This window comes from Carica papaya, chromosome 5 (assembly GCF_054855325.1).
Source record: "Carica papaya isolate Zhongbai chromosome 5, ASM5485532v1, whole genome shotgun sequence".
In the NCBI taxonomy this organism is placed as follows: domain Eukaryota; kingdom Viridiplantae; phylum Streptophyta; class Magnoliopsida; order Brassicales; family Caricaceae; genus Carica; species Carica papaya.
The window spans coordinates 39,201,797-39,310,757 of NC_142313.1; the positions used below are offsets into that span (position 1 = coordinate 39,201,797).

The 108,961-nt window shown below is 35.4% G+C and overlaps 7 protein-coding genes across 18 annotated transcripts; 1 reads left to right on the forward strand and 6 right to left on the reverse strand.

Annotated features, from left to right (window-relative positions):
* The first annotated feature begins 9,489 nt into the window (after positions 1 to 9,489).
* Positions 9,490 to 13,897, forward strand: LOC110821181 (copper ion binding protein). 5 transcript variants are annotated; one of them, XM_022050915.2, is made up of 2 exons: positions 9,490 to 10,367; positions 13,660 to 13,897. In XM_022050915.2, exon 1 carries the CDS (start codon positions 9,621 to 9,623, stop codon positions 10,356 to 10,358), a length of 738 nt encoding a protein of 245 aa, XP_021906607.1. In that variant the 5' UTR covers positions 9,490 to 9,620; the 3' UTR covers positions 10,359 to 10,367; positions 13,660 to 13,897. The 5 variants fall into 5 exon arrangements, with proteins under 5 accessions (XP_021906607.1, XP_021906606.1, XP_088076953.1 ...); XM_022050914.2 differs by lacking the exon at positions 13,660 to 13,897 and adding an exon at positions 12,547 to 12,975; XM_088220827.1 differs by lacking the exon at positions 13,660 to 13,897 and adding an exon at positions 12,550 to 12,975.
* A 6,543-nt stretch (positions 13,898 to 20,440) lies between these two features.
* LOC110824429 (coniferyl alcohol acyltransferase-like) lies at positions 20,441 to 22,496 on the reverse strand. The gene is made up of 2 exons (XM_088220828.1): positions 22,020 to 22,496; positions 20,441 to 21,587 (listed from the first exon to the last, which is right to left on the reverse strand). Exons 1-2 carry the CDS (start codon positions 22,428 to 22,430, stop codon positions 20,640 to 20,642), a joined length of 1,359 nt encoding a protein of 452 aa, XP_088076954.1. The 5' UTR covers positions 22,431 to 22,496; the 3' UTR covers positions 20,441 to 20,639.
* A 16,551-nt stretch (positions 22,497 to 39,047) lies between these two features.
* On the reverse strand, positions 39,048 to 41,173 carry LOC110815342 (coniferyl alcohol acyltransferase-like). Its single transcript, XM_022043109.2, has 2 exons — positions 40,685 to 41,173; positions 39,048 to 40,099 (listed from the first exon to the last, which is right to left on the reverse strand). The coding sequence occupies exons 1-2, from the start codon at positions 41,093 to 41,095 to the stop codon at positions 39,152 to 39,154; spliced, it is 1,359 nt and encodes a 452-aa protein (XP_021898801.1). The 5' UTR covers positions 41,096 to 41,173; the 3' UTR covers positions 39,048 to 39,151.
* A 3,404-nt stretch (positions 41,174 to 44,577) lies between these two features.
* LOC110819141 (uncharacterized) lies at positions 44,578 to 54,594 on the reverse strand. Of its 2 annotated transcripts, none has more exons than XM_088220830.1 (3): positions 53,958 to 54,593; positions 53,575 to 53,619; positions 44,578 to 44,817 (listed from the first exon to the last, which is right to left on the reverse strand). In XM_088220830.1, the coding sequence occupies exons 1-3, from the start codon at positions 54,317 to 54,319 to the stop codon at positions 44,757 to 44,759; spliced, it is 468 nt and encodes a 155-aa protein (XP_088076956.1). In that variant the 5' UTR covers positions 54,320 to 54,593; the 3' UTR covers positions 44,578 to 44,756. The 2 variants fall into 2 exon arrangements, with proteins under 2 accessions (XP_088076956.1, XP_021904104.1); XM_022048412.2 differs by lacking the exon at positions 44,578 to 44,817 and adding an exon at positions 52,257 to 52,446 and having other exon boundaries at positions 53,958 to 54,594.
* Positions 54,595 to 54,972: 378 nt separating this feature from the next.
* HCF173 (high chlorophyll fluorescence phenotype 173) lies at positions 54,973 to 59,641 on the reverse strand. Of its 3 annotated transcripts, XM_088220831.1 has the most exons (13): positions 58,875 to 59,640; positions 58,581 to 58,793; positions 58,217 to 58,421; positions 57,718 to 57,793; positions 57,435 to 57,570; positions 57,194 to 57,298; positions 56,851 to 56,931; positions 56,434 to 56,523; positions 56,261 to 56,326; positions 55,648 to 55,704; positions 55,493 to 55,570; positions 55,357 to 55,404; positions 54,973 to 55,271 (listed from the first exon to the last, which is right to left on the reverse strand). In XM_088220831.1, the coding sequence occupies exons 1-13, from the start codon at positions 59,382 to 59,384 to the stop codon at positions 55,200 to 55,202; spliced, it is 1,737 nt and encodes a 578-aa protein (XP_088076957.1). In that variant the 5' UTR covers positions 59,385 to 59,640; the 3' UTR covers positions 54,973 to 55,199. The 3 variants fall into 3 exon arrangements, 2 of the variants coding, with proteins under 2 accessions (XP_088076957.1, XP_088076958.1); XR_015819451.1 differs by lacking the exon at positions 56,261 to 56,326 and having other exon boundaries at positions 56,390 to 56,523; positions 58,875 to 59,641; XM_088220832.1 differs by lacking the exons at positions 54,973 to 55,271; positions 55,357 to 55,404; positions 55,493 to 55,570 and having other exon boundaries at positions 55,661 to 55,739.
* A 3,283-nt stretch (positions 59,642 to 62,924) lies between these two features.
* Positions 62,925 to 80,380, reverse strand: LOC110821121 (histone acetyltransferase HAC1-like). The gene is made up of 17 exons (XM_088220833.1): positions 80,045 to 80,380; positions 79,266 to 79,710; positions 77,095 to 77,209; positions 76,578 to 76,872; positions 76,000 to 76,500; positions 74,026 to 75,854; positions 69,906 to 70,202; positions 69,528 to 69,806; positions 69,241 to 69,369; positions 68,952 to 69,152; positions 68,431 to 68,573; positions 68,012 to 68,324; positions 66,952 to 67,091; positions 65,515 to 65,593; positions 64,750 to 65,142; positions 63,581 to 63,798; positions 62,925 to 63,492 (listed from the first exon to the last, which is right to left on the reverse strand). The coding sequence occupies exons 2-17, from the start codon at positions 79,490 to 79,492 to the stop codon at positions 63,378 to 63,380; spliced, it is 5,274 nt and encodes a 1,757-aa protein (XP_088076959.1). The 5' UTR covers positions 79,493 to 79,710; positions 80,045 to 80,380; the 3' UTR covers positions 62,925 to 63,377.
* Positions 80,381 to 89,199: 8,819 nt separating this feature from the next.
* On the reverse strand, positions 89,200 to 108,495 carry LOC110821020 (Enhancer of polycomb-like transcription factor protein). Of its 5 annotated transcripts, none has more exons than XM_088220836.1 (13): positions 108,085 to 108,495; positions 107,577 to 107,867; positions 107,292 to 107,427; positions 107,095 to 107,197; positions 106,174 to 106,315; positions 99,654 to 99,719; positions 95,632 to 95,670; positions 95,364 to 95,444; positions 95,123 to 95,164; positions 90,871 to 90,921; positions 90,693 to 90,761; positions 90,011 to 90,259; positions 89,200 to 89,791 (listed from the first exon to the last, which is right to left on the reverse strand). In XM_088220836.1, the coding sequence occupies exons 2-13, from the start codon at positions 107,730 to 107,732 to the stop codon at positions 89,540 to 89,542; spliced, it is 1,386 nt and encodes a 461-aa protein (XP_088076962.1). In that variant the 5' UTR covers positions 107,733 to 107,867; positions 108,085 to 108,495; the 3' UTR covers positions 89,200 to 89,539. The 5 variants fall into 5 exon arrangements, with proteins under 5 accessions (XP_088076962.1, XP_088076961.1, XP_088076960.1 ...); XM_088220835.1 differs by having other exon boundaries at positions 95,123 to 95,170; positions 107,298 to 107,427; positions 108,085 to 108,494; XM_088220834.1 differs by having other exon boundaries at positions 95,123 to 95,170; positions 108,085 to 108,494.
* Between the last annotated feature and the right edge of the window lie 466 nt (positions 108,496 to 108,961).

Genomic DNA, 108,961 nt, shown 5'->3' on the forward strand with positions numbered 1-108,961 from the left:
TTAATAAATGATCAAAAGGTATGTTATGAATTAATAGTTATGTATAATTAATTAAGGTTGCTAATGGAGCCCGAATCTGATGTATTTTTCGGTCAAGTGTTGTTTGATTTATTTTACAGTTTTAAATGCAGTATGGTGCCTAATGTGTTTATTCTATGATTTCGTATGCATGAATCATGGTTTCATTTATTATGCTTTGAATTATTGTGAACCTGATGTTGTGTTGCCTTATTTGGTGTCCATTTCTGATTTACGTGTTTATGTTTGATTGGATAATTGAGATCAAGAAAAATAAAAAAAAGGTATGTGAATTGATAAATGGATAACGTCGACAGTCTAACTAGATATCCTGAGAGATGGTGGATGAATCGGGTCCATAGGGAACCCTACCAGGAACGTGGTCTCTCATATCGGACGGGGTATGGAGACTTTATGTATTTTGGCGCCCATACCGGAAGGGGTATGGGGACGGCCCATTTTACCCTCATACCGGACGGGGTATTAAGGTTTATGGTTTTGGCGCCCATACCGGACGGGGTATGGGGACGGCTCTCGAATTAAGTTATTAATGTGAATGGTTCACGTATAACGGGGACCCCCTATGGATCCCCATGAATACTAGTAGGCTAATAAAAGAAGAAATTTGTTGCATGATGATTGAAATACAAAAGCATGATATGTGTTATGTTACAGAGTGTGCATGATCTTATGATGTTTATGATGTTATTGTTTCTCATAAGTTATTTTCATGAATCTCACTGAGGTAAGTGGACAGTGAAGATTTTTTTTATTGATAAATGAGTTTGTTATAAATTATACTCCATTGGTCGTTTTTGTTTTCTACCAACATTTACTTCTGTGACAGTGAGATAGTGTGATATCTTTACTGGGCTAGTGTAGCTCATTCCTTATTTAACCATTTCAGATCAGGAGGTCTTGGTTCCCAAGCCCGTTCTGTAGGAAGACGGCGAGTAGAAGCCTAAGAATTTATTAGTTTTCCTTATAGTATTCATTCATAGTATTTTCTTTAGTTAGTTTATTCTTTCATAAGTTTATACGTTTTGATTATTGTGTAAGGGATGTTAATCATAATCTATTTTATTTCGCTTCCGTACTTAGAATAAATATATACATTTCCTTTTAATTTTCAGGACCGTTACAGTTGGTATCAGAGCCGTGTTCCTCGGACCCGTCCCTTACACAATAATACTTAGAGGAATACCAAACTTAGAATTATTACTCAACCGTTCCTTGTGAAATGCAGGTGCAGAGAGATGAGGAGAGAGAGACCCCCACTAAACCGAACAACCCAGGATAATTCGTTTCGGGAAGATGTTGACAGAATATTTGAGATGCTCGAAAGGATCATTGCTGCTCAACAAGGTCGAGAGGAGAGAAGGGAATTACCCGACCCTCCCCCACTACCACAGTTTGAGCTACCGCTACAACGAGCGGATCCCAAGCCACCCTAGTAAGAGCGTGCTCCTCCACAGTACCACCCGGCACCGCCACCGCAGTATAATCCGGTGCCTCAGCAACAGTATTGCCCGACACTGCCACAGTATGATCCGGTGCCCCCATTATATCAGTAGGTACCACCACAGGGCCCCCCAGTCTATCCTCAGCTCGGCCGAGTCCCTCTTCCACGGGACTCAGCTCCTTCCCTGATTGACCTGGGCTATGTAGAGAGGTACAGGAGACTAAACCCTTCTACTTTTACAGGGGAGTCCTCTTTCGAAGATGCCCAGTACTAGTTGGCGGAGACAGAGAAGACTTTCAAGACCTTAAGAGTGGTTCCTGAGTAGAGGGTTACTATTGCTTCCTACATGTTGGTGGGGGAAGCAGATCGTTGGTGGGAGCTCAAGCAGACAACCCTGCCTACGCCAGTCACTTGAGAGCAGTTCTTAGCAGCCTTTCATGCGAAGTACCTCCCCGAGCACATCCGACATTTAAAGGAGACAGAGTTTGTTCAGCTGGTCCAGGGAAACATGACGGTGTCGGAATATGCTCGTAAGTTCCTAGAGTTGGGCCGATACTCCCCTGAGACATTGATGGATGAGGGCAGAAAGGCCAGGAGGTTCCAGTGGGGCCTCCGCCCAGAGATCAAGCGGCACTTATTGGTACTAGAGCTCAAGACATATTCAGCCGTTCTGGCAAAGGCGCAGATCGTGGAGAGGAGTTTCAACACCCTTTCTTAGTCAGTAGGGAGTCACAGACCCTCAGCTCCACCCCGCAGACCAGCACCTACTGCGCCTGTCCAATAAAATAAGAGGCTCAGACTGGCGATCCAAGCCCCCACTCAGGCTCCAGAGGCAGCACGTGGCAAGATCTATTAGCATTGCGGCAGGGATCACGGGGACCGACCATGCTATCACCTCAACAACACCTGTCGCATATGTGGTAATGCCCAGCACTATGCGAGAAAGTGCCTGAGGAACCAGAACCAAGGAAGATCTCCTTTTCAGGGCAGGGTTTATAACCTCACACAGCAGGATGCCGATGCCGACCTGGACGTGGTACAGGGTATGTACACTATCTGTGACCATATTGCTCATGTTTTATTTGATACTGGTGCATCGCATTCATTTGTTTCACATGTTTTTGCATCCAAACTTAATGTATCACCTGATAAACTTGATTTAATGTTGTTTGTGTCTACTACTGGGGGTGAAACACTATTAGAGGAAGTTGTCTACAGGGCTTGTGCCGTGGAAATAGTAAATAGAAAATTGAGTGTAGACCTAATAGAGTTAGACACAGGGGATTTTGATGTAATTTTAGGGATGGATTGACTAGCGGCATATCACGCCACCATAGATTGTTTTAACAAGAAGGTTGTATTTAATCCCCCTAATGGAGAGCCATTTACAAATTAATAAAATTATTTGATACTTATTCCTTGATGGCAAGTTTCCTTAATTTTCAAGTACTTTAACCTTGCTATTTTCTCTAACTAGGCAAGCCCAAAAAAAAAATTTGTATCCAAGAGATTCTGGTAGTTCAAGACTTTCCAGATGTGTTTCCAGATGAACTGTCCGGACTGCTGGTGGACAGGGAAGTTGAGTTCACTATAGACCTACAACCGGGCACCCAGCCCATTTCGGTTGCTCCTTACCGCATGAGCCGCATTGAGATGGAAGAGCTGAGGAAACAGATCACTGAATTACAAGACAATGGTTTTATTAGGCACAGTGCGTCTCCTTGGGGTGCCGGAGTCACGTTTGCCAGAAAAGGAGATGGAACATTGAGACTGTGTATTGATTACAGAGGATTGAACAAGGTCACAATCAAGAACAAATATCCCCTCCCCAGAATTGATGACTTCTTCGATTAGCTGCAGGGTGCACAGGTCTTCTCCAAAATAGACCTGCGATCAGGTTACCATCAGGTGAAAATAAGAACAGAAGACATCCCCAAAATGGTCTTTCGAACCAGGTACGGACACTATGAGTTCCTGGTCATGCCATTTGGGCTAACCAACGCCCCGACCATCTTTATGGACCTGATGAACAGGGTCTTCAGAGAATTCTTGGATCAATTTGTTATTGTGTTCATCGATGACATCTTGGTATACTCAAAAAGCAAAGAAGAGCATGCTCACCATCTAGCCCAAGTTTTGCAGGTCCTCAGAAAGAAGAAGCTATATACAAAGTTGAGTAAGTGTGGATGCTAGCTTGAGCAGACCGCCTTCCTAGGACATATCATATCGAAGGAAGGAGTATCAGTGAATCCCGAAAAGGTTAAAGCGGTACTTGGCTGGAAAAAGTTGACATCAGTTAAGGAGATCCGTAGCTTCCTAGGAATGGTAGGTTATTACCGCAGGTTCGTCGAAGGATTTTCTAGTCTAGCGGCTCCCCTAACCAAGCTCACAAAAAAGAATGCCAAGTTTGAGTGGAATGAGGACTGTGAGAGAAGTTTTTCATAATTAAAGGAGCGGCTGACCAACGCACCCGTACTGGTTTTACTGAGTGGATCGGGGGGATATACAGTTTATAGTAATGCCTCCTATTTAGGCTTGGGTTGTGTTCTGATGCAGCATGAGAATGTCATAGCCTATGGGTCCAGACAGTTAAAGAATCATGAGAAGAATTACCCCACCCATGACTTTGAACTTGCCGCAATCATACACGCCTTGAAAACCTGGCGCCATTATTTATACAGAGAGACCTTCCAGATCTATACCCATCATAAGAGTCTAAAGCACATATTCACTCAAAATAATCTCAACATGCGTCAAAGAAGGTGGATGGAACTCCTTAAAGACTATGATTGTGATATCTTGTATCATCCGGGTAAGGGCAACGTGGTGGCAGATGCCCTCAGCAAGAAAACTGTAGTTATCTTAGCCCATTTAATGGTTTCAGAACGCAGGCAAATTGGGGCCACACAACAGGTTCGACTTCAGGACCTGAAGAGAGTCGCATGTTTGGGTCGTCTGACTGTCCAGCCCGAGTTAATACAGAGAATAAGAGAAACCCAGTCAGTCGACCCCACCCTAGTAGCCCGCAAGAATGATGCAAAACAGGGAGCGATCTCAGAATTCTGAGTCTCTACCGATAGGTTACTCCGGTTTCAGGACAGGGTGTGTGTCCCAGACGACAGTGAGTTAAAGAGAGACATCATGACAGAGTCCCATAGCTCCAAGTTTGCCCTGCATCCCAGAAACACCAAAATGTACCAAAGCATGCGACCCCAGTTTTGGTGGAATGGGATGAAGAGGGACATAGCTGACTTTGTATCTAAATGCTTGGTATGTCAGCAGATCAAGGCAGAGCATCAACGCCCAAGCAGGTTACTTGAGCCCTTACCGATCCCAGAGTGGAAGTGGGAACATATCACCATGGACTTCATAACGGGATTACCCAAGGCACGTTCAAGACATGACGCCATCTGGGTAATTGTTGACCGTCTTACCAAGTCTTCCCACTTCCTAGCCATCAGGATGACCGATCCCTTGAACAAGTTGGCAAGAATGTATATCCGAAAAATAGTCAGATTGCATGGAGTTCTAGTGACAGTGGTATCCGACAGGGACTCTAGGTTCACTTCTCGGTTTTGGAGTAGCTTTCAGCAGGCTATGGGAACAAAGCTGTCTCTCAATACTGCTTTCCATCCTCAAACTGATGGACAGTCAGAAAGAACAATCTGTACACTTGAGGATATGCTTCGAGCTTGCATCCTTGACTCTGGGGGCCATTGGGATGACCATCTACCCCTGATAGAACTTACCTACAACAACAGCTACCAAGCGAGCATTGGCATGGCTCCGTATGAGGTGTTATATGGGCGCCCATGTAGATCACTAATTTGTTGGGAAGAAGTGGGCGACAGAAAATTGTTCGGCCCGGAGTTGGTGGAGGAGACCACATCTAAAATAGTTAAAATCAGAAAGAACATTCAAACGGCTCAAAGCAAGCAGAAGAGTTATGCGGACACCCAGATGAGAGATTTAGCGTTCGAACAAGGCAACCGGGTGTTCCTTAAGGTCACTCCTTTCAAATGAATTAATAGATTCGGCATGAGGAAAAAACTGAACTCCCGATTTATTGGGCTATATGAAGTCTTAGACAGGATTGGTATTGCCGCCTACAGACTAGCACTACCTCCAGAGCTCTCCAAGGTCCACAATGTGTTCCATGTATCCATGCTACGTAAGTACAACCTAGACCCCTCTCATGTCTTGGCTCACGAACCGTTTCCATTGCAATAGGACTTATTTTATGAGGAAGTACTTGTCGGTATCACGGACCGGAAGAGCAGAATACTCCGCAACCGGGAAATATCATTTGTAAAGGTAGTGTGGCAGAACCACTCGCCAATGGAGACTACCTGGGAGCTAGAATCAGACTTTAGAGCCCAGTATCCCCATTTGTTCGACCAAGAGTAAGAGACAAATGTGAGAGACCAAATTTTTTTAAGGGCAGGAGAGTAGTAATACCCAAAAATTTTTCTTTTATTTTATTTTAATTTTATTAGAATTTTGTCTAATTTTTTTTTATTTTAATAATTAAATTATAAGGTTTTAATTTAATTTAATAGAAATAAAAATAAAAATAATAATAAAATGGGATAAAATTATTTTTGGGATTTAATTAAAATTAATTTTGGAAAAAAGGGGTGAAAATTTAGATTATGGGGGTGTTTTTGAAAAGAAAATCGAGAATCGGGGGTCAAAATGCAATTTAAAAAAATAGTGCCACGTCAGCAATCGCATCAGCAGCCCCGACCAACCAGGAGACGCCACGTGGCAGGGACACTGACGCGGGAAACCACACGGGACGGAGACACGTGGGTGATCCGCGTGCGCGCAATCAGACGGCCAGATCTGTTCCCGCGCACACAGACGGCCCAGATCAAAAGCGCACATGGACGGCCCAGATTTCATGCGTACGGACGGCCCAGATTTAATCACGCACGGACGACCCAAATTTATATCCAATTTAATCGCGATCGGACGGCCCCAATTAAATCATGGTTGACGGCTCAGATTAAAAGGAGAAGGTTATAAATAATTGCATCCACACCCAACCCCAAACCCTAGTCACCAGAACCCTCGCTGGAGAAGACGACCCAGCCATCGGAGGAACCGGCCGCCGCCACCCGCCGCCGCACCGAAGGATTTTTCGACCACCAAACGAGGTAAAATTTCTCCCCTTAGCTCGTTTTTCGATGCTGAACTTCCCTGTGGCCAAATCAGAGCCAAACCACTGACCAATTGACTGAAAAACACCGCCGAAGTCCAGCAGCGCCGCCGCAGGTTTCCTCAATTTTTGCCTCCGATGAGGCCCTTTCCGGTTCTCGTTCGATGTAATTTTTATACCACTGTGACCACCGTCCTTTTCTCTACAGGTTAACCAGAGCAAAACACCAAATCGCAACTCGTGCCAGAGGAGCCGCCGCACCTGAGAGCTTCACCGCCGGTAAGTCTCAGTTTTCTGGAAATTTTTGGCCCACCGAGGGCCCTAGGGGTGTTTTATCATAGAAACCAATGCAATTTTGGTCGAATCCGGCCAAAAACAGCCAACCCGAGGTGGATCGCTGCCGTGGGCGGCAGCGCCGTCACCGGAGCACAGCGGAGCCGCCATGCCGGAATTTCGAAATTTGTCGAAAGGGCCCTGGGTCTGATTTGGGATTTTTTAGGGACATGTGCAGGTACCAGAAGTGTGTTTCAGTTTTCGGAGAAAAATTCAGAGAATCTAGGGATTGCCCGTAGGCGCAGTAAGAACCCGATTTCAGACTCCAAAACAAGTAAGGATCCCTCACCTATTTTCTATTACGGCATTAAAGTTTAATAAATGATAAAATGGTATGTTATGAATTAATAGTTATGTATAATTAATTAAGGTTGCTAATGGAGCTCGAATCTGATGTATTTTTTGGTCAGGTGTTGTTTGATTTATTTTACAATTTTGAATGCAGTATGGTGCCTGATGTGTTTATTCTATGGTTTCATATGCATGAATCACGGTTTCATTTATTATGCTTTGAATTATTGTGAACCCGATGTTGTGTTGCCTTGTTTGGTGTCCATTATTAGTTTGTGTTTATGTTTGATTGGATAATTGAGATCAAGAAAAATAGAAAAATGTATGTGAATTGATAAATGGATAATGTCGACAGCCTAACTAGATATCCTAAGAGATGGTGGACGGACCGAGTTCATAGGGAACCCTACCGGGAACGTGTTCTCTCATATCGGACGAGGTATTGAGACTTTATGTGTTTTTGCGCCCATACCGGACGAGGTATTGAGGTTTATGGTTTTGGCGCACATACCAGACGGGGTATGGGGACGGCCCTGGAATTAAGTTATTAATGTGAATAGTTCACGTGTAGCGGAGACCCCCTATGGATCTCCATGGATACTAGTAGGCTGATAAAAGAGGAAATTTGCTGCTTGATGATTGAAATACAAAAGCGTGATATGTGTTATGTTACAAAGTGTGCATGATCTTATGATATTTATGATGTTATTGTTTCTCATAAGTTGTTTTCATGAATCTCACTGAGATAAGTGGACAGTAAAAGTTTTTATTATTGATAAATGAGTTTGTTATAAATTATACTTCGTTGGTCGTTTTTGTTTTCTACCAACCTTTACTTTTGTGACAGTGAGATAGTGTGATGTCTTTACTGTGTTAGTGTAGCTCATTTCTTATTTAACTATTTCAGATAAGGAGGATTTGGTTCCCGAGCCCGTTCTGCAGGAAGATGGCGAGTAGAAGCCTAAGAATTTATTAGTTTTCCTTATAGTATTCATTCATAGTATTTTCTTTAGTTAGTTTATTCTTTCATAAGTTTATACGTTTTGATTATTGTGTAAGGGATGTTAATCATAATTTATTTTATTTTATTTCTGCACTTAGAATAAATATATACATCTCCTTTTAATTTCCAGGGCTGTTACACATTTAGCCCACCTAAGGCCCATACAACACCAAAGTGCTCAAAATCGTAAACTTCATTATACCTTTTAACTTCAAGTTGCCACATCATCCTTGATTCTGAAGAGTTTCGTTTGATTCGAGGTTCACATGTTTCTTATGCTTTAAGCTCTTACCTTCTAAATTTGGACTAAATTAGAGCCTATTTGGCCCATCTAAGACCCACCCAAAGTCCATAGGCTCAAAACCACAAGTTTGCCCATGTGCTCTCAGGTTTCCTTTGTTTTCTACCAAATTTTCTTCAACAAAAATTCTTTTTTAGTGTACTTCTTCCCTCATGTTTTAACTAGTATTCTACTAAATCTAGGCTTCAAGTTCCATGTATTTTAGCCGTAGGAAGAAATTTTTGCCCGAAAAAGTCAATTTAGGGTTTTTCGGAGGAAAACTTTTTCTCCCATTTGGTTTTTTCATTTTTCTCTCCACCTTTTCTTTTCTCAAAATTTTTTCTTTCTTGTACCTTTCTTTTCTCACATTAACTATCATTTTCCAAAATTTCAGCCCCAAATTCCACTAATATTGGTCTTAGGAAGCGTTTTTACTTTAAAAAGTTATTTTTCTACCTCACCCAAGGAATTTTCTCCCACTTAACTCTAATTTCCCATTTCTCTTCTAATTTTCAACCCAAATATTTTTCTTACTTCGTGAAGGTGCTTTTTAACTTCCTAAGGTGTCGTTGAGGCCTAAGACACATGTAAGAAATTCAATTTTCCACCTTTGAAGGAAAATTTATATTCTAAAAGATTTTCCATACCCTAATTTCTTATTTTCTTTCTGTTTGTCTTAAGACGAGTCCCTATGCCTTGCTAAATTTTCTCTATATGCATATTCACATGAAATCAATCATACTAACATGTAAGAAAACAGTATGGGGGTATTTTGGGCTATTAAAATTTGGTTTGGTCGTTATAAAATCAATCATAATAAAAAAGCCCAAGCCCTTCGCTAGTAAAATAATTAAGAATTGTGATATTTGAATATGGGCCTTTTCATTTTACGCGATTTCTGGGCCCGGTTCCTCAAACCCTAAACCCTCGTTCTCAGTCTTCGAAAAACCAGTAGATCACTGGATTTTCATTCCATTGTTGAGCTCTTCCAAATCGAACTCCTCTCCTTCGCTGGATTCTCATTTTGTTATTCTAACAACGAAAGGAAAAAAAGAAAAAAAAAAAAAAAACTATGATCCGAGCGGCGAAACCAAAAACTCTACTGGATTCCCTGAATCACCAGCTTCTTCAACGATGCTGGATCAGCGGCACAGCCAAGGGCAAGGGAAAGATGAAAGCGGGACAGCCTCTCAAGCGTTCCAAAGTCACCACCAAGAAAGGCGGTCCGGCCGCCGATTCTTCTGCCAAAGGCGCCGGTGGAAGAATCCCCGATGAGAAGCAGCGGCTCTACGATCAGTGCCTCAATGCCCCTTCGCCTGTCCGCCATCTTACCTCCAAGGAAAGGGTTAGGGAGGCAGAACGCGAGAAGCTAGGTCTAATCAGCAAGGACCGGCAGCGGGAGCTTGATATTCTGAGGAAAGGCGGTAGGCAGGCCATGGGGGTTTCCGACGAACCCATGCCGATGGGAACGCCTGGATTTGATTTGATATCATTGGGTCTGGTGGATGCTGAGAAGATTCCTAAGTATGAGTTAACTGTGGAGGATGGGAGGAGGCTGGCCAAGGAGTACAGCAGGGTGCTCATGAGAAGGCATCGGGCTAGGCAGGCAGCCGAGTCCACGCTGCTTAGACTGAAGAAGGAGGCCATTGAAGCTTTGCCGGAAAAACTCAGGGAGGCCGCGTTGGTTCCGGACTTGACGCCGTTCCCTGCTAACAGGTTTATGGCCACGCTTACGCCGCCAATTGAAGGATATATAGAGAAGGTGAAGGAGGCTGCGAGGAAGAGCTCTGGCAAGGAGAAGCTCAGATGATGTTTTCCGGTGAGAAAGAATTCCTTATTCTTTCTTTTTTGCTTTTCCAAGCTTATTGGTCTGGCGGGTTTTTGAACTGAAATTATGTCTGCTATGAGTTATCCTAATCAAGGAAGGGATTTTTATGCTAATTTCCTTCACATGTATTCCTCTGAAAATTTGGAATATAAATAATTTTAGTCCAAGTTTTCTTGTGTATTTTTGTATATATATTTGGCTGGTGGAATTCATTATGATAATAATTTAGTTTCATTTAGGGAACATATGAGAAAATGAAGATAAGCTGCATGGAATTTCTCATCATCTTGTATGGTAAGCACACACGATTACTAATACACTCCTCGAGTTAGCGAGAGAGCTCACTTTTTCTTCTCAGATTTCATTTCCTGCTATGATCAGTAGATTATACTATTTGTGGAAAAAAGGGAAGGCATTTACACTTAAGTTGGACAATTTCATAGGTTGACAGACTTTCTTCCTTCCTTATCGAGTGCAGTATGCTCTGCCAAGCTTCAAAATTCAGCATACCTTGAAATGGGAAAAAGGAACTTGAATAATCATTTCTTTTCCCATGAGCTTCTTTATCTCTTCTTTCCCATTAAATTTGAGATGAAATAAGAGCTTTATAGAAAGGGCACCAAGGGGTACCACTCATTTAAAAAGGATTCACAAAGAACAATCAAAGAAAAAAAGCTCAAAATACTAAGGATCTTAGTTCAATGACGTTCTTTTTTCCATTATGAAATATTAAGTCTACTTTTATCCATAGAAAGAAGAAATTTATTAGGAGAAGAGATAAAAGTTACAATACAAGGGAGAATAAGCTATCTTAAAGGGAAAGAGAAAGGAGGACAGTAAAATAAGAAAAGTAAGGAAAAAAAAGCCAACTCAATGAAATATAGCATTGAGATCCCTTTGTACTATAGATAAAGGAATCCTCCTAAATAAAGCATGTCTTGCTCTAACGGTGACAGAAGACACTGTCGCCTTCCATGGTTAATTTGCTTCAATTAAACTGTTTTCCTAAAGATTCTAAGCACTTCTCTCAACCAAAGAACCCTATATTCACAAGAAGAGTCCCTCTCAAAGATTCTTGTAGCTAACTAGAAGCTATAAAAGGATATCCTAAGCAATCACAATACTCGGGTTCATTGATATTCCTTTTATATTAGATGCTATCACATACAACCATACTCAATCCGATGGAGTTTGTCTTAAAGGAACTGGATCTAATTTTTATCTTTATTTCGTTCCCTTCTTATTAGATCTTGGAATTATTTATCTTCCATGAAGGAGTCAAATGAAACCAAAGTTTCAAAATGGACCAAATGCTCCTCACTCTTGCTAGAGATTGTATAAAGAACTGAAAATGAAACTGTCTGAGTTTGCACTTTGATGGCCACATACAATAAAACGAATCTAGTAATATAATCTAGTTCAACCCTCGAGTTCATTGCAGAATGCAGAAATAAATTACTATTGTATTTTACTTATAAGAGAACATCATGCAAGCATATAGGAAAGAGCTTTTTGAGGTCTAAACTCTTGAAGTTAGTTACTAGTGAAACCAGTCACTAGTGTCAATGTTGTTTAGAACCAAAACCCCAATAAAGGCTTCACTTTTGTGGGAGCTTTCACTTTTCAGGAGGGAGGAAAAAGCAAAATTGCATCTTTTCCGAACATCATTAAGCCTTAGATTCGCAGGAAGAAAAGGTTGATGATGTAACTTAATCTGTTTCTTTGTGTTTTTGGGTTGCCAATATGACACCCACGTTGATGCCATATTGGCAAGGACCAATTTGGCATGGGTGACATGGCCATATCGCCTGCCATGCAGCACAACACTGACATTGGTCTGAGTTTCCATTAAATAGTGATGATTTGAACCAGATTGAAAGTTTAGGGGGGTCTTTGGACTAAAAAAAAAAAAGCACCTGCAGGGGCTTATTTGTTTGGAAGTTAATAGTACAAGGACCAGTCACTTTTTGTAGCCTAATTCTTATTGGTATGTTAGTCTGTTAGGTTAGTTCATTGATTAATAAAATCAAAAGTGTTGGTGGATCTTCTATTTGCACAAGATATATGGCATCTTCTAATGTAATTGAGCAAGCTGGGTTAGCTCTTTGATGTTTAAGAATGAATTCTCTTCCCTGACTTCATCAAAAATTAGGAAAATCTTTTTTCACAGAAGACCCATGGCAAATACTAGGAAACACCTGCCTGTACGTGGAGGCGAACTCAATCAAAAATTATCATCTCACAGAAGGTCCATGGGAAGGATTTCTGGACTTCCATTGCCACTGTGATCAGAAATGTAGTGTTATGACGGATTAGCAGCTTCATTCACATTGGGGTACATCATGGAACAAATATTTGTTCCTGCCACATGCTACTGGTTGCAATTTATTAGAAATTGATATGGAAATTCTGAGTATGAATATATGGATTAATGTTTTGTAATGTAGTTGATCTATGAGAACTTGCTCCCTTGCAAAGGAGAAACTAGAGAAAGTTTGTTCATTAATTTTTAATTTGGAGGTTCTTCTGGCATATCTACATGTATCCAATGAATTCTCACTCTTATTCTGCTCAAAACATTAAATCAACATTTTGCTGATCATTGGGTCTCAAATTTGGTGAAAAAAAATGTCCATATATTGAGCTTCAGTTTTTTCTTTCTTTTTTCTTCTTTCCCCCTTGAAAGAAGTTTGCTCTAATTACAGTATATTTGTGTTCATGAGCTTTTACGGAAAGCTTGGGCTTTCAGAGAAGTATAGTTATAACCTCCTGCCATGGATTCCGGACTAGGGAATTTTAAGAAACAATACAGTTTACCATAAGTCATATGATTGATTTCCAAATCTCTCCTGCAGTTTTTCTATTGTTTAATTGTGTTATAACTTTGACACTATGTTAAGTAAAACTTAGAAAAGAAATGAAGATGAAAGGAAGGAACGAAAGCTGTTCTTAAAGGAAATTGAAAGTGTATATCTTGTTTGGATAACTACAAATCAAAAGTAAAAAAGAAAAAGAAACAGTTATTACGGTACTATGTTTGATTTAGTTTCTCCACGGCCCAGAACCGATGGAACATACGAATGAAATTCTCATTATTGATTCTTTATTTGAAATGTGTAGTCAGGTCTCTTCTATTTGGTCCAATGGTTTGACACCTTCAAGCTTGTGCCTTGGAGGCGCCATTTTCCTTCTTTATACTATGCTCTTTAACAGTGAAAGAAATCATGTGAATGTGCTTTCATCCTGCAATTTTTACATTAGCTGTAATAATCTCCTTGTCCAGTTGATGAAAGTTTAAGCAAAGTCAAAGCATTTGATGGAAGGTAAGTTTCCCAAGTCAAATGTAGGGGAGCATTTCAGCATTGAAACACCAAAGGTAATAAGTTCTTGCATGTTTAAACTGCCATTTTATGTTAATCAGCGAATTATAGGTGTAGGTGGCTGTTTTACATTTTCATGTTTTCCCTATATTGGCTTTAGATGTCCAAGGAACCTCTTCAACTATGTTTTCTTTTATTTAAGTTCTTTTCTATTTCTAGTTGACTCTCATTTTCAAATTTTATATTAGCTTTCACATGTGTGTGTTTGTATATGCATATATATATATATATATATATATATATATATGTATATTGATAAATTACTGAAAATATCCCTTAGTTTTTAGAAAATACACAACTGCAAGGTATTGGAGCCTATCCTTAACTTAGGTCTGTTCAATAAATTGATATTCTTTACAATTATGAGGGAAGAGTATTTTGCTTTTTTCAATTAATAGCTGTTTTTTTTTCCGGGTAACAAATTTAAGACAAACGTTTTTAAAGATATGAAAAAAGAAATAGGACAGTGTTTCATGTTAATTTCTCCATACTAACTTGTTTCACTTTATCTTTGCCAAAAAAATAAAAGAAAAAAGAAATTTCTCTTTCTTTATCTAGAAGGGTTAAATCAGCTAGTAATGAAATGTATTTTATGTATTCATCATCAGAGTTCGATTTTTGCAAGTAGTATCATAGAAATGAAAATTTAAATAAACCAAATATTTGCTTGAAGGTTGCTTTAAAAATAACTTCAGCAATACTTACCAGTATCATCTTTGTAATACCCTTATTTACTTGTTAGATATTGTTACCGATAGAGACATCATTATTCTATCATGAACTACTGTTTTTGTTCAAATAATTATTTTTTAAATTCATTCTTCGCACATTAAGGACTCTTTAAGGAGAATTCGATTATAATATGAGAGCACAAGTAGAAGAACAGAGTTATCAGTCCTTGAGAGCTCTTGATTGTAATCACGAACATGATACATTTGCTATCCAGTTTAAATTATCATATTTTTCTTGAAAGATTAAACTGTCTGGACATGTTATTTATTCTAAGTGATTTATCTATCCACATTGGTTAGTTTTGTAACATAGTTGATGCCAGAGTTTATGTATAAAAACTCATTAGGAGATCTGGGTCTTCCAAAAATGCGATCATCTAGTTCCAATTAAATCATAGCTCTGAGGCTAACAAGTATCCGATTGAGCATCATAGTAACATGTCAACTATATCGTGTATCAGTCTTTAATAATTTCTAAGGTTTTTCAACATTCAATTTATGAAATCTTTCTAAATGTATATTTTTTATTATTCTTACTTGTACTAGTTACTTATTAGCTTAATAGTTAATGCCTCTCTTCCTATAGAAGAGATCAAGAGTTTGAGGTAGTTATGTCCTATTTGTATTAGTATTTGGAAAACATCTTTATTGCTGAGTGTTTAGGATTAATATCTTCACACTTGTTAGCTCTTGTATTATTCAATATCATCATCCTAAGTCCACAGGAATATAGAAGAACAAAGATGGATTAGAGGATGAATGAAGAAGATATGTTTGTTAGGGCTTTTATTTTTGGAGGATTTTATCTTTAATCAAATATTATTCTTGAATTTGCTAAAGTGAAGAGAAAATTTTGTTCGTACTTAGATGTTATTTCTATTATGTTATGATTGGTAGGTGTATATTATTCAATTAATAGACATCTAAATTTATTTTAAAAATATATCCATTACGTTTTTATTAGAATTTTTAAGATTAATATTTTCAAACTTGTTTGCTCTCATATTATTCAACATCTTTGTCCCAAGTCCATAAGAATATAGAAATACAGTGATAGAATAGAAGATGAATGAAGAAGAGGTGTTTGTTAGGACTTTTATTCTCGGACTATTTTACCATTAGCCATATGTTATTCTTATATTTATTAAAATTTTCATAAAAGTAAATGGAAAATCCAATCAAGGTTTAGATTATTATGACTATAAATGTAGAGGCTCAGAACTTAAGAATAAATAAAGTCATAAATTAAATGCGAAAGCAAAATAATAAAATTTAAGATTTACATTCCTTACACAATAATTTAGAATATCCAATAAAATTACGAGAATATTTTTTCTAAAAAAATTACGAAAATTAAGAAAACAAACAAAAAGTCAATAATTAAGTATTTTAATACGACCTTTACTAGTTTTTGAAGGGAGTTCGAGTGGTGAACTTATTTATAACTATCTTATTGATCGAGATCTGGATCTTGGTTCTCTTGAGTTGAAATAGTTAATGAAAGAATGAGTTATACTAACTTAGTAAAAATATCATACTACTCACTGATACAGAAACTGAAGATTAATAAAAATTATAAAAACAATCAATAGAGTTTTTGATTTAAGTAAATTTATTCATCATAAGGAAAAATAATTTATTGCATATATTTACTGTTATGAGATTTTAAAAATCGATCTATAGAGAGACAATAATTCAAATAACATTTCAATCTCATTTTCAAGTGAGTAACAATATCCACTTTTCTTTTTTATTTGTCCACTGATATCCTTGGGGACCCATAAGGATTTTTCACTACATGTAAACTAATATTCAACATTGTCAACTAACCCGTCATTCCCATACTTCATCCGGTATGAGCGCCAAAAATATTATCCGTCAATACCCCGTCTGGCATGAGAGTGAATCGGGTCGTCCCCATACCCCGTCCTGTATGAGCGCCAAAAATATCATTCCTCGATACTCCATTCGATATGAGGCAACGTTTACAGTAGGGTTCCCTATGTACCCGATCCATACACCATCTCGCAAGATATCCAGTAAGACTACCATTTACTAATTCACGTGACCAATTAATTTTCTATTTGTATACTAATTTTCAATTTCACAAATCAACCGTAAATTACGCAAAATAAGTAATATATATACCAATGAAGCACAACTGAATCATTCAACAATTCCAGTATACCATCATGTATTTAAAGCAGTAAATTCAACAATCAGTTAAATAGGACAAATAAAAAACTAACCAGTTCCGACTCCATTAGTAACCTGTAATTATTCTCAAAATTTTCTAAATTATATAAAATACCATATTAACGACTATTAAATTTCAATTCCATAACAGAGAATAAAGTAAGAGATTTTTACCCGAATCGAAATCTGAAATATTAAACTTTTTATTACGCCTACTGGCGATCCCCGGGTTTTCTAATTTTTTTTTTGCAGAAATTAAAACACACTTCACGTACCTAAAAATACCCTAAAAAAATCTAAAATTAATGTTAAAAATATTTTTCGGCCAATTTTAAAATTCCGACGCGGCAGCATTGTCGTGCTCCGGCGACGTTACCACCACCCATGGCGGTAGTTTGTCTCGGCCTAGCCGTTTTTGGCCAGTTTTGGCCAATTTCGACCGATTTTATATCAATCCCTGCGATAAAACAAGTTAGGAGGTCTCAATTGGCCAAAAAAAGTCAAAAAATAAAAACCTACCGGCGGTGGAATTTTTCTGTGCAGCAGCTCTGCCGGCTCACCTTCGTGTCTGGGCGTTTTTCTTTAGTCAACCTGTCAAAAACAGAACGTTGAATACAATAGTGGAAAAATCGCACGAAATGGGAAACGAAAAGGGGCTCATCGGAGGTGGTTTCGGGTTTTACCCATGGAGGCGCCGCCAGACTTTACCTATGTTTTTCAGCTCATCCGCTGTTTCTTTTGTTCTAATTTGGCCATAGGGGTACTCGAAATCAAATTCCGATCGAATATGAGAATTTTTATCTTTTTTTGCAGTCAGAGGTGGCTCCGGCGTGGCGGTCAATTCCTTTCTCCGACGAGAGGCTGGCAGTTAGGGTTTGAGTTCGATGTGATGAGATATATTTATACCCGTCTCGCTTAAATCTGGATTGTTTATCGCATTTGATCTCGACTGTCCGATTGCGTTTAAAGAGAAAATGAATCTGGATCGTTCATCGCGATTTGATCTCGACCGTCCGATCGCGTTTAAAGAGTGAACAAATTTGAACCGTTCATCGCGTTTAATCGCGACTGTCCGATCGCACTTGAGGAAGAAACGGATCCGAACTGCCCACGCGTGCAGAAACACATCCGAACCGTCTGATCGCGGTCACGCAGATTGCTAGCGTGGTCTCCAGCGTGGTACTGAATCAGCGTGCCTTGCCACGCGGCGCGTTCCGATTCGTCGGGGTTGCTGACCGAACAGTCTTATGTGGCACAATTTTTTTTAACTGCGTTTTGACTTCCAATTTTTAATTTTTTTTTTCAAAAATACAATTCGAACTCAAATTTTTACGTTTTTTTTTTTAAATTGTTTTCAATTTCATTCTCAACTTAATTTTTTTTTCTTAATTTTATATTAAATAAAAATTTATTAATTTTAAAATTAATCTCTGATCAAATTTCGAAACGAGAAATTACAATAAATTTGTAATATGTGGTTTGAGACTAATGTAAAATTAGAAAGATATTTTAACATATCCATACATATTGTATTGGATGTGATGTGATGTGATGAATAACCTAATTTGATTTTTTAAACTAAGTTATGAGTAACACACAGAGGTTACTTGTGGGCGGTTATAAGCAGTAGTTAGATCGGAAACATATCTATTTAAGTGAGTGATTAAGCTTCCTTGACACAATGGAGCTCATTTGCCTGTCCATGTCAGTTGGGCAACAACATTGGTGTTTGGTATATCTGAAGGAGATGCTTCATCTAATTATTAGTTCACCATCTTTATATTTATATTTATGTAGATCTATCACTTCACTGCCTAATTAATTTTATCCTCTATGCATCCCAACACATTCAACTCTTTCTATTACTTCATGTTAAATGTATACTACATTAATAATATTAGTTTTACCTTCTTATTAAATTCACTTAATTACTCCGATCTTATAACATATAAGTTCATATAACGCTAAAAATACTCTTTTTAACTTAATTATTTCGAATAGAAATTAGATTCATATTCCTATAATTCTTTAATAATTTTTTTAACGATAAATATGAACATATTAATAATAAACGTGACTGAGAGATGTTTTAACGATTTGTCAAAAAAAGAAAACAACAGAAAATTCTTAGAATTTAAAAGTGCAAATCAAATAGTATTGCACTACAAGAAAACATAAATAAGCTGTTCTTGGCGGACGGCCATTTTGTCTGTCGCTATTTACAGATGGTTTCGCCAACGATCAAACAATAGCGACAGTTAGAAAGAATGTAGGAGCTATAAAATATTAGTTAAGATCTTAAATTGAGAATATGTGTCATGTGGTTGAGAAGAATCCTTTCTTTTTTTTAACCTAAGTAGCTAAGCATATGATCAATCAAGGTTACAATGATTTAAAAGGTAAGGGTTTACAGCCTTGTGTTCGGAGAAAAACTAGAGCAAAACGTGCACGACAATAAAAAATACTGTAAAAAATATATATATCCGTAGCTTCGAATTTGCAGACGGAACGGAATAAATTAAAGAACTTTTTAGATAATATTCAAGAAAGAGACAGTGTTCATTTTTTTTTTCTTTGAAAAGAAAGAAGAAAAAATAAGTGGGCCTAAGGTACATAAATATTGACATGAAACCGTTTAGTTAAGTTCAAATAGTGACGACTCGCAAAATCTGTGGAAACTTGTCGGTTTCCGTCTACTTCGATGACATTTTGAAACTGTCGCTGAATCCATCTCAATATTTCACTTTTTTCTTCGTTGCTAAAGTCGTTTCTTAGTATGTATTCATCTTTCTTATTTTTTAAGTAAGTTATTTTATGCATTAATACTTTTACTTAAATTAAGAAATAATTGAATTAATATTATAAGTATATATAAAAAATAAGAATACATGAGAATATGACATTAAGAACTTATTATTCTAATTATCATAAATCATTATATTACATACTATAAATTAGAAAGAACAATGTTTTAAAATCATGCATCTTTTTAGATGATTTAATTTTATGCATATACGTATACACATGTATTAAATTGATTTTGTAAATAATTAATACATGTTTTATGTAATACAAAATGCATTTATACCCATAATAATATTGTTAGTAATTTTTAATTCTTAATTTCATCAATGATGTCTTTATAAATAAGTATCCTCTAAACTTACAAGAAGCTGAAATTAGTCTTCCAAGTTTGGAAATTTATTTTATAGATGTAGAAAATATATAAATAAGTTTCTTACAAATAATAATTGTTATAAACAGACATCTACTTAATAATATGTTTCTTTTAATTAATATTCTACTTAAGAATTTGTAAAGAATATGAGTTTCATGTTTGAATAAAATTAAAACATATATTATCTCTTGGTTTTTATTTACAAACTTTCATGGAATTTTTTGTAGATTGTAATTTTTTATTTGTATAACATTTATATGATGATATAAGACAAAATAAAATTTTTGAATTAAAATAAAAATTATATATATATATATGTAATTTATGTTACGCATACTCATCTCAATTACAATTGCTCATTATAAATTATTTCTTCGATTTTCTAATATAAAAAATTAGAATAATTAAATTATATTTAAAAATAACTCTAAGAGTAACTTTATCTAATTATTTTTTAAGATTCAAATATGATGTGATTATTTATATTTTAAAAAAGAAAAATGAAAGGAAAGTAGATGTTAATGGATAATCACATTTCCATTCTGCTTCCAGAACTAATTCAGTAACTTATTTTATATATTTTTATTAAAGAAAAACTCATATAAATTTTGTTTTTATATAGTGGATAGAGTATTTATAGATTTTTGTCAAACATGGTATATATACACAAACATTAATGGATATTCGGATGCTTAAACTTGATAATAAATATTTTTGTTAATAAAAATATGTAAACTTATATATATATATATATATATATATGAAATGATTGTTAATATCAATTGAAGCGAAGGTAATCTGCAGTGAGAGGCTTGAAAATATGGCCAGCTACATTCTCGATGAACTCCAATTGCCCCTTCTGAAGTTTCATATACACCACCCAATCGCCATCAACAGTGACACTAGGCGTTGGCATAACAAACCCAGTTTGGCCGCCCCATGAGAAATGGTAAAATCCAAAAACTGGTCTTCCCCACCCGAAATCTACATTACACATTGAAAATCTTTGACCTGAAGACACTACAAACGCCGGTCCATCACTGAATCCCTCAGCATAGATCTTAGCTATAGCTGGTTGTGGTCGGTGCATCTCTACCCAATCAATAAGTCCCAAGAAATGGTCTTTGCTTAATGTATTTTCTATGAAATGGTGCACCTCTTTAGCCACCCAAGACAATGGCCTCTCAATCAGCTCCTTCACTTTATGTCCACCATATGGAACCGACAATACATTTCCGAAATAAGAGGCCATGACTTTTGCAGTGTCATTTTTTTCATTAATAAACCTTGTCCTTCCATCTACGACAATGCCCATTGTGCAGGTCACCTTGTTATTTTGCTCTGCAAATTGTGCCATTAATTGCCAAAGAAAAGCACTGAATGATTCTAGCTTAGTTCTTGGGGTGCCACTGGAACTGGCGAGTGATTGAAGATTGTAGAGGTGTTCAGCTTTGATGTAGTAGATCCGAGTGAGAATGTTTTCAGTGTGTTGACGAGAAATTTTAGGTAAAGAAATGGGTTGAAAAAGTTGGTCAATGGAGGGATCAAGATGTGGTGGATGGCGGGGATATAAGAGAGAGCGCCTGAAACATGGAATTACAGACATGGGAGTAGATCTAGCCATTTCCGCCCATGATAAGAGGAACATATTTTTAGAGTAGGCATCTGCTATGCGATGATCGAATGTGCATCCAACTGTTAAACCGCCGCATTTCAGCTCAGTTGCCTAAACATAAATACAATGTTGTTTACATTCGCATTAAACATTAATTAATATATTGAAGTTCATTTATAATCTATAAAAAGCTATATTATTAATTATTGTACGAGAAGTTTCAATTCATCCATGCATATATATATGTGCCAGGGAGTTCTTCTGTACGAGAGATTCCAATTCATGGATGCGTGTATACGGATATATATATATATATATAAGAAACTATATTTTCACTTCTTTATGAAGGGTGTAATTTCAAGCACTCCATGAAAGATTGTAAAAGATTTTGTTATTTATCCACATACATACATATATGTTTATACATATATATATATATATAATGGTGGTTTTTTAAAAAAAAAAATTTAAACTTAATGCGTGATTCTAATTTACATAAATATGTTACTAATAACTAATTAATTATTAATTAAAAGCAGTGACCTGAACGGAGAGCAAGCCGCGCTGCTTCTCAGGCACAAGTTTGCCTTTAATGGAGGCGTCGATATTATGGAAATCAAGGTTTCGGAGCTCAATATCGGCATAAGCCTCGATAAAATCAACACCGCGGTTGTTGCAGAGCAGCTCCGGCTCGCCGGAGGAGTTGAGGAGGAGCTCGCCGGCGAAGGCATAGTACGAGACGACGGTCTGAGCTAAGGATTTCTTGAGGACGGCAACCATGTCGGCGAATGTCATCGTGTTGGGATTGGAGTAGCAGAAGAAGACACCAACGTCTAGTGGAGGCAAAAGCAAGTCAAGGTTGGAGAGAGGAAGCCAATGCTCCAGTAATGGTAGCAACGCTCTCACCATCTCCTCCTTCCTCACTGTCACTGTGAATTCTCCAGTTGCAGACATTTTCAAACAGGGAGAAGGAGAGAGTAAGAAGCGAGATCTGGTTTGATTGATTGTTAGGGTTGAGGACGAAGGAGATAATTGGGTTGAATTTATAGGAAGCCGATTCACTCATTGCCACTTTTAAATTAGATTGAATTTATAGCTAACCCATTCACTCATTACCATTTTTAAAAAGAATATAGTTATAATTATAATAATTAATTTTCTTAAATAAAAAAAAAAAAAAAAGTAGATGTACTACTATTTATGTTACATTTCAATTTTAATAATTATAATAATAATAATAATAGCAACAACAATACATTTTATTTTAATTATTTAATCAAAATTTACTTCAAAGACAATTTAAAATATTATTAAAAATTAATATAAAAATTATAATTTATTTTATTCGTTAATTTGTAGTCAAATAGATTTTTTTTTTTTTTTTGTTTTTAACTAATCAATTAGATTTGATCCATATTGAGTTGTTGTAATTTATTGTTAGGAGATTAAATATCATGTAGTTAGTGCTCCGAGTAGTGCTACATTTTTTTTTAAGATTGAATTAGTTATACGTGAGATTATTCAAAGATACACTAAGTTGTCAATCTAGGAGTTAATAGAGATTCGAGCTTTCTTTCACATGAAAAAACTCCAACAAGTGGTATTATAACATTTCTTGGTCATGAGTTTGTAAGGAAAAATATAAAGAGAAAACAAGTAAATTTTTTATATTAAATATAGTATCAAATACTTTCTTTTTGACTTTACCTCCTATTTTCACATGAAAAAATTATCAATTATGAGCTGTGAAAATACAAATATGTCAACAATCTTTCGATTTGTGGGATGTGATTGAAAATGTAATATTCAGAATTTAATTTGTGATATTCAAATTAATATATATAATTTAAATTTTATTTTTTTAATTATTATTTAATGTAAAAATGGAGAAAATTGAAATGGATGATGAAATTGAAAATAATTTTGAGAAAAATGGGTGAAAATTTAGGTTTTATGAGTATTTTTGAAAAAAAAAATCGAAAAGTGGGGGTTGAAACATAATTTAAAAAAATTGTGTCACGTAGGACATCCAATCGGCAGACCCAACGAATCGAAGCGCGCCGCGTGGCAAAGGACGCTAACGCAGTGCCAACGGGAGACCACACTGGTGATCCGCGTGCCTGTGATCGGACGGTCCAAATTTGTTCCTGCGCGCACGGACAGTTCGGATCCGTTTCCTCCTCAGACGCAATCGAACGGTCATATTTAAACGCGATGAACGGTCGAGATCTACTTCCTGTTTAAATGCAATCGGATGGTCTATATTAAATTACAATGAACGGTCTAGATTTACTCTCTATTTAATCGCGATCGGATAGTCCAAATCAAACGCGATGGACGGCCCAGATTAAAAGGAGACGGATATAAATAACCATTTCCACACCAAACCATAACCCTAGCCACCAGACCCCCCCTGCTGGAGAAGAAAACCCAGCCGCCAGGAAAGAAGCCGACCACAGCCGCTGCTGCGCCGGAGCCACTTCCAACTGCCAAAAGAGAAAAAAAATTTCTCCTTTGCTCGAAATTCAATTTTAAATACCCTCATAGCCAAATCAAAGCAAAAGAACCGGCGGATTAGCCGAAAATCGCGAATAAAGCCCGACGCCGCCGCCTTAGGAAATCGCAAAAACTGCCTCTGATGAGGCCCTTCCTGACTCCCGTTCTACGTAATTCTTCCACCATTATAATCATCGTTTCCTTCTCTACAGGTTGACCAAAGCAAAACACCAAACAGTGAAGGTGAACCTGCGGAGCCACCACACCGGAGAGCCCCCCTGCCGTTGAATTTTAGTTTTTTGATTTTTTTTTAGCTAACCAAGAACCCTTAATGTGTTTTCCCGTAGGCATTGGTATAAAACTGGCCGAATTCGGCTGAAAACAGCCGACTGAGGCAAACTACCATCGTAGGCGACAGTGCCATCGCCGAAACACAGCGGAACCACCGTGCCGGAATCCCAGAATTGGCCAAAAAGGGTTTCTAACACTGATTTTGAGTTTTTTAGGATATTTTTAGGTACTTGAAGCGCGTTTTAATCCCTGAAAGAAAATTCAAAGAACTCGAGGACTGCTAGTCGCAGCCAAAAGTTTAGCATTTCGGACATCAAGTTGAGTAAGAATCTCTCAACTTATTCCATGTTATAGAATTGAAGTTTAATTTTAAATAATACGGGTATTTTGTGAAACTTAAAAAATATTCGTAATTAATTACAGGTTACTAATGGAGCCGGAACTGGTTATTTACTATTATTTGTTATATTTAACCGATCGCCTGGTTTTACATTTTTATATGCATGATAATACACTGAAATTAGTATGATGATACCATTGTATTCTTTTGATGCATGCTTTGCTTTTTTATGTGATTTTGGTTGAATTGGAAAACTGGAAATTAAAGATAAATGGAAATTATTTGGTTAAGTGGATGGATGAAACGGCAGCCTTACTGGATATCTTGAGAGATGGTGGACGGACCGAGTACATAGGAAACCCTACCGTGAACGTTGCCTCATACCGGATGGGGTATCAATGTTTCGTAATTTCGCGCTCATACCGGATTGAGTATGGGGACGGCCTATTTCACCCTCATAACGGACGGAGTATCGAGATTTAGTAATTTGGCGCTCATATCAGACGGGGGACGGCCCGTTAATTAAAAATATTAAAGGAAATGATTCACGCGTAGTGAGGATATCCTTATGGACCCCCATGGATACTAGTAAACTGATAAAAGAGAAAATTGTTGTTCCAACCGATTGCATATGAAATTATGATATGTGTTATGTTATTGCTTCTATAGGTTGTTTTGTAAATCTTACTACGGTAAGTAGACGGTAAATAATTTTATTTATGATAAACGATTTTTCTTAATTAAGAGCTCTATTAATTATTTTTATGATTTCTACTAACATTCATTTCTATGTCGGTGAGTAGCGTGATATTCTTACTGGGCTAGTGTAGCTCATTCTTTCATTAACCATTTCAGATTAAGAGGACTAGTATTCAAAGCCCGATCCACAAGAGGATTGCGAGTAGGACGTTCAGTTTGTTTACTTTTAATTTATTTTTCTGGTTCTTAATTGTTCTTTTAGAAAGATTATTCTCGTAATTCCTATTTGGTACTTTCAGTTATTGTGTAAGTAATGTAAACTCTAACTATTTATTTCGCTTCTGCACTAAATTTATAATTTGTTTTTTAAAAAATTTTTGGGGTCGTTACAGTTAGTATTAGAGACGCGTTCCTCGAAATCATTCTTTATACAAAGTCATTAGGAAACATAAAAAATAATGAATTATCACTCAACCATTCCTTATAAAATATAGGTACAGATAGATGAGGAGATGAAGACCCCAACTAAACCGAGCAACCCGAGAGGGTTCTCTTCGAAAGGATGTTGACTGGTTATTTGAGATGCTGGCGAGACTCATCGTTGCCTAGCAAGTCCAGGAGGAAAGGAAGGAGCTACCTGACCTTCCCCTGCTGCCATAGATTGAGCCACCCCTGCAGTGAGAGGATCTCGAGCCACCCTGGTACGATCCTGTTCCTCCACAGTGCCACTTGGCACCACCACAATATGATCCGGTGCCCCAGCCACAGTACCACCCGGCACTACCATAGTATGGTCTGGTGCCCCAACCGCATCACCTAGCACCACCACAGTACAATCCGGTGCCTTCACTGTATCATCCAGTACCACCGCAGGGCCATCTAATCCATATTTAGCATAGTTCAGTCCCTCTTCCATGGGGCCCAGTCCCTCCCATAATGGATCTAGACTACATTGAGAGGTATAAAAGACTAAACTCATCTACTTTTGTAGAAGGATCCTCTTTTGAAGAGACCAAGTACTAATTAACTGAGACAGAGAAGGCCTTCACGACTCTTGGGGTGATTTCTGAACAGAGAGTCATCCTTACTACCTACATGCTGGTGGGAGACGTAGGCAGCTCTTGACAACTCAAGCAAGCAACCTTGTCCGTGCCAGTCACTTGGGAACAATTCCTGACGGCCTTTCATGCAGAGTACCTTCCAGAGCATCTTCGACATCTGAATGAGATGGAATTTGCACACTTGGTCTAGGGAGACATGACTGTATCAAAATATACTCGGAAATTCCTAGAGTTGGATCGGTATTCCCTTGAAAGCATGATACATGAAGGCAAGAAAGTAAGAAAGTTCAAGTGGGGTCTCCGTCCTAAGATCAGACAGCAGTTGTATGTGTTCGAGCTTAGTATTTACTCTGCTGTTCTGGCCAAGACACAGTTAGTGGAGATGAACCTTCGTATTTTCCCTCTAGTAGTAGGAAACCTCAAGCCCTTGGCTTCACACTACAAACCAACACCTACTATACGTGTTCAAAAGAACAAAAGACCCAGACTGATGACTCAGGCTCCCCTCAGATTCCAAGATGTGGTAGAACCTATCAGCACTGTGGCAAGGATTATGGGGACCAACCTTGCTACCGCCTCAATAACACTTGCCGCATATGTGGTAGTGCCCAACATTATGCAAGGGAGTGTCCGAGGAACCAGAACTAGGTCAGACCTCCTATTTAGTGCAGGGCTTATAACCTCACTCAGTAAGATGCAGAAGCCAACTCGGACATGGTACAGAGTATATACACTATTTGTAACCATATTGCACATGTTTTGATTGATACTACTGCTTCGCATTTATTTATTTCATATATTTTTGCATCAAAATTAAATATATTACCTAAAAAACTTGATTCTATGTTGTTTGTGTCTACTCCTGGGAGTAGGACACTACTAGGGGAGGTTATATACAGAGTTTGTGTCATAGATATAGTAGATAAAAAATTGAGTACGGATCGAATAGAAATTGACATGGGAGACTTTGATGTAATTTTAGGGATGAACTGGCTAGCAGTGTATCACGCCATCGTAGATTATTTTCGCAAGAAAGTTGTATTCAACCCTCTTAATGATGAGTGATTTACAACCGCAAGAAGGTTGTATTCAACCCTCCAAAAATAATAAATTATCATTCAACCATTTCTTAGAAACAAAGTCAGTTATATCTCTTTTCATCTCGTTCCACCAAACCGGTGTCGCATACTTTGATACATTTTCGTGCTTCCGAGATGCATGACAAATTTTGAGCTATGAACCTCTGTCATAATGTCCCTTTTTAACTCACTGTCACATGAAACACACCTTGTCCTGAAATCTGAGTAACATATCGGCAAAGACTCGAAATTCTGAATTTATTCCCTGTTCTGCATCTTTCCTGAGAGCTGCTAGGGTGAAATCAGCGAATTGGGCTTCTTTTATTCTCTGGATCAACTCAGGTTGAATAGTCAAGTGGGCCAAACATGTAACTCTCTTCAAGTCCTGAAGTCGTATCTATTGTGCGGCCCCTATTACCTTGCATTCTAAAACCATTAAGTGAGCTAACATACATATACTTTGTCTGCTGAGTGCGTCAGCTATCACATTACCCTTTTTTAGGTGATACAAAATGTTGCAATCATAGTCCTTGAGGAGTTTTATCCATTATCTCTTACGCATGTTGACATTCTTTTAAGTGAATATGTGTTTCAAGCTCTTATGGTCGGTATAGATCTAAAAAATCTCTCCATACAAATAATGGCGCCAAGTCTTCAAGACGTGGATAATCGCAGTAAGTTCTAAGTCGTGGATGGGGTAGACTTTCTCATGACTCTTCAATTATTTCGACCCATAGGTTATGACATTCTCATGCTGCATCAAAACACAACTTAACCCCAAGTAGGAGGCATCACTATAAACTGTCTATCCACCTATCCCACTCGACAATGCCAACACATGTGCAGTAGTCAACTCCTTCTTTAGTTCTGAAAAGCTCCTTTCACAGTGTTCGTTCTACTCAAACTTGACATTCTTCTTTGTGAGCCAAGCAGGAAAATTTTCTACAAACTTGCAGTAATAACTTGTCATTCTTAGAAAACTACGAATCTCCTTGACCGATGTCAATTTCTCCCAACTAAGTACTACCTCAAATTTTTTGGGTTCACTAACACTTCATCCCTTGATATGATGTGCCTTAAGAAGGCAGTCTGCTCGAGCCAGAACCCGCACTTACTCAACTTTGCATACAAATTCTTTTCTCTAAGGACCTGGAACACCTGAGTCAGATGGTGAGTGTGTTCCTCTCTGCTTTTTGAATAGACTAGAATATCATCAATAAATATAATGACGAACTAATCTAAAAATTATCTGAAAACTCTGTTCATCAAATCCATAAAGATGGTTGGCGCATTGATTAGTCCAAATGGCATGGCCAGGACTCATAATGTCTGTACCTGGTTTGAAAAGCTGTTTTGGGAATGTCCTCTGCCTTGATCTTTACATAATTGTAACCTGAATGTATATCTATTTTGAAGAAGACCTGAGCGCCCTACAACTGATTAAAAAGGTCATCGATCTTGGGGAGGGGGTACTTGTTCTTGATCATGACCATATTCAATCCCTGTAGTCAATATATAACTTTAACATCTCATCCCCTTCCTTGTAAATGTAACTCCAGCACCCCAAGGGGACACACTATGTCAGATCAACCCACTATTCTGTGATTCATTTATCTGTTTCCTCAGCTCTTTTATTTCAACACGACTCATGCGGTAAGGGACAACCGAGATAGGTTGGGTGTTTGGTTGAAGATCTATAGTGAATTTAACTTTTCTGTCCACTAGCAATGTAGGTAGTTCATCAGGGAATACGTCTGGAAAGTCTCGAACTCCTACAATCTCTCGAATGCAAATTTCTTTCTTAAGTTTGCCTAGTTAGGGAAAATAGTCGGGTTAAAGCACTTTATAATATAAAAAAAAAAATTGTCATAAGGGAATGATGTTTTAAAATGTTATTAATTTGTAAATGACTTTTCATTAAGAGGGTTCAATAAGAGTTTTTTGTGAAAATAATCTACAATGATGTGATATGCCGCTAGCCAATTTATTTCTAGGATTACATCAAAGTTCCCGTGTCAATCTCTATTACGTCCACACTCAATTTTCTATCTGGTATATCTATTATACAAGCTCTGTATATAACCTCCCCTAGTAGTATCATACTCCCAAGAGTAGACACAAACAACAGAGAATATGAGGCACCAGTATCAATCAAAATATATACAAGATGATTACAGACAGTGTACGTACCATATATCACGTCTGAGTTGGCTTTTGCATCTTACTAAGTGAGATTATAAACTCTGCCCTGGATAAGAGGTCTGGCCTGGTTCTGATTTTTCGGGCACTCTCTCGCGTAGTACTGGGCACTCCCACATACACAACAAGTATTGTTGATGCGATAACATGGTCGACCCCCATGATCCTTACCACAGTGCTAGCAAGTCCTGCCGCGTCCTGTTACCATAATCTAAGGAGGAGCTTGAATCACTGGACTAGGTCTCTTGTTCTGCTGAATAGGTATAGTGGGTGCTGGTCTGTGGTGTAAAACCGTAGGCCTGAGGTTCCCCACTACTGGAGAAAAAATGAGAAGGTTCATCTTCACTAGTTGTGTCTTAACTAGAACAGCTGAGTAAATACTGAGTTTGAACACATACAACTACTGTATAATCTTATGATGGAGGCCCCACTCGAACTTTTTTGCCTTTCTGCCTTCATCCATCATGCTCTCAAGGAAATACTAGCCCAAATTTAGCAATTTTCAAGCAAACTCTATTTTCTTCATATGTCGGAGATGCTCTAAGAAGTACTCTGTATTGAAGGCCATCAGGAACTATTCTCAAGTGACTGGAACAGGCAGGGTGGCCTACTTGAGCTGCCACCAGCGACCTGTCTCTCCCACCAGCATGTAGGTAGCAAGTATAACTCTCTGTTCGATAACTACCCCAAGAGTCGTGAAAGTCTTCTCTATCTCAACTAACTAATACTCAGCCTCTTTAAAGGAGGATACCCCTGAAAAAGTAGATGAGTTTAGTCTTTTGTACCTCTCAATGTAGCTTGGGTCCATCATGGGTTGAACTGGGTCCCATGGAAGAGGAACTAGATTATGCTAGAGAGGGACCGGATTGCCCTATGGTGGTGCTAGATGATACGGTGGAGGCACCAGATTATATTTTAGTGGTACCAGATGGTACTGTAGAGGAGCAGGGTTATACCGGGGTGGCTCAGGATCCTCCCGCTGCAGGGGTGGCTCAAATTGTGGCAACGGGGGAGGATCAAGTAGCTCCCTCCTTTCCTCCTGGGCATATTGGGCAACGATGAGTCTCTCCAACATTTTAAATAGTCGATCAACATCCTCTCGAAGCGAAACCTTCTAGGTTACTCGATTTAGTAGGGTTCTTCTTCTCCTCATCTATCTGTACCTGCATTTCACAAGGAATGGTTGAGCGATAATTTATTTTTTTATGTTTCCTTAGGTCTTTGTGTAAGGAATAGTTTTGAGGAACACGGCTATGATACCAACTATAAAGACCCATAACTTAAATAGAAACAAGGTCATAAATTTAATGCGGAAGCGTATAATAACGCTAGGGTTTACATTTCTTATACATAAATTATCATGCCCAATAGGACTACAGAAATGTCCATTTCATAGCGGTTCATAAAATAAAAATATAATAACATATGAAAATAGTAAATAAATGTTGTAAGGAGGTTAACCTCCACTAGCTCTTGATAGGATCTAAGAAGACACCTACTCACAGCTCTCTTGCTGATCAGGATCAGGATCTTGATCTTTTTTATCTAAAATGGTTAATAGAGGAGGGGTTGAGCTACACTAACCCAATAAGAATATTACACTACTCACCGACATAGAAAACTGAAGTTGGTAAAAATCATAAAAATAACTAATTGAGTTTTTAATTTGAGTAAATTCATTTATCATAAGGAAAATCATTTATTGCATACTTACTGTTGTGAGATTTTTAAAATCGACCTATAGAGACAATAACTCAAATAACATTATGATCTCATATTCAAGTGAGCAAGAACAACAACTTTCCCTTTTTATTTGCTTACTAGTATCCCTGATGGTCCATAGGGGTGTTCCACTAAGCGTGAACCTAATATCTAAACTTGTCAACTAACCGGCCGTCCCCATATCCTGTCTAATATGAGCGCCAAAAATATCATCCATCGATATCCCGTCCGGTTTGAGGGTGAATCGGGTCGTCCCCATCATCCTTTAATACCCCGTCCACTATGAGGTAACATTCACGGTAAGGTTCCCTATGTACCCGGTCCGTCCATCATCTCCTAGAATATCTAGTAAGACAACAATTCATTAATTTACATAGCCAAGCAATTTTTTATTTGCATATTAATTTTAAATTTCACAAATCAACCATAAATCACACAAGATAAGTGATATATGCATCAAGAAAGCACAACTGAATCATTTAATTATTCTAATATATTATCATATATTTAAAGTTGTAAAATTAAATAATCAGTTAAATAGGATTAATAAATAACTAACCAGTTCTGGCTCTATTAGTGACCTATAATTATTCTCAAAGTTTTTTTAAATTTCATAAAATACAATATTATTGATTATTAAACTTCAATTCCATAACAGGGAATAAGGTAAGGGATTCATACCCGAATCGGTGTCCGAAATACCTAACTTTCTACTACGTCTACTGGTGGTCCTCGAGTTTCTTGAATTTTTCTGCAGAGATTAAAACACACTTCACATACCTAAAAATATCTCAAAAATTCAAAATCGGTATTAAAAATCCTTTTTGGCCAATTTCGGGGTTCTGGCACGACGACACCACCGTGTTCCGGCGAAGGCACCACCGTTTGCGGCGGTGATTTGCCTCAACCTAGCCATTTTTTGCCGAATTTGGCCAGTTTCAGCTGGTTTTATACATATCCCTGTGAAAAAACACATGAGGGGGTCTCGGTTGGCCGAAAAAATTAGAAAACAGAAACCTTCCGGTTGTGGGGTTTTTCGAGTGCGGTGGCTCCGCCGGTTCACCTTCGCGACTGGGATTTCTTCTTTGGTCAACTTGTAGAAAATAGAATAGTCAATACAATGGTGAAAAAATCGCACAAAATGAAAAATGGAAAAGGCCTCATCGGAGGCAGTTGCGAGTTTTGCCCGCAGCGCCTCCACCAGTTCTTCCTCGCAGTTTTCGACTCACTCACTATTCATTTTACTGTGATATAGCCACAGGGGTGCTCGGAATGGAAGTCCAAGTGGGTAGAATAATTTTTACCTTTTTGACGGTGAATCTGGCTCCGGTGCGACGGCGGTCAGCAATCGGCTCCCTTCTCCGGCGTTTAGTTCTTCTTCTCCAGAGTGGGGCTGGTGGCTAGGATTTGAGTTCAGTGTGATACGAAATATTTATACTCATCTAGCGTTAATCTGAACTGTTTATCGCATTTGATCTCAACCGTCTAATCATGCTTAAGAAAGAAACGAATCTGAATCGTTTATCGAATTTGATCTCGACCGTCTGATCGCGTCTGGGAGAAACATATTCGGACCATCCACGCACGCAGGATCGCTTCTAGGTTGTCTGATCGCAAGGCACGTGGATCGCCAACGTGGCCTCCCGCATGGCACCAAGTCAGCGTACCTTGCCACGCGGCATGCTCCGATTCGTCGAGACTGCTAACCGGGCGGTTCTACGTGGTCAAATTTTTTTTATTTGCACTCTGACCCCCAGTTTCTGATTTTTATTTCAAAAACACTCATCGAACTCAAATTTTCACCTCTTTTTATCAAAATTATTTTCAATCTCATCCCTAATTTATTTTTTCCCAAATGTAACAAAAATTTCATTAAATCAATTTATAAAATATATTTTTTTTATACATTTCTAAATTAACAATGCAGAATTAATCAATGTTTTACAAGTTATGAAGCAAAGAAGAGCAATTAGAGATTAAAAAACAATAGATAGAACCTTTATTGCCAAGATGTCAAACAAATTTTCATCAACATCAAAAAAATAAAAAATTTCTACAATGCAAAGTATGGAAGAAAGACAATTATAATATCTATTTAAAAGCAAATTAAGTTTTCAATTTGGACATTAATAATTTAAATTTTTTTCACTTGAAAACACTCCAACAAATATGATATCATTAAAATTTTTACCTTAGTAAATCAAATTGATAATAAATATTGATATAAATATAATGTATTTAATGGAATTAAAGTATAAAAGATAGTATTATAATATTTAAACAATAAACAATTTAAACTTAATAGAAAATGTAATATATATACATATGAATATATAAAACAACCATGTAATATTTTTACTACTAAGTAATAAATTAAATTAATTAGGTAACTTCATAAGTCACCATTCCCTATTTTATATATTTACTCCCATTAGTTATGTTTTGCTGTCCGATTAAGGCATTAGCTTATTAGTTCGTTCTGGATTTTTTTTCTTTTCCAATTTTGCTCATTGGATTTTTTTTTTTTTATTTAACCGTTGTTAGTTTATAAGTCCAATCAATATATGTATATATAAAGATGTGCCAATTTTACATTTTTAAATAATTTTATCCAATTATTTACAGTAATAATTTAATTATTTTAATAAGTAATTAAAATTTTTTATGTAAAAATCTAAAAACAAAAACTTATAATGATTATTAGAATATTTTATGTGGAAGATGTATAAGAACCTTAAAATTTTAATAGTAAGATTAAATAATTATTTAATCAAAAACTACAATAGATAAATTATATATATACACACACACACACGTATAAACAATGCTGGAAAATGCTATATGCATTTTCTTATTTCTTTGAAATTAAAAATAAAAATAGTATGTCGATATTAATTTTTAATATATGCATTAGATAAAAAGATAAAAAGATAAAAATTTTGTGTATTATCCACTTAGATTCTATTCTAAAATATAGAAATAAAACTAATGCGAAAATCATAATTATATATATTCTTTAGGGATAAAATTTTAAACATTATTCACTCAAATTCCAAAATATAAAAATCCAAATGCAAGTGTTGTTAGATAGCATCAAGAGCCTGATAGTTTAATTCACTGCCTAATTAATTTTATCCTTTCTATTACTTCAAGTTAGTTTTAATTACAAATAAAATTTCTTAAAAATGTATACTATACTAATAATAATAACTATATCTTCCCACTTGTATTAATAAAAAAATTATACATTTTTTTTTATTAGATGATATATACACATTAAATATAATACAATCTGTAAAGGTCCAGCTCTTAAAGAAAATAAATTTGTATTTTTAAATACGAAAGCAAACAATAATGTTAGGGTTACATTCCCTGCACATTAAATTTGAATGCCCAATAGAGATACGGAAATGTACTTTCTACAGATGTTTGTAAAAAAAGAAACGGATAAACGATTAAAAATAAATAAATAAATATTCTAGGAGGTTAACCTCCACTAACACTTGATGATGTCCGGGAGGTAATCTACTCACAACCCTCCTGCTGATCAGCATCTGGATCTTTTTCTTCTTGATCTGAAATGGTTAATAGAAGAGTGAGTTACACTAACTCAATAAGAATATCATGCTAATCACTGATACGGAAAAACGAATATTGGTAAAAATCATAAAACAACTAATGGAGCCCTTTATTTAAGTAAATTAGTTTAATATAAAGAAAACTATTTATTCCATACTTACCGTTTCAAAATCAACCTATAAAGATAAATACTCAGATAACATTATGATTTCATGTACAAGTGAACAAGATTAGCAATTCTCTTTTTAATCTGCTTATTAGAACCCCTGAGGCTCCATAGGGATATTCATGTACTTGTAAATTCAATATCTAGACCTGTTAGTTAACTCAGCTGTACCCATATCCCGTCTGGTAATAGGCGTCAAACATACCATCACCTCGATACCCCGTCTGATATGAAGGTGAACTATGTCTCCCAAATCCTTCCAGTATTGGACTTCTTAGCCCTGTCCGGCTGAGGTATAATATCCACAGTATGATTTTTTATGTATTGGATCCGTCTACCCTTTTTCAGGGTATCCAGTAAGCCTTTCATATATATATCTACATCATCAATCAATCGTCAATTTCATACTAATATTTCGTATTCACAAATCTACAGTAGATTATGCAACAAGCGATATGTACATTAAGAATATAATTGAGATATTTTATTTCAAAACATACCAATACAGGAATGTGCAGTGAAGTACACTAAACAACCGAGAATAAAAATCAAAACCATCAATTAAATACGTACAATATAATAGTACAGGAAAATAAACAGTGAATCAGGATAAATATAAATTGGCCGGTTCCGGCTTCATTAGTGACTTGTAATTATTTTTATAATTTTTCTAATTTTTCACAAAACACAATATATGTGATTATTAAGCCTCAATTTATCGTAATAGAGAATAGGGTGAGGGATTCTTACCCGAATCGGTGATTCAAAATATCATGATATCTACTACGCCTCTTGACAGTCCCTAGGTTTCTCGAATTTTTTCTGCAAAAATTAAAAGACTTGTCACATATCCAAAAATATCCCAAAAGTCAAAATCGGTGTTAAAAAACCTTTCTGGTAAATTTTAGGGTTTCGACACGGCGCCGCCGCCAATATTCCAGCACCGGCTCAGTCGCCACCAGCAGCAGTTCGCCTCAGTCTGGCTGGTTTTGACCATTTTTACACGTATCCTTGCGAAAAAAAACATGTTATGAAGCCTCGGTTGGCCAAAAAAAATCAAAAAACTGATACCTACCAGGATGGGGTCCTTGGGTACCGCGGCTCTACCAGTCCTCCTTTACGGCTGGGGTTCTTCTTCGGCGAACCTGCACCATAAAGAGACGGTAAACACGATAGTCAAAGAATCGCGTAAAACGAAAAACGAGAGTGGGGTTATCGGAGAGGATTTTTTGTTTTAGTCGCGGCGGCTTGGTCGGGCTTTGCCTGTAATTTTTAGCTCATTCACCATTTTTTTTGCTGCAATATGGCCACAGAGATGCTCGAAACTAAATTCCGAGTGGGAAAGAGAAAATTTTATCTTTTTCAACAACCGGTGGTGGCTCCAATGCGGTAGCAATGGTGGTCAGCCTCCTTCTCCAGCATCTGGTTCTTCTTATCTGGCATCTGATTTTTCTTCTCCGACGAGGGTTGTTGCAGCTAGGATTGGGATTCCCTAGAACGCGATACTTAAATGCCCTCCCCATGTCGATCTGGGCCTTTCATTCGGGAACACATGGCTCTCTCTCGTTCCTTGGATCTATCTTAATCGGAGAATGAATCTGGACCGCACGATTGGATTGACTCTGACCATTCGATCGTATCTAAAGAGGGAATGCATCTGGGCCGTTCACACGTGCGGGATAAGATCTAGACCGTTGGATCGTTAGGATCGCTCACGTGACCTCCCGCGTGGTGTTGATATCAGCGGGGTTGCCACGCGACGTACTCTGGTTCGCCGGGGCTGCTGACCGAGTTGTCCCACGCGGCCAAACTTCTCTTTTTTTGCGATTTAACTCCCTGTTTTCAAATTTTCTTTCAAAAGCACCTCCTGAATTCAAAATTTCACTCATTTTTTAAAAAATTATTTTTAATTTTGTCCATAATTTATTTTTTCTCAAAAATTCAATAAAATTAAAATTAAAATAAAAATTTTTAATTACTTGTATATTTTTTATAAATAAAATTTTTTTATCCTGGGCCAATTCCCGGACTTGGGTATTACGCAATCAATGATCGCAACTTCTTAACAAGAACGTCCCAGAAGCACAAATTAAAATTCAAATATACAATCATCAAATTTAGAAATAGTTGGTTTTATATTCTCACTTAAATATTTGCCTTCTTATTTGTAATAACGGTAGTTACTAGTTATTTTCTTATTTGAATGATACGAAACTGGAACTACTTGTTTTGATATTTATACTAATTACTGATTTAGAATATTATTATCACTAATTAACCATGCTTAGCGCTAAAGCAGTACTAATTATGTGTTATCTTATTTCATGGATTTGACATAAACCCAAGCTTGTGTATACGGATGGTTTGGTGAATCTAACCAAAACCTTATTCACATACGTACTTTGGAGAGTAGAATTGGTGAACTCCCCATGACATTGCTTTCTTTTTTCTCCAATCCATGTGTGTATATAATATATATATATATATATATATATATATACATTCTTATTTTTATAACATTAAATTAAAATTTAAAATATAATTCTAATCAAAACAATAGATTTTAAGTGTCATATATAAATCACCAAAAATATATGTAAACTACTGAAGAAAAAAAGTGTTTATGTCTAATTAATTAGACTTTGGTTATGTCTAAATATTTTAAATTCGTATAGAACTAAGAATGATTTATATTTTAATTATAAATACGAACGTAATATCAAGAAATGTAATTGAGAGATGTTTTAGTAATTTGTAAAGAAAAAAAAAAACCAATAAAAAATACTTAGAATTCTAAAGTGCAAAATCAAATATTATTGCACTACAAGAAAAACAGAAATCAAACGGCAACGGTTTTCAATTATTTAGTGACGGTTTTGTCAGATGATTGTGAATAGCAACGGTTACAGCGACGACTACAAAAAGACTATTAAAAATATGTATTATGTGGTTCGAAATAATTTTATTTTTAAATAAGAAATCGAGAATAATTGATTAAGACATCGATATAACACATGCAACAATGCGTGCAAAGCTACGTTCGGTTTATTCATCGACAACTTCCAAATGTCTCTGAATCCTTTTCTGTTTTACGGCATCGCTTGCTAATTAGTAACGTTTTTAATCGCTAAATTTTGTTTTTCTTATAGTTAAGTAGGGGAGGTTCGTGTGTTAATCTTATTCTGTTTCTACTATATAAAACCAAATATTAAAATTTTATTATATATTTCAAAGTTTTTTCCTGTTATAATTCAATATAATTCCCATTCCTTGTATCGTAGGTGTATGTGGTGAAAGTATTTCCCCTATAAAGCTTGTTTTACTGTAATTATCCAAGATGCCAGGTACTTGATAAGCTCTCGCAGAAATAGCTTCTATTTTATATATATAAATTACTAAACTAGTTCAAAATTTTGGTACTTGTTGTAGTTTGGACCTTAATATTTTTTTGTTATAATATGAGCTCTACCAAGATTTTAATTATCCCAAATATCCAGTTTTTTTATTTATTATTTTGTAATAGAAAAAGTTTAAATAATTATATTATATTTGAATACTTGATTAAATTAATAACTCAAAAATATTTTTAACTAATTAATAAAAATATTAAGTCAATTTTTTTATCATTATTAATATAATTTAACTATTTTATACATTTTTAGTTAGTAAATAAAAGAAAACTAGACGTTAATGAATAATCATATCCCCAGTTTGATAATTTATCTTATATATTTTTATTAAGATAAAACTTATTTAAATCTTGTTTTTATATAGTGAATAGAGTATTTATAGACTTTCTTGCCAACACAGTATACATACACATGAATATTAATTGATAATCACGTGCTTGAAGCCTATACTAAAAAAAAATATATATATATATATATATATATGTATAATTTTTAATAAAAATTTAAATTTTATTTACAAATATCTGTGAAATTTATACATATATATATATATATTTATATTTACAAAAACACGTAATAAATAATAATTAAAAATCTATTGATAAGCACACAATAGATAATCTGCAGAGATAATCAATTGAAGCAGAGATAATCTGCAGTGAGAGGCCTGAAAATATGGCTAGCCACATTCTCTATAAACTCCAATTGCTCCTTTAGAAGATGCATATACACCACCCAATCGCCATTGATAGTGGCACTGGGCATTGGCATAACATACCCAGTCTGGCCGCCCCATGGGAAATGGTAAGATCCAAAAATTGGTCTTCCCCATCCGAAATCTATCTCGCACACTGGAAATCTTTGACCTGAAGACACCACAAATGCGGGTCCATCATTGGATCCCTCCTTATAAATTTTAGCTACAGTTGGTTGCGGTCGGTGCGCCTCCACCCAATCAATAAGTCCTAAGAAATGGTCTCTGTTTAACGCATTTTCTATGAAACGGTGCACCTCGTTAGCCACCCAGAACAAGGGCCTCTCAACCAGCTCATTCACTTTATGTTCACCATATGGAATTGACAACACATTTCCGAAGTAAGAGGCCATGATTTTTGCAGTTTCGTTTCTTTCATTGCTAAACCTTGTTCTTCCGTCTACGATAATTCCCATTTTGGAGATCATCTTGTTGTTTTGCTCTGCAAATTGGGCCATTAATTTCCAAAGAAAAGCACTGAAAGATTCTAACTTACTTCTTGGGATGCCATTGGAACTGGCAAGTGATTGGAAATTATACAAGTGTTCAGCTTTGATGTAATAGATACGACTGAGAAGGTTTTCAGTGTGTTGATGAGAAATTTTGGATAAAGAAATGGTTTGAAAAAGTTGGTCAATGAAGGGGTCAAGATGCGACGGATGGCGAGGATTTAAGAGAGAGCGCCTGAAACATGGAATCACAGACATGGGAGTAGATCTAGCCATTTCCGCCCATGATACGAAAAACATATTTGTAGAGTATGCATCTGCTATGCGATGATCGAAGGTGCATCCAATCACTACTCCGCCACATTTCAGTTCAGTTGTCTAAACAAATTTATTTATAATAAACTTTAATAGAACGTTGCAATTTAAATTAAATATTAATTAATATATTTTAAGATCATTTTTAACTTATAAGAAACTATTTAAAATAAAATAAGGAGATTTACTGATCGACTTCAGCCAAATTCTGTCTACTAATATCAATTACGTCAGTTGAGGTTAGTCAACGAGACCAGTGGATATGATTAATACATTAACTATTACTAATTAGAAGTTTTAATTCATCCATGCATGTGTATAATATATATATATATATATATATAAGGGAGTTCTTCCGCCCATGGCTGTACGGGAGGTTCAAATTCATCGATGCGTATACATGCAAATGTACATATGTAAAGAAGTGTTTTCGCCTCTTTACGATGAGTATGATTTCAAGTACTCCACAGAAAATTGTAAAAGATTTTGTTATTTATCCACATATTTTATTTATATATATATATATGGGGGAGTATTTTCACCCATTTGTGAGTATGAGAGTGTGGTTTTTTTTTTTAATTTTGAAAATTAATCGGTGATTCTAATTTAAATAAATGTGTTACTAATTAATTAATCAAAAGCACTAACCTGAACGGAGAGCACGCCGCGCTTCTTCTCAGGAACAAGTTTGCCTTGAATGGAGGCGTCCGGATTATACAAATCAAGATTTCGAAGCTCAACATCGGCATAAGCCTCGATAAAATCGACGCCGCGGTTGTTGCAGAGCAGCTCCGGCTCGCCGGCAGAGTTGAGGAGGAGCTCGCCGGCGAAGGCATAGTACGAGACGATGGTCTCGGCTAAGGATTTCTTGAGAACGGCAACCATGGCGGCGAAGCTCATCGCGTCGGAATTTGAGTAGCAGAAGAAGACGCTAACGTCGACTGGAGGCAAAAGCAAGTCGAGGTTGGAGAGAGGAAGCCAATGCTCCTGTAATGGCAGCAATGCTCTCACCACCTCCTTCTTCCTCACTCTCACCGTGAAGTCTCCGGTTGCAGACATTTTCACACAGAGAGAGGGAGAAAGTATAGGCAAGATCTGGTTTGATTGAGGACGAAGGAGATATTGGGTTGAATTTATAGGGAACTGATTTACTCGTTACCATTTAAAAAAAGAATAAAATAATAATTATATTAATTGATTTTCTTAAACAAAAAAGTAAATGTACCATTTATGTTATATTTTAATAATAAAACAATTTATTTTAATATTAATAAACAATAATAAAGTTTATTTTTAATATTAAGATTAAACAATTATTTAATCAAAAACTAAAATATGTAGGTTGGCAATGTTATCTATATATATATACATATAAATTATACTGAAAATTGCTATATGTATTTTTTAATAAATTTAAAAATAATGTGTCAAAATTAATTATAAATACATGTGTTACATAAAGATAAAAGTTTTAAATGTTATCCATTTAAATTCTAAAATATAAAAATGAAACTAATGTGATAATTATAATTATATATTATATAACTTTAAACATCATTCATCTAAATTCTAAAATACAAAATTAAAATTAATATGATAATATATATAATAATTATAAAAGGAACCAACTTTTCCGTCATATCAGATTGACTAACGAACTTTCTATTCGATTATTAATCAAATCAACCATGAAATGGGACTAACCAAATCAATTTTCTTAATCAATTTGATACATTTAATTACTTTGATTCAATTGGTTTTTGCTGACCGTATATGCCTATGACAAAGCTAAAAACATTAATAAAGTTAATTTAGGAGAAAAAGCCTTTTGCAATTGTTTGATTTTAGATTCACAAAAACTCTTACACAATATATATATATATATAAGAATCATAACATATTCACATTTCTTATTTATGAGATATATCTCCTATTATGTTAACACTCTCTTCAAAACCAAGGCGGATGCCTTGACATTAACTTGAGATTGAAAATTGAGTTTTGAAGATGACCAAGAAGATTAGTCTTGGTAAAAATTAGTTTTATGATTTGATGAAGATATAAAAACCAAGTTGAGAATGTTCTAAAGCCACATATTATAATTATCAGACAAAGTTATAAAAATAAGTGGTAATTAAAACATTTTTTATTGGAGAAGCAAATTGTAGAAGTAGAAGCAAAAGGCAATTTTCAAAAGTTCAAATCAAGAAAAGAGTGAGGTTGAAAAAAAACATGTTGGCGAGACAGGCTAGTGTGATGACTAAGATGGTTATTAAACATATATTGAGGTGCTAGTGTTAATATGAGCACTGATATAAATAAAATCAATTTTGAACAAGGGAGAGATGTTCAATAGAGAACAGAGAACTAAAGCATATTCAAAAAGAATTGAATTGGAAAGTAACATGACATGTGCTACTGTGTTCACTATTGGTCAGAGTCATGACGACAAGGGAGGACTGATCAACAGTTATACTTTTTGGTGAGAATAAATGCAAATAGAGGACTAAATTAAAGTTATATGAGCATCAAAATCATGGTTGATAAGAATTCTTCATTGAAGGATTAACCAAATATAGATATAAGGGAAAGTAGTGGATAAGGATCAAAACTAATGGTTGGGAAATTTGTATGATATTGGAAAGAGTTGCATAAAAGATATAGAAACTAAAGTAGTTCTCATAATGGAACTTTATTCTTAAACATTCTCCTTCATGTGAAATAGAATATTGACTTATTAAGCAATACAAAGCTATGGGGCAAAATGGACTCTAATACCACGTTAATTTAGAGAAATACTTATCAAATTGATTGATTTGGCCTTCACATAGTACTACTATTTATTTATGTATACATTAACTTATATTAAAAATAATTCATATAAAATACTACTAACATACACATTGCTTGTTTAAAAGACTTATTTCTTATTAGATTAAGTTTATTTATAAGATGTATCTTGTATTATATCCAGAAACAGAATGATTATAAACTCTTCTTTAGTATAAAAAATCTTTATCTCTTTTTGTCTTTTTTGTTTCTCGTTAAAAAGTATATACATTTTATCTTAATTATTTATAAGTTTGTATTAGACGTTAGTTTCACTTTAAAAATATGACGTGACTTTTATATATGAATATGATAATTGATAATCACAAGACTAATTGCTAATAGTAAAAAAATAAAAAAAAATAAATAAAAAAACTCGCAAGATTATTTAGAAAGAGTTGGGAAAAAAATTAAGAAGACATGGTATTGGGTGGGCAGGCAAGGAAAGAGTGAATATGGTATTTGGTTTGGTAGAAGGTTTTCAACTTAAGTGATTAAAAGTTGAAAGGTGATATGTAAGATGATGATTAGAGAATTTAATCCAAAAGGAGCAAATTATAGTACATAAACAATTTGTTGGTGAAGTATTCAAACCAACCAAATTAAAAACTCTTTTTTGTTATTTTCCTAATTTTAATTTCTTACCAACCTTAATAACTTTTAACTAAACTTCAAATATTTACTCCAAAAAAAAAAATAAATTTTTTTTTTTTAAAAAAAAAAAGGGGATGTCACATGTTATAATATAATACAAAATCAAAAGGTTTGGTCTTTGCCATTCACCAAATTCCTCCTTTCTTTTTGGCAAGGAATTGAAGACATGAGAACAAAAGATTCCATTTTGAAATGAGAAAGTAACTTAGATGTTATCCCATACTACATATCAATTATTATTTTTAATTTTAATATAATCTTTTATTAGGTAGTTAAATAGAAAACTTTAATTAATTTTGATTTAAATGTGAAGGTCCAACAAGTATTCTGTCAATTTCTAACAGCTAAATGAATATACACCTCTTCCTCATAAAACCAATATATCTCTTAATGACTAACAAATTCAACGGCAGCCATTAATGCTCTTCTTAGGATTCTCGTGTTTCATCTAAAGATAAGAAATAAAATAATGAATTATTGTAGAAACCTTTTATCCCATGTATCCATTTCTTATGTATTTTTAATATTTATTCATATTTTTATATCTCTTACACTAAAAGTTAATTTATAAAATAATATTTATCTTTAAATCAATAATTTTTTTTTTCTCATTTTATTATGCCCATGAATTTTTAAAATTACATAAAAATATTATCTCTCTTCTGTGTAGAATAATAAATCGTTAACTACTTAATATTGTTACTTGAATTTTTAATATATAATATGTACTTTTTACAGTACATATTATACTTAATAACTAGTATAACTAAATTATATAAAAGTAACTTCAATATCTTAATATAAAAGTATACCTCATCTTCTTCGATTCATCTATTGTGGAATTAAACCTAAAGTACACTCCTACATAATATATTAACTATTACTCGATACATAATGAAATCTCATCAATAATTTAATTTCAAGCAATTTCAGTGAACTTGTTCATATAATAAATACACATACCATTGATATGTTGAGATCCACATCAGTGTCTAAAAACATCAAATATGCAATAGTATGTTCTTGAAAGAGTGGATATGAAGATGCAAAACCCAATATGGATAAAAACTAACATTGAGAATAATCAATAATTAATGTGGACAATACGGTTTCTTTCACAGAGGAAAATTTATAAAAAAAAAAAAAAAAAAAAATCTCTAGGTTGGGTTATATTGATCCTAACGTATGTCTATTAAAATAATCATGCACAACTCAAGGTGCATTAATGTCACCATGATCACCAAGGTCCATCATCACCATCACCAATCAAATTACAAATATCAGAACACTCTACCAGGCTGCATTATTACGACCAACTTTCAATTAGTAAACATATTATATATAAGGGAAACTATATTTACACATGGGATATGAACAGCTCATGAAAGAGTAATTCGATAATGACATTGCAACTAGAATAACCCATTACCTCCTCAATTATGTCCATAATGTTAGAACCCGATTTCTATGAATATTTTATTAAATGGTTTTTGGGATGGTTTTGATGACAGAAAATTAACTTGTTTCAAAATCAAATCTTACTTGGGCTTCATTAAATATTTCAAAAAGAGTGATTATCTTTTGGTGAAAAAAGTTGAAATAGAAATTTAAGCAAATTCCAAAACAATCCTCAAGAAGTCTCAACCCCAAGCAAGTTTTGATTCTCATTACGATAATTAGAAATGAAATATTTTAATACCACTTAAATTTTATGTATAATTTATATATATATATATATCTGCAACAAGGGTATCCGTACCCAATATAAAGCCCTTGATATCCTTTTTGACAATAAAGCACAAAAAGTTTGGAGCTAAATTTTTTTAAGGATTATATTTAATAGTCTATAAGTAATGGCTGCGTTGTCCTCTACAAATAAGATCCTTACATGAACACTTCAGGCAATAAAGAAGTTGAAGAAATGAGTTAGAGTATTATATTTCAAATTGAGGGCCACAATTTATAAATCAAACTTTTTAGCGATTTTGATTTTCTGGTCATTCCTTAAGTTGAAAAAATCTTGGCGCGAGGGTGCTCGTAAAACTAAGCTAGCACAGACTAATTCTGAAGTGGCTATGAGTGAGCCAATTAAAAAGGCAACACTATAGACTTCAGTGAAGATCTAGATCTATGGAAATAGGATATTCTTTCACCATTCAGAAATACATTGATCTAGGTTTATTGGGTGACCAAGTTTATGACTTCTTTCAACCTTAGTGTTACAAAAGGTAAGGGTTTATAGATTCCACCTTGGTGATCAAAAAGGTAGTGTACTAGCTATATTTTAGCCATCAAAACACACTATAATATTTGAAGGTTTCAAATTCTTGATTAAATAGTTAAAGTAGTAGACATAAGTCATTCAAGCATATCATATATCCTTATAAATTATTGTGTTCTTTTACTTTATGTTTATTTAGTTATTTTTACTACATAATAAGAAAAATAAAATTAAGATTATATTTTATTTTTGGTTTATTGTCAACTCATCCCCTTTAATTGTTCACCATTACAACCTAACAGTTAGAACCAAAACACAATTGTCTCATTATTTTGTAGATGTAACAACTTAAAAAGAGATCATAATGGCAAAATACACTCACAATTTTCAGAAGAATCTTTAATCACTAGATATTGGTATTTAGTCGCGCGAAGTATAAATTATTGCAAGAATATGATTCGAACCTACATGTTAGCATTTTAGATACCAATTCTAAAAAGACTTACGAATCCAATGAAAATTTAAAAGGGTGAACACACACCTAAGACACAAGAGAAATGGATGGATGCAGATAAAAAAGAAAGCTCTAAGTCAATGCGAAAACAATGAATATTCTTCATGCTTTGGATCCAAATGGATACAACTATATCTCAATGTGTTTAAGTGCCCAAAAGAAAAACGAGACAAGCTTAAGTAACATGCGGAGGAACTATACAGTTAAAAGAATGTAAACTTGAGTTAGTATTTCATAATCATAAGTTGTTTAAAACGACGAGAGAACAGAATATTGAAGACATTCACTGTCGTAAACATAGATAACAGTCAAAAATCTAAGAATTGCTTATGTGGAGATCATCCTCATCAAGGAAGTACCAAGGTCACTCTCTAAGACATAGAAGCCAAAGATAGCAGACACTACATTGATCAAATATATGTAAACCAAAGATAGCAGGCCCAACGTGAATGCAAGTCCCCTCTAAGAAATGGAAGTTAAAGTTAGCAATACTACACTAATCGTTAAAACAAATTTTTAGTACCTGTGCTATTTATTTTTATTCGATTTTATCTCTACTTTAATTTTGTATTAAATTAATTCTTGTACTTTCAAAAAATGTTTGAATTAATCTCTCTCTATTAGTGATTACTAATGCTGTTAACGATCGTATCATGTGTCAAAGATTCTGACATATAACATTATTTGATTGATTAAATTTTCACCTCAAATATCATATGTCATCTAACATAACATATATTTTAAATAATATTTACATTATTTGAAAAATAAAAAAAAAATTATTTTCACTTTTCCTAACCTAATATTTTCTCTCATTTTTTCTCACTCTTTTTCTCCTTTGACAAAAAATAATAACTTAAATATCATAAATTATTCCATTATAAACAGAAGGAAAATAAGATCTCTACCTACAATTATTCCATTTTCTCTTACACCAAATCTATCCTAAAAACTAACAATAAGATACTTGAAAAAATAATAGCATAAATACAAATTCTCTTCTAACTGGAGCTTAATTAGCAGAGAAAACGAGAGAGGGAGTGTGCAATACCTGGCCCCAGAATTTGGTGCGGAATTAATTTTAAAATTTATAAATTTTTATTTAATATAAAATTAATAAAAAAATAAATTGAGAATGAAATTCAAAACAATTTTAGGAAAAAAAAAAAGAAAATTGGGATTCTAATGGTATTTTTTAAAGAAAAATCGAAAATTGGAAATCAAAACGCAATTAAATAAAGTTGCATCATGTAGGACTGTCCAATCAGCAGCCCTAATGAACCGGAGCACGCCGCGTGGCAAGGCATGCTGACTTGGTCCCACGCGGGAGGCCACGCTGGCAATTCACGTGCCCACAATCGGATAGCCCATATGCGTTCCCGCGCGCGTTGACGGTTCGGATCCGTTTCCTCCTCATGCGCAATCGGACGGTCGCGATTAAACGCAATGAATGGCTCATATTCATTTCCTTTTTAAACACAATCGTATAGTTGATATCAAATCGCGATGAACGGTCCAGATTCATTTACTCTTTAAACGCGATCGGACGATCGAGATCAAACGCAATAAACGATCTATTTTTAAGGGAGACGAATATAAATATCTCACATCACACCGAATCCAAACCCTAACCGCCAGCCTCCCGCTGGAGAAGAAGAACCAGTCGCCAGAGAAGTGAGCCGACTGCCGCCCCCTGCCGCGCCGGAGCCACTTCTGATCGCCAAAAAAGATAAAAATTTCCCTATCCACTCAGAATTTGGTTCCGAACTTTCCCATGACCAAATCAGAGCAAAAGGAACGACGGATGAGCCAGAAACCGCAAGTAAAGCCCGACGGCACCACTACCGCGGGCAAAACCCGAAATCACCTTCAATAAGTCTCTTTCCATTTCTCATTTCGTACGATTTTTCAACCATTGTGTTCATCATTCTGTTTCCTACAGTTTAACCGTTGAAAAACGTCCAGCCGTGAAGGTGAGCCGGCAGAGCTGCCGCACCGAAAAATTTCGTCGCCGGTAAGTTTTTATTTTTTGACTTTTTTCGGCCAATTGAGACCCCTTGACGTGTTTTCTCGCAGTGATGAGTATAAAACCGGACAGACCAAGGCAAACTGCCACCGCAAGCAGCGGTGCCACTGCCGGAATTTCAAAAATGGGTGAAAAAAATTTTTAACACTAATTTTAGATTTTTTGGGGTATTTTTAAGTACATGAAGCGTGTTTTAATCTCCGCATAAAAATTAAGAAAACCAAGAGGCTGCCAGTAGGTGCAACTGAAAGTTTGGTGTTTCAAACACCAATTCAGATAAGAATCTCTCACCTTATTCTTTATTATAGAATTGAAGTTTAATTATCGATAATACGGTATTTTGCGTAATTTAAAAAATTTCGAGAATTAATTACATGTTACTGATGGAGAAAACTACAGTCAAAATAGTTAAGATCAGGAAGAACATCAAGACGGCTCAGAGTAGTCAGAAGAGTTATGCAGACACTCGGAGAAGGGATTTTGAATTTGGGAAAGATGATCAAGTGTTCCTTAAGGTCACTACTTTCAAGGGAATCAGTAGGTTTGGCAAGATGGGGAAACTAAATCTCCGACTTATTGGGCCATTTAAAATCTTAAACAAAATTAGTACCGCCGCCTACAGACTGGCATTACCTCCAAAACTATCCATGATCCATAATGTATTTCATGTGTGCATACTACGCAAGTACAATTCGAACCCCTCTCACATCTTAGCTGGAGCCCCTTTCACTCCATGAGGATATGTCATATGAGCAAGTATTGGTGGATATTATGAACCAAAAAGAGCAGAGTACTCCATAATCGGAAAATTTCCTTCGTTAAACTCCTATGGCAGAATCACATACAGAGAGAGACCACTTGGGAGCTAGAATCAGACTTCATAGTACAGTATCTCCAACTGTTTGATTAAGCGAGAGAGAGACAAATTTGAAAGACCAAATTTCTTTTAAGGGACGGAGAGTTGTAATACTCGGTCTCAGAATTTGGCTCGGGATTAATTTTAAAATTAAAATATATATATAAAAATATAATTTTACAATTTATAAATTTTTATTTAATATGAAATTATAAAAAAATAGTTTGAGAATGAAATTGAAAATAATTTTGAAAAAAATGGATGAAAATTTATGTTCGAATAATATTTTTGAAAGAAAAATCAGAAATTGGGGATCAAAACGCAATTAAAGAAAATTGTACCATGTAAGCCTAGTAAGCAGCCCTAATGAACCGGAGCACACCGCGTGGCAAGGCACGCTGACTCGGTCCCACGCGGAAGGCCACACTGGCAATCCACGTGCCCACGATCGGATGGCACGAATGCGTTCCCGCACGCGTGTACGGTCCCAATCTGTTCTCTCCTCAAGCACGATCGGATGGTCGCGATTAAACGTGAGGAACGGCCTAGATTCATTCTCTCTTTAAACGCAATCGTACGGTCGAGATCAAATCGCGATGAACAATTCATATTCATTTCCTCTTTAAACGTGATCGGATGGTCGAGATCAAATGTGATGAACGGTCCATATTTAAGAAAAACGGGTATAAATATCTCGCATCACACTGAATCTAAACCCTAGCCACCAGCCTCCCATCGGAGAAGAAGAACCAGTCGCTGGAAAAGAGAGCCGATCGTCGTCCCCCCACCGTGCCGGGACCACCTCCGACTGCCGAAAAAGGTAAAAATTCCCCTCTTCGCTCAGAATTTGATTTCGAACACCCACATAGCTAAATCAGAGCAAAAAGAACGACGGATGAGGTAGAAACTGCGAGTAAAACCCAGTGCCGCTGCCGCGGGCAAAACCCGAAATCACCTCCGATGAGCCTCTTCCTGTTTCCTGTATCGTGCGATTTTTCCACCATTGTGTTTACCATTTTATTTTCTACCGGTTGACCGAAACAAAACATTTAGCCGCAAATGTAAGCTAGCAGAGCCGCCACACCAGAAAATTATCGCCGGTAAGTTTTTATTTTTTGACTTTTTTCGCCCAATCGAGACCCCCTAACATGTTTTTTCGCAATAATAAATATAAAACCGGCCAAAATCAGCCAAAATTGGCCAAAAAAAGATCAGACCGAGGCAAACCGCTGCTGTGGGCAACATTGTCGCGGTGCTAGAATTCTTAAAATGGTCGAAAAAGGTTTTTAACATAAATTTTGAGTTTTTTTATGTATTTTTTGGTACGTGAAGTATGTTTTAATCTACGCAAAAAAATTGAGAAAACCTAGGGACCGTTAGTAGGCACAACTGAAAGTTCAGTGTTTCGAACACCGATTCGGGTAAAAATCTCTCACCTTATTTCCTGTTATGGAATTGAAGTATAATTATCAATAATATGGTATTTTGCGTAATTTAGAAAACTTTAAGAATTAATTACTAGTTACTGATGGAGTCAAAACCGATTATTTATTATTGTTTGTCATGTTTAACCGATTGTTTGATTTTACATCTTTAAATGCATGATAATATACTAAAATTGGTAAAATAATTCAGTTGTGTTTTCCTTTATGCATGTATCGTTTGTCTTGCGTTGATTTACGCTTAAATTGTGAAACTGAAAATTAAATGTAAACAGAAAATTAAATGTAAACAGAAAATTAATTGGTTAAGGAAATGAATGAATGGTAGCCTTACTGGATATCTTGCAAGATGGTGGATGAACCGGATACATAAGAAACCCTACCATGAATGTCGACTCATACCGGACGAGATATCAAGAATTAGTATTTTTGGTACTCATATCGAACAGAGTATAGGGATGGTTCGTTTCACTCTCATACCAGACGAGGTATTGAGTAATGATATTTTTGACGCTCATACCAGATGAGATATGAAAACAGCCGGTTAGTTGACAAGGTTGCATGTTGGTTCATGCGTAGTAGGACATCCCTATGGACCCCCATGAATACTAGTAGGCAAATAAAAAGAAAAAATTATTATTTTTACTTGAATATGAGATTATGATGTTGTTGAACTATTGTTTCTATAGGTCGGTTTTGAAAATCTCACAACGGTAAAAATGCAATAAATTGTTTTACTTATGATAAGTGAATTTACTTCAATTAAGAGCTCCATTAGTTATGTTTATGATTTTTACCAACCTTCAGTTTCTGTATCGGTGAGTAGTGTGATATTATTACTAGGCTAGTGTATCTCACCACTTCATTAACTATTTTAAATCAAGAGAACCAAGATCCAGATCTCGATCAACAATGGATTTGTAAATAGTTCACCACTCGGACTCCTTCAAAATCTAGTGAAAGTCGTTTTAGTATGCTCAGTCGTTTATATTTCGTTTATTTCTTTTATTTTCATCTGTTTTTTTAGAATTGACATTTTCATAACCCTATTGAATATTTTAAATTATTATGTAAAGAATGTAAATCTCAACTCTATTATTACACTTCTGCATTTAATTTAAGATTTTATTTTCTTTTAAATTCCGGACCATTACAGATAAGAGGAGAACCTACGCTCCAGTTGGAGAAAGAAGAAAGTCATGATCAATTAAGGCCAAAATAGAAGAGAATCTTGAGTATGAGTGGTCCTTTTTCCTATTTGTGAGAGATTGGACATGGCTCTTGTCTTCCTCAAACTTCAACTCCTTCACCTCTCTCTCTCTCTCTCTCTCTACATGCAACAGAGCTTGCTATCCAAATCTCATATTTTTGAACATTTTTTTTACAATTTAATTATTTCTTTTTTACTAAAATTGTACTAGAGATCTTATTTTTCTTTTATTTATAATGGAAAAAATTTTCCTTACACAGATTTAAGTTTTTAGGGAGAAAAAAAAAAGAAAATGAAAGAACATATTGGGAAAAAAATAAAAATAATTTAATTTTTACTTTTTAAATAATATTATTATTTAAAATATATATTATGTTAAATATTATGTCAGACAACACATGGGTAAAGTAAAAATTTAACAAATTAAATAATATCACTGTCTAAATTGTTAATATTACGACATGATCGTAAACAATGTTAAGTGACCATTAATAACGAGTGAATCATTTAAATTTTTTAAAAAAGTATAATGACTAATTTAAAGCATAATCAAGACAAAAAATACATTAAACAAAAATAAATAATAACAGAATGTATTTCAACCGTACAATAACCAAAGATATATCCACAAGACGCAAGCCTCCTCTAAGGTCACTCTCTAATACATGGAAGCCAAAGTTAGCAACACTACAACAACCAAAGATACATCCACAGAGGATACTAAATGACCTCTGGAGATCATTGTTAAGAATGGTAAAATAAAAAATAAAAGAAACCATGACCAGGTGAATTCCAATCAACTCGCTACAATCTATCCCTTACCCAAAAAAAAAATGGGTTGGTCAGTATGTTAATGTTTCTATTAAAATCGGATTGAGTTCAAGTTTAGAAGAAAAATCCGTATAAACCCAATCCAGGTATATTTTTATTTTAATTAAATATATGTATATATAATGTATATAAACATAATATATGGGTCGAATCTGGATTCATCAAAAATCCGGTGGGGGCGAAAAAAAAGTACATTTGATGAAACTGCACGAATACCGGAGCAGGTTCAGATTTTTTATATATAAAGTCGGGTTTGGTTCAACTACATGAAACTCACACAAAGCTCGACCTATTATCATTCCTAATCATAGTGACTGGTGAGATAATCATAATTAAAAATGACCAAGCAACCAAAAGGAAAGAAGATCATTGTTCTTAGAAATCAACAAAAAGCAAGTGATGAAAGGCTAAAATAGTTTAGATCATAAAAACTTCTCACATTAATAGGAAAATTTTAAAGAAATAAAAAAGAATAAGGGATTTCTTAAGATGAGACCTGAGAGTAAATCACTTCAAGAAAGAAGAACTCATATGTAACAGATAGAAATAACCGGGTCATATCAATTCCATGGCAAGAAAGAGTAACCCTAGTGGCAGAAATGTAATGACAATACTCCAGAGGATCTTGAACGATAAGATATTCGTTTTTAATGGCACCAACTACAACTATTGAAACACATGATGAGAATATATATCATGACACAGGATGCTAGTAAAAGGAATTACTTGTAAGTTTGAGGTACCCATTTCAAACGCCAAATGAAATTGGAGGACCTAAGATCTTCCATCAATAAAAAATAACAAAGATTTGGAAAAAAAAACAGTTGTTTATTAGCAAGTTATTCCTGATCCTATCACCGTATATGCAAAGAGTAAGGTTCCCTAAAATTGATTATAATACTGTATAATATATTTATTGATAATAAAGATAATATGAATCAATCAGAAACGTTACCAGTATTGACGGCTTCGAAATCCTTGCTTGAAAACCACTAGCGGTCTGCAGCAAAAACGAGAGAAGAAAGTTCTTTAGAACTAAAAGTATAAACACTTGTCTCAGATCAATCCAAGCATTGCACTCAAAATCTCAGACAATTATGTAATCCGAACTCAACAAACTCATCATATTCATATGCATATGCAAGTAGAAATGAACAAATTATTTATCATTTTTCTGCACTAGAACAGTCGCATAATTGACAAATCCAAATTCGACAAACTCATCACATCCACATACACGTAGGATTGAACAAATTGTTTATCCTTTTCTTGAAGAAATTACAAAGCATGTTTTATTAGGAAATTAACCTAATTATAATGAACAATTTTATATAATACCTTCTTAGGTTGAGAGGTCCCTCTCCAGGCGAGCCATCTCCGCCTCGAATACAAGTGGTGAGACACTTGACAGTACAGGACTCAGCTTTCCTAGATTTAGGACGTTGAATCCTTGGCTTGCGGCAATCCTTGACTTCTGCACATTCACCAGAAAGCGTTTGCGGTATATTAGACAAAGTCTCATCATCCGGCGGTGCGGCCGCGGCTGCGGCTGAGGCTATGACCACTGCAGCGGCAAAGATGCTGGTAGCTACGAGGCTGCAGTTCTTGCTGGCTCTAGTAAGACAAGCGGTGCTTCTAGTGATGTTGTCGAGACGAACAGGATAGAGTGAGGTACTATTGTAGAAGGATTGAATTAGCATTTTATGGCCGGTTGAATCTGCTGTGTGTGTACCTAGTTCATTTTCAAGCAGAGTTTCAGAGCTTGTTTCGTCTTCTCCTTATCTATCCATAAGGGTTTGGATTGACGGATGGTGATCCTGCGGTTCGCTCCTTGCTCACTTGTTATACTCTGTATCCATCCAAAATTCCACCTGGAATCGAAGCTTGTGTGGTCTCTAATCATTTTGAAAGAGAGAGAAGAAGACATTGCTCTTTTCCACAGAACCTCAGGGAATAATTTGGTTCGTCTTTACACGAATCAAACATTATCTATTAATCAAGCTTCAACTGGATATGAAATCAATTCATAAATAATTTAATATTCTAATTTTTGTAAATAAGTAATCAAACAATTTAATTAATTATTTTAAATAATTTTGCAAAAATGAAACAAGTTGTATTAGAATAAATTTTAATATTTTTATTAGACTGGTAGAAAAATATTATTACAAATTTAAATTAAATTTATTTCCCTCTAAAAAATTATAACATGTATATAAATTAATGCATTATATCATAATATTAATACAGGTTTAATCAACTTTTCATTTGAAAAAATAAATTTAGAATTTTATAAAATTAAATTTTAAACTTAAGAATATATTATATTTCCTCACCAATTTACATAAGCTGGTAGAATGAAAATTGAGTTATCATTTGCAAATCAAAAAAATTTCATGTGTTTCCATATACATTCATATCGATTTACAGAAAGAAAAGACGCAGAAGCTGTAATTTTATGGCTGAGAAGTAGAAAAGATACATTCTATTATGAACATCCGAGAAATATACATCTTTTTTCTTCTTTCTCTTTTTGCAGGGGTGTGAATCGATAATAATGGCGGATTTCTTAGAGGATGATCAAGTGTTCTTCTCCAAAACAGACAATGCAGGTGTTAAATAGTTATTAGCTTTGTCAGGCAAATGTGCTACCTGCATAAACAAATGGAATTTGGATTCAGTTCATTAGGGCCTACTGGAAAATAAATCTTATGTTTCCATTTCTCCATGTTCTTACCAACTCGTAGAGCTCTCTTCCTTCCTCTGCAACATATTCATGACATACCTACAGAATGCAGATTTTCAAAATTAGACTAGTTTTATCCCGGTTACGAGCTCATTCAAACATTTGAGAAAAGCAGGATGTTACTCACATCGAAACTCTTGTTCCTAGCAGTTGAATCATGCAATGCCTTCACACAGATATCAGCTACATCAGCACAGCTGATGCCCTACATGGAGAGATGGATGTTCAGACTGGATATACATGAGTTACCTGTAATTTACAAGAACAGCTTTCCATGCTCACCTGAGAAATCCTGTTTCCTTGATCGAATATGAGAGCCCGTTGGCCTCCAGGTTCCTCCTGCAACAACCAATCTTCAATCACTTTCTAAGCTCCTAGTTTGGAACAGGCAAAATATATTTGGTAAAGGATTGATGGGTTTAGAAGGAGAAATTTTCAAATAAACTCAACTCATTTTTCACATAATTGTTAAAAGTTAGGCTTCATATTTAACCTACCAACTAATTACCAACAACAACTGCATGTACACCACCGCTGCATAATCTTTTCTACTTTGCTTTATACACACTTAAACGTATGTGTGGAATTAATCCAAAATTTTTATAGAATTCATTTGTAAATCAACCCTTAATTCAACTAGAAGATAACGAAAAATCCTTCTAAAATGTGGACTAAGCATACCACATACCAGCATCACCATATCACTAAAGTGACAAGTTTTTGCTTGAACTAAGCATTTTATTGAAAAGAAAATGAAGACTCTTTCAATACAGTAAATCATCCACTCAAGTTCCGTTGTAACATATTCGCCAATAGCAGCTTCAGAATTTAAAAGAAGGGACTTGCTAGCTTTATCCCTTAATTTATCCAGTCCCTTGGCTGTGTATAATATTACCTTCAAGGGACCCGGACGAATAATTGTGTAACCAAGCCCTGATCTTCGTAATGAATCTTCACCAGCCTAGAGAAATAGTGACCAGAAGTAAATAATAAATCTACAAAAGAGTAGGAATAAATTACTTACACAAAGGAAGAAAAAGATTCTGGAGAGAAGAAGAAAGGCCTAACCCTCTTGGCATTGAGAACTTGCTCTCTCCTGTTAGGCTCTACACCAGATCCTGTACATGAGACCAAAACAAAGTCTGTTTCTTGCCCTGTCTGCACCACATTGGTGACAAATCTTATTAAGGTAAATCATTATCATTTTCCTCGTATACATGAACTTGAAAAATGTTTCCATCAGAACAAGCAAAAAGAAATAATTCAGATAAAATATGTAGCCTAGAGATATTTGAAACTGCCATGCAAAGCACATAATTGTACTGCACTGCAGAAGAACACTTTATAGAGTACAGTAGGAAGCCTTCTTAAACATTATCAGGAATAAGTTCAAAGCATGCTTATAATGATAAGTTTGACGAATATAGGGTAAAATGCTGCAAAATATCAACTTCCTTGCACCAAATTACTAGCAGCAACACTTACAGGCAGTGCCTTTATGTATTCCAATATAAGTTTAAAGCTTCTTAGATCTTGCTTTGGTCCTGCAGATCCATCAACAGGTCTCTGCAGCAGGAATAATGAATGGAATAGTTAGTAGCATGTAATCATATGTCACTTAGATTGTACCGTTATGATATGCATTGGATATTCAGTCGAATAATGGAGATGATTTTTAGTATTTTTTTTTATGACTGCAACAAAATAAACCGCTGATATGGTCTCAAAGAAATAGAACGAAGTGCAAGAACAATAGCCACGCAAGTAGGAAAAAAACAAACTACTGGTTAAATTAACATTCAAAAACTCACTGCAGAAAAGGACAGACCTGTCTTCGGGGCTCAAAACGTATTGTCAATGTATGTACAAGAAACGGGTCCAATGGGGGATCATCTGGCTTCACAGGGCGGAAGGATGAAAATGGCACTCTGACCTGCCAGTCATATATAATAGCACAGCAGGAATCTACATTAAAACCATTAACAGGTGCTGAATATAAGGTATGACACAAACTGGTAGCATTTGAAAAACAGGATGTTTCAAGGAAAAGGGATGAGAAATTTTCTTACCCTACAAAATCCAACTTTTGTGCTAAACCTCGAAAAATACAATTTGCTTTGAGTTGTATCCGCTGAAGGACCAGCTTCAAGAATTAAAACATATGATCTTCCATTCCCACCAACAGAGAGAACTAGACCTTCGTACCTGACCTCCAAAATTTTGATTGTAGAAGCATAACAAGCCATACAAGTGTGAGTTAAGGAATGAGCTAAGACTTAAAAATGAAATCATGACAAAAACTGCTTCAACCAAAACTAAAGGGCTATGACTTATATTACAATTTTCAATTACCTATCAAGAGTACAACCTAAAGGAAGTGAAAGCTTTTTGGACAGCTCAACGTACCCTCCTCTCGTGAATACATATCCTACATGTCAAAATAAAAGAAAATGGAGTTGTGAAACAGGACAAGTACGCTGAGGTTAGTTCAAACATATTTTATTCTATCCTCTCCTAAATATTAATTGTTTCATACATCAAAATTTATGCATATGATATTGAACCAATTCCACTTACATCTTCAATTCTAAAAAGATGGATTGCCTTAATTTATCAAAGAAAAAATGATATGATATTAACTAATGTTATTTCATTCAAATTTTATCGTATTGTATTCCCGTTCCAATTCCATATAATTGAAATTTGAACCATTTTAAATTTCTTTATTGTGGATATCCAATTAGAAATCAAATGTTGGCAAAATAACTATGCAAGGTAATGCATCTTCAACTTCAAATGGCTGCAAAATATAGATGCATCGTAGATGAACCAACTGAGCAAAAAATTTTACCTGAATAAACAGCCTCCCCACTCTCGGTGTACTCAAATTTAGCGTCCATTCCAGCATCATACTTGGAGGCCATTGTATCCTGAAAATAAGTTCCTTGCCGAACATCCCAACCATCGAGTGAGTTGACAGACTTGAACTTTGCGAGAAGAAGCTTGCTTTTGCTGCTTTTTCCTGCTCGTAGCTGTGCTAATCTATTGTTGTAATCCTGAAATCACAAAACAAGATGAAAATCCCGAGGCATTTTTACTGCAACTATGAGAATATGAGCCTGAACTAAAATCTTAAAACAAAATAGTGAAATATGAAAGAAAAGAGGCATAAAGAAGAGGTTTGTTTATGAGCAAGGAGATTGAGAGAGTACAACCTGCAACGCTTTGGTGAGATTATAGACGCCTTGGTGATCAACCCTGTAAAGGTCTGCAGTAATGGAAGAGCGAGCAGTAGCACAATAAATAATTTTGTTGCAGCCTTCAACTGCAGCTTTAAGAGTAGATGGTTCACCCACATCGCCAATTACTACCTCCACTGATCTAGGAAGCATATCTAGCACTTGTTCATCAGCCTCTCTGACCAGTGCCTAATAAATACATTGCGACAAAATTACACAAATAACACAAAGCATGATTAGCGAAAGCGAAATTTAAACAAGCAAAGAAACCTTGACAGAGTAGCCTCGGAGCATGAGCTTGCGGACAACTATGCGACCAATCCGACTAGTAGCTCCAACAACGAGAACAGTAGTGTTCTGAGCACCAGGAATGGCGAACTCGCACATTGGTCCTTCCCTTATGAGAAGTGCATCCAACGACTCATCATCAGTTCGAGTTGTCCTCGAAATCTGACCTAATCCAGAAAACTTTCTCCACACCTCGTCGAATATTTGCCGAGATTTCCTTCCTAGACCGACCGGATTCACATCTTCCAAGCTCAACGCCACCTGCTGCTCTTGCTTCGTGGAGAGGTTTTCAGAATTATCATTCGCTTTCTTCGCTGCGTATGATTTCATCTTCTTGTCACTACCGTTGTTCGGCGAGGGGGAAGAGGAAGAGGCGCGGATGAGAAAAACTCGGCGACGACAATTGGCATTCCAGTTGAATTTCCAGTTACTGAAAGTAGAAGTTGTTGCTACACTTGCGTTCATCTTGTTGACGATGATAGCTTCCACCATGCTCAAATTCTTTTAACTAAACAGTAGAAACACCACCAGTACGTAAATCTCCGGCGTGGAAATTTTTAATTTAGGTTTTGAGAAATATCTGGAGAATGGATAATTGTGAATTTGAGGAAAATGAAAATCATAAGAAATGGTTGGTGATGTTTGAGAAATCAAAAATCAAAGCGAGGAGGGAAAATGGAGACCACAGAAGATGCGATGAGTGATCAGCCATTGTGGAGAAGGAGAAAATAGGAAGCCGGGAGATTTGCCACGTTTCCTTCCCCATTGCCTCTTATTTATTATACAAATGGCTGCCTTTTTAAAAAATTAAAAAAATTAATTTAGTTCCTTAAAAGAAAAATATTTTAATGATTTGTAATAATAATCATAATAATATATTACCAGAAAATTCATTATTTATAATATTCACAAGCACATCCCAAGTCCATTTTTCTCAAACTCTTTAATTCTCTAATCCTATCTCATACGTTCATTCAATTTGATCATCCATCAATTTATCAGCACACTTGTTAGGTTCCCAACGGCATCATTAATCTTCGTTAAAGTTATTTAATTTAAAAAAAAAAATCTCTTATCAATTGTTGAAATTTTTTGTTTATAATATTAAATTTTTAGTGATTATGTAACGGCCCCAGAAATTTAAATGAAATATATGTATTAAAAATGTCAAATGCGGAAGCGAAATAAAAATTTTAATTAACATCACTTACACAATAATCAAAACGTACTCAAAACATGAAAGAACAGACTAACTAAAAGAGATACTCGATATAAGAACTATAAATATAGTTATGTTATACACACTTTATAACATAAAACATATCATACCTTTACATTTCAATCATCAGAAAACAGATTTCCTTTTTTACCAGCCTACTAGTATTCCTGGGAATCCATAGGGGGTCCCCGCTACACATGAACCATTAACATTTACAACCTGATTCCAGGGCCGTCCTCATACCCCGTCCGGTATGGGCGCCAAAACCATGAACCTCAATACCCCGTCCAGTATGAGGGTGAAACGGACCGTCCCCATACCCCATTCGGTATGGGCGCCAAAACACATAAGGTCTCCATACCCCGTCCGGTATGAGAGACCACGTTCCCGGTAGGGTTCCCTACGGACCCGGTCCGTCCACCATCTCCCAGGATATCTAGTCAGGCTGTCCACATTATACATTTATCAATTCACACAACCCTTTTGCCTTTTTCTTTGATCTCAATCATCCAATCACACACAACATATAAACCAGTAATGGACACCAAACAAGACAACACAGTATCGGGTTCACCATAATACAAACCATAATAAAAGAAACCATGATTCATGCATACGATACCATAACATAATTACATCAAACATCATGCTGCATTTAATACTGAAAATTAGACCAAATAATAACAGACCAACACTGTATCAGACTCGGCCCCCATTGGCAACCTAAATCAATTATACATCAATAAAGTCATACAGTACAGTTTAATTATTTATTTAGCTTTAATACCGTGATAGGAAATAGGGTGAGGGGTCCTTACTTGTTTCGGGGTCTTAATTTGACTCTACAGTGTGCCTACAGGCTGTCCCTAATTTTCCTGAATTTTTTCTGAAAAACTGAAACGCACTACCGGTACCTGCACGTGTCCCAAAAAAAATTCCAAATCAGACCTAGACCCATTTCGGCCAATATCGGAATACCGGCACGGCAGCTCCGCCGTGCTACAGCGACGCGGCGGCGATTCGCCTCGGGTTGGCCGTTTTCGCCGAATTCGGCCACACTTACATCGGTCCCTGCGATAAAACAACCCTAGGGCCCTCGGTGGGCCAAAAAATCACGAAAAACAGAAACTTACCGGCGGCGGTGCCCTCGGATGCGGCGGCTCCTCCGGCGTGAGTTGCGTTTTGATGTTTGGCTCTGATCAACCTATAGAGAAAAGAACGGTGATCACAGTGGTATAAAAATTGCATCGAACGGAGGCCGGGAAGGGCCTCATCGGAGGCAAAAACCGAGGAGGGGCGCGGCGGCGCCGCTGGGCTTCGGCTGGGTTTTCCGGCCGTTTGGCCGGTGGTTTGGCTCCGGTTTGGCCATAGGCGAACTCAGCATCGAAAAACAAGCAAGGGGGAGAAAATTTACCTCGATCAGCGGTTGAAAACTTCCCCGGTGCGGCGGCGGGTGGCGGCGGCCGGCTCCTCCGGCGTCTGGTACTTCTTCTCCGGCGAGGCACTGGCGGCTAGGGTTTTTGTGGTCGGGTGTGGGATGGGTTATTTATACCCTTTGCCTTTTAATCTCAACTGTCCATCAAGATTAAATCTGAACCGTTCGATCGAGATTTAATTGGGATTAAATCTGGACCGTCCATCGCGATGCAATCTGGGCCGTCCATGCGCACGGGAACGGATTTGGGCCGTCCGATTGCGCGCACGAGGATCGCCCACATGGCCCGTCCCCTGGTCAGTGTTTCCTTGCCACGCAGCGCGTCCTGGTTGGTCGGGATTGCTGACCGGGCCGCTGACGTGGCTGCTGACGTTGCACAACTTTTCTAAATTGCATTTTGACTCCCGGTTTCCGATTTTCTTTTCAAAAACACCCCATAATCCAAATTTTCATCCTTTTTTCCCAAAATCAATTTCAATTAAATCCAAATAATATTTTTACCCAATTTTATCATTATTATTATTTTTATTTTCATAAAATTAAATTAAATTAAATCAAATTAAATTAATTAAAAATAAAAAAAAATCAAATAATTACAAAACAAAAATAATAACATTTGGTGTTACAGATTATCACTTAGTTTTTGAAGTCTATATATAAAATTATTAGTGACATCATGTAAGCTTCCTTTTTAAGATTTTACTTCATCCATTACATATATACTATATATGCTACGATATATGGATCGTATATAATGTATGGAACATATAAGATATATACATGCTTACAAATATATGTATTCATGGATACATGTGTAGTAATAAAAGTACACTTTATGTTTATTACTATAAAGAGAAAAAGGTAACTTTGATCTTTTCATTAATAATGTTTATATTTATTTCCATTGAACCCAATTTACTAATTGTGTGCGTACACATATACATACACATACAGATTTAATGTATAAAAATTCTTGTTTTTTTTTAATTTCTTCTTTATTAGTTACTGTTTCAGTCTTTAATGCTGTTGAAATTCTAGAACTAAAATAGTATCTGTCGCATATCACAATCTAAGAAATGTTGATGTAGAGCATGACTCGAGCATTGTCTACATATATATACCACACGACTCAAGCAGAGTTGAAGGAGAGAAAACTAACCTAACAAGGACCCAGAGAAGGGGCGGGCCATACTACATTTTAGCCAGTATATACCTGTGTGTGTGTGTGTGTGTGTGATATAGAAAATGCCTGCAGTAAACGAAATGCAACTTATTTTTTTCATCTTTAAAGAAAGACATTCTACAAAAGAAGAAAAAAGAGGCGCCAACGTTCAAGGGAAGGAAAAAAAAAATATAAAGAAATTAGGAAGAAGAGAAATAGAAACTAACCTCCCTTCCAAATTCCCTTGTAAGATATCATTCTAAACAAGATCATAGCAATTATAGTACACTCGCCACCAAAAGGGGATGGCATTTGGACAAAATACAAGAGAGGGATAAAATAAAAGAATCACCAAATCAGACCACTGATTCACATGCACCAGTTTTCTTCAAAAAAAAGACTCCGACACCTGTTGTCGGGAATCGATTTCTAAAACTATCACTTGCTCTGTAGGGAACCTCGGCCACAAGAGTTACGAATCAAAGAATTTGTTTTTCTCCCCTCAAACCAAGCGATCGCTTTATCAATCTGTGCTCTGTACTACGGTGTAACAGTCCCCTCTTCCAACTATTTAAATTGGGCACTTCCCCACCACTGCCTTCCGGAGCATCTCAAAACTAGACTCTACCTCTTTTTATCCAAAACATCCAAATTATATTTACAACTTAGTCATCCAGAATTTCCAGCAACCTCTGCAGCTCTCTGTCTCATCATCTCCATCACTGCAGCCCTACGCCGTGAATCGGATTGCTGCTGCAATCTCCTCAAGTGCTCCTTCAGATCTCTGAATATGACACCAAATTTATAAATAACCTGCAGATATATTGCCTTGAATTTAACAAGGGATGTTACCACAGAGATTTATAACTTACCTGCAACGTGGCACATGGCATTCAGATTCTTTGCACGCTCGAGCATGAAGTTGTAGGAGATACCACATCTTCTTGCAGAGGAGACAACCTCCAGAAGCACGTATTTTACATTGTATACCATGTCGGAAAAGCCCCTTCACCTTACGGCAATTTGGATATTGACAGTGTGGAGAACGGCATTGTGATGCATGCACCAGTAGATCAAGCATTTTCCTAAGCTGCAATGTCAAGATAACCAATTTCGTTAGTCTTCTAGAGGAACATGCAAAGCATAGTGGAATTCAGAATCCCAATTCCAGTCTGAAAAAGGAAGGCAGAATCATTCAAACTTATCGTTCAATGAACTCAAAAATGAGAATAAATATAAATCTCCCAACTCACATCAGTAAATGTCAGATCAAGCAGCAGTATTCAGAGAAAGACAGCATCTTAAAAAATCACTTCAGTATAGCCGACAACCTTAACATATGTATACTCTTATTTTCACATGCTTTTCTTCAAGGTAAAAGCCACATGGCTTATTCACTAGTATCCCAAAAAAATTGACGATCTTGAAAACCACAGAATATATAGAGATAGCACATTTCAGTCACATTGAAGGTAAATGCAACAGCATTTCACTTTGGGAAGGCAAGAATCCCCGCATATAACTAGACCCATATAGTTCACTTATTCCATCAAAAGAGCAAGATAGCACACCACAGGTATATCAACATGTGCTTTAGTTTCCAACTCAGAACTTTTAGAACCATTTTCCTCTTCTATTCCATTCTTTAAGATATTGCAATATTGATGCAAAAGGAGGCAGATGTGCAACAGGCAAAAGATATCCTGTTTAGAAAGCATGTATCTACGTCCAATTCCAAAATTCTAGTTGGACTTCAGGCACAGACAGAGGTCATAAATATTTACTACCTTTCTGTTTGAGAGCTTTGTTTTGACCACAATTCTATGCTTATTTTTCAGATTGTTATACAGGATGTACAGTGAATGCGACATAAACTTTGGTAATAAGAGTAGAGCCCAGCTCTCCCCTGAGCAAGAAATAACCAATGGACTAGAACCTTAGTTACATCAGACTGAAATTTCAGTTACATAGAAATGAAAGCGATAAAAGAGCCCAAACGATGGAAACACACTAACTGCAAACAAATAAGTACAAAGGCTACCTGCAAAACCCGTAGTTGCCTAGCTTCTTTATTCTGTGCATCACGTTCAGCCACGGATGGATGGTTTGTTAACTTATGTGGATGATCAACACCTCCATCATTCTGATAACAATTATTGCATACATCATAATCAGGGCAAACTTCACATCGCCAACCTTGACCAGTTTCAATGTCCAGATGACATATGTTGCATGTTGTCACAAAGGCAGGAGCAGTTGGATTGTGAAGGTGATAAAGGACCATCATTGAAGAATGCTTAGCCCGCCTTAATGTATCATACTGATAATGATTCCCTTGACAAAGACTGAGGAATGCCTGCCTAGTATCAAAGAATTCACTCTCAAGAATCTCATCTTTATCTTTAGTATCAGCAGGAACATCAGTAATTTCCACCTGCAGGGTTCAACGATGCAATCTGTAAGTTATAAATCAAAGTAAGATGGACATGCCCAAGAAACATGAAAAGAAGGATATAATCTTGATGGTCTTCATCTCCACCTCTTATCTGTTTCGCGACCTTTGTTTGGTTACAAGTGCTAGAACTCTTACGCAAAGGTCTCAATTGTTTGATAACAATAGGGAAAGAAGGGTCATTTTCTGTTCTCTTAGAGCTAAAGCCCATGGTTTCTTCAGGGAAAGTTTATTATATTGCTATCATATATAGTGCTTTTAATCTTGATTGCAATCCCTGTCCCTTCTTTTATTTTATATTATATACATCTAAAGTACCGATTATTGGGACTAAAGCTAGAAGAAACAACTTACTGGATAAAGGGTATGTTTATCCTTCTGGTTTACAGGGTGACGTTCCCTTTCTTCCCGGTTCTTTTCTATCTCATGACATCTGCAAAGATGTAAAGTAAAAACATCAGAGCAGAAGTAAAAGAAACACAAACAAGAAGCTGCACAACTCTTCTTCAAGAATCATCAAACTGCAGATACACCATTGGACCTTAAGGATAAAAGGAACAAACAAAACAAAGAAACTTATTCTTTCAAATAAAGCAGCCAGCAACTACTACAAGGACTCCCTAAAAAAATGCAATCAACTATCTAAAGAGAAAATAGGAATCGCATTCTCGCTCCATGACTATAAATGAGCTAAGAAGAATGTCCCATTGATTGAGTATTGCACGCAAGCAGGGACCGAAAAAGAAGTATCTCTCTCTCTCTGCTTATTAAATTACTAGGGTTGAAAGCCAAGTTGATGATGATACACATCAAACAGACTGGTAAGGTATGAATCCTTTTCTGCACTCACTAGAGAGAAGGTACCTTCTTCGATCTAGTTGAATGTCCCATCCCAATTTTGATGGCCAAATTATAAGCAGGTCATAGCCAAAGGAATACCTGGTTCTCTCAGGGTTACCAGCAATTAATCTAGTTTCTTTTTTTTTTTTCTTCTACTGATTCAGCCCATAAGTAATGGCATGGATGACGAAATAGATGTAAAAGCAAACAGGAAGCAGAGGCACCAATAAACAGCCACATGAGACATAAGAAAAAAGAAAAGGATAGCAGCAGGAAGACAGGAACAAAAGTTTGCGATAACACAAAAAGAAAAAGAAAATGCTTGATTTCCAAAGCAGATTTACTTGGAATCCATTATATATAATAAACAGCAAAAAGGAAAATTTATTCAATATCATCAACTGAAAAGAGGAATCTTCTGAGAAATGGAGAAAGAGTGACAAAGATGCACATAAGAAGTTACACAGCAGAAGGTACCCTGATACTCAGGAAAAAGTGATACACGCCTTCTTCCAGTCAGATTACATCAATGGTGTTAGACCAATTACCATCAATTAAAAGAAACAAAACAAGGATATACTTTCTCGTTCACCAGCACATTTCTCCTCCTTTACTAGATAATAAGGATTCAAAAAGGAGCCTAAATGTACCATTGTTTATAGCCATGTTTCTCTCTCTTTCTTGTTTCATTCTTTTCCAATTGTCTTCCTGTGTCTTCTTTGACAGACTAATTAGCTATTGATGTTTCAAAAATCTTTTATGAATCTCATCAACCATGAAAATCAATTTATTTCTCTCGAAATAGCAATATTGAAGCCATTAATGTCCCTTTTTTTGGGAACTTCAGACAAAAAAGTTGAAGCATTCATGTTAATATAATCGGTTAATATAGCATATATAAGTAACATCTGGATAACAGAATAATGAAGATGAAATAGTGCAATCTCTTACTTGTCACAAATCTGGAAATTTTTGCACTGGTGGCAGACCCAGCGGGTTCCAGAGACCATCAAAATACAACAGTGGGTGCAGCAATGCTGCAAATGAACCATGATAAAGTCCTCCTTCATCGGGCAAATGGTCTCACCAAGCTGGAGAGAAGTAGAATAAAAAAAAAGGAGAAATGTAAGAACAATATTTATGAAACCAAAACAAAAAAAAAAAAAAAAAGGAACTTCCAATTCTTAAAAGTCAGAGAAAAAAACCACTAGCAGTCAAAATATCTGCAGAGCATACTAAAAATATTCAAATAAAAAAAATTAAATGGTAAATAAATAAACTTCCAATTATTCAGTGCAGGAAGAGATAACCATAATCATCTAAAATCTGCAGATTAAACGAAAAATTATTTAAGAAAATCAATAATGATAGTAAAGGTTACAATTATAGGCAGTTGATGAAGAGAAAATGGTAAACAGAGAAACTTTCAATTCTTAGAAGCGCAATTAATTGTAATAATTTCAAAAAGCTACAAAGGACACAGAAACATTCAGAGGAAAAACATTCTCTCGTGACAATAATGTAATAATTACAATGAAAAGCAATTTATTGAGAGAACAAATGGTAGATGAATAAATATCCAATTTCTAGAAGTGCACAAAGAAGCCAGTAAGTACCCTAATTCCCCTCCAAATTTTAGCCCGTGCGTAGGGAGATGGGATCATTTTTTATGGGGAAGAGACCATTGACCAGGTTAAGGACATTTCGCATTGTGGATATGGATTTCCACCAAGCCCATAGAAAATGAGGGAACTCCTAGATCTTTTCGATGTTCTTTTTGAGTACAATAGATTCTGTAGGCTTTGCAGACAGGATCACTCTTTTGATGATTTAATAACACACTTAGTTTTATGTTAAAAAGTGTATAAAGAAATAAGCAGTTATTGCAATCACAAACTAAATATATCAAAGATATTACCCAAAAATATCTGATGATATAATTGTAAAGATTATGATTAGAGACAATCAATTGACAGGGAAAATAGTAGCAGAAGATGGAAGGAAAATTTACCTTGTGCATTAGCAACAGGTCCTTCGATGCATTGCCAGAAAGATCAGATTGGCCCGATGCTTTTAGAGCCCTTTTTGTAATGGTCTTCTTGGTTGTTCCTTTCTTGTTCTGCTTTCTGCCATCTTCTTCTTGATTAAGCTGATTAATAAGGTCTTCAGCAGCACCTGGCCAGTAGTCACCATCAAAATATGGTAACCTTGCTGCCGTTACCTTTGCTCTGCATTCGCCAGTTTGCACAAAGAAATGGTCATATAAATTAGTGAGATCAACTACAATGTTCTCCTTCCCAGCTTTCCTTAACATTGACAAGTACCTGAAACAGGAATTTTGTACATGCAGAAGAATAGGTTAGAGAAAAGCAGAACTTAATCAAAGTATTTAAACAACAATTAAAGTTTGTCATAGGTTATCATGCCTACCATTCCCTTAGTTTATCAGATTTCGGTGTCTTCTGAATTTCTGGATGACAATATAAAATGTAATCTTCACCCTTTAATGGAGGACAAGCCCATATATAGCAACTCGTAAAACCACGTTTCTTGCAGTATTCAAGGTAACCGATCTGGACAGAATATCAAATCAAACAATCAACAATATCGCTTTTATTATGGAAAAGAAATATTACTATATAGAGGAGAAAAAGGTACAATAGCAGGGGATAAGGAATCCTACTAAATTAACAAAAGAAAAAGTTAAGAACTATATAATGATCAAGCCAATACAACATCCCACTCCCTCTGCAACTTAGCCCAAGATACATCTCTAAACACCCAGGAGCCTTGGAACACAAAAAAGCAAAGAAAACCAATTTGTCCCATAAGTAACAAAGAAAGTAACATGATCGCGGAAAATCTCATTCTGCACCAACCACAACAGGCAGTATCACCCTTTTTTAGACAGGGCCATACAAGCAGATGAATGAATAAGCAATAAACATTACCAGAATTTCATGGTAAACGAATGTACGGAGAGCCTCTCCAGTCACTGCTTTAATTTCAGGTCTGAAGTACTTCACAGAATCCAGATATGAAAGGTAAACACGTCGCTGATTTGGAAACTGACATTCTGATCCAAATTCTTGAACATACATGCCAAAAAGACACACTTCCACGCCTTCAATCTTCTGAAACAACAAAATGACCTGGAAGGGAAAAAACCACCATGATCAATAAAGATATTTACAAAGATCAGTATGAACAACAAACGAAAGTTGCATACTTCATCCATACCTTAGACTTGTAAGGGAATTCAGTAGGGTAATTGTCTTCTCGAAAAATTTCAAGAAACCGCTGCTTCACTTCCAACTTTTTGTCAACAGAAGAAACAACTCTGATTACAAGTGCCTCAGCACCAGGAACCTGGCAAAATCAATAAAAGGGAAAAAGATTAAGTAATACTGACAGCATATCCCAAGATTCAAACTTGAATAGAGGTATAAACAGAGTAATTATAAACTGCATTCAATAGGCTATTGGCCCATAAGACCTGTATAAGGTCAAAATATTTTATAAATTACCTCTTCATAACTTTTCCCCTGAATTCTAGCCCTCTCTTGTCTTTCTTGCTTCAGTCTCCTAAATAACCGCTGCTCTATATGGTCACTGAGAATTGTTCTAGGCAAATCTTTGGCCCCAAGAACAGCACTCTGCGGTAAAGGCTTCCTCTCTCCTTGTTCAATCTCTGCTATATAACAATTAGGGCAAGTATATTCAGCTTGCCCACCATCATTCCTTCGACCATTAAACAAAGCACAAATCTGATGCTGCCAAGCTTCACACTTGTCACATTGAACCCACTGTAGGCAATCGTTCAAGTAAAGAAAAAATCAACCATTTACGACCATCATATAAGAGAAGAAAATCAAGATGTCATCAATATACAGTAACAAACATACCCATTCTTCAGTCTCTTCATCATTTTTCTTTTTCTCAAGCCTTGCCTTTAGTATGGCTGTCCCATCAACAACTATAGTATCGCCACGAGCCTCATTGTAGCAGGGAATACAGAAATAGTGCCTTGTGTCACCTGCTCCCATTGTGTAGTACATTGCATTTCGCTTAATGCGAGCACCACATGGCGAACAATATATAGGAGGTGGTTCAAAAGTAAGCTTCTCAACTGCACACAACTGGCATGAATTCTCACTCATCGCGTGCTCCATTGCTTGATTCTTTTCTGCCTTGGCTTTACTCTGTAAAAGGAAATGCAAAAGAAATAACATTTTATCTATCATGAACATTTATACGGACAGCATAACAGAGACCTTTGCACGCTTGTCCTAAAAATTCAAGAACATTTATACACTGTACAGGTGCAGTATCCAACTTGTATACATTTACAACCAAAAAGACTAGTTTTAGAAAATGACTTGCATAAAGAAGTGTGAGAAGTTATACAAAGATTATTGCAGTTGTCAAAATACAATGAAGAAATTGAGTCAAGGCAGCATAAGTTTTTTTTTTAAATATAAAAGTAATATTATTCACAAAGATACCAAGGGGGTACCGCCAATGTACAAAGCATAGATTACAAGTCTATTAAGTGGTCCATGACCTATCGAAAATCATCTCAATCTTTAATGTCATGATTTAACAAAATAGAACCAAAAGTATAGATCCACCTTATTTTAATGTTTGTCATATTAGTCTCGATGCGCTCAAAAGCTCTCGCATTTCTTTCCTTCCACATAACCCAAGAAATAATTAGTGGAATAAGGAACAAATGTTTTTTCTTTTTACAATAACCTGTTCAAGCCCACAACTCTTTACTCACATTTTCAGCCATTACCCAACTTAATCCCAGCAAACCCAAAACAGATTTCCAGATGTTATAGGTCGTCGGGCACCACAAAAGTAGATGGTTGTACGTCTCCTCACACGATTTGCAAAGGTAGCAACTGTTAACCATGGTATTACCTCTTCTTTTCAGCATATCAATGGTCAAAATGCATTCTTTAGCGGCTTCCCACGTAAAAAAAGCCATCCTAGGAGGGGCCCCATTTTTCCAAATTTGTTTAAATGGTGCTGAAATGATAATATTTCTATCATTTGTGCCTAGAAAATTGTACATCGATTTCACAGAAAAACCATTTTTCTCATCAGGCTTCCACACTCTTTTGTACCTTGTTTCTTTCACCTTCATGCTGCCCAAAACCAAAGGCAGGTTGCAATATTCATTGATTTCCCAATCCTGCAGGTTTCTAGTAACTTTCACATTCCAAGCCTTCCCTTCACCCACAATTTCATACATGTCCTTCACCCTCGCCTCCTTATCGCTAGCAATATCAAAAATTCTTTTAAAACGATCTTTAAGTTTAAAACTTCCCATCCATTCATCCTCCTAAAAACTAATATCCTCACCATTACCAAGCTGCCAACCCACACAGCCCTTGAATACATGGCTGTCATCCCTAAGTTTCTTCCAAAAACTCCTCCCATGCGGTTTGAGTCTACCCCTCCAACCCCTCTCCTTTTCCCAGTCTCCCAACCTCGCTTGCACAACCCTCCTCCACAGCCTCCCCTCCTCCACGAGATATCTCCATAACCACTTCCCATGAAGAGCGTCATTGAGTGCTCACTCATCCCTCCTATCACCGATTCTAACCATTTCTGTTTTTCTCATATTTATTTGAGACCGGACACCATTTGAAAACAAAGAAGAATGCATCTCAAGTGAAGTATAGCATTGATAGAAGGTTCACAAAAGATAAGGGCATCACATCCGCAAAAAATAGATGAGAGATTTTGACACTTTCCTCCCCCCCCCCCCCCTCTCCCACAACCACACCATTTAATAACTTCAACTCCCCCACTTTCTCCATGAGTCTACTAAAAACCTTCATAACAGTGAGGAAAAGTAATGAAGACAACGGATCCACTTGACATAGCCCTCTAGAAGCTTTAAAGAAATCTGAAGGGTCCCCATTAACCATGACTGCAAATGAAGTAGTGGAAATACATTTCACGACCCAAGTCCGCCATTTGCAACCCAAAACCCATTCTTCTAAGCATATAGTCCACAAAATCCCAACAAATATGATCATACTTTACACAAAATGCCCTCCTTTTTCAGCCCTACCAACTCATCCACCATTTCACTAGCAATCATCATAGTATCAAGGATTTGTCTACCCTCCACAAACGCGTTTTTGTTCTCACCAATCACCTCACACAACACCTTAGAGAGTCTCTTTGCTAGAACTTTTGAAATCAATTTGTAGATACTCCCCACCAAGCTAATCGGTCTAAATTCTTTAATATCTTTTGCACCCGCCACCTTTGGAATAAGAACCAAAAGAAAGTTGAGTTTATAGAGTTGACAAAAGACCCAGCCCTATGAAAATCATTGAAAACAGTAAGCACATCTTTCTTTATCACATCCCAAAAGACTTAGTAGAATTTCATGTTGAAACCATCCGGCTCTGGCGCCTTATCCCCATTACAATCATTAAGACACCCTTTAATTTCCTCTTCAGTGAACAGCTCTTTTAACCCATCTCTATTTTTAGCACACAGCATCTTAAATTGCAGATTATCAACATTGGGTCTTCTCTGCTCATCTTCCGTATATAGTTGCTAAGAAAACAGACTTGCCATCTTCCTCATATCTTCATTTCCACTAAACACCTCCCCATTACACCATAATTCTTCCACATAATTATTATTTCTACGAGAATTTGCCATGCAGTGAAAGTACCTAGTATTCCTATCCCCCTTTAAGCCATCTCTCCCTAACCTTTTGTCTCCACAAGATTGCCTCCAAATGCATAACCTCAGCAATTTCCTTCCTCAAAGGCTCCCTCCTCACCCTCCCATGCTCACCCAAAATACCCCCCATCTTCATGGTGATATAATAAGATCAACGGCTCGGACTAAAAAATTTCTTATATTAAGAATCTTCTTGCTGTTGTAGTCAAAAAAGGAAGTACAACGGATTAGACCCCTTTAAGCTGCTCAAAGGGACAGCTATTTGTTGCTAGCTGAAGGTTTTATGTTGGCTAAGATGACAAAAAATTACAGCATTTTTGCAATCTTAGAGATTAGGAAGATAAAGAGTTTGTCATCCCTATTTTGATTGGGTGCTCGCTAGGTTAAAGAAAAAAAAATCCATGCTTTGTTGACAAAGAGGCGAGTCAGGTTAGGCTTTTTATCTTCACTTATAAGCTCATGTGGCTTATGAGTTCATCAGGCCTATTCATAAAATCACAAAAAAAGCCGATAACGTGTTTGGTTAGGTGTATCCTAAAGCTATAGATAGTTTTCTTGTCGCTGCTGCCTTCTCCTCCGCTTTGCCTAACAACCTAAATCTTCGCATGTTCTTAAGTCCCCTCGATGTTATCACGAAATTTTTTCTAATATCTTCATTATAGATTCTGGGAGTTTCATTTTGCTTTATCTGAACCTCTTATCTCATTTTGACGATGTTAACACTATTTATATGATTTCTAATCCGGTCAAACATTCTCGTTCTAAGCATACTGAACTGGATAATTACTTTGTTCGAGAAAAAGAAAAAGCATGACAGTTAATAGCACGATATATTCCCAGTCAAGAACAGCAAACTGATATTTTTTCTCAAGGAACTTTCTTTTCAAGGTTCAATCTCTTGTGGTCCAATCCGTCTGTGATACTTCACACATCTTCAAAGGAGGTAAAAGGATAACTATGGTCATATATATAACCTATTATTCAATTTATCATATAGATTATGTATGCCACTACTCCTGTACTTTTATATCATTCGGATTCTACAATCTAATCCTTTGTAAGGTTATAATTAGCAAACTCAGGCAGTTGACAAAATCACCTTGAATATCTTTCTCATACATGTTTTTTTACCGTTGCAAGATGATGACATTATATCATAACTGTGACAAAGCAAAATCTACATGTGAAGCATGAAAATTAACACAAAGAAAATAGTTGCCACCATAAAACTGCATTCAATTGTTGATTTGTGACTTCCAGCATTTCCCATCTTAAGCAAAAGGAAAAGATTTGAGAATGTATTCTCACCTGACCAACCCACTGCCGGAGGCCAATAATATGCTCCCTCACTTGCTCTGGGGTGAACAGCTCAGTCAATGAAACACCCTTTATTTTTGGCTTTCCCGACTTAGTTCCAGCTGCATTTTCAGCAGGCTGTGTTACATTTTCTTGTTTAGGTGGCTCAGCCTCTTTCTCAAGTTTAACATTTTCTTCCTTAGGTAGACCGGCAAGCTCATCATATTTTACAGGTTCACTGTCAGGCCTCTGTGTGGGGATATCATCTGCACCATCCATCTTTGTCTCACTAATAGCAGGACTTACTTGTTGAGATCTATCAGCAACTTCCATCTTAACTTCCATAAACTCAGACTTAATTGATATACATGCATCACCATGTTGATAATCTTGGCGCTGGACATCCTGGGATATAAGAGGTTCAGAAACAGAAGTTGCTACTGCAGGATTGTCAATCTTATGGGCAGCAGAGTGGGAGGACTGCTCTATCTTCATGCGTTTTATAGAAGGTTGCAAATCCTCTGAAGTCTCTACAACTGATGGAGCTTTAGAATTCATTCTGCCAGTAGCAGCTCTGGAATCATATGATTTACAGGATCCCGTCATCGGACTTGCCAAACCAGAATCAGAGTTTTGACGGGTCCGTATCCTCATTTGCTGGTGTAAATAATTCTTAACAGGAACACAAACAGGGCAGTTTGCATCCCTGCAATGCTTGTGATGATGAATCAATATCTTGGTGTGATGGCACCGAGGATATGGGCACTGAGATGAATTGCACAAGTCCATATGTCTCCATAGTTTTTGGACAGTGACGCAATTTGGATCTTGACACTTCCCTTCTGGGGCAGGACATCGACGAGCATGCCGAAGAAAAAGAAGCCACCTCTGTTGATTTCTAAACTGCTTATCACGGTTTCCATTTCCAGATCTACATGTAACACCACTTGCATTTGTAGGCTGAACTGTACTTCTCTGAACAACAACTTGGCCAATAGCAGATCCCTCCGAAGATAGATTGTTGCACTGAGCTTCATCTTGCCCTGATATTCTCTGACGAAAATCCTCCTGAACATGCTGTTCATTTGATATGTTTCCAGATATTTGACTCCTGTCTTGGGGCTGCCTCCATGTACCCTGCATAACAGACTCTGTGTGTGCTCCAACAGGAACGCCACAAAAATCATTATGGGACTCCGAAACCATTTGTTGATGCAAAACTTGTTGCATCTGTTGCGAATTTTGAGGGTGTGATGAGCATATGTCATTCTGCCCAGTTGGGACAGACAGATGCTGAGCACCCCTGGAATTATCTCCAGCTGAGTTCTGTTGGAATTGATTCTGCAGCTCAGATAGCTGGAATTGTTCAGAAACTTGCGAGTGCAAAACATCATTATGGTGCTCTATTCCAGGCTCACGCTTAACCTGACCGCCTAGATCTGAAGCCAGCTGAGCCTGTCCATAGGCATCGTTGTTTAATATTTGCTGCTGTTGCTGCTTCTGTTGACGTTGCTGTTGAATAAATTGTTGCTGCTGCTGAAACTGATGAGATTGTTGCTGGAATTGTTGTTGTTGATGGGAGTGCAGCAAATTATCTCTTGCAGGTAATGCATGTTGGAAATTCATATTCTCAAACTGATCAATTGATTGAGATTTCATCTGTGCAGCCTGTTGTGTACCATGTAAGTTTGACTGATTATTTACCATAGATGGACTAGTTTTCGAGATAGGCTGCAAACTGACTGGATTCAAGTTATTTGTCATCGACCCAACAGATGATACGGTACCGTAGAAATTCCCAGAGCCAAAAGAATCAGCACTGTTTAATCCATAACCATCACCTAATATATTTAAAGATGGCTGTGAGAATGTTGATAGCATCATTTACAGTATAATCACATGGTAACAAACCCCCACAAAGCAGACAAAAAAATCAACGTAGTTAAAACAGGAAACTAGAAAGATAGATGGGACAAGATATGCTACCATGCATTACTGGTCGCTGGAGTTGATCAAAGGACTGTTGCAAAGGTTTGGTTGAATTCGCATAAGCAGTGGCACTCAGATAGCCCTCGGAAGTCCTAGTTTCATTCACAAGATTGCCAATCATCCCTGAACTGCCGTTTAAAGAGCCATTTGTTAAGCCATAAGATTTCTGCTGCAAACCAGACCTAAAACCACTACCCATTTGGCTGCCAAGACTGTGCAGTATACGGCTGTTTTGACCACCAACATGTTGCCTTTGCTGCTGTTGCTGTGGTACCACTGTAGATTCAACAGCTGAAAATCCACCAGTATTACTGGAAGATTCCACATTCATGTAAGACTGACTATTACTATTGTTTGTGCTACTATTACTACTACAATTAAATCCAGGGGTAGGAATCATTTGACTTGTAAGTCTTTGTGCACCAATAGTTGAAACATTTGCACCAGAACCAATTGAAAAATTGGCTGATGATGGTTGATATCCATTGGACAGAGTACCTGCAAAAGTATCCGCTTCAATTGAGAAAAAAGTAAAATGAATAGCACAGGGAAACATTTGCAGGACTTAAATTTACCATCAGATCTATTTAAAGAACCACCATGCATGCCACTGCTAGGCAATGTGCTTCCTCTGTTGGCTGTGAGTGGCATATTACATCCGCTGGAAGCAATCATTGAAGTATCAACAGAAGACGTAACCATCAAGCTTGGATTCCCACCATGTGACATGCCAGGGGTAGGAATCATTGTACCAATGGAAGAAGATGAATTGACAAGCTCTGGATGCCGTTGGGTGTAGTTGTTCCCTGGTTTGCCCCTGAGTAGGCTTCCCAAGCGGGCTTCTAAAGTCTGTGAATTCATATACTCCTCCTACCACACAGATTGTAAATGTCACATCCACCATAAATTCCAGCATCACTCAAATTCAAAAGAAACTCTAAATCATAAGCAGAACACATAAGGAAATAACATAAAGAGTCTGCTAAAAAGCATCTCCATATTTTCTTACAGCAATCCCTGTTTTTAAATAAACTCCAACAATCCAGTAAATAACAATCAAAGCAAATACTTATCAAAAAATTAAAAGAAAACCTTTGTAGATGCCATTTTAAAGATTCCTTCCTCTAACCGCCTAGCAATATCCATGTACTTTGCTCTAGCAGTGTCATCAACTGGTTGTGGCTGCCGTTGCTGTAGAAGATTTAAACTAGAGAAAGAAAAGATTAAGAAGCCATATTAGCGTTCGCTAATATAAAGATCTGGAAGGCCAATTAGCATTCAGCAATATAAAGGTTGCTCTGCTTAGTACCTCAACGGATCTAAAGAGCATTCTATGTAACAATAACCACCAAAATAAAGGAAATATCAGTGGCTACCACAATAAGATGAAGAACTGGAAGGAATGAACATAATTTATTTGAGCAAGCACCAAAAAAATAATATTGCATCGACCAAGTGGTGGGAGGCTCTGCTGCCACCACAAGTCATATAATTTAAGGAGAGGAAAGCAAAAACTGGGATTCCATGGCAAGCATACTTCAGATGATTTTAGAACACCAACACATTGTACCCCCAGGAATCATGAAACGTAGATCTGAGCAACTGTAGGAATCCCAATTGGTAGGAAACATATAGGACAAGCATGTAAGAGATGCATAAGATTGTTTATTTTAATATTTTAAATAATAATAAATCCATAAGATACCTAAGCATTGACAATGTGGCAGTGCAAAAAGTGGATGACGTGACCAACCGAATTTACATGATAAATCCTAAAGAAGAGGCTATTAGATCAGAGAGCAATTTAAACATATTAGCAACCGTTGAATCAATGAGAAGACCAAACACTAGTGTTGATGCTGTGAGAATAAAGGAATCTAATTTATAATAAGAAAGATCAAGACACCTATAATTGGATAAGTAACAATCTACCTAAAAGAAAATATTTAGACAAACAACGATTTACTGATCAACATGACACAATCCATGAACCTAGTTTCATCCACTGTTATACAAGTAAAAAGTGGATCCAACTTTTAGAGAATATATCTAGTTTTTTTCTCAAAAAAATTTCTTGTTTATACAAGTAAATAGTGGTATAAAGAATACAACTTCTAGAGATTGTGCATAAATCTAGTTGTAGTTCTTGTTAATACCATTAAATGGTTGTCTAAGGAATTGAACTTCTAGAGACCAGCAACTAGTGCTGCTTCTGCTAGATGAGGACAGGCAAAATCATTATTTACACACGTAAGCAGAAACCTCTGGGAAGAGCTAAGCTTCCTATGTATATATTGAAGCAAAAAAATGCAGTTATTAAAGTCTATGACTTACAAGTCCAATCATTCTATACAGATCTAAACACAAACCTCTATGAACCACAAGCTAAGGTTTCATGTCTAAACTTTATTTCAAAAAAAGGTTTCACATCTAAACAGATTAGTTAGAGACAGATTTCATAAACTTTTTCACATAAAGTAAAGGATGTATATATTGAAGTCAATTATTCATGAAACTGTACGTGTAATCTAAGGGTAAAGACTACATTAAAAATCTAGATTTAAATTAGACTCCAAAATCAATATATTGGTGAATATCTTGGTAGCTATAAGTGTATAATAAAATAAATTTCTGACCCAGAATACTCTTTTTAGGTTCAAGTCCCAGGATCAATAGAGCTATATGATTCAATCCAAGCTAGAAACTTAAAGAAAAGAAACATGCTATAGGATCAATTAATTAACAACAATAGCATACATCTGCCTATCAAGAAAAACAAACAAATAGCACACATCAGAGATTTGGAAGTACAAAATATCGGGGGGCTTTTTTTCCAATCATAGACTTATAGCATTCGTATATAAATTGAAAAGCAACAAATAATGAATATTTGTCACCTATTTAGAAAAAAATGAATATCTGTCGCCTAACAATGTTAACATTGTTAATTGTGGGTCTAGCAGCACCAGGCAGACATACAGCAGAGAGGTATGCACACACAGAAAAAGGGTTAGAATTATGCTTGGTTTATTATCAAAAGCAATCAAACAGCATTAAATCACATAAACTAATTGTAATTATGGCAATTTTAATTAATTCTAGTTCCAGTTGCAGCTACTTAGCCAGAATCTCCATGTAATTCAAGCCATAGATTAAGACCTTTAACGAACTAAGTTGACAAACAGATAATAATATAAAAATATCCAACACCAAACTGTGAACTGAGAAATAGATAAGCCAATGGCAAGGAAAGAACATATTACATCCTGGTTCGCATGTACTGTCGCAATCTGATAAGATCATGGTCCATATTATTCACTGTGTTCCGTGGAGGACCCGCAACAACACCACCAGGACCAACACCAACAGCAGCACCACCTAAACTTTGCATCTGAGAAGGCTGGAGGGTGTTCCCATTTTGCTGGGGAACCGCCCCTTGATTAGGCACCTGCCCTGATATCTGTCCCGACATATGAGCCTGCACGTTCATTTTTATTCTTTCTTCTTCTCCTTCTTCGCTTTCCTCTAACTCTTCTAACTAGTTTTACCAAGCACCGCATACCTCAAACCTCAGTTTCTCCAGGTAATCACAACATCCACCGCTCATTCTTCCTCTTTTTTTCCTCTCGTTTTCTATCTGCTGTTATTATCATACACGTCCTTCATAGCATACAAGCAATACACCTATATCCACCCACGTACTCACGCCTGTACATTGATACAATATATTAAATACCCATACTTACGTATATAATTAACGTGATTTGATCTCAACTTAACAGTTTCTGCATTGCCCAACTCAACCAAAAGCGAAATTGGCAGGATTGAAAGGAAATTAATTACATGGAATTTGAAATTTTCTACAACGGGAACATAATTTAGAATAAGAAGCAAGCAACGGCAGATCCTAATTAGGGAACAAGAACAACTAAACATAAGTAACCCTAGGTTACGCAACGTAAACTAGATTAAATCAATGAGGCAACAAAACAAATAAACCCTAACATACAACTCCCAAAAAAGCAATAAAAAGAGTGGCCACCTGAAATAGAAGAAAAGTGCAATCAGTAGCAGCAGCGATCGAAAATTGACGGTGACGAGAGGTGTAACCCAACCGGGGGAGACAAAAACGACGTCGTTCAAGATTGCGATGATCGACCGATAAAGAAAGAGGGAAGAGAGAAGAAAACCTGCAAAATCGCACGTGCGAATTGACAGGAAGAGGAAGAAAAGTAAGTAAACGATTTAGGGAGAAGACGAATTCTGTGGTTTGTGGACTGAATCGGGAGAGAGACGATGAAGGGACTCGCGAGGGAGGAGTGTGTTTTTAGGAATTAATTTTGGGGGTAGAGATTTTGGTTTGGGATTCGATTTGGGGATTAATTTTTTGTTTTATTAAAAATTCAATATAATATTATTTCTCTATAATTATTAATTAATTTATTAATCAGTTCTAATTAATTAATTAATTAGCGGGTTTATGTTAATTATGAGAACAAAAAAGGGAAGGGAGACGATGAAACAAAAAGTGAACGAAGGAGAAACAAGACTGGATTGGAAGGCTGGTACTTGGTAGTCGCACGAACTGGGTGATTAATTAAGTGAATTTACCATGTTACCCCTGTAATTCCACGTGAGTTTTTCTTTACACATATATATATATATACACACACACACACACTACATACACATAATAATATCATTATTAGTTAATTTCTATTAAAAAAAATAAACTATTTAACCCGAACCTCTAAATTATTTTTAAAATCAAATAGGTGTAAGTATTTAGTTTATAAATGCATAAGATGGTTAAATTTATAATTTAAAACATATAATATGATAGTATTACACTAAACTAATTATAAATATTTTAAGATTAAATGTTTGTATTAAATTTCTTTATATAGAAGTTAATTTGATAATCTATCATAAAGAAAAAGAATGATGTTACAATTTTAAATTATGTAGTTATAAGTATTCAATTTACATGTATATTACATAAGTTAAATTCTTGATTTAAGTACTAAATATGATAATGTTATATTAAGATAGTTATAAATATATAATAATTTTATTCAGTTTCTTATTTAAATTTAATTTTAAATTTTTTAATTGTTACCTATCAATTTCAATATCAACATATACATCTGATATTAACAGACATTTTATATAATATAGTATTGTGGATTATGATGATATAGTATTAACAATGTTTATCATATCAACTTATTTCATCAAAAAATTTTACCATCAAATTATAATAACACATACATTTTAATATTAAATTTAGACTAAAGTAAAGAATGATAAGTTATTATATTATTTTGGCTTGATATTTCTTTTAAGTTGTTCACTATCTATCTAATTTTTGACATATTGTTGAAGTGATACTTTTTTTATATATGTTGTAATTCATTTAATTTTATGAGTAATATAATTAAAGAAATTAAATTTCAACTATTATAAAAAGTTTAGTAATCACATAAGAGTTATACAATTTACAATATTTTTCAAGAAAAATTATCATTTTAGTCCTCAAACTTTGGCATATTTTTCGATTTAGTTTAAAATGTGTTTTTTTATTATATATTAGTCCTTAAAATTTCAAACAGCTTTCAAATGCATAACTAAAAGAAGTAATATCTAAATTTTTAATTGAAAAAACAAAAACATTCATACCAGTTTGAATAAATGAAAAATGAGTTTTTGCATGTTAATATATTAAAGAACATTTGGATTACAAAAATAATAATATTTTTTTTCATAGGCACTTGCTAATTAAACAATACGAATCCTCTTTAGAATTTTCATCTTCTTCAACACACACCTCTCTTCTTTTGACTTTTCATCTTCCATACTCATATCAAAACCCTACGTCTTTGATTTTAAACCCGACCAACCTTTTTTTTTCATCTTCTTCTACATTACGATATCAGTCTTTTTTACAACGAATAGATACAATTAGTTGTCCATAATTTGATAGAAAAACCTCAAAATATGTTTTTTAATATCCTGATTTTGTATAGCTAATTTTTAAAATTTTAAAAAAATTAAAATTTATTTATTTATTTATTATTATTATGCGAGTTAAAAAAATAAGAAATAATGTTAAATATAAAAGAAGGAAAAAAAAGTAAAAAAAATAAATAAATGAGCAAAAAGAAAAGAGGGGAAGAAAGCCCAAAAAAAAGGAGATTCAATCTTTACAACCCATTTTAATTGTAACTCAAACCAAGCTCAGCCCAATCTTTTTCTTCTAAATTAGGAGACTCAACATTTAAATTAAATTAAACCGAAATGGAGCACATAACATAATCATAAATCTAAAAAGGTTAATGTTTCATTTTGGCCCAAACATGATCTTATAATTGCTCGGTTTAAACCCAAGCATGTTGACCATGAAAGATGATATGAAGTATGTCATAGGAAAAATCAACACTAGAATGGAGACTTAGGAAACTAGAAGAAAATCTCCTCAAAGATGATCTTCATAGTTTCAGAGATAATAGGGAGTCTTCCTTTACCCTAAACTTAAACGAAGCTATTAATGTCTTTTGAATTCAAGTAATCATGAGTTGATCAATGTGACAAAATAGATCACCTTAACTATAATAGGAATATCACGAGTTGTTAGAAAGATAAAATATAACAAAATAATAAAACTAATGTTAAGGTCCATCCATAACTTTAATAAGCTCATTAATTAATTCTTGTGCATCAAACATTTCAAAGAGCTCTAAATGAGAAAGAATTTTGATAGAGTAGTTGTACCAATAATCACCGATATGGTAAGCATTCACAAAGTCAAATTTTCTCTCCAATTATTAAAGAAAAAACCATATAAATTTAAAAGAGATTATGGCCTCTTATGTAGATGGAGCACAGATAATTTTTAAAAATTGTACATGTTAAAAAAATAAATGAGAACTTTAAACACCAAAAAATGGCAACTCAAATAATAGGTTAAGTCCCTGAGGCAATGAGAGTTAACCAAGTGCCCAACTTAAACACTCGTTCATCCAAAATACTAGTTGAGGTTCAAAATTAAAAGAAATGTTCTGAATTTTTGTTTATGGTGGAGGAAAAAGGAAATATATGCTCAACAAATTTAACATCTCTGGATACAAATATTTTTTAAGACTCAAGATCATAAACTTAAAATTCTTTCACATGAAAAGAATATATAAGAAAAAGACACTTTGAGGCATGATAATCAAATTTTGATAAATGAGGTTCAACTGTTGACACATAAAACAAATGTTTAAACACTTTAAGATGTTAGAATGTTAAAGGAATATTAAATAAGAGCTCAAATGAGGTTTTATTATTGATGACCGGAGAAGATATACAATTAATGAAGTACATAGCATGTAATACACAATCTATCCAGAATTTCATTAGCAAATTGATTGGAAACCGCAATGAGCTCGCCACATTCATGATGTATTGATATTTTTTTTCTACCACACTATTTTGTTATGGTATATATGGGCAAGATTTTTTATGTAAAACTCTTTTTTTAAACATAAAATTCAAGCATATTAAACTCTTTTTAATTATTTATTTGAATATATTTTATCTTTACATTGAATTATGTTTCAACATATACAAAGAAATTGCATATAATCTTCCTCACTTATGTCCCGATCTTCATAAGATATATACATATTTTTGTCATCAACCATGGTTAAAAAATAAAAAAATAAAAAACAATGAAAAGTGGACCTCAAATATCAAGATGTATTATATCAAAACAATAAGTATTTATTGAATTACTTACATGAGATGATGGTCTCTTTTGTTTGAAAAAGTGACAAACATCACATACAAAGATTGAATAAGGAATAATGGACTTGTTTACTTGATGAAGTACTTGCAATATTAGTGAAGAAGGATGACAAAAATGAAAATACTACAAATTTTTATTATCAATGACACGTGAATAAGTGAAAGAGTATGACTTTATAATAGAATTTATAGTATAAGAACTCTTATTCTTTTTAGCCTCAAGATGATGTAGCTCATGTTTCTCTCTAACTAAACTAATCATCCTCTGGGTATGTCCTAGATAATGTAACAATTGTTATTGAATATCAAACAATGTTTAGAATGTTGTAATAAGGAGGTAATTGATATAAATGAGGTTGAATGAAAAATATGTGCAAATAAACGATTATGAAGAACCAAAGTATGTGAAAAATGTACATTACCTATATGTGTGATTTTTATTGTTTGAGAATTGAAAACTTGAGGAACATATTGTCTCCCAATTTATATAAAGCAAACAACTCAATAGAATTGACTATATGGTCTATAGCCTCTGAATCAATTATCTAATCATCTAACTATGTCATTACTGTATGAGAAAAGGAAGAGAAAATATTACCTATATCAGATGTGGTTTAGAAGTTTGCATAAACTGTGTTAAATTATGGTACATTGGTTGTGTTGATTATAGAAGTTTTTGTTGGTGATTGAATAAGAGTTAGAAGCTTATTGTATTGGTCTTTGATGAAGGAACAAGGCAAAATTTCTGAAACATTATACTACTTATTGAATCTTACACAGGAATCAACCAAATGAGATTTATTTCGGTCATATAGGTGTTGACTTTATTGATGTTTGATACATTTATTGGCTTAGGTCTATATCCAGGTGGATAACCATGTTCCTTGTAGCATTTACTTACTGTATGACCCATCAAACCACAGTGTGGACAGATTGGTCTTTTAACACTAACTCCTCCATACGACTTTCTACTTATTTTAGAATTATTATATGCATTTAATCCTTTCTATTGTTAATTAATAGTTTTATTTGTATGTAAAACATTTGGCTCAAACTGTTGCATAGAAATTACAACATTTAAACGTCTCTTGTGTTATAAGACTAGTGCAAACATTTTGTTTAAAAGAAGCAACGACTCTAGGAATAAAATTTGTGACTTGACTACATTAAAGGACTTATTTAATCTTTTGAGAAATCTAGTTATTTTATCATCCTCCTAATACCTTCTAGTAACAACGATAACATTATCAATACATTGTAATCGACAATCACATGCAGCTATTGCTCTCATATTCAAAAACTCATCCCATAACATCTTCATTTATATCAAATATTCAATATTAGAAAGTGTACTTTATTTCAAAAAGTAGATTTCATCTTGAAGATCATATACTCTAATAATATCTCCTTATGCGAACTTGTTGTACAAATTTTTCTAAAAAATTTTCTTATAATTTATCTATATTACACTGTGTGTCGTAGACGATGATAGAGACCTCACAATCCAAGACAAGATTAAAGTATAGCAATAAATCATATCATCTTTATTCGGAACCAAAATAAAGTCGTCCATAAATTTGAGTTTATTTTTCAAAATTAAGACCATTTTCATTGACCTTGACCAAAAATGAAAGTTATTACCCATCAGTACCAACACAGTGAGCTAGAGCAATGGATTTTTACTCAGATGAATATAAAATGGATTTGTGAGGGTCTTCTAACTTTGATGCATCTAAATTAATCGATGCAACTATTAACAAATAACATAATAACATAACCTTCCAATCCAAAATAGCCATAAAGTGCCCCAATTTTTCCTGCACATTCTCTTTACCTTTTCAACTATTATATCATGCAAACTTGTTCCTAAATAATGGAGGTCTTTCAATGAGCATGCTAGAGCTATATTGAGATCACCATTTATGAAACAATACACATCAGCCACCCTTCTTATCACCCATGTACAACACCTTATTGAAGTCACTACCAACTACATGGTGATGCATTGACCCTATTTAGCAATCAGAGTAGATCATATGTTTTATACTTATGTCTTACCTCCCACCACCCATATTGTTTAGTGAACCGTCACTTGGCTACATTATCCTCCAGCACCTATATATTAATATGGTAAGCAAATTGATACAATACTTTCATATTAATTTCATCTAGCCACATCATGTATAGTCTCCCATATCGGTTTTTTTCACAACAAGCGTAATCCATTGCCCATATGCCTATAAACCCCAACTTGCTTAATAACTTGTAATTTGTTTAACTTTTTTTCTTTTTTTTTTTTTTTGCTTCAATTAAGAATAACACGAAAGAGGAAAGAGGAACTAGATTCCTCCTTAAATACCTAATTGTCATTGCCCTCACCTAGCTTTGACAATTATAACAAATAACTCTCATTATAGGTGACGAGCTTGTTATGCAACGTCCACCACTAAATCAGTATGTATAGGTCCATATGTTGCTACCAAGTTTATAACTTCCTAAGCGATTCACTTAATATTTCAAAAAAAGATTACATCTCAACAAACCATTTCATACATTGTCTTTTACCAAACCACCCAGTTCACTGTCATCGCCCCCCTGTATATTCCCTAATAGTTGCGTATTTGCCAAATTGTCACTTTTTTACTTATTTTGCTATCGAGGGAGTCGTTTCTAGGTGCTTTAAGCCTGACTATTTTACAATTTTATTATATTTTCCTTCACTAATATCTACTTGGTACGCCCTAACCACCATTGTCTCAAATGTTTCTGCAAGCCAATTCAAGCCAACATTAATTGTCTTATGGACATTCTCCGTATTCAAAACCAGGCTCCCTTTTATTAAAAACTCACCACCTATTATAGCAATCGTGTCGAAGCATGAGGTAGATGATATCATTATTAGGATTTTCTAATTAGTGGGTTAAACTCCTTTCTTTAATTAAGAGACTAAATAGACTTTAAACCCTCTAGAAACGGGCCTCTAAATTTTATTACTATACATTTACACAAGCCAAACATCAAAGATGAGGTTTGTCTATTCACATGTGGAGTGCTTGAAGCATTTGAGTTAGGCTAGCAAACCTGAAGTAAATTGTCACTGAACATTTTGTGGTTGATTGTAGTTTATATGGGTTGCATATTGTGTTTTGGAGCTTATTCAATCTGTCATTCTCAATAATTGGTGTTATTATCATCCTCAGTATCTCCAACATTTCTCCACACAAATTATTGCCATCATTTTCCCATGTAACTGAACCGAGTGTGGTAGCGATAACAATTGCCTTTCAATTATGTTTTTGGCAATGTTCATAGAAATAAAAGAGCTAACCAACACTACAATTCCCGTTATTTGAACCTGAGACTCTCCCCCTATTGGAGCTCGCAACTAGTTTGAATATCACCTACAAACACCAACTTTCCCCTCCACTTCTTTTTCCACAGTCATCACAAGCCCATTTTGTGTCCCAAGCATTCACAATGATAACATAAACAATGGCAACTTTTTGCAACGAATTCAACTAAGTGTCTCTCATTATTTATGACAATAATGATTCCACACCTAACTGGATTACAAACATCAATGAGAATGAGACACATATTCACTCCTGCCACCTATCAACATAGGATTAACTGAGATGACATGCCCCATTTTTTCACCATATTTTTCCTATTTTTTATAGTTATTAGACTCGATGGCAAGTCGTAGATTCTTCCCATAACTCACGTGAGAAACAACTAACTTAACTTGGATGTTCATCACCTTTAACCTTCCCTAATTAGATGATAGAGCACTTGAAATGCCAAGTTGAATCCTTCCATATCTTTTATTTGTCATTTTCATTATCAAATTGGAAAAAAAAAAGCCTCAGTTAGAACTGGGCCACCATCTTTCCCTTTAATTTCTAAACCTTTTTCATCATTTCAGAAAATGTTGTAGTAATAATTGTTATTTCCGTGTGCACTCTTCCAGCTAAGAACTAGTACTCTATCATCCTTTCCTGTACTATCATCACAAGAAAAATTCAGAAACACGGCTTTAGCCCCATAAGGGTTATGGTTTAAGTAGGAACTAATAGTGTTTCCATACTGAACACAAATCCTTAAAGACCGACATGTTGTAAAGTTCACCACCACACTGTAGCCAAATTATAAAACCTACAATGCGCACTAGACATTTTAATACAAACATTTAAAAAAAAAAGATACAAAAGTTAAAAAGAATAACTTAAAGGAAAAAAAGTCAAACAAAAAAGATGTCAACAAATAAAAAAATTGATATCAACTTGAAAACCCATTATAGAAGGAAGTTGATATCAACCTAAAGAGTTAAAAAACGACTGACTAAAGAACTCAAAGATGTTGAGAGAAACCCATCATACAAGGACTCTTAATAGTGAAAAACCCAAATGTTGATTTGGGTTTGTATTGATAACATCAATAACTTTTGATTTTACTTATTCAAGTTTATCTATGAATAAATTAAGATATAAGAATTATTTTGACCTTAAAAAAATTAATGAGACTATTTTTGTTAAAAAGTAACGAGTTATATCTTCTTTTAGAAAGAGATAAATGAGCAAGAATATTTGGTTATTAAATATAAAATTAACTCTGTTAATTACTAGTACAAATTCAGCACATTTTCGATAATTTGAAATTAAAATTATATTTTTATAAAAATAACACATATTTAAATCATGTTTTGTAATTACCTTCAAAAAATTGATCTCATATAGAATCTGTGAAATTGAAACAAGCATTTAGTTGAATTAAATGATAAAAATCTAGAAGACATGGTTGCAGTTACACACAGCCTTGGCATCAAAAAATTTTCTGACACTTTTTCCCTCCTAATCATTATAATAACATAACCTTAACTTCAATATCGCAGAGGTAATGATTTTGAAACGCAACTAAAAGACACCTCACAAAAACTTAGCTAATAGCCTGATACAGCATAAGAATATACATATATATATATAGGTGATTTGTGTATATAGGTTTGGATGTGATCTCTTGTAATTTTTCACCATTTACCCTTGCTTTGATTTAAGTTTTTACTTCTAACAAACTACAAAGGATGTAAACTATCCACCTCACTAGATTCATTCAGAATCAGTTCCAAATTTTGCAGCTACATTCTAAGTTTAGCATAAAAAACTATTCAAGAAAAGGAATTTTGGCAACAATAAAAGACTCGGTTTGTTTTCCAAATACCTTACACCTTTGAAGCAGAAAAAAGAAACTGCTTCTGTCAGAGTTGGAAAATTCCAGATGTTACTGAATACATGATTACACCAAACTGTGGATCCAGAAATACTATCTTTGCCATTCTTCGCATTCTGTTATGAATGTATATTTGTATATAACATATATACATATATATATATATATATAATATAACATATGTATGAGAAAGGCATTTGACATGCTCAATAGGAAACTAACAAGAATACAAGGTACAGGGAAGTTTTTCTTTTTCGGCCTAATTTGGAGAGTGAGCCCTGACTCCAAACTCCATAACAGAACATATACCACTGCACTGCACCCAGAAGGCTTGGGCAAAGATACAACAAACTTGAATTCCCGCTGAGGCATAAAACACCCATGAAAAGGCCTAAGAAAATATTCACTAGCCCCATGGTTTCACTTGGCCCTTCTGTATGCCTACTGAATAAACACCAATAAATTCTCTACACAAATGGGATTCTTAAGTGTGGCTCTGAGGGGGACCAAGCAACAAAATAAATTAGTTATATGTTGTGGACCGAGGTTTTGGTGGTATGTAAAAAGAATTACCACAATCTATTGGTGTTTGCATAAGGGGATTCCATCTATCAAAAACTATTCGTCCCCCCCGACCAATTCGTCCATGAAACTTGAATCGCGGACCAGATGCACTATTTTTTGTTGAAGAAACTGAAGGAGGTACAATGCCTGCTGCTGCCAACTTATCTGGAACCAGAGGTTTTGTAAATAATAAAACCGGTTCAAGAGGGTCCTACATAAAGCCATAAAAAAACTCCCACAGATCAATGCGAAGTCCAGAATCCAGAGTTCAAAAAGAAATTTGCAAAAAGATACTTTCCGAATGATGTTTCATAAACCAATTAACTAACACAAAAGTGGTAAATTATGTCAACCCTTATGTCGAATTGCAGGATCAATTTTTTGTCAAAAACTCTGCAGTTTGACAGTTTGACTTCAAGAGAGATAATACCATTTTGTGGAGCCAGCCATGCAGAGTATGACGCCGCCGAATATCTTGCTTCATGGTTATTGCAGGAGCCACGCCCAGGTTGGAATCTGTGAAAGGTGGATTCAGAACTGCAGAAGGTCGAGCATGTGGACGGCTGTTTGCATGATCATCTGAGTCCATAAATTCATCTTCACTTGAACCAAACTTGCAAGAGGTGGTTGGCGGAAATCCTGGAAATGCCAAGCTATCTTCTAGGAGCTCCGTTTCATGCTTAAAAATCAGAAAAGAAGTCAGTTACAATTATTTTATTGAAACCAAACTGTTTTGCATAGATCAAAAACATTAGAAAAGAAAAAATCAGTTATTTACAATTATTTTATTGAAACCAAACTGTTTTGCATAGACCAAAAACATTAAAAAAAACTTCAAACTTTGTATAAGATCATATGGTGGCAAAGTGACTAAATGCCACCTATATGCATAAACACATAAATATCATATCAAATTCCCGACATAGCTGTTTCTCATTTCCCAGTACCATATAGAGATTAAGCCCAAACTTCTTGTTATATTCCTTTATTAGTCTGTTTTCGTAAAAGAGCCAGAAAACACAGAATTCAGATGAGATTTTTAAAGTTATTGACAGTATTCATGACAACTATCAAAAGAAAGATGAGGAGGACACAAGACATCAATTTAATACCTTATACTTCATCTGGATCCTCTGAAGACTAACTTCACTCTCCATGACATCTCTCTTTTTCTCTTCTCTCTGCATGCAGTAGATGGCAACATAAGGGCACTTGAAGTAAAACAAGACACTCCACTTACTGAACACTTAAACCAATCTATATCATCTTTTTCAACACTAGAAGGGACACCTTAATCAGAGCCTCGAGTATAGTTTTTGCTTGATCAAGGTTGCGTCTGACCTGCAAGTGGATAGAACAAAAAAAACTGCATTTGAATTCTGGAAGCGAATACAGAAAGCAATCACTGATCAAACCCTGTCAGACAATATTCTTCCTACAAAAACCTGTCAGATTCTATGGGATGTTCAATATTGAGATGTCAATCGTGAAATATTAACACCATTTAGCACAATGTTTTACGTAAAAGCACAATCTTGACTGAATTAGTTACTTTTGACATCCATAACTCACAACATTAAAATGAATACGATTGGGAAGCACAAAAGCAAATGAAGACAAATACAGGCACGCCAATGAACTTCAGGGTACCAATGTATACATGAAGATTTGATGGCCCCGAACTGAGAGCTGAAACAAGCTAAGTTAATGTCAAGGGTTCAGCTGAGGGATGAAAGCTATCCCTTCAACTGTGCAGCTTTAGGCACTATTCTTTTTATCTTTGCAACTGATATATACCTGACTCAAATTAGAAGTAGCTAAGTCTTCTCAAGCCCTTGAAATTTGCTATGGTGTTTCACAGGCCTAAAGTAAAAAGTCAGTATAATTTTATTGATTATTGTTATTGCTTAATAAAGAACTTCATTATATAGATCTGAAAGATCCTATCCCTTTTTTACTTGCATAAACATAAGTAGTTACTAATTTTAACTTATTCAAGTATAGTCAAATTTTTCTTAAAAATTTTCAAGTATTAATATTCTGGCAAGCAACATCATATTGTGAGCACTGAAATGGTATCATGTGATTACATCCTTGATGAATAAAATGCAAGTGGCTTTCTAGGAATGAGAACTGTACTATATGGCTCTTGTTAAAGAAATGGTAAATTATGTTGAAGGGGATAAAGGTAAATTATGCCATTTATAATTAATTGTAATTTATTATTTATTTCCTTTTCTATTCTAAAAAAACTTGTAGATATAAGGTTGTAATAATCAATAGAATATTAGTTAAAAAAATAATATTCAATAGAATACACATCACCCAGATATCACTTTTACCTCACATGAACTAAATGTCTCAGCTAAACTCTTAAAAAAATCTTAAATTGCAGACTCAAGAGCTACAAATCATAGGACAATACTTCTAAATATTTTCATACATACGTTACATGTCTAAGTAATAAAAAGATTGTCATTATAGATAGTTTCCTTAATACTATTGTAGGTAAGAAGACATTAAGGTTAGTCCTACCATTATCCTAAAAAATGTATTACACGCTTCTAAACTGTGTACTAATCATGTGTCGGTCAATAAGTTATCACAAGTTTTGAACTGTAAACTAATATTGACTCTTTTGGGAGAGAAAAGAATCATAAAGTGATGGGGGTTATCTGTTATGGATGCAAAGATAGAAGATGCAGCTTGAATAGGAAATTGATGTTCAATTAAATACAGAATCCTGATTAGTATTAGATTCTTAAATAGTTGAAATCCTACTTAGTATTAGATTTCTAAATAATATATATATTTTCCATTAGTACTTGATTCCTAAATAGTGTAGGATTTCTAATATTTTAGCAGAATATTCCTAATTAGATTTAGATTACAAATTAAATTAACATTTCTAAATAAAAATTGTAATCTCTATATAAAGGGGTATGTTTGATATTAATAAAGACAAGTCAAAATATTATTTTAAACTAAAAGATTGGAGCTCTCTTTAACAAGATCCAAGGTAGCAGCTCCCTTTGACGAGCTGTAATTTATTTTCACAAAACAAATCGCTCTCACAATAAGAATAAGAGTGTTAACCCTTTAATAGAAGACGACTTTATTGTTAACCACTCGGTGACTCAATTATTAATCATAAAACATAACAATTTGGTATCAAAACAAGGCACCATGGGCGTGCAAAGTTTACATGAAGAGTTGGAAAATCTAGAATGTCGGATGGCCGCTTCTGAAACTGTAACAAAAGAAAGTTTGCGTCAAATCACACAACAATTAAAACTTCTTCTCAACCGAACCGCTCAAATCCAAGAAAAAGAGGAAATTGATAACATAGAAACTGACAACGATGGTTCAAATCAAAATCAGGGAGGGGAAAGGCAGCACACTAAACCAAGGGGCGAAGAATCCAGCATCAGTTCCCATAACAGATGGATTCCTCATTATAAAAAACATGATTATCCCACCAACGATGGATAGGACGACCCATTGGCTTTACTCCATCGTTGCAAACAATTTTTTATTAATAAAAAAATGGCTAACAATGACAAGGTTAGATTGACAGCCTTCCACTTGTTAGGCAATGCTCAACTTTGGTACTACAAACTGCAACAGGAGAAAACAGGGATATCATGGGGCCACTTTGTTGAACTCTGCACATTGCGGTTTGATCCGCCTCTGCAGAACAATTCATTAGGAGAGTAATCAACCTAAAACAAACGGGCACAGTGGAGGACTAAATACAGCAGTTTCAGAGACTCTTGACCCCTGCCCATAAAGTACAGCAAGACTAGTAGTAAGTTGACACGTTTACTGCGGGTCTGGTAAACTCAATCAGGCTGGAAGTTGAGATACAATCACTCACCACTCTTATGCACGCAATGAATATGGCCAGAGCTTTTGAAAAAAAATAATAATTGTGGGATATGATCGAACACAATTATAATGATCATTTTCAGTCTGTTACCAAGTCTAATAATTCAGTTCATAAAATACAAAGCAGCAACTTTACGACACAATCTGATAACACTTTCCCTCAATTTATAAAGAAACTAACAAGAGCATAAATGAAACTGAAGGAGTTGTGTTATAACTACGATAAGCAATTTGTTCCAGGTTACCAATGTAAACAACTGTTTTGGCTTGAGATTGAACGCGACACTGATCCTGAGCAACAAGAAAAGACCAACAAGGTAGCCATATCCACAATTCAAGCCTGAACACTAAGGAGGAGTAATGTTATCGATGCAAATATAGAAAGTGCAGTAAGAATAAGAAATTGACGTTCAATTAAATACGGAATCCTAATTACTATTAGATTCCTAAATAGTTAGAATCCTAATTAGTATTAAATTTCTAAATAATATACATATTTTCCATTAGTACTTGATTTCTAAATACTGTACGATTTCCAATATTTTAGTATAGTATTCCTAATTAGATTTAGATTCCAAATTATATTAACATTTCTAAATAAAAATTGTAACCTTTATATAAAAGAGTATGTTTGTTAGTAATAAAGATAAGTCAAAATATTATTTTAAACTACAAGATTTGAACTCTCTTTAACAAGATACAAGGTAGCAACTCCTTTTAACGAGATATAATTTATTTTCACAAAATGGGTCGCTCTCGTAATAAGAATAAGGGTGTTAACTCTTTACTAAAAGACGACTTTGTTGTTAACCGTCCGATGACTCGATTCTGAATCAGGGAACATCTTTGTTGGATTATGGGTCTTATGGTTGGAACAGAACTTTAGAATCTCAAAAAATTAGTTTCAGCCAAAACACATGTTTTGGGATAACGTGGTGTTCTTTGCTTCTCTTATAGGGTGAAGTGGTGTTTGTTCTTTACTGCTCTTTGTCCTAAGGATCAGATTTTTCAAGTGTCTTATCTAGAGAGGGGGTTGGTTGCTATATTTGTCTAAATGTTATTTTATTGTGTTTGTTTACTTTTGCTGGAGGTATCCTCTCCATTTTGATTAAGTTAGCTCTCTTTCTAATAGTATTTCTGTTTTGTAAAAATTTCTTTCAGCAAAAGGAAAATGACTAATATGAGGAACATTCTTCTAACCATATTTCAATGCTATGCTCGCACCAACATATAATGCAATAAAGCAGGCATATGAATGCAAATTGAAATCTGGGAAGTGATTATTTAATGTAAAAATTTTTGGAAGTTTAGAAACTTATCTAAATAAACATCCTATTTTGATGGGTCTAAAAGTCCATAACTTGGTAGTCATTGTATCAAACGCAAACATTCACTTCCTAATTAAGTGCCAACACATCCATGTTTACCAACAAACATAAACAAAAAGTTAAAAATCATTAACTGGATATAAAACCACACTTGTACCATAGGAGCACAAGGATATTTTCCCTTGTCCACCAAGTACAAAGTGCAAAGTCCATGATCAACCTTCAACATCTCCTCCCTCAAAATAGAAAAGGATCAACATATACCAAAAAAAGATGAAGAAAATAGTGCAAGTACATTAATTTAGCAAACGGGTACCAATGCTCACCTGACGAAGCTTTTCAAATGACTGCACATTGTTTTCCCTCCTCTGCATCTAAGAGAAATCAGCAGCAGCTTAGGATACTCAATCGATTTGTTTATGCTAAAAGGTTTACAAAATAAGGGTTTACAACTTCACAAATTTGCTGTATATATGAAATTTTGCCAAGTTAAATGAATGAATAAATATAACCAATTTTTGTCTAATAATATTCAAAAACACTAAGATAAAGCAGAGCATAACTTACCCTCCTCGTATGCAGTCTGTGGGCTTTCTCCCTTGGCCTAAAGACATTGTATGGGTTGGTATCATTAACTGGTGGAGGGGGCTGTAAAATCAAAGACAGGCAGTATTATCATATGAAATCCATTAGCTTGTTCTGAATGAGCTGACATCACTTGCTATGGTGTTAGATGATACCACATCTCAATGCTTAAAAAGCTCGTATCAATTGAACATATCTAGAAAAGAATTCATTAAAGAAACTTTCAATGTGGCTAAGCAATAATACTGACCTGCAAACGACGCAATACAGGCTTCTGCCAACGCTCACGCTGGTCAAAAGGACATATAGACAGTACTCAAAACATAAACTTTCGATGCTATGAAATAAGGAATGGATTAATAATTAAGAAACTAGATCACAACATAATCTTTTTCAACCCACATAACAAAAAGATAATGGGGCTTTTCCATTTAGTAAAATACATGTCAATGTTTGATGGCATACTGCATCAACAATAATTTACATGGTTATAACACTTTTAGTTGGCAAAGACAAGATATAAATAACATGAGTTACATGACCAAGCATATAGAAAACACTGGATATAATGCATGCAAAGCAAAATAGTGATGATAATTAAAAAGATAGTTATCAAGTAAAAGAAACCAAATTAGTCACTTCTGATAATACTGAGGTAAGTAATATGAGTAACGATGATTAGATTGGATAGAATTACTTATTCAAGCAAGGAGCAAGATTTCTAGCACAAGAATGAGACACAAACTTAATAACTTGAAGAAGAAGAAATGATTATAAATTTAGGTGATACAAATACACAGAACTCATAGTAGCACTATAAATGAGTATGTGCCTCTAAAAATGTTTAATACCTTCTTTCCCGAACATAAGGCACACCTAAGGCATCTCTAAATTCCTACTCGAGTAGATACCCATTTATCAACCAGAGACTTGCTACTAAGTTCAGTTCTTTCATGTTAGAACAGTTTATCGCATGTTGATGTTGTGTGATCAGTGATTCTTTCTTTCTTTTATATAAAAAGGAAATAAAAGACAACAAAGGAGTGCTGGGAACACATTCATCAAAAATTATAAACCAGAATATTTACAAGGTTCCCAAATCCACATCATCAAACATAGGATGCCCTGTGAACAAATTATTCAGTTTGTGGAACCCCTAATCTCTAATCTTGTCAAAAGGAGAGCAGTGCCCCAAGAACCCTCTTGTTCTCCAAGTGATCCAATAAATAGACGTAAGAATGAGAGAAAGGAATTTGTCCTTAAGATTTACAAGCACAAAAGCCTGACCAAGCTCTACGTTCCCTTGAAATGGAACCTGAGCCAACCAAAGACAAATAAAGGAGACCCAGAAAAGAATCACAAGATCTTCTAGCCTCAGAACACCATAGAAGAAGTTTATTTATTTTTTTTTAAATTATCATAGACGAAGACTATTAGGGAATTTATACTCGCAAAGCCATAAAGCGGAACCATTGACAATGAGTTCCCTTTTCTCTTCAGGCTATTCATGGTCAAGATTCTTTCCCACACAGCTTCCTAGGTCCCCAAGAAAAAGAGAGAAAGAAAAAAGGAGCAATCCTAGGATACACATTATTTCCAAATTTCCTTCCAAGGGAACCCAAAAGCCTCTATATTGTGGTTGTGCAAATAGTTGCAAAAAGATTTTCCCAGAAACTTGACATATTTGGCAACAGCCCACTGGGGGCTAATCATCCTTGGAGTGGTCAACCTGGCAATTGGAAAGAGAAGCCATCAAATCCACAAACTCTTAACCTCTTAGGTTATTAAGATCATCTAGAGAGCTAAATGTTCCAAACAACCAACCCGAGTCAAAAATCCAAAAGATCATACATTATCACCTCTTTGTGCTTGACTCTACCAAGCTTGAAGGCCGCCAACTCTTTGTGCTTGACTCTACCAAGCTTGAAGGCCGCCAAGTTCAAAATAAGACCCTAATCCCTAGCAATCCATCTTAAAAGCTGGTGCTATCTAGGTGCCTTCAATGCTCGTCCTCCCTTCCTTTACCACCATAGTTAGCCTCCAATCATCTCCCATCAGAGCTGTCCTATGCAAATCATAGACTTCCATAAACATTTTACCAGTAAGGCTCTTTTTCATGTTCTTTAGAGATTTCTGAAGCCATCTTTTTTACGAGGTCCCAGGAGAATAGATAGCAACACCTATGATCCTCTGAGTTAACCCATAAGAACCTGCAGTATAAACCACTAAGTGCTTCGCTACATTAAAAGGTATTGGAACAAAATTAAAAAATAAATTAAAAGATTTGTCGAGGGTGATCTACCACCTTTAAAAAGGAACTCTCTCTTCCAACTAGCCAACCATTATGTAGAACAAATAGAGTTGATTTGTCCAATTAGAGATTAAGGGATAAAAACTTACACATCGCACTTAGGGTTTCTTAGACATCACATCTAGGAAGTCTAAAATATCATACTTAAAGGTTTGATTGTATTACAAAACTAGAAAATTGAGAAATTCTCAAAATATTTTATTGAATAACTACATTTTGTCTCAAGAAGTGAAATTAAAGAATTTTGTTTTTTTAAATAGGAAATTAAAGAAAGATTTATAGTAATCCGTAAGTGATTTTTACTAAATAAAACTAAACTAAAAAATTACTGAATCTAATAAGATTAGAAATACCACTCCTAATAAGATAGGTAACCAATGCTAATAATATTAGAAATTTTAATCTTGATACACATAGGAAATACTTAAAAAAAAGGAAAAATAAATAATAATAAGAACAAAATACTAGAGTTACTAAAACGATAACAATAGATTCCAAAATATTACTGTGGTTTTACATTTAATATAATTATAATTTATGTCTTACACTTTGTTCTCAAAAAAAAATATAATTATAATTTATAATCTACTTCGGCATTCCATAGACGCATTCTGCATTAAATCTTTTTTCCATTTTTAACTTTACCAAGTCCCATATATTGCAATCTTTAAATTAGTGTCCTACAGGCAAACCCAAATATTTTAGAGGGAGAGTGCTGACTTTACAACCAATAACCACCAACTGGCCTTGGCACCAACTCCTTCCCTGAAAGCCACCAATTAAGATTTCTCCCGACTTCAAACATACAACAAGACATTTGAAATGAAGCAGTTAGCTCCTGTACAGCCTATCAAACAAAAGAGTCATCAGTGAAAAGGTGGGCCACATCCTCACTCATTGCTCTGTTTCCAACAACTAAAGCCTTAATCAAGATGCAAAAGTGTGAGATACACATTGCCTAAATTTTCTCCACCTCATCCCCAAATCCATCCGACTCAAGATGCATTGATGACATGGTTGTAAACTTTTTCAAATCCAACTTGGACATCAATTCCCTCTCGCCAGGAAGTGATCTAATCAAGTACCTCATTAGCAGTTAAGATAGCATCCGAAATCTGATGACCTTTCACAGAAGCATGTTGAGCCTCTCCAATCACTTTGTCAATCACCCAACCAAGTCTGAAGGCTAAAACTTTTCGCAAAGGGCTTTTAAATATTGCTCAAGAAACTAACAGGTCAATGATCCATAGTATTCATTGCATTCCACCTTGGAGATCAAAACCAAAAATATCAAACTTAAACAATCAAAAATTTGTGAATCTCATGAAACTCCTCCAACAAGCTGTCGGTGTCACACCTAATCACATCCCAATTGTTTACTTAATAATCTTATAAACAATATGAGAGAAGCAAATTGAAGTGTCAGAAAAATTCAAATAAGCTTAGCAAGGTGAGATAAAATAGTATCCTTCTCCCCTCTTCATTCACTAATTTGATAAATTAGCTGGAAAGTTGTTTTCCTTATTTTTCCATTCTAGAGAAACTAAAAGTGATGCAATGAAAAGAAAAATTCTCTTCCTGAGAAAACCTTTTGAACTTCTTGACCTTCAGGTTTCTAAAGATCCTAACACCTCATATGCTTCAAAATTTTGCCAGAGCAGCTCAATTTTACAATATACTGTCTCAACTGAATTGTTTTCTAAGATTTTTATGAAATCCCCAACTGCAGTAAATAACCAAATGTAATATGTGAACTTCTTGCTTTCTTCCGTACCCTGCAAAATTATTATCTTCAATCATCACTATACCTACACTCCTCTCCCTCCTCCCTCCCCCACCCCCCCGTGCCCACAAACAATGCCCCACGTGACCCTCCAACAAAAGAAAATTAGACATAAATCAAGAATGGAAAATGCCTTAGAATCCCAGAACAGCTCTAACTCTTGTATTTGTTACCATACCTTTTCTTTCCAGTAGGTATAAACAGCCTGGAAGACTCCATATTTGATAGACAGAGATTGTAAAGCCTAGCATCAAGAACAAAGCAAAAAGAGTTAGAAGCATAAAGTAATATATCTTAATCAAAAGATTCAACAAACTAGCATTTTGCATTGCCCATTAAAATGCAAGAGATGGTATGAAATATATGGCGAAACATGTTTCTCTTTCTAACCCTACTTGTGCGTGTCATACATGTTTATGGTTGATCATGCTACAATAGAAAAGAGGAACCTACTCTCGAAATTTTTTTTTTTTTGAAATAAGAAGTATAAAAATAAATTTAAGCAGAAGCACCAAGGGGATGCAACCCATAAATAAAATTATTTATATTTCAGTAAAGTTATCTATGACATGCCTAAAATCTTCTATTTTATACATGTCATGCTCTAAAAAACTAGAGCCAAAATAATGAAACCAACCATCCTTAATCTTTACAATGTCCCTCTCAACCCCATCAAACACCCTCATATTCCTCTCTTTCCAAAGCACCCAAAAGATAGCCAATGGGATAAATTTTAAAAATTTCTTCCTCTTACATATCCCACCCCAAGCCCAAAACTCTTTCATAGAATCTGCCCCAAACCAACTGATACACGGCATGCCAAAAACCATCGACCATAAATAATGAGCAATAGGACACCATAAAAGTAGATGATTGCAAGCCTCAGCCACTCTTTTACATAAATAACAAGCATTCACCATCACTCTGCCCCCCTTTTAATCAACTTGTCAATAGTCAAGATACATTCCCTCCTGACCTCCCAAGCAAAAAAGCAATTCTAGGTGGCACATGAACTTTCCAGATCTACTTGTACGGGAACTGCAAAGTCTCATTACCATTAGAAGCCAACAACAAATCATAATGAGACTTCACAGTAAATTTGACATCAATCTGCGGTTTCTACACTAAAATATCACTGTTTGCCTTCATTCTCACACCTGACAGCAACTGCAGCAACTCTTCATATTCCCCCACCTCCCACCATTCAAATTTCCCGACACCTCCACATTCCACATCTCCCCCTGACCCTCACCGTCATAAACATTCTCCATAACATTGCATTTATGCTTAGCTATAGCCAAAATACCTGGAAATTGATCTTTAAGTTTCCTGCTCCCAATTCATTCATCAAATCAGATCCGTATTTTGTCCCCTTTCCCCAGCTGCCACTTCACATTCTGAAGGAAGCTGTCACAATTCATACCAATCTTCCGCCATAGGCTTAAACCATGAGACCGGCCTGATACGCACTAAGAATCAACTTCCACCCAACTACCCCATCTTGCATCCACCACTCTTTTCCATAATCGCTCCTCCCCCTTCAAGTATATCCATAACCATTTGCCTTGCAATACTTTATTCATCTCTATTAAGGACCGGATCCCCAAACCCCTCCATTTTCACCAGCTTCTTCACCTCCTCCCATTTAACCAAGTGGAATTTCCTTCTCCTATCTTCATCCTCCCAAAGAAATCGGCATTGAATTCTTTCTAAAGTCTTAGCAATCTTCACCAGTTCATCTACTCTCAAAATTTTTATATTTCCACATTATAATTATTTAATCTGTTTATGTCAGACAACAGTGAAATGTGTATCAAAGTGAGATTATAAGTTCATCTAACCAAAAGTGGTTAAGACTCTCAAAACTTAGCCAAAAACTCCTAAAAGGGTTGCATCACCGCATCTTTCAACCAAATAGTTACATAAAATGCATCCTTAAATTGTTTATAGGCTCATCATGAAAGTGCTGGCTAGGAGAACGACTAAGATGATGAGTAAGGTGGTAGGTAAATGTAGAACGACTAAGGTGATGAGTAGGGTAGTAGGTGTCGATATGCTTTTGTGGATGGTAGACAGATTCTAGATGTGGCCCTTGTTGCTAATAAAATTGTACATGATCTATTTCACAAGAACAGGGAGAGTGTTTTATGCAAACTAAATATGGAGAAAACATATGATCATGTGAATTAAGGCTTTCTTGATTATCTGTTAAGGCGACTATGCCTTAGGACAATTGGTGCAAATGGATTAACTCATATGTTTCTAAAATGTCTTTCATGGTTATGGTTAATAGGGGTTCATCATCTTTTTTTAATGCTTCCAGAAGTCTTATACAAGATGATTCCTTGTCCCTTTTATTATTTATTGTTGTAATGGAAGCTCTAAATAAAATGTTGTTAAGAGCCAAAGAGCTTCAGATGTTTAAGGAATGAAAGGTGGGTGAGGGTGAACATAAGGAGGAGGTAACTCATCTATCTTTGCTAACAATACCTTATTATTTTATGAACCAGATGAGACGGTCCTGCTTAATTTTAGATGGATTTTACTGAGTTTTCAAGCGATCTCTGGCCTCAATATCAACCTAGCCAATTCTGAATTGCTAAGATAAGGTTATGGAAGGAATGCTACTAAATCAGCAAGGATTTTAAGTGTAGAAGTGTGGATTTTCCAATCAACTATTTGGGGTTACCATTAAGAGCTAAATATAAAAATGTAGCAACCTCTAGTGACAAGGTTTGAGAAGAGATTGGTCGGATGGAAGAGAAATTTCTCATCTAAATGGAGGAGACTCACACTTATTAGAAGCATGATAGCCAATATCCTCATTTACTAATGTCCCTACTGATAGTCCCTGCGAGTATGGCCAAGAGACTAGAATCTATTCAACATATATTCTTATGGGGCGACAAGGAGGATAGAGCACAAGGTGAAGAAGCCTATGAGTCAAAGAGGCTTGGGTTTGAGATCTTTGATGGAAGTGAGCATGGTTCTTTTAACGAAGTGACTTTGGAGATTCATAAATGAAAATGATAGTCTTTGGTGGAGGTTGATTCAGGCAAACTTTGGAACCGTGGATAGAGGATGGAATACTAGGTTCTCATCTAGACCCCATGGGAAGGGGACGTGGAAAAAAAATAGACATACAAGAACAAATTCTAGAATTGTATCAACTAGATGGTTGGCATTGGGGACAGAATTAGCTTTTGGAATGATGCTTGGTTGAAGGACGGGTCACTCAAAGAACACTTTCCTCAAATCTATGTTATTGCACGACACAATAATACCTCAATTCATGAGTCTTGTGGTGGCATTTGAAGGAAGAGGAGTAAAATGCGGAGGCTATGTGAAATCTCGATAATTAGGAAGTTAGGGATTATAGATCCTCCTCCCAACCCTTGCTATGGTTAGCGTGAATGGGAGTAAAGATCAACCAATTTGGAGACTCAATAATAGAGGACCTGATGTGAGCACGGATGACTTGGACTATTCAAGCAACCAACCAAGTCAAGAAAGGAAACAACCCCTAAAGAAGTTAAAAGTCCATGGGAAATCTCTCCCCACCCTAAGAGATTTTATCTCACTCGAGAGATTTTTCTCTCTAAAATGAAAGTTTCCTTTTCTTCTCTATATCTTTCTCAAGTGGCAAAAAAAAAACCATGATCAAGGAATTTTAGAAATCCATCAGGAGAGAATAAAGATCATAACTTTCCAAGTGTCCAAGTCAAGATCATATCTTTTCAAAAGAGCATATTCATATATGGAGAAAATCAAGGGAGATCATGAATAGATTTTAAACATTTATCACAAGATCATTGATAGATTTACTTTCCTAAGGAATAAAAAGATCTTTAAATTAAGAGATCTTCAAGAACTTTTCTTTAAATTAAGAGATTTTCAAGAGATCCTCTTTAATTAAGAAATTTCCAAGAGATCTACAAAAGATCTTTCTTAAATTAAGAAATTTTCAAAAGATCTTCTATAATTTAAGAGATCCTCAGTATTTAATAAAGTTTCTACAAAGGAGATCATATCTATCCTATTTTAGTTGCAATTCTTTTAATTTTACTAGTTTCCTATTGTATTATAGATTTAATTTTTTATGTAACTTTTTCATTAAATTAAGAGATTATTTTTCTTATTATTCACATGGCTAACACTATAAATAGATCATCAATTCACAGTTGTATTAATTCAAGTTTGAGAATAATAAAATTATGAAACTTTAGTTTTCAACTAATGAGGCTTTCTTCAACCTTCTTATTGAGTGGGAATTGATTCAACTTATCAAGGTAAGTGTTTGTGGCATTTTATCAATTTTCTTTCGAATTGGTTTCTAACTTATCAAGTTCATACTTGTGGTGTTTTTAATCAATTAAAACTATCTCAATTACCTTAGTCCATAATTCCGAGTGAATTGTTGGGTTAAGTAGGGAGGATTTGTTGAGAATTTTAAGTTTCTGATTACTAATATATATACGGAGTTTTGGATTACGATGTTGATCCTAGGTTCCACATCAGAACCCTTATCGATTTGGTCTTTCTATAACCATTTGATTAAAAGAGATGCCACAGGTATCAACTTTCCATGTTGGCAAAAATTTGGAAGATTAATGTCCCACCTAGAGTTGTTTTCTTTGCTTGGCAGGTAGGTTGTTTTCTTTGTTTGGCAGGTAGGTTGGGATGTGCATTGTGTCAGCGCCTGACAACAGCACTGGCAGGAGCTGGAATATTGTGCTGCATAAAAATTTGAATGATTGGGAACTAGAGGAATTTGAAATTTTGATGGCATTGCTAGAATCTACCAGAATTAGTAGTAAAGAAGATAAAATGATGTGGACTATGAATAAAAATGGATCATTTAGCATCAAATCCTTCTATAACCACATTGTTGGCCAAAACAGCAGGATCAAGCAGGTTTACCAAGCAAAAATGATATGGAAGGCCAGTGCACCTCCAAGAATTGCTTTCTTTACTTGGGAAGCTTCCAAAAATCGTATCCTTACCATAGATAATCTGATGAAAAGAGGCATTACTCTAACAAACATATGCTACTTGTGCAAGAATAATTCAAAAGCCTGTAACCAGCTTTTGCTTTGATGCCCTAACATTTAATCTCTATGGACCATGGTCTATGGTTTACTTGGCATCTGTTGGGTCATGGCTGGAACTGTCAAAAATGAATTGCTTGCACTAGAAATGTTAAGCAAAAAGAACAAAAAATTCATACTCATCCCTCTTACTATTTTCTAGGTTATTTCGAAAGAAATAAACAATAAAGCTTTTGAAGGAAAAGAAGTCACTTATAACAATATTTTGAACAAATGGTTCCATATTTTTGGTTCCATTGTACTAGAACATAGCATTACCCATTATGATGATTTAGAGTCAATTGTAGATATATTAATTGACTTGTAAATCCTTTTGTACATGGGTCGGCACCCCCTTGACACCCCATTTCAATATAGTTTTATACTTTTATCTCAAAAAAAAAATCTTACTCCTAACAAATTGATCGGGAGGGGGAAATATTCGTAAACAGGTGTTTTTTAGGCAAAAGAGAGGTACAGTCATGTAATCATACCCTTTTATTGTATCCGTTTGTGTATAAATTGTGGACTCTTACTTACGAACTTATGAGCATTAATTAGGTGATGGTTGGTTTGGTGGAAGATGAAATTTGAGTCTGAACGGTTTTTGGGTTTTTTTTAAATAAAAAGTGTAAGGTATGTATCACTTACAAGCACCCCCAGCACATTATACAAATATCTGGAGACAAAAACAGAATTTGGCCCATGAACTTGCAATACATCATTAGTGTTGAGCCTTCAAAGAATAGCATTCCACGCAAACACCTTTATCTTCGACGCTACTTGAGCTTTCCAAACAATCTTGGTAAAAAAGAATTATATAACAATTGGATTTTGGCTGATGTCTCCAAAGAAAGGCTTACATGTGTACAACCCCAATGATTCCAAGGTCTAAACTCTTATATCAAGCATGAGTTGAGTTGAAATGGCTCCAACATATGGCTCGAACATATGCAAAATGTCTCTTTCCCTGTAGGCTAATTTCTTTGAAACAATGTCATAGTTGAAAGAGCTGCATAGATCTCTACCTCAGTAAATGCTCTTTTATTCCAAGCCTTATCCTCCTCCTCAAGAGTGACAAACCCCAAAAGCATCTTAGCTTGGAAAGCCAAGGCTCAGGCTCACAATAAAAGCTGTCAATGAAGCATCCTTCAGACCACTGTATGCCCCATAAACATGGCCGAACACAGACAAGCAATAACCGAAAACTCTTCTCCACTTCTTGTTCTTCTAACTTATGCATGCTATCTATTTCCGTACATTTCTTCTCCTTCGTTCACTGTATCTTCTGTGCTTTTCTCCTATTTTCTTTTCTTTAACCCAAATTTCCTCTAATTCTATATTAGCCGAGAAAAAATTACGGTCAAACCCAAGTTTCTCTACATTAATATTCAATAATTATAATAAAAAGACTAAATTAAACAGGAAAAAAATTTTAAAAAAAAACTAAGAGTTCATGTTTTGCTAAAAAAATTTAACAAGAATAACCAATCTAACATCTATGAAAAGCCAATTGCATACCTATTTATGGCTATTGAATGCAAAAAGTTAGAGACAAAGACCGCTAGCATTGAAATTGATAGGCATCTGTACTATCGAAAAAAAATTCACCTCAATAGCAGCATCATGTTGCAGGAGCACAGGAATTGGGGAACCAATAGTTGGTGTTATAACTCCAGCTCTTTCCCGTGTCTTATGATCCAAAACCTCCAGCTTAAAAATAATGCTCTCAAACCTGAATTGATAAAGAACACTAAAAGATTACAATTATTAAAGAAGAAAGTGCTAGCAAAATATCCCAAAATATAAAAGACTATTGTCAAAGAGGTTCTGAAACTGACATTTAGTTGCATTCTAATGGTGTTAGTCTCTGAATACCACAATATATTCTTGCAAGCATACACCCTTTCTCTTTATCATTAGTGGCCTTCCAGCATTAAAAGAAACTAATTTACAAGCAAATGTGAAACAATCTGAAGGAGAGAGAATGGAACTCTTTACCTTGGCTACCAAGAGGATAGGAAAAGAAATATGTCATCCCAGTAGAAGGCTAATTTTGGTGCATGAGGGGAAACAGAATAGCAAAACATCTTCAACCAAAAAAATAAAATCATAGGAGACACCATCATCAGGAACTTCTCCATTTGCTCAAAGAGCTAACAGATACTTCCAACATATTCCTAAATAGTGAGATAACCATTCCCCAAAGGATATTTTTCAATGTCGAATAAGACATTCAGTTTGATTACCAATTTTGCAGAACCAAAAAAAGGCAGTTTGATTACTCAAATTGTACCAATTTTGCAGAGTTAACAGATACTTCCAGCATATTCCTAAATAGTGAGATAACCATTCCCTAAACAATATTTTTCAATGTTAAACAAGCACATTCAGTTCGATTACCAATTTTGCAGAACCAAAAAACTGTACTTCTTTATTGGTCAACTAGAACGAAACAAAGAAAGAATACCAAGCACATTAAAAGAACTGAAAAATGTAACTATATTTTCTAATCATGATAGATACCCTTACTTTTCGGGTGAAAGAATCTTCTTATCTTTGTTTAGTTCTCGAATCCAATCCTCATCTTCATTGTCCAGGTCATACTCAACAAACTCTCCAAGCTCAGCCCGGGCTGAAATGATTAACAGAGTTTCACCAAGCTAAATTGTTTTGCCAAAAGCCTGAAGAATGCAATGAGTATAAATTTATGAATAGTTTTTGCTTACACGAACCTCCCCTTGCACGTAAATACGAAGTGGGTTGAGTGAAAGTCCGGGAATAGTCTCTTTCATATGTATCTACAATAACAAACTCGGGCGTTGGAATTTCAGGGGCCACTTTCTTGCCGGGGATTTGATGTACCTGATAAGTCAAAATGTTACTGTCTCTCATCTTGGTTCATAAGAAGTGTTAGCGCAAAAATGAACGATTGCCTCAAACATTCATTAAGACATGAACCCATGAAAAAGATAACTTCACAAACACCTGTCAAGATAAAGAGAAAATGGCACCTCATTGTCAACCTCGGCAGTAACAACACGCAGCAACTGAGAATTGCGGGTGGTAGAAGTAGGAGTCTCGTCGTCTTCAAAATCTTTTACTGACTTTACAATTGGAAGCTTCTTGTGTATGTCTAGAGGCCGAGGCCTAAACGATAGTCTACTCATCTTTCTCTTCTTTCAACCTTCTTTTTCACATTTGTTTATTTTAATTAAAATTACTGTATCGCTATGTGAAAACTAACCCTCCCTTGTTTCCTTTCCGAGCTCACAGGCACAAAATAACCACTACCATAACCACTTCTGCAAGAAATTACAAAAGCATAGACTTATATATCACATGAAATGCAATGCAATGCAATAGCAGCAGGAGGTGCCTTTCACTCACTCCAAACAGTAATTATGATTCTAAATTCATAACAAAAATGAAAGCACCGCTAGCATCTGCATGCATGTATTCTGCTCCACTCGCGAGAGAATCAAAATTGAAACAGGAAAATTAAAAAGGCGGTAAAAATACCTATACTTGCAGTTGCTTAGGACAAAATGCAGTGACAATATGATATCCTAGGGTTTCACTGGTACCACTGGTGAGTTTATTATATCTCTCCTTATCTCTTGTTAGTGGCAATTACAAGGGCATCACAGCTAGGGTTAGGTTGCTACTTGTAAGCTAAACCTGCAACGCTAGGGTTTCTCTTTACCAACAACAACGGCAACAGAGAAAGGAATACAAAAACAGAGGGGAAACCGAATTACGAATGCGAGCAAATAGAAACAACAAAAGTTATTTGTTGAATTGTTCTGGGTTTCGATTGCTGGCATTCGTGATTTGCAGAGTCGGGGGAGGCAGATGACTTTAGGTTCTAATCGCACATCAAATATTATTGGGCCGGATCTTTCAATCCATTAGTTCAAATCTCTATGCACGCGTTGAAGATGCTTTTATATCTTATATATATATATGTATATACACATAACTTTGTTTGTCTCAGTGTTTCCGCATTAAGTTAGATTATTAAATAAATTAATTATTTTTATAATTAATGTAATATATAATTAATTCATATTTTCTTGGTATATGTAAATTATTTAAAAAACCTAATAATGATTTAAAACATAAATGCGAATCAGAATAATAAATACTTCATTTTATATTTTTTTTAAATATACATATATGTTTTTAGATTTAATATTATCATATTAAGTCACATTTTTAAAAAAATAATTTTAAAAATGATTAATTCTTATTTCCTTATTTATGAAAATTAATAGTGATTTAAAGCATGATATAAATTGGAAGAGTAAATTTATTGTTTCATAAAACATAATTTACGATATCTTTTGTTTATTTTTTTTTTTTGTAAATTCACCATAATTGTTGAGAATTATTCATA

Bases quoted from the DNA above. Each gene is read 5' to 3' on its own strand.
- LOC110821181 (XM_022050915.2), top strand. From the start codon at position 9,621: ATGATCCGAGCGGCGAAACCAAAAACTCTACTGGATTCCCTGAATCAC.
- LOC110824429 (XM_088220828.1), bottom strand. From the start codon at position 22,430: ATGTCTGCAACTGGAGAATTCACAGTGACAGTGAGGAAGGAGGAGATG. The intron at 21,588-22,019 runs GTCACTGCTTTT...ATTTATGTTTAG, and splicing joins GCGGCTTGCTCTCCGTTCAG to GCAACTGAGCTGAAATGCGG.
- LOC110815342 (XM_022043109.2), bottom strand. From the start codon at position 41,095: ATGTCTGCAACCGGAGACTTCACGGTGAGAGTGAGGAAGAAGGAGGTG. The intron at 40,100-40,684 runs GTTAGTGCTTTT...AAATTTGTTTAG, and splicing joins GCGGCGTGCTCTCCGTTCAG to ACAACTGAACTGAAATGTGG.
- LOC110819141 (XM_088220830.1), bottom strand. From the start codon at position 54,319: ATGCTAATTCAATCCTTCTACAATAGTACCTCACTCTATCCTGTTCGT. The intron at 53,620-53,957 runs GTATTATATAAA...TTTTTGCTGCAG, and splicing joins GGACCTCTCAACCTAAGAAG to ACCGCTAGTGGTTTTCAAGC. The intron at 44,818-53,574 runs GTAACGTTTCTG...GTAATAATGCAG, and splicing joins TTTCGAAGCCGTCAATACTG to CCTGGTAGAGTGTTCTGATA.
- HCF173 (XM_088220831.1), bottom strand. From the start codon at position 59,384: ATGGTGGAAGCTATCATCGTCAACAAGATGAACGCAAGTGTAGCAACA. The intron at 57,571-57,717 runs GTAATTGAAAAT...TTTGGAGGTCAG, and splicing joins TTAGGTTGTACTCTTGATAG to GTACGAAGGTCTAGTTCTCT. The intron at 55,405-55,492 runs GTGAGTAACATC...TGCATTCTGTAG, and splicing joins CTAGGAACAAGAGTTTCGAT to GTATGTCATGAATATGTTGC.
- LOC110821121 (XM_088220833.1), bottom strand. From the start codon at position 79,492: ATGAACGTGCAGGCTCATATGTCGGGACAGATATCAGGGCAGGTGCCT. The intron at 77,210-79,265 runs GTAATATGTTCT...TTCTTTCTCTAG, and splicing joins CAGTACATGCGAACCAGGAT to TTTAAATCTTCTACAGCAAC. The intron at 76,873-77,094 runs GTTTTCTTTTAA...TCTGTGTGGTAG, and splicing joins TTAAAATGGCATCTACAAAG to GAGGAGTATATGAATTCACA.
- LOC110821020 (XM_088220834.1), bottom strand. From the start codon at position 107,732: ATGAGTAGACTATCGTTTAGGCCTCGGCCTCTAGACATACACAAGAAG. The intron at 90,260-90,692 runs GTATTAAATTGA...CTGATTTTTAAG, and splicing joins GGATCCAGATGAAGTATAAG to CATGAAACGGAGCTCCTAGA. The intron at 89,792-90,010 runs GTATTATCTCTC...GGCTTTATGTAG, and splicing joins ATGGCTGGCTCCACAAAATG to GACCCTCTTGAACCGGTTTT.